The 134,715-nt window shown below is 46.9% G+C and overlaps 2 protein-coding genes across 6 annotated transcripts; both read left to right on the forward strand.

The window, feature by feature from the left end:
• The first annotated feature begins 15,044 nt into the window (after window positions 1-15,044).
• Window positions 15,045-91,878, forward strand: Arid1a (AT-rich interaction domain 1A). Of its 2 annotated transcripts, none has more exons than XM_029476864.2 (20): window positions 15,045-16,248; window positions 48,046-48,258; window positions 50,179-50,631; window positions 51,524-51,640; window positions 74,957-75,197; window positions 75,467-75,556; window positions 76,238-76,405; window positions 76,998-77,310; window positions 77,921-78,066; window positions 78,163-78,272; window positions 79,791-80,000; window positions 81,938-82,145; window positions 83,517-83,649; window positions 83,810-83,985; window positions 84,392-84,542; window positions 84,627-84,779; window positions 84,858-84,954; window positions 85,421-86,312; window positions 86,620-86,750; window positions 89,737-91,878. In XM_029476864.2, the coding sequence occupies exons 1-20, from the start codon at window positions 15,109-15,111 to the stop codon at window positions 91,462-91,464; spliced, it is 6,870 nt and encodes a 2,289-aa protein (XP_029332724.1). In that variant the 5' UTR covers window positions 15,045-15,108; the 3' UTR covers window positions 91,465-91,878. The 2 variants fall into 2 exon arrangements, with proteins under 2 accessions (XP_029332724.1, XP_021014885.1); XM_021159226.3 differs by having other exon boundaries at window positions 83,813-83,985.
• A 6,952-nt stretch (window positions 91,879-98,830) lies between these two features.
• On the forward strand, window positions 98,831-110,451 carry Pigv (phosphatidylinositol glycan anchor biosynthesis class V). Of its 4 annotated transcripts, none has more exons than XM_021161514.2 (4): window positions 98,831-99,647; window positions 102,286-102,405; window positions 106,222-107,343; window positions 109,195-110,451. In XM_021161514.2, the coding sequence occupies exons 2-4, from the start codon at window positions 102,328-102,330 to the stop codon at window positions 109,474-109,476; spliced, it is 1,482 nt and encodes a 493-aa protein (XP_021017173.1). In that variant the 5' UTR covers window positions 98,831-99,647; window positions 102,286-102,327; the 3' UTR covers window positions 109,477-110,451. The 4 variants fall into 4 exon arrangements, with proteins under 4 accessions (XP_021017173.1, XP_021017175.1, XP_021017174.1 ...); XM_021161515.3 differs by having other exon boundaries at window positions 99,328-99,368; XM_021161516.3 differs by lacking the exon at window positions 106,222-107,343.
• Window positions 110,452-134,715: the final 24,264 nt, after the last annotated feature.

Below are 134,715 nucleotides of genomic sequence, written 5' to 3' on the forward strand. Positions count from 1 at the left end.
GCAAGCCTCGGGTGTCCACATTCTGGGACCCTGAACTCAGGTTCTGACCGCTGCATGGCAGGTGTTTTGCCCAACCCCAAAATTTCCCTAGTCCTTCCTGGTTTTGCTTTGTTTTGTTTGAAACACTGTCTTACATTGTAGCTAAGGATAACTTGAAAAACTTACTTTGTAGCCCAGGCTGTTGTCAAACTTCTGGCATTGCTCCTGACAGAACCTGGTGAGTTCTGACAGAAAGTTGGGTTTGAGGCAGGGTCTTTTTTTTGTTTTGTTTTGATTTTTGTTTTTTGTTTTTCAAGACAGGGTTTCTCTGTCTAGCTCTGGCTGGCCTCGAACTCAGAAATCTGCCTGCCTCTGCCTCCTGAGTGCTGGGATTGAAGGCGTGCACCACCACGCCTGGCAGGCAGGGTCTTTTTATACAGCCCTGCCTGCCTTTTCCTCTGCTTTCCAGCAGGTGCTAAAATTGTAGCAGTGTGCCACCAGGGCCTGCCTAAGTCCTGTGTGTCTTTGAACACTCACTATGTAGATCAGGCTGACCTTGAACTCATGAATGCTGGGATAAAATGATTCTTACATTTGTCGATATCTTTTCATCTCGTTTTAGAGTCTTTTCCCTTTACTTTTCCTTTAATGATAAGTAGTGGGAAACCTCGAGAGGAAGAGTTTGGAAAACCCAGCTTTAGCATGAGGCCCTGGCTGGCCTCCTGGGTAGAAGAGGCAGTACTGACACATAGAAGGATGTCACAAGTGTCACAAGCACAGGTGACATCACAAGACACTGCTGCTTCCAACCATGGCACAGAGAGGCACATGTAGACATGCAGGGCGTCTTGTCCTCTCTTCCCTACCCTGCCCAGTCTTCTCTGTGACAGAGACAGAAAAGCCTGCCCAACTTGTTTGTTCTCTTCTCTTCTTTTTTCTATTTTTTCCCCCCAATTTTGTTGCTCGTCTAGTCTCTGGAAGGAAATGCCTGCCACAGATCCTCATTGTCACCAGCAAGATCTGTTGTGTCATGTCAGTAGAGGCAGTTTGTTAGGTTTCAATGTAAACAGACAAGCAACACAGCTGCTTTTGAAAATGTATCCTTTTCTCAAGTACATGTGTGCGCATTATGCGTGCGTGCATGTGTGTGTGTGTGTGTTGTGGGTAGGTACCTGTGCAGGCCAAGGTCAAGGGTCAGATTGTCACCCTCTGCTCTCTACCTTGGTTTACCCACATTTCTGTGTGGGAACCACATGCCTTGGAGGTCAAAAGAGGAAGTCGGAACCCTAGAATTTGATCTATATATATACACGAGGTTCTGAGCAACCATGTGGGTGCTGGGAACCGAACCTGGGTCCTCTGAAAGAGCAGCCAGTGCTCTGAATCACTCAGCGATGGCTTTAGCATCATCCTGCTTTCTGAGACAAGGTCTCTGACTAAACCTAGACTGTGATTCAGCTAGACTGGCTGGGCAGCGAGTTCCAGGAGTCCATGTCTCCACCTCCCTGGCTGGATTATAGGAACCCAGCATTTTATGTGGAGGCTGGAACCTGAACTCAGGTATTCATGATTGCATAGCACACACTTTACCTACTATTTTTCTGGCCATTGCTTCATTTTCTGTTTTGTTTTTTGAGACAGGGTTTAGAGAAACCCTGGTAGTCCTGGAACTCACTTTGTAGACCAGGCTGGCCTCGAACTCAGAAATCTGCCTGCCTCTGCCTCCGAAGTGCTAGGATTAAAGGCATGTGTCACCACTGCCGGGCCATTGCTTCATTTTGTTTCAAGACCTTGAATGTAGCTATGTAGCCCCAGATGGTCTGAAATTTATTCCAGAGACCAGGCTGCCATTTTGTCCTAATGACACCGTCCTTTGACTTACACAAGCTTTTCAGTTTCATGAGGTCCCATTTATCAATTGTTAAGCTTAGAGCCTGAGCCGTTGGTGTCCTGTTCAGGAACTTGACTCCTGTCCCAATGAGTTCAAGGTTATCCCCCACTTACTGTTCTGTGAAATTTAGTGTCTGGTTTTATGTTGAGATCTTTTGGTCCACTTGGACTTGAGTTTTGTGCAGGGTGATAGATATGTATCCATTTCCATTCTCCCCCCCCCCCCCCTTTGGTTTTTTCGAGACAGGATTTCTCTGTATAGCCTTGGCTGTCCTGGAACTCACTCTGTAGACCAGGCTGGCCTCGAACTCCGAAATCTGCCTGCCTCTGCCTCCCAAGTGCTAGGATTAAAGGTGAGCACCACCACGCCTGGCCCATTTCCATTCTTCTTAAATCATAGATGAGCATAACTCAACCAACTGGCAAACGCTTGACATTTAGGTAAACGCCATTCCAATCTGTATAAATACTGTAATGAATAACTGGCTTTCCTGACTGTGTTTTTAAGGAAAAAAAAATTAGGAGAGACTTCTGTTAAATATGTATTTGCAAATTGAAGAAGACAACAAAGGATTTTTTTACATCTGTCTCTTTATTATCTATTTATCAGAGCCTTAAATAGGATTTTTTTTAATTAACTGTTTGGCTTTGTGTAGATGTTAGGGGAGGTGGCCAAAAAAGGCTGCAAACTCTGACTCTAGGAGCCAGCAGCAAGGGGGGGGGCAGCCATGCAGTCAGGGTGGGGAGGAGCTAGCTGTTGATCTGGGACTTCCCAGGTCACTCATTTTGCAACAGTCCCCTAAATTCTGATCTTTCTTTTTCTCTCTCTTTCTCTCTCTCTTTCTTTCTTTCTTTCTTTCTTTCTTTCTTTCTTTCTTTCTTTCTTTCTTTCCTTCCTTCCTTCCTTCCTTCCTTCCTTCCTTCCTTCTTCCTTCCTTCCTTCCTTCCTTCCTTCCTTCCTTCCTTCCTTCCTTTCTTTCTTGTTTATTTTTTTGTTTTTTCTAGGCAGTTTCTCTGTGTGGCCCTGGCTGTCCTGGAACTCACTCTGTAGACCAGGCTGGCCTCGAACTCAAAAACCCGCCTGCCTCTGCCTCCCAAGTGCTGGGATTAAAGGCGTGCGCCACCACACCAGGCAATGCTGATTTTTCAGGACAGGCTTGAACGGTTGGAAGACTTTCTTCTGTTTCTCCATCAAACACCAGGCTCATTCTCCAGCAGTCAAATGAACTCCACGGCAGCTGCCTGTTGATCCTGGCTCATCTGTCCAATTAAGGCCATTATTTCATTTGGTGCATCTTTGCCATCCATTTTCTGTTTCTATTGTTTGTTACAAAGACCAAAGCCTTGGCCAGGCCTGGTGATACACTCCTTTAATCCCATCATGGGAGAGGCAGAAGCAGGTGGATCTCTGCAGGTACAAGGCCAGCCTGGTCTATAAAACCAGTCCAGGACAGCCAGGGCTTGTTGCATGGGTAAACCTGCCTTCAGAACCTATTACTAACAACAACAAGAACAACCAGACCAAAAGACCAGAGACCATTCTAAACTCAGTTGTTCAGTAAAATAGAACAAACATCTCCTACTTCCACATAGCTGCTGGAGGAATCTGAGGGTTTAAATTAAGCAGGAATTCTTAGCATGGTCCCTAGTGTGGTAGGGCGCTGCTCTGTGCAGAAGTGGACCTTTAGGAACCGACCCTCAGGAGTGGGACCATCAGGGCTGGACCCTGTGACATGAACAGTACATGGGGAACTTTTTTTTTTGTTGTTGTTTTTTTTCGAGACAGGGTTTCTCTGTATAGCCCTGGCTGTCCTGGAACTCACTTTGTAGACCAGGCTGGCCTCGAACTCAGAAACCCACCTGCCTCTGCCTCCCAAGTGCTGGGATTAAGGGCTTACGCCACCATGCCTGGCTTTTTTTTTTTTTACTTTTTTAAAGACTCATTTATTATTGTATCTAATATCTAAGTACACTATAGCTGTCTTTAGACACACCAGAAGAGGACATCAGATCTCATTAAGGATGGTTATAAGCCACCATGTGGTTGCTCAGATTTGAACTCAGGACCTTCAGAAGAGCAGTCGGTGCTCTTAACCACTGAGCCATCTCTCCAGCCCATGGGGAACATTTTTGTGCCACTATGTCCAAGAATACCTCACCCCAAAGCATGAGAGACCCTGAGATGAAACAAGAAAAAAATAACAAGAAAAATGGCTTTTGAGAGCAGGGGTGCTGAGGACTGGGAGGAGCCCCCTTAATTATCCTCTCCTTCCTGGGGAAGTAAAGACTAAACTATAAACTGGGGTGATAAAGGCAACAATAATAACAATAACACCTTTGCTAATTACACCGGTGATCTGGAAGTCCCGCTCTGTTCACCGCATCCTCTTAGAGGCTTCACAGCATCGCGGTAGCTTTAATGGCCCCTGCCTCTCTTTGTTCATCTGTTTTTTTAGAAAATAAGACATCTTGGTCAGAAAGCCGGGAACTTATAAATAACTCAGTTTTGTTTGTTTTGGTTTGTTTTTTGAGAGAGACAGGGTCTCACATCCCTCATATTATGTAGTTGAGGATAATTTTGAACTTATGACTCTCCTACCTCCACCTCCCATGTGACCATACAGTAGCATGCCTGTTTCATAGGGTGCTGAGGATTGAATGTAGAATTCAGGCTTTTGTGCATGGTGGGATGCATTGTGCCAACTGAGCTACATACCCAAGTCCTAAATTTCTCTCTCTCTCTCTCTCTCTCTCTCTCTCTCTCTCTCTCTCTCTCTCCCCACTTCCATCCATACTGGGGATTGAACTCAGGACCTTGAGCATACTCAGTGCTCTCCCGCTGATCTCTACCACCAATCTATAAATATATTTTGAATGCAAAAAGCCTATTCTAATTTGGAGGTATTTTTTTTTCCTTTTCAATAAAATTCATTTTATGGCGGACGCCTTTAATCCCAGCACTCGGGAGGCAGAGGCAGGCAGATTTCTGAGTTCGAGGCCAGCCTGGTCTACAAAGTGAGCTCCAGGACAGCCAGAGCTATAAAGAGAAATCCTGTCTCGAAAAACCAAATAAATAAATAAATAAATAAATAAAATTCATTTTATAGTGAATTGAATGAGAGGATTGATATCCTACATCAAAAAGAAGAAAAATCCCTGACTAGTTTCGATGAAGAAAAAGTCATTCAGCCAGCAATGGTGGCATATGCCTGTATTCCCAGCACTTGGAAGGTAGAGGCAGGAAGATCAGGTGTTCAAAGCCTTCGTTGGCTGCTTACCAAGTTCATGGGCAGACTGAATTACATGAGCTTTGGACCTCAGAAAGAAGAGATGAGAGAGGTGTCTCAGTGGTTAGGAGAACTTGCTGCTTTCGGGGACCAGTCTTTGTTCCCAGCTCTTGAGTCAGGGGGCTCACAACTGCCTCTAATTCTAGCTCCAGGGGATTGATACCCTCTGCTCTTGCCTTTGAGCACACTTAGACACACACACTCACACACATACTCATACTCACTCACATAGAGTCACACACGCACAAGTCAAAAATAAAACAATAAACTGTCCTTTCTCTCTTCCCTCCCCTCCCCTCCCCTCCCCTCCCCTCCTCTCCTCTCCTCTCCTCTCCTCTCCCTTCTCTCTCTTTCTTTCTTTCTTTCTTTCTTTCTTTCTTTCTTTCTTTCTTTCTTTCTTTCTTTCTTTCTTTCTTTCTTTCTTTCTTCCTTCCTTCCTTCCTTCCTTCCTTCCTTCCTTCCTTCCTTCCTTCCTTTCTTTCTTTTTTTTTTTTTTTTTTTGAGACAGGGTTTCTCTGTGTAGCCCTGGCTGTCCTGGAACTCACTCTGTAGACCAGGCTGGCCTCGAACTCAGAAATCCGCCTGCCTCTGCCTCCCGAGTGCTGGGATTAAAGGCGTGCGCCACCACGCCCGGCTACTCTTTCTTTCTTTCTTTCTTTCTTTCTTTCTTTCTTTCTTTCTTTCTTTCCTTCTGTATCTGTTTGAAACCTTGGACTCTGTAAGTTATAAATTGGCATAACCATTTGGAAACCTTCGAATGGAAGACTGGGGGCTGAATTCTTGCCTAGGACCTGGGTTTAGTTCCCAGCACTACATGGAAATTCACAACTGTCCAGAGTTCCAGGGGACCCAGTATCCTTTGGCCTCTGAGGTTAACAGGCATGCAGGTACAAATGTGCAAGTAAAATATTCCTACACATAAAATAAATATCCTCCCTCCCCTCGAACCCCAGAGTTCAGGCTGTCTGATGTCTCAATAGGTAAAGAGCTTGCTCTGTGAGCAAGAAGGCATGTGTATGGATCACCAATATGCATGTCCAAAGTCAGAACAGAGTAACCTTTCTCCTGTTGTTACATGTTTGCCTTTTGCCATCAAGCATCAACATACCACATCAGCAGTTTGTATTTGTGCACCTGGGTATGGTAGAGGTGATGGACAGGGAGGCTCTCTCAGAGAGCCTACTGACAGCAATGGTAAAGACATCCCTAAATTATTCGCTCTTCATTTAGCAGACCCTTGAGATCAGAACTGCTTATAGGTGGTCAGGCGGGTCATCCTTGAACCCTGTGGCTCTGCTCCACGTCTGCTGCTGCCTTTGATCCTCCACTGTTGTACTACAGGTTTCTCCAGGGCAGTTCTTTCTTTCCTTTCCAAAGGTTTATTTTTATCATTTTTATTTGTGTGTCTATGTCTGTGTGTATGTGCCAGAAGGAGGAGCTATTGGAGCTGGGGTCACAGGTGGTTTTGAGTCATTCCCTGCCCCTTCCCCCACAACGTGATCTGAGCTCAGTTCTGTTCTTAACTGCTGACTCTTCTCTCAAGCCCCTCTCTGGTCATTTTCACTGTAGAATTTTGGAAATTTCCACAACTAAGGAGTAGCAATAAATGCAATTCTTTTAGCATTTATGTGTAGTCTAGGAGGTCGTTAAAGCCAAGCCAAGAACAGGGCACTTAGTGTAGTTTCCAGGTATAGCCTTGGGATGATCTTTTTTTTTTTTTTTTGGTTTTTCGAGACAGGGTTTCTCTTTATAGCTCTGGCTGTCCTGGAGCTCACTTTGTAGACCAGGCTGGCCTCGAACTCAGAAATCCGCCTGCCTCTGCCTCCCGAGTGCTGGGATTAAAGGCGTGCGCCACCATGCTCGGCGGATGATCTTACCATCAACAAGTACAGTACTTATATTCTTTTGTTTTGTTTTGTTTTTGTTTTTGTTTTTCGAGACAGGGTTTCTCTGTGTAGCCCTGGCTCTTCTGAAACTCACTCTGTAGACCAGGCTGGCTTCAGTATTCACATTCATATCTCTTTGAAATAATACCACCGGAATTCTGATCTCAGTGAAAGTCAGTGAAAGCCTGAGGGTAGGAACAGTACTTGTGGCTTGAGAGCTGGGGGTGACCAGGTGCCTGGGCTAAAGCTGCCTCCTGTGGATGAGCATCTTCAGGGTGGAGACTGCATGCCATGGTCTGCAGCAGTACTGCAGTATTACAGTATTACTCCACGAGTGACCAAAGCACTTGCTGCTGCTGCATCTAACAGCCTGAGTTCAGTCCCTGCAACCCAGCTATACAGTAAATGGACCCCACACTCACCTCACACATACTCTCTCTCTCTCCCTTTTTCTCTCTCTTTAAACACATACACACACACACACACACACACACACACACACACACACACACTAGTACAACTCCACAGCATTGTCTCTAACCTCCACACATGTCCCTTCCACATAGCACACACTACTACCACCACCAGCACCAATCAAGAAGATTATTATTATTATTATTATTATTATTATTATTATTTTTGTGGTTTTTCGAGACAGGGTTTCTCTGTGTAGCTCTGGCTGTCCTGGAACTCACTTTGTAGACCAGGCTGGCCTCGAACTCAGAAATCCGCCTGCCTCTGCCTCCTGAGTGCTGGGATTAAAGGCGTGCGCCACCACGCCCGGCTAAGAAGATTATTATTATTATTATTTTTGTTTTTTTGAGACAGGATTTCTCTGTAGCCCTGGCTGTCCTGGAACTCACTTTGTAGACCAGGCTGGTCTAGAACTCAGAAATCTGCCTGCCTCTGCCTCCCAAGCGCCACCACGCCTGGCTTGTTTTGTTTTTTGAAACAGTGTCTCACTTTGTAGCTCAGCCTATCTGTCCTGGAACTCACGGTGTAGACCAAACTAGCCTTGAGCTAACAGAAATCAACTTGCTTCTGCCTCCCGAGTGCTGGCCTTAAAGGTGAGTTCAGGAATAAGATTACTTTAAAGAAATAAAAAAGTGTGTGTGTTATTTTGGGCTGAGGCTACAGCACAGCTCCTAAGTTGACTAGTATGCTGGGTTCTATATTTTAAAGGTGGAATAATATATTTTAACATATATTTGACAATTGTAAAAAGTGTAATACTACTGCAGGTCAGCGGTAGAGAGCTTGCCTCCTATGTTGCTAAACCATTGGTTCACTCTCCAGTCCATTATGTGTACTCTAGATCTCTATTTGTTTGGGACACACAGTGTCTAATGTTAGCATTGTTTTTTTTTTTTTTTTTGGTTTTTCGAGGCAGGGTTTCTCTGTGTAGCCTTGGCTGTCCTGGAACTCACTCTGTAGACCAGGCTGGTCTCGAACACAGAAATCCGTCTGCCTCTGCCTCCCGAGTGCTGGGATTAAAGGCGTTCGCCACCACTGCCCAGCTAATGTTAGCATTGTGTATTCTTGTTGCAGATGGGCTCTAGTCATGAACATACAATGTGCTGGTGTGTGGGTGTCTGAGTGCGCGAGTGTAAATGTGTATTAGTGTCTGTAACAGTGTCTGTGTTTGAGTGTGTGTGTGAGTGTGTATAAGTATCTCTATAGATGAGTGTGTACATGTATGAATGTCACTACGTACGAGTGTGTTATGGGCCCGAGCATCTGTGTGCTTGAGTTGAGTGTGTATGAGAGTGTGTGTGTGTGTGTATGAATGTCACTGTGTATGAGTGTGAGTTTGTGTGCATGCGCACACATGGTTCCTGAAGGATCTACTGCACAGGGCAACTGAAAATCTTCACCTGCTTCCCTCCTCTAGCAGGGTGGCAAGTGTCACAGCACACTTCTTCACAGGTGGTAAGGCGGTGACAGAGTAGCTGCTTTCATACCTCAACCCCTCTGCTGGCTTCTGGAAATTTTAGGGAGACAAGGGATAACGTGGGGAGGTGCCAACGCCTGAAGCTATATCTTGACAGGGTTCTGTGGTGTCCCTGTTGAGTTCCTCATTCCCTGGAGCGGGGTGCCACTCCCATCGCAGCCACCACAGAGGTCAGACTCGTGATATCTTTGTGGCTGGGTCCACTCCATCTTTCAATTTTTTTTTTTTTTAGTAGCTATAGATGGGTTCAAACCCAGTCCAAGTTAGTCAGAATGCTTGCCCCCCAGGGCCATTCACTTCCTGTCTTATGCTTAATAGGTCCCTTTAGATTGTCTTTGATTGAGCATCATGTGGGGGAATCTCTGAAGTGGTTGTGTTGTGGAGAACAAGGGAAGCATCTGTGTATCCAGCCGCCCCTCCTGGGTCAGAGTACGAGCCCTCTTCCCTCCATTTTGTCTACAACCCTTCTGTGGTTTTGCTTCTAAGTATTTACTACAGAATGTATGGTGGGACGGAAGACTCCTTCTAGCCCCATTCCAGAATTGTTGTGAGGAACTGCCCCACTCTGTCCCACCTCAGTAAGATGGCCATGTGAGGAAGCTCTGCAAATAAGGGGCTGAGAGAAGACCCCCTGGGATGCTTGAGTTTCCCCCCCTCTATTCTGATTTCCTTCTCCTTCAGCGTTAATGTTTTCTCTCCTCCAATTACACTATATGCAGTGAAGTTTTTCCTAACTAGGCTTTATTGCACAAAAGAAAATCAGTTTACATTGGTTTAATATGGGACAAGTGTGTTATGGGCATGAGCCCATTTTGAGACAGGGCCTCTCTGGTTAGCACTGGCTGTTTTGGAACTCACTCTGTAGACCAGGCTGGCCTCCAGCTTATAGATCAACCTGGGACTAAAGGATTATGCTACCACACTGGGCTCCAGTCCTATTTCAAACAAACAAAAGAAACCATATATATGGTAGTTTTATTATCTTATCAAAAAATAAAATAAAATAAAATGAAGTCATTCAGCAGTGGGATGAGCCGATGAGCCAGAAGGGTTAGCTGTAGTATTATGAGCCTGGGTTGGGGATTTAGCTCAGAGGTAGAGGTCCTCAGCTCTGGGAAAAAAAAAGACAAAAAAATTTCTACTGGTCGTGGTGGTGCAGGCCTTTAATCCCGGCATTTGGGAGGCAGAGGCAGGCAGATTGGATTTCTGAGTTTGAGGCCAGCCTGGTCTATAGAGTGAGTTCCAGGACAGCCAGAGCTATACATAGAAACCCTGTCTTGAAAACCAAAACCAAAACCAAACAAACAAAAAACAGTGTGAAAGATGGAGTTGCTTTGTTTCTTTAGGTTGACATTGGGAGTTATGTTTTATTTGAAATATTCCATAGACCAGAATCAGCATGTACCTGTATTTTTTGTTATCTTATGATTATATTTGTAGCATTGCTAGGAATCAAACCCTAGAGTCTTATCCATGAGGGTCTTACCACAGAACTGCATTTATTTTATTTTTATTTCACTTTGGTAGGGAGCTGATGGTGAGGGTAATTCTTTTTTTTTTTCTCGAGACAGGGTTTCTCTGTGTAGCCCTGACTGTCCTGGAACTCACTCTGTAGACCAGGCTGGCCTAGAACCAGAAATCCGCCTGCCTCTGCCTCCCAAGTGCTGGGATTAAAGGCGTGTGCCACCACTGCTCAGCAGGTAATTCTTATGTCAGCACAAACAGCGGATAGAATTATGCCCAAGGCTATTTTGTCTTAGCTCAGAAAAAAAAGTCTCATTGAGAAATGAACATTTCTTTAAATGGGTCTTTTATTTTTTGTAAAATTAGAATCTCCCAAATTGTTTTAAGACTTTGAGGTGAGTGGAAAAGTAAACCAGAAAAGCAGTGTGCGATGCGAACTCTTGAAGCTGGAAGCCACCCGGTTCGGTTCGCTCTTGGGGCTTCCTGGGCACGATTTTTACCGCGAAGTGCTGTGGAACATCGGACTCCGTTCCATGTTCCCCCGCGACAATCCAGTTCGTGTCTTAGCGCTCCTGCCTGCGAGCCGGGAGCATAATGAATTGCCTTGACTCTAGCTTCAATCCACTTTCCTCGCTTAATATGCAGCCCAAAGTTTTGCAGCTCACTGTCAGATGGTTGTGCTAGACTTTCACACTGATCCCAAAGCCTCCGCTGGGGCTGTTTCTTCACACGGAGTTACAAACTTTAAGAAACACAGCTCCAGACGGAAATCCACGCCAGGCTTTGAACTCTGCTTCTGGCTTCCGTCAACTGACACAGTTGCCCTTTTGCTCAAACTCGCAGCTCCAGCTTGCACTTGAGAGCGCTCGGCTGGGTGTCTGCTGTGGCGCCGCGGCGGGAATGTGCGGGGGCCACGGCCCGGCTCCGCACGCCTCAGCCCGGAGCAGGCAGAACCCTCCCTCTGCCCCTGCTAGCAAGCGTCCTGCCCCGAGTCCAGTATGGGAGAGAGGTCTGCGGGGCAGGCGAGGCCGACCTTTTGTTTGTTTGAGGAGTTTCGTGTTTCAGACATTTAGAGTGAGCAAACTGCGAGGGAGGAAGAAGGGCTTGTCCTCCCTGCAAGCGTTTCTTTCTCCTAGCAAAGCCTCCAGGCCCAGCTTCCACATTTTGCAGTTGACTGTGTGGGATCTTCATAGGTTCATCCCTCATTCTCGGGCCCAATCCATGCACGCTGTGCAGCCAGAGAGAATGAGAGCACATCCTCTGCCATTTTCAGCCGGTTGCTGCCGGCAGCCCAGCCCCCTTTCCTTGGCTGTGGCTGTCGCCGGAGTTCCGGCGCCCAGAAGCGGCCCCCGGTCCGCCCGGCCTCGGATCCAGTCCACTTTTGCCGACTGCCGTCCTGCCCGGCTTGGTGATAAGAACTCTCCTGTGAGAGCGAGCGAACGAGACTTTAGTCCGGTTTCCATGTCAACGATTCAGTCCATATTTGCCATCAGGCTGCCGGTGGCAGAGGCGCTTTCGAGAGGAGAGCGCTGTCCTAGCCCTATAATCTGCACCGGGATTCCTGAGCTGCCTGGGTGTGGGGTGAAAAGGCAGGGGCTGTGGGGGAAAAATACCCACCGAGGGGAGGACCCACGGCCCCGAGTCGGGGTCTTGCTGCTCGGGCCAGCCACGTGCCCGCTCCTCCCCTCCCCCTTCTCCTTCCCAGTGCCCCTGGGGAAAGCGGATGGACCAGTTTCTAAGAAAGTTCCTCAGCCCAGCAGTCTTAGGTTAATGTTGTAGATCTTAGAGAGGAAGGGACTCTAAGGATTTGAGATCTTTAAAAAAGAAAGAAAGAAAGAAAAGTAGAGAAGAAAAACACTACCTCTCCTGACCCAGGTGGATATATTTTTATGCACTTTGCCTCATTGCTAGATTAAAATGGTGACTGTTTTCAAAACAGCGTGACCACGTGTAGGGAAAGGGATTTTGGCGCTTTCCATATGCACGGCCATGGAAGAAGGCCATGTGGACTTTCCTTGAAGACAAATCCATTCTCGCTTCCAGATTTTCACTGGGCTCCAGGTTTCCCATTACACCCCAGTTCCGAGGAAAATGGCAGGGTAATTGCATGTAAAAAATTCCTCATTTGTGTGCGGGACTCAGGACTGTTTGGCAGCTCCGAGGCAGTTGATTAAATAGCAAAGCTCCATTTATGAGGCAGCCTATAATTTGGTTTCTAGGACCTAATGCACCACTAGAGTTGTGCTTCTGAGGGCCGTGAATGAAAACTGGTCTATACCAGCCAGTTCCATCGCCTTGGCAGGTTGGTTTGGTTCTTGGTTGGGGGATGGGAGAGCAGAGGGGCTCTGGCCATGGCTCCATTTTCAGTTTACTAAGGAAGGTTTGTAGTATGGGGTGTTCTTGATTTTTCTTGGGGGTAGTAGAAATGACTTAGCCTTTCAGAATTATTTCTGTTGACCCATGACATGGTGAGAACTCCAGGGGCCTGCAGAGCCCACAAGTTCTAAAATAATGGTCTGTGGTCCAAAGTCTCCATTTATAAAATCTGGGAGGAAAAGAGGCCTTTGTCATTGATGCTTTCCCAAGGCAGTCTTGGTCCTGGAGAGACGCTGGAATTCCCTCTGGTTTCTCCTGGCTTGCCCTGTCAGAGCATTCCAGGCCTGCCTGAAAAGAAAAGGCTGCTGTGGAACTGGTGAGGCCTGTAGGTCTGGACAACTCTGAGCTTTTCCGCGAATGCCTTGATCTTCACAGATAAACCTGGCCTTAGGGTCTCTGGTAAACTTCAAGGAGTCTTACACCTTAGGATAGACAGCAGATCTGAGGGGCATCCGTTTTCTGTGTGACCTGTTAGGCTCTGCTTTTTCTCTCTTTAAAGAGAAAATGGTTTCCATTTTCTGCATCCCTCTTCTGCAGTGGTTTTTGAACAGAGGTTCTTTCAGTCCCTGGAGTCTCTTCTGTGGGCTGTTTACAGTCTTCCAAGGTACTTGCCTTTGGAGATTGGGCTACTGGCCATTGTGAGCTAGGTTCCCTTAGGAAGTGCTAATGGAGCTTGGTTTGCCTGGAGGACTGTCTTAAGCCCCCAACGCATCAGTAGCCACCATTTTAAGAGAACTGGTGGGATGACCACGTTTGATTTTCCAACCTCCTGACACTGATCTGATCCGGTGGTTGGATTTGTTCACAATGTAAGTGCCTTTCTTTTCTCTTTTCCTCCTTTTTTTTCTGGCTAAGTAGACAAGATGCGGCTTCAGCGACTCACTCCACTTTTTATAGCCACACACTTCTGCCCTCTGACTTTAAGTGACCTGGGCAGTCCCCTCCCTTCAGTCTGTTGGTGAAATGGGGGATAATCCAGACCTCATGCCCCCAGGGCCTTGTCAGGGAGGGCTAATGAGGGCAGGGCACGGGAGAACCGATAGTTTGAACAATGGTCAGTCTTGCTTTGGGGCTAGCCAAAGGGGGGAAAAAAGCAGGGCTCGCTCAGCTGGGTCTCTAGAGCAGGTCTGCAAAAGGCTTTGAAGAAGAAAAGTGCTGCGGAGGTGCTAAGTCGCAGCCAAGAGCCCAGGCCCGGTGCCAGGGGGTCAGTCCCAGCCGCGGCGGCCGCGGTTTCGGGCTCAGGCCAATTTTGCAGGCGCGGGTAAAGTTCACGCGGCCCGCTCCCTCTGGAGCGGCCGGGAGGGGACAGGCCAGGCTGGGAACGCGGCGAGCGAGGCGGCGCAGGCTCCGGAGGCGCAGGCTCCGGGCCGGGTTTTCCCCGAAGCCTTCGGCGGCGGCGCTGCCGAGCGAAAGAGGCTGAGGGCTTGCCGCCGCCGCGGCTCCTTCTCTCCCCTCCTCCTTTGTGAGGGGAAGGGAGCGAGTCCATTCCACGGCCTGCTCCCGCTCCGCGCTCCAGTCCGGGTTTTTCAGGCGGCCGCGACGGCGCTGGGTAAAATGGCAGTGCTGAGCCTCGTGTCGGAGTGAGGGGGACTCGGAGGAGAGTGGGGCGCTCTAGCTGCTCAGTCCCGCCGCCCGCCCGCTCGCTCGCTCGCTCGCTCGCCCGCCCGCCCGCCACCGCGCAGCAGCCTTGGCCCGAGCCGCGGCCGGGGAGGCGAGGCAGGGCGCCCGCCGGAGCAGCGCTCCTACTCTGCCTCCCGGCGCCCCGTCTGCCGCCGCGCGCCCTCCAGCCCGCCCGCTCGCTCGCCCGCCCGTCCCGGGTCCCCCCTCCCCCCCGCTCCCTCCCTCCTTTCCCGCCCCCTCCCCCTCGCCTCCCTCCCTCCCTCCCTCCTCCTTTCTCCGGCAGCAGAAAGCGGAGAGTCACAGCGGGGCCAGGCCCTGGGGAGCGGAGCCTCCACCGCCCCCCTCATTCCCAGGCAAGGGCTTGGGGGGAATGAGCCGGGAGAGCCGGGTCCCGAGCCGCCAGAGCCCGGAGCAGCTGAGCCGCCGGCGCCTCGGCTGCCGCCGCCGCCTCCTCCTCCTCCTCCGCCGCCAGCCCGGAGCCTGAGCCGGCGGGGCGGGGGGGAGAGGAGCGAGCGCAGCGCAGCAGCGGAGCCCCGCGAGGCCCGCCCGGGCGGGTGGGGAGGGCAGCCCGGGGGACTCGGCCCCGGGGCGGGGTGGGAGGGGGGAGAAGACGAAGACAGGGCCGGGTCTCTCCGCGGACGAGACAGCGGGGATCATGGCCGCGCAGGTCGCCCCCGCCGCCGCCAGCAGCCTGGGCAACCCGCCGCCGCCGCCCTCGGAGCTGAAGAAAGCCGAGCAGCAACAGCGGGAGGAGGCGGGGGGCGAGGCGGCGGCGGCAGCGGCAGCGGCCGAGCGCGGGGAAATGAAGGCAGCCGCCGGGCAGGAGAGCGAGGGCCCCGCCGTGGGGCCGCCGCAGCCGCTGGGAAAGGAGCTGCAGGACGGGGCCGAGAGCAATGGGGGTGGCGGCGGCGGCGGAGCCGGCAGCGGCGGCGGGCCCGGCGCGGAGCCGGACCTGAAGAACTCGAACGGGAACGCGGGCCCTAGGCCCGCCCTGAACAATAACCTCCCGGAGCCGCCGGGCGGCGGCGGCGGCGGCAGCAGCGACGGGGTGGGGGCGCCTCCTCACTCGGCCGCGGCCGCCCTGCCGCCCCCAGCCTACGGCTTCGGGCAAGCCTACGGCCGGAGCCCGTCTGCCGTCGCCGCCGCGGCGGCCGCCGTCTTCCACCAACAACATGGCGGACAACAAAGCCCTGGCCTGGCAGCGCTGCAGAGCGGCGGCGGCGGGGGCCTGGAGCCCTACGCCGGGCCCCAGCAGAACTCGCACGACCACGGCTTCCCCAACCACCAGTACAACTCCTACTACCCCAACCGCAGCGCCTACCCCCCGCCTCCCCAGGCCTACGCGCTGAGCTCCCCGAGAGGTGGCACTCCGGGCTCCGGCGCGGCGGCGGCCGCCGGCTCCAAGCCGCCTCCCTCCTCCAGCGCCTCTGCCTCCTCGTCGTCTTCGTCCTTCGCTCAGCAGCGCTTCGGGGCCATGGGGGGAGGCGGCCCCTCAGCGGCCGGCGGGGGAACTCCCCAGCCCACCGCCACCCCCACCCTCAACCAACTGCTCACGTCGCCCAGCTCGGCCCGTGGCTACCAGGGCTACCCCGGGGGCGACTACGGCGGCGGGCCCCAGGACGGGGGCGCGGGCAAAGGCCCGGCGGACATGGCCTCGCAGTGCTGGGGGGCTGCGGCGGCGGCGGCGGCGGCGGCAGCGGCCGTCTCGGGAGGGGCCCAACAAAGGAGCCACCACGCGCCCATGAGCCCCGGGAGCAGCGGCGGCGGGGGGCAGCCGCTCGCCCGGACCCCTCAGGTACACAGCCGAGCGGGGAGGGGGCTGGGGCCAGCGGGACCGGGGGGTGGGCTGGGTGGCGGCTGCGGGGAAGCAGGCCCCGGCCGTGGGCTCCCCTCGGGCTTGGGCCCCCACTGCCGGGGAGCTGCCATTGTCTGGCTCTTCTCTCTTAAAATGGCTGCCTGTCTGCCTTCCTCTCCTTCCCTCGATCAGCCTTTGTGTGGGGCTTTTCCAGGGGTGTCTGTCCGGTTTCTCCTCCTCCGCTGGTCCTTTCGAACTCTGGGGGTCTCCAGGGGGGTGCAGAGCAAAGTGTGCCTGGAAGGGACAGGCCTGGTCAAGGGGGGGGTGCTGGGGGTTCAGGTTAGGGGTGTAGGCAGTGTCATGAACCCGGGAGAAAGAAGCAACGTTTTCTTGCTCACCTGCCGCTCCTCTGTCCCCCCTTGCCTTCCTCTAGGCCGTTCCCCAATATACGCTTTTAAAGAGTGGCCCCTAGGGTTCGGGGGACCTCGGGGGAGAGCTGGGGCCTGCTTGGGGGCAGCTCGAGGCCGACTGTGGTTCGCTCTGGGCCGCCCTGGCCACCTCTTGTCTCAGTCTCCGGCGGCCCAGTGGCCTGGGCTTCTCTCTGAAGTGCTGGTAAACACAGAGTGATTGGAGTAGTAAGTGCAGATTGCTTTGGTTTGGGATTTGAATTATGGAGGTAAAATCCTTCTGTCAAAGCCAGGAGACAGTTGGTCTTAGGTTGACATCCTATCTGTGATCTGATTGGCTCCCCATCTTCTGCTCTTGGCCATTTATAATTGCCTCTGATGTAATGGTACAACAATCCTGATGAGCTCATAAACTTTTACACTCTGCTTTTCTGCCAGTGATAACCCAAACCTTCGCTGCCACTATCCGCCTTTTATTCCAGAGCTGAAATTGGCTGTGACCTTGAGGAGGGAGGTTTAAGCAGCAATACTGTATCAGCAGGAGCAGAGTCCCAGACAGGCTGCCCTTGTTACATTGTGCCTGAAACAAAAGAGGAGGCGATGGCATTTTGCTTGCACCTTGGATTTATTTTGCTTGTTATGTTTTATGCAGTCTGAAATAGATTCTGTGTTGTTGGAACAGTAGCTGAGTTTTTCTCTACAATGGGTTTGCTGTTTGTTTTCGTTTTTGTTACTTTCCTGATGGTATAAATGAGTTCTTTGATGGCGCTGAAGATACATTTGTCTCGAGTAGTTTTTGACACTGTTCACTTATACTGTTCAGTTACAGAACTGAAATTATTTTACTGGCTATTTTTTTTTTTTATGAAACGCAAATGTAGGATCTGTAGGGGAAGATGATAGAAGATGATTTTTGTTAATATTCTGCTGAGAGCTGGGAGCGGTCTGATAATTTGATATTAGGTTCAAGACTTCTGCAAGGCTTGTCTCTTTGTTTACACGTTGAATCTTTTAACACTTCCTTTTGTTAATTGAACTTTGGGGGGATCAGCTCAATTGAAGGAGGGGATGCAGATGGCCTTCTTGGTCCAGGGAGAGAGTTTTTTCTCCTGAAGGCTTGGTTTAGGATTTTTCTGAATTGTTTCTGGAATATCTCTGTTTTGTCATCAGTTACTTGAGAGCTTTAAAATAGAGACTTGCCACTATTTTTCTTTGTATCTTAAGTTGTGTGACTCTCCCCCTTCTGTGTTGTAAAGATGATCAACAGTGGCACTCAGGGCTGCGACTTTGCCACCTTCCCATGCCTTTTTGTACATTTTGTCTGCTTTTCCTTTGCTTGCTTTCCTCAGGGTTATCAGGTCCCCTATGGAGTCATCTTTTCAAAGAGGGCAGCAGCCCCCCCCCCCAGGTTCCCATTCCTAGCAGTTGTGCTGTTGCTGGATCTTGTTCATGTGGAACCGTGGTTCCTTGTGTCCCCTCCCTGTACTCCACGACTTTTGTACTCTTGTGTTGAGCTGGGAACTTTGAGAATAGTCCTGTGAAGCAGCTCTGCTGTGATGCTCTAATCTTCCCTCATGTTCTTCATCTGGGTGAGAATGGGCAGGCAGTCAGTTTCCCCCGCTCTCTGGGGGATAAGTTCTGACTTAAAGACTGCACACATGCCCAGTCATCTTGTTATGCGTACTTTTGTTTTGACTAAGAAATTTACATCTCTTGAGAACTATTTATTAGAGGAAGTAATCGGGAGTGTGTGTGTTCCTTTTGAGTCAGGGTCTCATGTACCCGAGGATATTCTGGGACTCAACAATGTGTCCATAGCCATCTCTGCCTCCTATATGCTAGGATTACAGGCAGGAGCCATGTTTTGTTTATTTTTTAATCAACTTTGTGGTACAATAATTTCTAGGTTTGGTCATTAAATAGTTGCGCATTCCATATGTGTCTAGGAACTGCACGTATGTTTTGTCCAGGGGACACAAGAATGGGTGAAGTGCTTGTTTAGAAGCCTCAGTGTGCTGGTTGCTGTTGGAATACTTGGGCAGGGGCGGGGTGTCTATTGTCACCAGCCTCCAACACTGACCAAATTTCTATCCAATTTCATTTCAGTTCTGAGATGCAAGGAATGAGCTGGAGAGCAGTAAATTGTGGAAGAGATAGTACAACTTTAGTTTTGTAAGCTTCAGGTGTGTATAGCAGCCTAGGCGTCTTAAGAGAGTAGTAGTCTCTAGAGATATAGGGAATTAGGCTTTGCTCTTCGATTCTTTTGCTACTTAAGGATACACCTGTCATGCCTTTTGAAGTTTGAGGCTGGTTTTGAACTCAAGGATAACTTTGAACTCTTGTTCCTCCTACCTCTACCCCTGAAATTCTGGAATCTATGTGTGCATGCATTACCAGGCCTGTTTGTTTTGGTTTTGTAGATTTTTAAAATTTATGTGAATGTGTTTGTGCACCTACATGAGTTTATGAGTTTACTAGATGTGTCCAGGGGACAGAAGTGGCCAGAAGGTGTCTGATTTCCTGAAACAGTTACAGACTGTTGTGAGCTGCCTACTGTGGGTGCTGGGAACCAACTGTACTCAGCTGTCCCTCTGTACAGCCCTAGGCCAGGGGCTTTCTGTAGTGCTGGGAGTTGAACCTGACATTTCTCAGATGCTAGCTAGCTAGGTAAGCACTCTGCCAACGAGGCTCTATTCCTAATCACTAGGTATTAAGGAAGGTTACCCCTCTCCTCAATCAACCCAGGCATAGATGGAAGAGGTTTTCTCTGTGTGTGTGTGTGTGTTTAATGGCTGGTGTGGTAACTCTTGGGAGGCAGAGGCAGGTGGATCTCTGGAGTTCTAGGCCAGCATGATCTACAGAGTGAGTTCTAGGCCAGCCAGAGCTGCATAATGAGACCCAGTCTCGAAACAAAACAAAGGTATTTTTCATCTAATGGATGATTAGGTAAGATGATGCTGATATTTGACTTTGTTTTTATGAAATAAAGATGAGTGTGTGTTTTTCATAGGAATTGGTACAATCACAGTGAAAGTTTTCCTTCATCCCTTTAATCACCAGTAGCATGTTTCAAGGGCTTGGGTGGTACGATGACACAGTTTTAGGACACCTGTATGCACGGTTTATGTAAAGCTTTTCCCGTGGGTCACTTTTAACAGGAACACCTTGAGAGTAATACTAATTTATCATAGTGAAAATGCAAAATACAGCCTGGTGAGGTCATGTGTATGTGTGTGTGGGGTGGAGAGAGAAGGGGCAGAAGTTTGAGGCCAGCCTTTATAAAACAAAGCAGAACTGTAGTGAGTAGTTCTGGATTTGGCTGCAGATGCATGGCTGTTCTGTTTCTACTGTGCACTATTAGCTGAGATTCCAGACCTCTGGGAAACAGATGCAGGACTCCTGACTTATTGTCAGGATGCCTGCCTACTGGCAGATACTCTGGTCTGGCTGGACTACAGAACAATTGGAGTTCTCTCCACTTAGGAGGGGGAGGAACACTGACAGTACAGCTGTGGATGCTTGATCTTAACCTGTCTACTGTCCATGGTGGTGTGTGATGAGATTGGGTCCTGAGTCGAGAAAAGAGGGAATAGGAAGTTCTTCAGGATTGAGCTCTAAAAGGACTTTTTTTATGGTTGCAGCACCCACTCTCCATGTTATAATATCTGATGAGCAGAACCTACTATAACCTTCCTTTGTTGGATCAATTTGTATAGGTGTGTGTTAGCTACAATAGGTGTTTCACATAGCAGTTGGTGAGCTTTTTTAAATGTGGGAGTAGGCTAACGAAGTAATGAACTGGGTCCTTTCCTGTTCTCACCTCCTGAACACTGTATTGATTTGCTTAAAATCTTTTAAGCTTTAGAAGCAATGGCAGCATGAAGATGTTTACAGTATGGTATTTAAGAGCCAGCAATGAGGATTGACACCTGGATTCCTATATTCACAAGGAAGACCATACATTTAAGGCTAACCTAGGTTACATAGCGAATCTCAGGCTAGCCTGGACTACCTAGAGAAACCCAGTATCCAGGAGGGAAAGAGATGGTGGCACATACTTGTAATCCCAGTTCGGGAGGCGAAAGAAGCACGAAGATGTCCTGTCTTTTGAGGTAGCCAGAGCTAAGTGTAGCAAGACCCTGAATCAAACCAAATCAGTAAAGTATACAGAATACATTGATAAGTGAATGGAATTCTTCCAATGAACTGTGTTTCTTTGGGCTTTGAAAAAGATCCTTAACCCCCCCCTTATTTATTTATATATTTTTTATTTTATTTTATTCGACACAGGGTTTCTCCGTGTAGCCCTGGCTGTCCTGGAACTCACTCTGTACACCAGGTTGGCTTTGAACTCAGAAATTTGCCTGCCTCTGCCTCCCAAGTGCTGTGATTAAAGGCGTGTGCCACCGCTGCCCATCTATTTTTTTATTTTTGATTGGTCCTCAATTGCACACTGAGTTTTGTGTTGCCTAGTGGTGATGGCCCAGAGCTTCTACCTCGGCGAGGGAGGCTTGGATTACATATAAAACTGACCCAGGGCAATCAACTGCATTTTTGGTTAAATGAAGGGAATGGACCAATAATTTTTATTCTTTTTTTTTTGTTTTGTTTTGTTTTTTCGAGACAGGGTTTCTCTGTGTACCTTGGCTGTCCTGGAACTCACTCTGTAGACCAGGCGGGCCTCGAACTCAGAAATCCACCTGCCTCTGCCTCCCGAGTGCTGGGATTAAAGGCGTGCGCCACCACGCCCGGCTTCAATAATCTTTATTCTTAAGTAGCCCCCTACCCACCCACCTGCCTGCCCGGGTGTGTGTGTGTGTGTTTGAGATAGGGTCCTGATGTGTGTAGCTCAGGTTGGCTTTTCAGCTCTTAGTCTTCCTGGGTGTGGGCAGGAATTTCAGTGGTGGTGTGGAGCTCCCTTTCTTCCCCTAAGCTTAAGGAACTCAAAGTTGTTCCCTGGCATTTGCAGGGACAAGCTTGGAGAAGTTGAATGTTACAGAGAAAACTGTCTCTAAAAACTGTTAATCTGTTCATTAGTTACTTCACCTGGTTGGAGGTTTCAAAACAGTGAAGGCATTGAAATACTTAAGACAGACTTGAAAATAGTTGTTTTAGCATCCCCAGGAGGCTTGCCACTGGGCTGGGCTAGGAAGGAGGTATTGATACAATTTAACATGCGTGTACTGCTGTGAGGTCGGGCAGGTGGTTAGGGAGTGGGGAGAGGTAGCATTTAGCTCTCAAGACTCTGTGTTTGGGCAGGTCTGGGTCTGGTTTGGGCGGTTGGTTGTAATCTGAATGCCTGGACTTGCCCGGTAAATTTTGCTGAGAGAAACAAAAGTTCTGAGCCTGGAACAGGAAAAACCAAATGTTAGATGGGAAATTCTTTAGGTTGCCTTCCTCCTACCCTGGTTTAAAGAACTACAGGGTATAGCTTGCTGTAGTCCTGGAAGTGGGTGTCCCCCCCCCCCCAGCACACCTGAATTTCTCATTTTTTCTTTTAGTAGTTTAAGAGTGTAAGTTCTGCGTATTGGAGCTGTGCTGGAGGGAAGCTTGCCTCTGTAGAGGAGGAACACGGGGAAGGAACAGTGTTTGATAGTTCTCTGCTTGACACAGCAGCTTCTTCCTCTGAAGGAACTGAGTGTCTGAGAGCTTTGTGTAAATACTTGCTGAGTTGTCAATATGTACCCAGGAGGTTTCTGTTCTAAGATGTAAACGGCTCTATAGAGTGTTTGACAGGCAAATTAATACACATTTTTCAAGCAAAGATAATGCTAGGCACCTCACAAGGTAGAGGAAGGGATAGAGAAGAAGGTAGCATGTAGCATATGTGCAGGGTGTGCAGGACCGAGAGGTTAGCAGAGGATCTGAAAGAACTTCAAGGCAAGCCCTGATGAGTTGAAGACAGGAAACTTTGTTAAAAGTCAGTTGAGAAGCCTAGAGAAGTTTGGGAGGGCTGAAGCTTCAGCAGTGAAGTAAGCTAAGTGTGTTCAGAAGCTTGGCTTGGAATACTTTGAGTTAAAGCCTTGTTCTTTGGAGAAGGATTTGTAGTTTGGCATGAGTCTTGGATTGGATTTGCATTTCTGGAATACCAGAAAGATACTGAAGGTTCACTGTTAGCGTTCCTCTCCTGTTCAGCTGTGTATTATAAACCTCCTTCCTCGCTCAAAGGCCAGGCAAGTTTATACAGGTTTTTTTTTTTTTTTTTTCGGTTTTTTGAGACAGGGTTTCTCTGTGTAGCCCTGGCTGTCCTGGAACTCACTTTGCTGGCTTTGAACTCAGAAATCTGCCTGCTTCTGCCTCCTGAGTGCTGGGATTAAAGGCGTGCACTACCACGCTGGGCTGTTTATACAGTTTTTACAGCGCTGCTCTGTAATACACATGCTAAAGGTCATCTCCTCAGTTCTGGGTTTGTTGTCTGACTAGATCCTATTTCAAGGTTACCTGGGTAAAGTTTAGAAATTTCCATTTTATATTAATATTTCTCGATTTGATCCTTCAGTGATAACTTTTTTTTTCTTTCTTTTAAAGATCTAGTACACTGTGGCTGTCTTCAGACGCCACTAGCAGAGGGCGTCAGATCTCATTATGGGTGGTTGTGAGCCACCATGTGGTTGCTGGGATTTGAACTCAGGACCTTCGGAAGAGCAGTCAGTGCTCTTACTTGCTGAGCTATCTCACCAGCCGGATAACTTCCTTTTTATGGAGAAGGAAGAACCTGATTTGGTAGCCTTGTGAAATGACCAGAGTAATCTTGTCACAGGGAGCTGGGTGTGGTGTCCCACACCTTTAATTCCAGATTTGAAAGGCAGAGGCAGGTGGATCTCTGCCTGTAAGGCCAGCCAGGGCTACACAGTGAGGCCCTGTTTTACTACTACCCCTCACACCCCTGCCCCCCAAAATAAGGAACTAAATCCACTGACTGTCAGATACAACACAAAAAGGTGTTTCTGTTGGTTTTTAGTTTAGTTTTGTTTTAAAGGCAGTGTTCTGTGAGAGACTATTGATTTAGTTTATATAATGGCAGGGACTATGAATGTAATTATGTCCATGACAGTCATTTTTAGGTTCAGCTCTGTTAAAGAGGCTATCAGCTTTTAAAGCAAAAGTAAGAAGAGACTTGGGATGCCATTGACTTTGATTGCCCAGGATTGTTTAGGTCTTTCCCATTACAAAGGGTAAAGTTATTAGAACGTCAGTCATGTTGCTGTGAGCATCATTTCCAGATTAGAAGATCTAGAGATGCCAGTGGGGATGAGGAGTGGGCCCAGATATTTAATACTAAGTACTAGAAAAGGATTTAGATTTAAAAGGTAGTATACAAGCTGGGTGGTGGTGGTGGTGGCACACGCCTTTAATCCCAGCACCTGGGAGGCAGAGGCAGGTGGATTTCTGAGTTCAAGGCCAGCCTGGTCTACAGAGTGGGTTCCAGGACAGCCAGGGCTACACAAAGAAACCCTGTCTCGAAAAACCAAAAAGGGGAAAAAAAAAAAGGTAGAAGACAGAGCCAAGTGTGAAGGTAAGGTATATATCCTGTAATCTCAGAGGTTGGGGGCTGGGATTTGGGAGGCTTGAGACAAGAGAACCACTGCAAGTTCAAGCCAGCCTGCTGCGGCTCATAGAAATCTGTCTCAACCCCACTCACTCCCTAGAGAAAGGATGGAGCTGTAAAGGGATTGAGTTCTCTTAAACTGTGCGCACAGATCCAGAAAACTTGGCAACGTGGTTTGCTGTGGATGTATACCCAGGTCAGGACTGTAGGTTAGAGCCAGGAGGTGTGGCACACAGCTAGCACTTGGAAGGCAGAGGCAGGTGGATCTGTGTGCCTTCAAGAGACCAGTTTGGTTTACAGAGCTAGTTCTAGGACGGCCAAGGCTGCTAGAAACTTTTTCTTGAGAAAAAAAGTATCCAGGCTGAAGGGTATGGAGTTGAGGGGTAGTCAGAACTGAGCAGGCTTAGAGAGGGAGTGCAGTTTAGATGGGTAGCATTTGTCAAGCTAAATAATTTAAAAGAAGTTAAAATATTAACTTGCCCTTTATCCATAATGATTGCTAATTTCATGCCTTTGTTGAATCCAAGCTGTATAGTTCTTTTGTACGTCTCGTCTACTTTAGTATACTAACCATAAAACTCCTGAAAAGGGGTGGCTGCATGGGCTTGGTGGGTTTTCTGGCTGTGTTGGAATCTGCTAAGTTCTAGACCAGTTTGTGGATAATAGTAATTTCTGCATTTGGAAGGTCTTGTCACCTTTAGAGTTTGTATAATCTGGATAGCCCTGGTAGTTCAGTCTGGACAATGTTCTTAGAGTTAGCTGAGTTTTCTTTGCAAATTATTAGGGTGAGTGACTGTCACCTGTGTTCAGGTGCCAGAGAGGAAGTATGATTCCTTGGAGTTAGAGTTAGGTGCTTGTAAGCCAGCAAGTGTGTGTGCTGGGAACTGAACTCAGAACAGGAAGCCTTCTAAAGCCCTGAGCCGGTTCTGTAATACTGGTCCACTGACAGTAGTGCTAGGACACAGTGCTTGCTTGCACCGTTCTTCTCTGTTTCTGAAGGGCTGCAGCTGTGCTCAGCTGAGTTGCTGTAGATGCTCCTTGGGGTGGATAAGACTGCATATGTGCAGTTTGCAGGAGTTCCTTTAGAGAAATGGCTTTAATACTGTTTATTAGAGCTACAAACACACTTACTCCTTATGGAGCCTCTGAAATGCAATGGTTGTGATTTTTCTCACCTACTGGTCTTTGTGTTTGAGCCTGGCACTTGTGAAGGACCATCAATACCCAAGTGTGAATTGTGTGGCCAATGTCAAGCCACTTACAACAGAAAAATGCTTCTTCCTGGAAGTGGATAGGTTATACCTCCAATATGGAAGTGTGGATTCTCCTTTCAATCGTGTAATTGCCATGAAGTGTAGAGATGAGAGGACAGCATACCTGGTGGAGTTGACCCACTTCTTTGCACCTACCTTCTTAGAGAGAGTGCATGCAGGGTTAGGAGGTGTTGAATGCAGGTCAGGCTTGTTATTAACAAAGTTTTACCCACTAAGCCATCTTGTCAGCCTTGCCAGTATGGAACCTTGATACAGATTCTAATTTAGAAATCTCTTTCTTGGAGCAGTGGTGGAGCATGCTTTTGATCCTAGTACTTGGGAGGCAGGGGGAGGTGAATTCCTGAGTTTGAGGTCAGCCTGGTTTTCAGACTTCCAGGACATCCAGGGCACACAGAGAAACCCTGTCTCCAAAACCAACTAACCAAAGAAATCTTCCAGCTCCTATCTCTTTAAACTTTCTTTTTGGTTTTTGAGACAGGGTTTCTCTGTAGCCCTGGCTGTCCTGTCACTTTGTAGACCAGGCCACTTTGTAGACCAGGCTGGCCTTGAACTCAGAGATCCACCTGCCTCTGCCTCCTGAGTGCTGGGATCAAAGGCATGCGCCACTACGCCCAGCCTCTTTAAACTTTCTTGCCTTGGGGGTTTTGCATTTTGGGAAAGTGAACTTATCATAGTGCATTTGGCCTGGGTAGTACGTGTGCAGGACCTGAAGATGAACTCCGTAATCCCACATCATATCTGATCTTTAGATCTTTATGTATCTGAGTGTGCGCACGTGCATCATATGCATGTATGAGCCCACTGAGTTCAGAGGAGGGCTTTGGATCTCCTGGTATTGCAGTTCTGGGCAGTTGTGAGCTGCTATGTAGGTTTTGGGAACTCAACTCAGCCTTCTTGCGTTCATCACTGAGCCCTAGTCCCACATTTTAGAGGAATCAAGTTAGAGTAAACGTTAACTTAATAACTTCATTCCGTGAATTTGTCCATCACCCACTGAAACTGAGGAAAGGGTGCTTTGTTTTTATATGGCATGTGGAGAAGGAGGGGTCTGAGGGAGGTTTTGTAGGATGCTCGTGCCTAGCAGAAGAGTGTCTTTGGGGCAGGTCGAGTGTTTCCCAGTGGCTTCTGCATGTTGTAAGAATGGACTGGAGGGGGAAGAAGCCTGGTGCCAAGAATGCACTCCAGCCAGCTGCAGAGGGAATTCCATCCCCAAACGTTGACTTGAGTGTTGGTTATGGTGCGTAGTAGAGATCACCCAGTAATCCAGGACAGAGTTTTGTCATCCTCCGGGAAGTTATGTTGATACTGAATACTAAGGGCTTTGGGTTCTGGACTTGTATGTACTCTGCAGAGAGCATTGCATCTCCCTCATGAAGAGGAGATGGGCCATGTGCTGCCCCCACTGCCTTCATGCATTTGGGTGGCCTTATGGCTTTGTTGCTTCTGTATTCTCAAGTCTGCAGTGTTAGATATTAGTTTTCTTTTTCCCTTGGCATTGGCCGATTCATGATTTTCTGTGGCTCATCACCAGCAGCCAAGATTTTTAAATGCTTTTCACTCGTAAACTTGTTAGCTTTCACCTTGCTTGTTTAATCTCTGTTGGAAGGACCCCCTTGCCCACCCCAAGATACATCACCAGTATGATGGCCGGATGGGTGGGAGTGTGAGGGGTTGGTGTGATGGCGGGATGGGTGGGAGTGTGAGGGGTTGGTGTGATAGTCAGTTAAATGGTCATTTAAAAAACCATTTGCTGGGTGCTTTGTTTTGTTTTGCCTCCTGTTTTTCTTTCCTTGCTTACAGCCTGCTTACTGAGCCTTCCCAGTAAAGATGCATTTGAGCCTGCCTGTTAACTTTCAACTGACTCAAGAGTGGTGTACTTTGACTTTAAAAACAGTATGAATTTGGCTATGTGGTAGAGGACTAGTGACTGTGTTGTTTGGGGTACATCATTTTAAAGGTTCTACCAAGTGATTTCCCTGGAAATGGAGGGGACACCACAGCTTTCCTCTGTCCTTAGCAGACAGGTTACCTGGGCAGAAATTCTGTGGTTCCTTGCCATGTTTATTGTCATGTCTTTCTGACAAACACAGATGGCTTTATCTTCACCCTTTGGACAGCGTTCTGCTCTGATCCTGTGGTTGTGGAGTTCACAGGCTGGTCCCACTTTAGTCCAGAGCCTTGAAACTCTTTTAACATCCAGTTCAGATAACTTGTGTTTTTGGTGTCCAAGTTCAACCTGTTTAGGAATCTAGGCTGTCAACACCCCCCCCCCCAAAATCCAGAACAAACAAACCTATTTCATAATGGACTTAGGGAACAATTTCTCAAACATTTACTCAGGGACAGGCATCTTTACTGAGATCTTGACCTTGAAGTAGCATCCTAGTGAAGGTGTATATTTGTGACAGCTCCCTACCTGCACTGTGGCCTGGTTTGTGCCAAGCAAGCATTATGTTTGAATCTTGTATAATTTCCTCATTTACTCTTCAAAATATGGAGAGAGGAGGATTCTGTTCTTCCTCTTGGTTTCCAGTCATGAATGTAGAATTATAAAACATCCTTTAGGGTAGCTGTTAGCTTAAGGTCAAGTTGGGAGTGAATGAAGGTTTGTCAGAGCTATAGGTATTTTATTCATTTAAGGTATAAGGAATTAAATATAGGCTTTCTTGATGCCAGGCAAGAACTCTTTTTTTGTTTTTGTTTTTTTCGAGACAGGGTTTCTCTGTGTAGCCCTGGCTGTCCTGGAACTCACTTTGTAGACCAGGCTGGCCTCGAACTCAGAAATCCACCTGCCTCTGCCTCCCAAGGGCTGAGATCAAAGGCGTGCGCCACCACGCCCGGCCAGGCAACAACTCTTATCACTGAGCCATTCCTTGCTAAAATACTGATCTCCAAAATAGATCACTTAAGAACCAGGATGACTAGCCGGGCAGTGGTGGCACACGCCTTTAGTCCCAGCACTCGGGAGGCAGAGGCAGGCAGATTTCTGAGTTCGAGGCCAGCCTGGTCTACAGAGTGAGTTCCAGGACAGCCAGGGCTGCACAGAGAAACCCTGTCTCGGAAAGCAAAGAACCAGGATGACTTAGTGCATTATTCTTGTAATTGCTTAGAACTTTAAAAACAAGATGTTATTTTTTACTTACATGTATATGTTTGTGTTGAGGGTCTGCCACATGTATGGGTGCCTGTAGAGACCAAAAGAGGGTTTGGGATTCCTTGGAGCTGAAGTTACAGGCATTTGTGAGCTGCCTGATGTGGGTCTTGGGAACCAAACATCAGGGAATGCTCTACACTGCTGAGCAGTGTCTCTCCAGCCCTGCTGTGAACTCTTAGGTGAAAAGGGCTGGGTAGCTCTTGGTTACTGTGACACCCATGCCTAGAGGGTGGCCCTGTATTTTTCTTCCATTTAAGGTTTTATTATTCTGAGTTTCTCATAAACAGTGATATTTGGTTCATTGCTCTCTTGTAATTCCTGAGAAGAGACCTGGCTGAATCTGGTCCTTTGAGCCCCGTTAACCAGGAGAGACCTTTGAGACCTAGGGATGGGGTCCAGGCTCTCACTAAGACAGGATTACTCTTGTCTGAGTGACTTGGCATTATGAGAGTATTTACAGAATAATTACTTTTCAGAAACTCTGCATCCAATTGGAGAGCAAGGCGTTACTGTATTAATTTGCTGCCTGGGTAAAGTGAGCATAGAAGGTTAAGTGTCAGAGAGAGTTTCACAGGAGAGAGAGTCAGATCTAAAATAGCTTTACATTTCCTTTAGGCCATGTGACCTAAGATCAACTCTTTCTCTTATCCTGTATTCTAAACTACATGATGAAAAAAAAAAAACTGTTTTGAAGGTTGTTGTCTTAGTCAGGGTTTCTATTCCTGCACAAACATCATGACCAAGAAGCAAGTTGGGGAGGAAAGGGTTTATTCGGCTTACACTTCCATGCTGCTGTTCATCACCAAAGGAAGTCAGGACTGGAACTCAAACAGGTCAGGGAGCAGGAGCTGATGCAGAGGCCATGGAGGGATGTTCTTTACTGGCTTGCCTCCCCTGGCTTGCTCAGCCTACTCTCTTATAGAACCCAAGACTACCAGCCCAGGGATGGTCCCACCCACAAGGGGCCTTTCCCCCTTGATCACTAATTGAGAAAATGCCTTACAGTTGGATCTCATGGAGGCATTTCCTCAACTGAAGCTCCTTTCTCTGTGATAACTCCAGCTGTGTCAAGTTGACACACAAAACCAGCCAGTACAATTGACCCCTTGTCAACTTGACACACAAACACATCACTAGTAAGCCTCAACCCTTACATTCTTATTCATCCCCAAGATTTAAATAACTTTAAAAGTCCCACAGTCTTTACATATTCTTAAAATTTCAATCTCTTTAAAATATAAATCTCTTTTAAAATCCAAAGTCTTTTTACAATTACAAGTCTCTTAACTGTGGGCTCCACTAAAACAGTTTCTTCCTTCAAGAGGGAAAATATCAGGGCACAGTCACAATCAAAGCAAAAATCAATCTCCAACAGTCCAACGTCTGGGATCCAACTCACGATCTTCTGGGCTCCTCCAAGGGCTTGGGTCACTTCTCCAGCCATGCCCTTTGTAGCACACACGTCGTCCTCTGGGCTCCAGATGCCTGTACTCCACTGCTGCTGCTGCTCTTGGTGGTCATCTCGTGGTACTGGCATCTCCAAAACACTGCGTGACCCCTTCAGTCCTGGGCCTTCAATTACAACTGGGGCTGCACCTTCACCAATGGCCTTCCATGGCCTCTCACAGTGCCGAGCCTGAGCTGCTGTGTGACCCCTTCATGCCTTCAAAACCAGTACCACCTGGGTGACCCTTACACATTACCAAGTCCCACTGCAGAAGGAGTACAACCTTGCCTATCTCTGGAACACAGCCTCTTTGTGCTTTCAGAAAACACTTCCCAGAAGATGTCACCTCAACGATGCTGGTCTCTTCTTAATCACCGCTAATTTCTTAGCTCCAGCTAACCAGCATCAATAGTCCCAGTAATGCAAAGTTTTTGCTTTAGTAGTTCTGGTATCTTGTTAATCACAGCTGATTCTTCAGCCCCAGCTAACCAGAACTACAAAATCTTCACAATAAAAACAGCAATGGCCCTGAAAAGAGTCTTTAATTTTCCCTCTGAAATTTCACAAACCAGACCTCCATCTTCTGCACTGTTCTCAACATTATCTTCCAAGCTCCTACACAACATCTGACAGAGCTCTTAACAACGAATGGATCTTCAAGCCCAAAGTTCCAAAGTCCTTCCACAGTCCTCCCCAAAACATGGTCAGGTTGTCACAGGAATACCCCACTCTGCTGGTACCAATTTGTCTTAGTCAGGGTTTCTATTCCTGCACAAACATCATGACCAAGAAGCAAGTTGGGGAGGAAAGGGTTTATTCGGCTTACACTTCCATGCTGCTGTTCATCACCAAAGGAAGTCAGGACTGGAACTCAAACAGGTCAGGGAGCAGGAGCTGATGCAGAGGCCATGGAGGGATGTTCTTTACTGGCTTGCCTCCCCTGGCTTGCTCAGCCTACTCTCTTATAGAACCCAAGACTACCAGCCCAGGGATGGTCCCACCCACAAGGGGCCTTTCCCCCTTGATCACTAATTGAGAAAATGCCTTACAGTTGGATCTCATGGAGGCATTTCCTCAACTGAAGCTCCTTTCTCTGTGATAACTCCAGCTGTGTCAAGTTGACACACAAAACCAGCCAGTACAGTTGTAATACATACTAAAGATAAATGAAAATACCAATAGGTTATGGACATTCTTTTTAAAAAGTTGTCTTTTTATTTGTTTGTTTTGGTTTTTTTGTTTTTCGAGACAGGGTTTCTCTATATAGCCCTGGCTGTCCTGGAGCTCACTTTGTAGACCAGGCTGGCCTCGAACTCAGAAATCCACCTGCCTCTGCCTCCCGAGTGCTGGGATTAAAGGCGTGCGCCACCACGCCCGGCCAAGTTGTCTTTTTATTATGTGTGTGTGAGTGTGGAAGTGTGATGTTGCACACGGAGGTCAGAGATCAGCCTTGTCCTGTTTCTCCTTTTTACCTGGTCTTGAGGGATCAAACTTGTCAGGCCTGCATGGCCAACACTTCCCTCACTGAACCTCTCGCTGGCTGCCCTTGAATTTTCAGTGGCCCAGAGTCAGCTTCTTGAGGGCCACGTCAACAAGTCTGCCTGAAAAACTCAAATTTTGGCCTAGTTTGAGAGACTACCTGGGTGGCCTTGTTTAGAACTTGGTGGTCTTCTGTATTTCAGACTGTCCTGAGGGACACTCAGATTTGAGAAATACTGACCTGTACATTACACTCAACTGGGCTGCAGGGCATATCTAAATTGCCTGAGGTGCTTCTAATTCTACTGTAGTGGATGTCTCAGCTTCATCTGTCTTGTGTGATGAAAGAGGAAAGTTGTGTTAGTTTCTAGGTGACGTCCGTTGCTTCTGGTCTTAGCATCTTCTCACTAGGGCCTTACATGCCATTAAAGAGTGCTAATCCTAGTATGGGGGCCTACTGTTGTTATCCAGTCTAAACCCAATGCTGCCTAGGACCCCACTTCCTAAAACCATTCCCTTAGGGGCTAGGCCTTCAGCGTGGGCACTTTAGGGATTTCCAAACATATTTCACGTATGTGCACAACAGATGGGTTGTCGACTGTGCGGTGAGGACATGCTCTCAGGAGCATGCGCTGTGCAGTGCGGGCAGGTTCCTGTGGGGTCTCCTACACTCTGTTATTTAAGAGTGGCCTCTTGGTGTTTTTCCTTCTCCTAGGTATGCAGTGAGGTGACACAATAGTGGTCTGTATCTGTGGTCCTGGGAGTTGGAGGGAGGTAAAAAAGACTTTCTGGCTATGTCTGACAGTCTCCAAATATGATCAGTATACACCTCATCCTAGTACTTGGGAGATGGAGGCACTAGGATTACGAGTTCAAATTCAGCCTCAGCTGAATCAGACTGTCTCAGAAAAAGATACCAGTATTGTCACGCTAAATGCCATGTTTCTTCTGCTTGTAACCTGATCTCAGATTCTGCCACCTGATCTGAGAAACAGGAATGTGCTCATCTCTCAACCTCTCCCTCTTTATACCCAAACTCTTCAGTGACCAGCCTAAGATTTTTCCCTGTGTTCCTTTTGAAGTTACAACAAAGTAGACCCTGGCGTGTTGTCCCCTCACGGAAGTCCTGGGTCCTGGCTGCAGAATATGTGCTTGAGGCAAGACCTGTGTCCATTGTGAGTGCTTGGCAGTGTAATGAGAGTTGCAGAGATGGTCAGGTCACCCTGTGGGGAACAGTGCGCTTTCTGTGCTTTCTGTCTTTTCCAATCAGACCCCCATTTTCTGCTGCCTGAGAAATGGATCATTAAAACCCAACTGGGGCAGGTCAGTGGTTTCCAGGAGGCCGACAGGTTGACCTGCAATGGCCGTTTCGGGATATCTAAGAGGGAGTTCTGGTTTTACCTATATGTTTCAAACTCATTTTGTCATCCTCCTGCTTTTGGCTTTATTTCTTTACCCCCCCCTTCATTCCTTCATTCTTATTAGAATATAAAATACATGGGTACCCCAGTCACTTTACCATACTGGAGTCAGTGCAAGGCTCGATGATGTTGCACTTCCAGTACAACATTCAGCAAAGACTTGTAGTATTTTACCTGGTGTCTTAACTCGGTTGTAACGGCCTGGCTAGTAAGGCAGGAGGTACTCTTCTCTTAACTAATAAACACACGTTCCTAAATGGTCTGGCTCACGTGAGTACCACCTTAGCCTTCATCCCTCTTGGGGGTTCAGTTGGCACAGGACAGTTCTGTGACACTCCTGTTTTTCTTTCCACTTTGTGATTCCAGTCCAGCTTGGAACTGACTTAACTTCTCAAAACTCCGTTCAGAAAGCCTCAGGTAACCGATGGTGGTTTCATGATGGCATTTAAAATAAAAGTTGATTGAAGTAGTTGGCCTCATCTCCCAGATACAAACACTAAAGGGACATTTTTTTGTGCCTTGAAATAAGATAATCTCTGAAGAGTGTGTGAGCCAAGGCTCACAAGGCAAGGCAGAGGAGAAATGGAAGAGGGTTAGATACTGTCTTGATTTTCATGGTTGTTTAGTATGCCAAGTATCCATTTCAGCATGGTCAACTGGCCAGAGAGCTAAGGAGAAGAAGACAGGCAGTGCGCCTCTAAAACAACAGCTGGGAACTTTAGTCTCTCTAGTGTCTTTCTGGTGGAAATCCTCTCCTCCTCCCCTCCCCTCCCCTCCCCTCCCCTCCCCTCCCCTCCCCTCCCCTCCCCTCCCCTCCCCTCCCCTCCCCTCCCCTCATTTCTCTTTTCTCCTTCTCCTCCTTTTCCTTCTCTTTCTTTCTTTGACATAGTGTTTTTCTGTGTGGCCCTGGCTGTCCTGGAACTTGCTTTATAGACTAGGCTGGCCTCAAATTCAAAGATCTGCCTGCCTCTGCCTCTTAAGAGTTGGGATTAAATTGAAAATCTTGAAGCAGAGCCCTATGAACATGTTGCTTTGGACAGTGCCTAAAGGAGTTTTTTGTTTTTGTTTTTACAAAATACAGCTTTGAAAAGAGGTAAGGAAATTGCTAGACTATATGATATACCAATCTGCAAATTGCTGACCATAGATCCTAGGATTTGGACACATCTGGAATAAGGCTGACTTACAAAGGTTGAGCTATTCTTTTTTTTTGGGGGGGGGGGTTGCGACAGGGTTTCTCTGTATAGCCCTGGCTGTCCTGGAACTCACTTTGTAGACCAGGCTCGCCTCGAACTCAGAAATCCTCCTGCCTCTGCCTCCTGAGTGCTGGGAGTGTGTGTGCGCCACCATGCCTGGCTGATTGAGCTTTTTTTTTTTTTTTTTAAAGATTTATTTATTTATTTTATGTATATGAGTATACTGTAGCTGTACAGATGGTTGTGAGCCTTCATCTGGTTGTTGAGAATTGAATTTTAGGACCTCTGCTAGCTCCCTTCAGATGTATCAGAAAAGGGTGTCAGATCTCATTACGGGTGGTTGTGAGCCACCGTGTGGTTGCTGGGATTTGAACTCAGGACCTTTGAAAGAGCAGTCAGTGCTCTTACCGGCTGAGCCACCTTGCCAGCCCTGATTGAGCTATTCTTTAACCAAACTCTAATTGTGCATTATGTATTGTCAGTAGATGTGGGTGAGTCCTTTGAAGAATTGGTATTTTAGGGTAGCAAGCCAAGGTACTTTTAGGAATTAGTGAGGTCAGCACAGAGTGGCGTTGCTGCTACTCTGCTTTCAGAGTATGGTGCACTTGATGTATTTATGAGTCTGTATATGAATTAAGTTCCTCTCTGGGAGATGCTGCAGATAAGATACCCTTTTATCACAGGAGGAAAGCTTTGACAAGAGAGAAAACTGTACACTTAGATTTGGTATTTTTAATTTTGTTACATTTATTTATTTACTAGGTTGTATGTATATGCCTTCCATGCCTCTTTCTTTAAAAGAGAAAGGGGTAGGGTTTTTGTTTTTGTTTTTGTTGCCTTTACTTGTTTAGCTTGTTTTGAATGATATGTACAAACCAGATACTGAAACTGAAGGAACATTTTAAATCTCATCTGAGTAACTGGATAACGTTTTGTGCTCTCCCAGGTGAACCTGTATGCAGGTTCCATGACCTTCCTCTGTTCCTTTTGTGCCATATCACACAATGAGAAACAGGATGCATAAGAACAGAACCTACAAAGCTTGCAGGTTCGTCTTTTCCCCGGGCACCCGAGAATGGCTGCAGGGGGAGTTCCTTTCCTCTGATGCCACGCCCTCTCACCTGTGCAAGTGCCTTGTTTGGTACTGAGTCATGTCACTTTTTAGGAGTAACAAAGGCTTTACTTTAAGCGTATGTAATTGGGGTTTTGCCAGCATAACAACTCACAGAATCTCCATGTGCCAGTTTGCTTTCATCAGTCAGCAGGTACTTAGCTGTGGACACAGCAAACATATTCTCTGCCTCTGTGGATACTTTGTAGTGAGGAAGACATTGCAGAGTGAAGAATAACAGGCAATAGTATGACTGCACTCACTGCGCATGCACATGAGGTCAAAGTAATTTTTGGTAGATTATCTTCCAACAGTGTGTGTGTGTGTGTGTGTGTGTGTGTGTGTGTGTGTGTGTGTGATTGGATCTTACACTATAAACCAGGATAACCTGGAACTCAGTAAGTAGTCTAGTAGTCATCCCGCCTTACCCGTGAGTCACCAGGCAGGCCTGATACTTAAAGTAAAATGCTGTGTTCTCCCTAGCTAGCAGGTGTCTCTGTGCTGTTTTAACTCTTTGAGTGAGTTAGTGAGTGAGTTAGTTAGTTAGTGAGTTAGTTAGTGAATGAGTTAGTTAGGGTCCGTTCTGACTTCCTTCTCTTAGTTGCTCCAAGGACTGAGTTCTGGTAAGTTAGATAGAGCTGTGCTTACTCAGCTGTGCTGGGTGAGGACCAACTCTCTCTGTAGAGCTGCACTGTAGGGTGTTTGGCACTTTGCTCCCTAGGCAACAGATGTCAGTGGTTAAAGATTCTGTGACCAAAAAAAAAAAAAAAAAAAGCTTTTCATACATTTAATTGCAGATACTTGGAGTGGGTCGCATGACCCATGTTGAAGCTATTGGCTGTGTTGTCAGAATCCTTCCTTGGAAGGAGCTATTGAGCAAATTCCTCGGGGAAAACAGACTGAAAATAGGTGCTTTGGACTCAGCATCTGTTTTGTGTGTTGGTGTTTTTAAAGTTATTTCAAAGCTGTATTTTGCCTTCTTGCTTTTGAGGGTCAGAGGTTGTGGCTACTGTACATATGGCACTCTTAAGGATTATTTCATCTTGTGTACTTAACATTTGAGCTGCCAGATATCTTTGTTAAACATGAAAATTTAACATTTTTACTTATTTGTGGGGGATGGAGTGTATGGCATGCGTGGAGATCAGAGGACAACAGAAATTGGTTCCTTCCCATCATTTGGCTCCTGAGTGTGGAACTCATGTCACCAGTCACCAGGTTTGGTGTCGAGTATCTTACTTATCCTATAGCCAATAGTGTCTGTCCAAAGTTTGTTTGAGGTAGTGTCAGGCTGTGTTGTTGCCCAGGCTAGCCTTGACTTTCCAGTCTCCTGCCTCAGACTTCTGAGTAGCTAGAATCACAAGGGTTGGACTATCCACATAGCTAAACAAAAGGTTTAATCCTTGTAGGAATGGAAGCTCTGCTAGCACTTGTCGAAGTGCTACACCCTATCCTTTTGTTTTTGTTTTCTTAATTACAACCTTAATTTGATCACTAGTTAGCCTCTTGTTGATCATGTGAAACTTCTGTTCTTTGGGGTAAATGTTAATTGCTCTGGTTTTTAATGCTTTGTTTGCTGCTGGAAATTTGGGACTCAAACAGGAAGATGGCTAAGGATGCTAGATGATGTACTAGCCCAGCATTAAATCACACAACCCATAGCTTCCTCCTGGACTTAACTGTGCAGGCTGTAGAGGCGTGCGTTAAGCACGTGTAAGCATCTACTGCTTTGTGTGATAACGGTATGATGGAACTAAAAAATGAAGAGACTGTTTGTACAAAGGTTCAGGGTCTGTGTTTAAATGGTTCACAGAAAAGGCCACACTGAAGCTTGTCTGCTCAGGAGCTGCATTTGTTTGTGCATGTTGAGATGGGGTCTTGTGTGCGCCACTCTGGCCTCAGCTCTGTTGCTGAGGATGACTGGAACTTCAGAGCCTCTCCCTGTTTTCACCTGAGTCGTGGGATTTCAGGCATGGTCACCTGTCTCCCATCTGTTCCTCCGTTTCCCGGTCACTTTATACCTTCTTAGAAAGTGAACCAACCCAGTGTTTTTGTTTAGCCTTGGAGAGTTAACATAAAAGGTCCCTGTCTAGGAGAAATGAGTGTTCCAGGATCAAGGAATAGTCTTCAAGACTGGAGCATGTCTAGTTGGGTTGAGGCCCACTTTTCACTGGTTCTCTTGCTCCGACCCCTGGGATGCTACTGCAGCGCTGTGGTAGTCTTCCTTCTTATCTATAGTTCTGCTTTCTGAGGTTTTAGGTACCAACACTCTACTCCTATCTGAAAAGTCTATGGAAAACTCCATGTCTTTGGGAGACACAGGAGCTGGGGGTCTGAACTTAGGCTTTCTGCTTGTGCACTTACAATTTGTTATTGCAAATGATTTATTACTGCTAACCTCTTGGTACATGTAATGTATAAATTAAATTTCTTCAGCCATGTATGTATTGAAAAGTGTGTGTGAGAGTGAGTGAGTGAACATGTATATTATATGCAGTTTCAGATAGGGAGGGACTGTTATATGATTATTTTATTCTCTATCTCAGTTATTTCAGGTTGGCTCATATAGCCAAGAAATACATGAGGTTTTTGCTTTGTTTTGTTTTTGTTTGTTTCTTGCTTGTTTTCCCAGTACTGGGAATCAAGTCCAGGTCTTCATACTAGACAAACACTGAGAGCTATGAGTATGTGTGCATGTGTGCATTCCTGCTCCCCGTCCTAGGTTTTGAGATAGTATTCTTCCCTGAACCTAGAGCTTGCTATTTCTGCTTCCCAATAGCTACATCAGTTCTGTGCTTGGCATCTACACAGGAGCTGGGGGTCTGAACTTAGTCTTTCTGCTTGTGCGCAAGTATTCTACCCACTGGGCAAGCTCTTTAATCCTGTCTGTGTAGTCTGTCTGTCTTGTCTGTCTATGTATCTTCCTTCCATTCTTTTTAGATAGTTTCTCAAAGCTGTCATCAAACTGCAATTCTCTTTTGGTCTTTTTTTTTTTTTTTTTTTGGTTTTTCGAGACAGGGTTTCTCTGTGTAGCCCGGGCTGTCCTGGAACTCACTTTGTAGACCAGGCTGTCCTCGAACTCAGAAATCCGCCTGCCTCTGCCTCCCGAGTGCTGGGATTAAAGGCGTGCGCCACCACGCCCGGCTCCTTTGGTCTTTTGAGCAGTGCAATGATTCTTGTGAATGAACTACAACATACCTGGCTATTCTTTCTCTCCCCCTTCCCCCGTGTGGATGTGTGTTTTGAGATAGACTTTCACTATGTAGACCTGGCTGGCCTCTGATTCAGTGAAAATCTCCAATTGATCTGCCTGTTTCTCCCTCTGTGCTCAGTTACCTTTCTATTTTGATGAAGAAACTGAGGGCCAGAAAGTTAGAAATACCATGGGCAAAGCTCTCAGTCCGTTTGCTCAGCAAGGCCGTACATGTCTTCTGGTTCTTTGTAACAGAACCCTGGCTGTCCTCAGACTCACCAAGATCATCCGCCTTTGCCTCCCAAGGGCTGGGATTAAAGGTGTGCCCCACCTTCACTGGCCTCTGGGGCCTTTAGTCTCTCAGTCCAGTATTTTGCGATCTGAAGACCTTCTCCTTAAAGTAGGAAACCTTGCATACAATTCTAGCTTCCTAGAGTTTATGCAAGTTAAGGGTGCACACAGTAAGTAAGTAGAAACCTGACCCTGCCTCCTCACCACCGACTCAGACCCTGGATGGTAGGATTGGGACCCATAACCCGAGTGAGTTAAAGTTGATTCACTTTTTTTCCCCTTTGTAATTTTTTTATTAGATATTTTCTTCATTTACATTTCAAATGCTATCCCCCAAATCCCCTATACCCTCCCCCTGATTCACTCTTCTGTCTGTGCTTCCCATGGAGCTGCTGTAAGAAACTGGGATTGCAGCTTCTGCCTCAGTGTGCTCTCCCCAGGAACTGCTGTGGCTGTCTTATCCTAGAGAATTGTAAACCAGATCTATCAGATAGATAACCTTTCAGTTTTTACTTGTTCTCTTGGGGCCTTACCCTGTTTTTATGGCCCTGTGTTCCTTTTTTAGATCTCTGGGCAGTTGTTGCTGTTGTTGTTGTTGCTGCTGCTGTTGTTGTTGAGATAGGTTTTCTCTATTATGTAGCTCTGGCTGTCCTAGAATTTACTTTGTAGATCAGACTGGCCTTGCCTTGAACTATGAAAGATCAGCCTGCCTCTGCTAGGGTTAAATACATTGACTACAGCACACAGCAAGAGGAATATTTTTATGAAAAAGTTGCTTGTTTGCCTTAGAGACTATAGTTGGAAGTAGGGAAACTGGAAAGTCTGTCACAAGGCAGTCTTCCTTGTAGGATGAGCCTTCCTTTGTAAAGGGTGGCTGCTGAAAGTGCCCTGGACAGAGAGTTTTCTCATTTGTTGGGAAATATATTAGTTTTCCTAGCTGCTTTATATGAAGCACTCTTTCTGGTGCCAGCGAAGAAGTGAAGAAATAACAGGCGCCTGGTTGTGGCTTTTCTGGCATGATTGTTTTGGGTGGGCAGCCGTGAGTGGTTATTAAAATTGGCTCTCATCTGTAAGTTTCATTAGCTGGCTTAGTGAGTTTTTCTTTATTCTTCTTTTCTCAACACTAATAAGCTTTCTGTGGTCCTTTGGTCTGGATAGAGATCCATAGTTAACTCTTTGTTATTTTGAGTTAGAATCAAGCTCCGGGAGGGTGTCTGGGTGTCTAATCCAGGCCATCCTTTGAATTTTCTGTGTCCTGAGTACTGGGACTATAGCTATGCATGGGGCATGCCCAGCTTGTTCAGTATCATTATGAGGTAGTGTGGATTTGGAAGGACGGGAAGGACCTCAGGTCTGGTGGCTGCCTTTATCTGATACATTGGAAGTGTGCTCTTATTCTCCTTTTAAACATAGGGAAGTTTGAAAGAATTTAATACAACAAAACAGACTTCTGGTGATGGTGGTGGCCAATTAGCAGCCACACAGGCAGATGACCAGAATTTGAATGAAGTGTTTTTATCTTCTGTAAAGAAGTAAATTGGCACGCGGTCTCCATATCATATATAATACGGCTCCCAGGATATGTGGGTTTGACTTTCGATAAAATGTTCGTGTATTTCCATTTCTCCATGGATGAGATGGCTTTGATAAGGCTCAATAGGAGGGTAGGGTAGGGGGTAGGTTATTGTCCTGGCATGTAGTCATGTTTCCCCTGTTTAAAAGTACAACACATGGCTGGTATGGTATAACTGCCTGTAGTCTCAGCACTACTGATGATCATTTGAGCCAAAGAGAAACCAGCCTGGACAAGATAGCAAAAACACTATCAAATGAACAAAAAACACTATCAAATGAACAAAACAACACCCCATCCCATAGTCCCTTATGCAGGGTCTCAGGACAGAACTGAATCCAGCTGAGTTCATAGTACTTCCTCTTGGATTGGTTCAGATCATACAAGTCCTCAGCGCCATGGTGTATGGGAGGAAGTGTAGGTAGGCAGAGATAGCCTGTAGCTATAGAGAAAAGGGACAATGGAATGATTTATGCTGCTCAATTTATGTACCAGGGAGCAAGGCTGTTCTTGCAGAAGTCCCTTTAGTCCTAAGATCTAAGTGATTTCTGTGGAGCTGGCAGGGAAAGTAAAAAGCCTGTTGGTTGGGAGAGGCCTTAACTTTTGTACTTATCTCTGCCTGGAGTGCCCTTAACAGAGGAGGGTCCCCTCCGGGAACTGATCAACAGCTGCTGCCAGTCCCTAGAATCACAGGAAGTGGAGGCCTGGTGCCTTTGTATAGAAGCTCTGCAGCCAGACAATAGTTTGTGCTGGCGGGGCCATGTGGCGAGTCACGTGACCCGAGGCTGTATTCTGCTGGGGTCCTTACCCATCTGTTCTCTCCGCTCTTTCTGGGTTATCAGGCGCCAGTCCAAGTCTTCCCAGGCAGCCAGCTTCATGGCCAGAGATTACGAGCACTAACCTTCCTGGCAGGGGCGGTGTGGCTTCGAGTTTATGCAGATTAGCCATGTGTTTCTCACTTCAAGGCGGTCCACAGGAAAAGCCTTTTCCTGTGTTTGGCTCTCAGTGGGCGGTTCCCAGCTTACTGTACTGGGACTCAAGCTGCAGGCACGCACGAGAGGGATCACAGTACACTGCCCCCCCTCCACCTCCAATGCTACGTCACCACAACACAACCACTCACGCTCTCATACTGTTGGTGTCATTCATTCCGTGCCAAGATTGCTTTAAAAAATTCCCTTGGCCCCAGTTCAAACAGGAGTACAGCTGGGATGTGTTAGATTTTAGGCAGTCTGCCCTCAATTTGAGATGAGTTATAAATAGCAGTGCCGACTTCCTTAACTACCGCTCTCTGAGGTAAAATGCAGGTTAATTACTGTGGGAATCAATTAGGGGCTTCTTTCGGTTAAAGAGCCAGGGATGCATTTTTATTGTTATTATTAAAACTCATAAACAAATCTGGCCAGGAATAAATTGAAAGCACAAGAAGTACAAAATAATATTTGGAGGCCCAAAATCCAAGGGTATGGCTCTAGGTTTATCCTGGCACCGACTAGTTGGCATCTAGAGCGGAAAACACAAGTGTGTGCTGGTCAGGACTTCTCCTTTCCAAAGATGGAGGCTCTTGGCAGTCCCTGGCCCAACCTTTCGTTTTATTCTTTCGAGTCTTTGGCACTGCTAGGCATAAAAGTTGGCCCTTACCTCCGCTTCTGGTCACCTCTTCTCTGTATCTTTGGCTTCTAACTGTCCATTCTCTCGCAGGCTTATTTCAGGATCAGAGTTTGTTTTTCCTGGTGCCACTGCCACATGGTGTGGGGAGTAATGTCTCTTGGTGCTCAGAAGTGTTAGTGCCTGCCTGGTTTTTTGTCTCCTCTTTCAGTGGCTTATGGTCAGATAGAGAATTTGCAACTATGTTTAATATTTCGAGTGTCCGGAACCAGTTACTCTTGATGATCTGACACCTAGCCTTGATGAACCTTAAAACTCAGCTTGTTACAGTCAGCAGTTCACAGGGCCACTGTGGCCTTTTCTGTACACTACGAACTTGTGAGTGATTCCAGAGCCAGGTGGTTCAGAGGTGCCATTTTCTGGAAGCAAGTTGCTAGTGTGCAAGCTGTTTGCACTGAATATACTCGGAAGGATAGGCCTGCTAAGCACCCGTACCTTTTGATGCCCCAAACCGCATTCATTTCATTTGTCAGGCACTTTATAGCTTGGCCAGTGATCTGCAAGGAGCTAAGTGGTGGACTACCCCCCCACCCTTATTTTTATTTTTTTATGAATGCAGGAGAGTATATAGCAGGGGGCCTGACTTCCCTGATCAAGGGCCAGCATTTTCTTCTCAATTATGTGTCTCTGAGGCAGAGCCTTTGCTTTTGAAGCGTAATCACAGTAATCTACTCCTGTGGTTTCCTGTTGAAAGGATTTCCTCTCTATCTTTCCCAGAGTGGAATCTCTGGCTCTTTTGCAGCTACGATTTGGTGTTTCTCCTCCTTTGTGGCTGCTGACTACTGATGCTGGCCTTTTCTATTTTACATGAGGTAGAAATTTTTCTGTTTCAATTTTTTTTTAAGAGATTGGGAGTGGTGCCCCCCCCCAACTGCAAACCATATATCTTTCCCAATATTTTTAAATCTCATAAGTAAGTTAGATTCTCTTTTGATATGATATGCCTTTGACATGAGACCAGAGTGGTCTGAACATATTTTTGTTTGGTGAATAGACTGCAATGGTCCATTGATCGTGATAAACCTTTCGTGAGGGGAATGAGTTTGATGACCAAAAAAATGTCAGTTTCATTTTGAGAAGCTATTGTTTGACTGTCCTTTAAAGGCTCCTACTGTGAGGCCAGAGTAGTCTAAGACTCCAGGTGCAGGGGAGGTTTGTATTATCCTGCTTGCCTCGGTAAGCGGTGGAGTTTTGGCCATGTGTTTGGGTTTGGGGCTGGGTGTGCATTATTATAACCCTTGCTGATACAGGTTGGGTTATCTCGATGCCATTGTTCTTCAGGACGGTTTTAGCTTCCCCTCTTCTAATTCAGTCGTCCTACTCAATACTGGGGTTGAGGCTGTCTGCTGCCTTATTTACCCGTTTCTTCTGTCAGTAGGAACTGTTGTAGTTGAACAGTTGTCCAGCCTTGAGGACTTTGAAAATAAAAAGCCTGAACTCTTATGTCCCGGAACGCAGCCAGTAACTCCACCTATTCTGGAGTGTTTGGATCAGGAATTTAAGCTCAATTTGGGCAACATAGTGAGATTCCATGCCATTTCAAAACAAAGTAAAACTACCTTGGACAGCAGAAACAGGAAGCTGTATACATAGCTTGGAATATATAGTATTGGAAAGACATTTAAATACAAGCATCGGGGGAAGTCTATTTTTTTTTTTTTTTTTTGTCTCATTCTGTAGCCCAGGCTGACAGAGATTTTTGTAATCTTGGTTTGTGTGGAACTCATGGTGATCCTCCTGCTTCAGCTTCCCATGTGCTGAGAGTATAGGAATGAGTCACAACACCTGCCTATGGGAAGCTGTGCGTTATGTACATTTTGATGATGAATTAAAGTGTTCCAGGCCAGGCAGTGAGTTAGGATTTAAATTCCAAGTCTATCAAATCACTATACTCTTTATTCTTTATGTTAGTATTGTGTAGAATTTAATAGGTTTGGAGCCATATGTAGCAGGAAGTGATAAATCATTTGGAAATATTGCTCTCAAATTACATTGTAGCATGATAGACACCAGCCATATGTGATTATGCGGATTTAAATTAATTAAAAGTGGACTAGGAATACAGACTAGTTGGTAGAGTACTTGTCTTAACATACATTTTGCCCTGGATTTGATCCCACCCACCACAGAACCTAGATCAGGTGGCATGTACCTTATTCCCAGCACCTGGGTGGCTGGATGGAGGCAGGAACATCCAGTTCAAAAGGATTTTGTTGTGTAGCTTGTTTGAAGCCATCCTAGGCTTCTTGAGACCCTGACTTAAAGTAAATAGTCAATAAATAATAAATTAACTAATGTAAGTAAAATACCGAGCTTAGTAGCATAGGCCTGTAATTTTACTAATTCCAAAGCTTAGGCAGGAACATCAGCATTTTATGTCTAGAGGCTGAAGAGATGTCTCAGCTATTAAAGAACACTTGTATTTACAGAGTACTGGAGTTTGATTCCTAGCACCCACACAGAGTGGCTCACAACTGTCCATAGCTCCAGTTCAAGGGGATCCAGCGACTTTTCCTGAGTTCTTTGGGTATCAGGCATGCACATTGTACACAGGTAAAATGCTCAGACACATAAAAGTATACACATCTTTAATCCCAACACTTTGGAAGTTAAAGCAGGGAGATTGTCAAATTGATGTTAGCCTGGTCTACATGGGGAAAATCTAAGGGGAAAGAGCAAATCATTCGGTTTCTTCCTTACATTTTTGCATAGTTTAAACATGTAATAGCAACACATTACAGTCACCGCCTTTTTTTTTTTTTTTTTTAAATAATTTGAGAAGGGTTCCTCTGTGTAGCCCTGTCTGTCCTGGAACTCACTCTGTAGACCAGGCTGGCCTCAAACTCAGAAATCCGCCTGCCTCTGCCTCCCGAGTCTGGGATTAAAGGCGTGCGCCACCGCCCTGTTGAGTAATCCCTCTCCTGGATCACACTGGTTGCCAGCTAATCATACACATCAGAGTCAGTCATAGAGCTAGAAGTGGGAGGGGCTCAGGTCCTTCCACACCAACAAAGTTGGAACCCGGAGGCCTGGGCATTTGTAGAGCTTCATGGAAATCCCCGGTGTGCAGTCCTTGCTAAAACAGCCACTGCTATAGAAGTTCCATAGTGACACCATCACCATGGTAATGACTAAAACTGGGTAGACCTAGATCAGACTGACAGATAGCCTGAGCATGCTGATCTCTGTTCAGAAGATGCTGTTGTCTTTACTTGAGGGCCTCAAACAACCCCAGTAGCCTGGGTGAAGCCAGCTGTGATGTGTGGGATCCAGAGACACCCTCACACTTCCCCTGGGCGTAGTTCCATTGCCAGCAGTATTGTATCCATAGTCTGAGAGAACTCGGTTTCTGCTTCATTTTGTTTCTCTCAGGGTAAACAAGGAAAGTCTACATAGTTATGGCTGTTCCAAGACTTGCTAATGTAGATGGAGTTGACCCATCCTCTTAAGTAGCTGGGGTTACAGGTGTGCACCACCACCCTCTGTCCACTGCCTGGCTTGTCCTTTGTAGTGAAGATTCCTTTACAGTAAGTAGCTTTACTTATTACTCCCGTGTAATAACATGCTCATGACTGGGCAGGAGACCTGTCTTGGAGCAGGTCTCCAAACACCCACATCATTTAGCTTTCTGTCCCTCCAAAGAGTGTGACCTGAACTTCGGATCTCTTATTTGCTAGGGTAGGTAAATGTTCTACCACTGGGCTATGTTCCTCAGACCTGCAGTGGTTTTTTGGTTTCTCTGTGTAATAGCCATGGCTGTCCTGAAACTCTGTATAGACAAGGCTGGCCTTGAACTCACAGTGGTTCTTAAAGTGTGGACTCTGGACCTTTTATGTAGTCATCAGCAGGAAACTTTATTACAAATATGCCTGGCCTGGGTCCTGCTTAGAACTTACTGAACCACAGGTGGGTGCCAGTGGGGTGGGGTTTGACAAACTCTTGAGGAGATTGTGATGTGTGCTACTGATTACTGAACTCCGTCATTTGACAGTTAATGCTATTTATACCTTTAATACCTATTCTCTATTGCCTACTCCAAATTCAAGATCCTGCTTAAAGTTTTAGACTTTGTGCCTATCCTACCTCCATGTAGTTCAGAGCTATCTAGATTCTCACTGTGTACAGATAAGTGTCTCTGGCAGAGGAAGGCATGCTGGGACTATCCTGTAGCTCCATCAGGTTGGACCTATGTCAGAAAGTGCATGAGCTGATTGAATCTGTCATATCACAAAGGACTGGAAAGTCACATGGATTTTAAGCATTTCTTTGGAGTCAGGCCTGAAACTCCTTACAGAGCTGATATCACCTCAAGTGCACAGCAGCCCTCGGTCTTCTGATTCTAAGATTGTGTGTATGGCCACCACACCCAGGTAGAAAGCTGTGTTGTAGGCTGATGCCTGTGCTGTGCACTCCTGAGCTTATGCTGTTGGTTTTGTACTTGGTGCTTTTTGGCTTTTTGAGCCAGGGTCCCACTTAACCCAGACTGGTCTCAAACTCATTTTATAGTTTAAAATAACCTTGATCCTTTGTGCTATGATTACAACTTGGATGCGCCCACCACCCCCTCCCCAGCCTTCATCTTGTTTGTTTATTTAAAGATTTCTTTTTATTTGTGTTTCTTTTTGTTTTTTTTTTTTTCGTTTTGGTTTTTTTTTTTTTTTTTTTTTTTTTTTTTGGTTTTTCGAGACAGGGTTTTTCTGTATAGCCCTGGCTGTCCTGAAACTCACTTTGTAGACCAGGCTGGCCTCGAACTCAGAAATCCGCCTGCCTCTGCCTCTCAAGTGCTGGGATTAAAGGCATGCACCACCACGCCCGGCTTTTTGTTTGTGTTTCTTTGTGTGTGTGTGTGTGTGTGTGTGTGTGCGCGCGCGCGCGCGCGCGCGCACGGGCACACCTGGGTTTGCTCATGTTCGTGCCTGCTGAGACCAGAAGAGGTCATTGGGTCCTTGGAGCTAGAGTTGCAGGTAGTTGTGACCAGTCCAATGTTGGGAACCAGACTCCTGCGGAGTAGGGAATGTCTTTACCTGCTGGGCAGTTCTCCAGCTCTGTATCTTGTTCTTTGAAGAGACAAAGTTCTGTCCTTTTATTTTCAAATTCACGTTTGTTTGTTTGTTTGTTTGTGAGCAGGGCTTCTCTGGATAGCCTGGCAGACCTTAATACGCTCATCTGCTCGCTTGTGCCTCCTGAGTGCTGGGATTAAAGGCATGTGCCACCACCACCTGGCTAAAGTCTCAATTTTAAATGAAATGGATTTATTTATTTATTTTATTTTATTTTATTTTTTTTTTTTTGAGACAGGGTTCCTCTTCCTGGCTGTCCTAGAAATCACTCTGTAGACCAGGCTGGCCTCGAACTTAGAAATCTACCTTCCTCTGCCTCCCAAGTACTGGGATTAAAGATGTGCACCACCACTGCCCCGCTAAATGAAATGGATTTTTCACTTGAAATATACAAGGCTCCAAATTCACTACTATTCTTTCAGCAACTATTTATTACATAGCCTGTTGCTCATTTGAAGAAAGTATAACTCCAACTACTTTGTGCTAAGACACTACGGACATGTAAAGAAAAAGTTTCCATTAGTGGGCTGTGGAAGCAGCCCCCCCCCTTTAGTTTTCAAGGGTGCCTGTGTACCTCAGTTTTTGATGCATTGAAATAATCAGTTTTGATGTTGATCAAGGTTATAGCAATGTATGGTAGGTAACCCTGTCCTGTCCCACTAAAGAAAAGGCTCTTTGTTCTGATTCCTCTGCTCGCCATGCATATGTTAATTGTTTTATACCTGGCCTTTCCCTTGAATAATCTCTAGTAGTACCTTCTTTAGAAAGTAATGTTTAGCTTCCAAATGCTTTCATATGTCACTATCATTTTATTTATGAAACTCTTACTGTAGGGCTATGGGATCTGTCCCATTACTTTTTTTAATAACAACTGGTCTCTTTGGTGGCATGTGGACTGAAATGATGTCTGTATGTTTGTGTTGGCGAGAGACCATTGAAGCCTGAGGTTAATGAAGATGTTCTTTATTTTATAGTCATCCAGTCCAATGGATCAGATGGGAAAGATGAGACCTCAGCCGTACGGTGGGACTAACCCATACTCGCAACAACAGGGACCTCCTTCAGGACCGCAACAAGGACATGGGTACCCAGGGCAGCCATATGGGTCCCAGACTCCACAGCGGTACCCCATGACCATGCAGGGCCGGGCTCAGAGTGCCATGGGCAGCCTCTCTTATGCACAGCAGGTATGTGATGGATTACCTTGAGCTTTTTTGCTATCCACAATTGGTGTTTGAGGTATAAGGTCAGAATGGCTTCTTGATGCCCATGGACTCACTGGCTTAACTGCGTCCTCACCATTGTATGTATGTTCCATGTCTGTCTCAACATATCTTGGGGTTTAACCCAATCTACCTCAGCCCCTGTCTTCCCTTGATCTTGCTGGTCTGCCCTTGGGAGATGAAGTGGTACGAAGGCCATAGCTGAGCTCCTGTTTATTGCTACTGTAGTAGAAACATTCTGTGCTGCCTGCCTTGTGGTGAGGCTGCTCTTCTTTCTCACAGACTTTTAAGATAAGCTGCCTGGGTCAAAGAGAATGTTTAAGGACTTGGAGAGAAAGAGGACAGGCCAGTGTGAGCAGTGCAGTGAAGCCTCAGAGGGGGGCCTCCTCCAGCACAGCCATCTGACCAGCCATCCTGGGCTTTTTTAAAAATTTGGCTTGTTTTTCAGTGCAGAGAATCAAACCCAAGGCTTCAAGCATACTAGATAGGACTCTGCTTCTAAGCTCCATCCACATCCCTGCATAGTCACCTTTTAAAAAATTACAGTATTATTTACTTGGAGGTGAAGGCAGAATGCCAGGTCTCATAGCAAAGGACATTGTTGTTTTTGTGTTGACAGATTTTCTGCCATTTATGTCTGGTAACACCAGAAAAGTAAAGGACAGTATAGCGAGTCTGAGATGATTTCTAAAGACAAACTGTAGAGCAAAGGACATTGTTACACACACCTACTAGATGAAACCCACCTACTCTATCTTCCTTCCCTCCCTCCCTCCTCTCTTTTTCTTTTTCTTTTTCTTTTTCTTTTTTCTTTTCCTTCCTTCCTTCCTTCCTTCCTTCCTTCCTTCCTTCCTTCCTTCCTTCCTTCCTTCCTTCCTTCCTTCCTTCCTTCCTTCCTTCCGCAAGGTTTCTTTGTATAGCCTGGCTGTCCTGGGACTCATTGTATAGATCAGGCTCACCTCAAACTCAGAGATCTGCCTGCCTCTGCCTCCTGAGTGCCACCACCACTCAGTTATCTTCCTTCTATGAGAGAACTGAGAGGTAACGTGGGGTTCTTTTCTTGGTTTGCTTGTTTGTTTTTTGTTTTTTTGTATTTATTTATTGGTTTATTGAGGAAGAATCTTACATTCCAGGGTGGTGCCTCACTCTAATATATCCCAGAAGGACCAGGAACTTGCTGATCTTCTTGTGTCTAGGCTACCAGGAGTAGAATAGAATTAGAGGCACACTTCATCCTGCCGTGTGGGTGTGGTTTTGAGGACTTTATGAATGCTAGGCAAATACACTGTGAGCTATATAGCCCCTAAATAATTTTTAAAAAGAATTATTTATTTAATGTATATGAATATGCTGTAGCTGTCTTCAAACACACCAGAAGAGGGCTTTGGATCCCATTACAGATGGCTGTGATCCTCCATGTGGTTGTTGGGAATTGAACTCAGGACCTCTGAAGAGCAGTCAGTGCTCTTAACTGCTGAGCCATCTCTCTAGCCCACCCCTGAATAATTTTAAAATAAAAATTAAATGAAAAAGTACCAGGGTAGCTTAGTGATTTTATATACTATCCACACTACTAAACACTGAGTTTTCAGTTGTTTGAACCAAGCTCCTAGTGCCTCTTTATGGTGATTAGGAAAAAATTCCTAACATAAAACCAATTTAGGTCATGATGAAAAGAATAGGTTCACTAGGGGAAAATAACTGTTCTTGAGCTCATATGAGTTGTGTAAATGTTAAGTAGCATCAGTTTTCAGTGAGTGGATTCAGTCTTCAATAGTTTGACCATTCTTATGGCTTAGTCTCTAGATGAGTGGTAGAAGGAAAGCCCCTGAGCCTAACTTCATGGAAGTGAGTCACTCTAAAATGATGTTTTCTTTCTTACAGATTCCACCTTATGGCCAGCAAGGCCCCAGTGCATATGGCCAGCAGGGCCAGACTCCATACTATAACCAGCAAAGTCCTCATCCCCAGCAGCAGCAGCCACCTTACTCCCAGCAACCACCATCCCAGACCCCTCATGCCCAGCCTTCGTATCAGCAGCAGCCGCAGACTCAGCAACCACAGCTTCAGTCCTCTCAGCCTCCATATTCCCAGCAGCCATCCCAGCCTCCACATCAGCAGTCCCCAACTCCATATCCCTCCCAGCAGTCCACCACACAACAGCATCCCCAGAGCCAGCCCCCCTACTCACAACCACAGGCACAGTCTCCCTACCAGCAGCAGCAACCTCAGCAGCCAGCATCCTCGACGCTCTCCCAGCAGGCTGCATATCCTCAGCCCCAGCCTCAGCAGTCCCAGCAAACTGCCTATTCCCAGCAGCGCTTCCCTCCACCACAGGTAAGACGACGGATGGTCTGCCTCTTGCCCTCCATGTACTCCACCAGAGGCAGCTTACAGCTTGGTGTTTTGAGAGCTTTGCCATATAAAAAAAGAAACTGCATAAATGTGCTATCAGGTTTTAGTTGTTTTTAAAATTAATTGGGTCCATTTATTGATAAGGTACTAAATTTTGGTTAGATTTCAGCCTTTAACCCCAAGAAATAGCTCCTCTGGGGTCACCATAAATAAAAAACAATTCTATCAAATTCCACTGTTGACATGAATTTGTTTGGAAGGTTTTGTTTGTTTGTTTGTGGGCTTTTTGTTTTGAGATAATGTCTCAACATGTAGCCCACACTGGCCTTGAATTTGCTATCTTCCTGTTGGAGCTTGCCTAGTGCTAGGATCACGGTCGATCACTGCCATGTCAGACTCACTCTTAACATTCTGAAGAGCCATTGCTTAAGGTGTTGTCTTTTCAAATGATAGATGCAGTTGTGCTTCTCACATGTGCTGCCCTATGTGAGGAACATTACGGCTCTTTCACCCTCTGGGTTCTTTGTATTTTGTACTTTTTTGCCTTGTACTTTGTGTGTACTCGATGCACACAGAGGGCAGGAAATGATGTTAGAGCCTCTAGAACACAAGTTAAAGTTGGTTGTGAGTTCTAAGCCTTTGTGTGGATGCTGGCTCTACAAGAAAAACAGGCTTATTTATCTCTCCAGTTGCAGCCTGGTTAGTTGGTTGGTCTTTTTTTTTTTTTTCTTGTTTTGAGGCAGGGTTTCTGTGTAACTTTGGCTCCTGTGGAATTCAGAGACCAACTTGCCTCTGCCTGCCAGGTGCTAAATGTAAAGGTGTGCAGGGCCATTGGAGCAGCCCGCCCTCACAGCTTTGTTGTGTTTCCCTGCAGGAGCTTTCTCAAGATTCATTTGGGTCTCAGGCATCCTCAGCCCCCTCAATGACCTCCAGTAAGGGAGGGCAAGAAGATATGAACCTGAGTCTTCAGTCAAGGCCCTCCAGCTTGCCTGTGAGTGTCTCTAATCCCTGTACAGGCTGATCTAATACAAAGCCACCAATTTAAAACCAGGTGTCTTGGTGGCATTGATAGAGTTGTTCAAAATTCTGAATGGGAATTCATAGACTTAATTTAGTAGAATATTTGTTTTGTCTATTTGTTTGTCAGGGATAGGTTTGTGCTCTGTGTGTAGGGTTGTCTGTTTTCCAGGCACTCTACAGTTTCCCAGGTTAGTCTGTACTCTCTGGGTGCCTCAAGTTGCCCTCAATTCCTGACGCTTTGCTCCTGGCAGAGCACTTAGGCCCATGTGTGCACTGCCAAACCCAGTGCTTACTCTGCTGGTTTGCTTGCCAGGGCCCCTCTGCGTGACCCTGCCTGGCCTCAGACTCCCCTTCCTCTGCTTTCACTCAACAGCACTTATTTCATTTTCTAATAATTTTGGGCCTCTTACTCGTGATGTGATTATAATGTATATAAGGGACAGAGAAAATGGAGATGTTCGGAGGCTGTTTTTTTTTTTTTTTTTTTTTTAATATTTTTTATTACATCTTTTCCTCAATTACATTTCCAATGCTATCCCAAAAGTCCCCCATACCCTCCCCCCCCCCACTTCCCTTCCAATTTCTTTATAAAGCCACTTCGTGCTATGAATTTTCCTCTTAAAACTGCTTTCACTGCGCACCATAAGTTTGGGTATTGCCACAGTCTCCGACCCACAGAGACAAGAATGACACGGACACCAAGTCGGGTTCATGCAGCAGCTTCTTCTTTTACTTGGTGCAAGGGCTATTCTCCTATAGTAGCAGCAGCTGACCTCCGCTGTGAAAAAAAAAGTTTTGTGTTCTTTGTCACTTTTAAATGTAAAAAATCACCTTATTTTCAATTTTACTTTTAAGGGTGTTTAGGATAAATACATTCCTGTGTACCACATGCATGCTTGGTGCTCTCGGGGGCCAGAATTGGGTGTTAGATCCTTCGGACTAGAGTTTTCAGATGTTTGTTAGCCACTGTGGGTGGTGCTGGCAATCAAGCCCAGGTCTTCTGCAGGAGCATTCAGAGCTCTTGACTACTGAACTAGCTCTCTAGTCTCTGTTTAACGTTACTTTTGAGGGCTTAGTTTTCAAATTTCGGCCTAGCATTAGTTGAAGATGGGTGTATTCAAGCTTACATTGTTACACTGACTGTGAGTTGAGTAGAAGTGTCTTTTGTGGTGACATTTTTGTTTGAATGTGTGCTTTTATCTACTAGAGTGTTTGATACCTAAGTACTTGCTTAGGGACCCAGAGGCTGAGAAAAGCATTGTTTGTATCTAGAGCTTGGGCTGTAGGTGGCCTGTCAAGATGGTTCACTTACTACTGAGCATGAAGAACTCATTTCCTCTAACCTTACATGTGTGCTGTGGCATACCCATATAACAAACACTCAATAAATAATGCATGTATGAAAAAGATGTGTTTGAGCTCTGGAGCCAGAATTCCTAGCTCTGCATCCTGATTCTGCTACCTTTCTGTGTCCTGTAGCTAAGTCACATCACTTCCCTTGCTGTCATTCTCATATCTATGAGGTGGCCCTACGCTGCTTTAATGGTGGTGATTAATATTGCTGGCTAATGGCGAGCACTTGGTGCATGGTGGCACAGTATCTGACATTGATGTCATCTTGAGTATAGGACGGCTTGATAGCTGTTGTGGGAATGTTTGCTCACACTTACGCAGTCTAAGCCTCTGAACATGAATTTCATGGACAGAAATAAATACGTTTCTTTCAAATCTCATAAGTTGGTGGGTAGCAAGTCTGCCATTATAAATTCTGTTTCTGTTAGGATTTGGGAGTTAACCAAATCTGCCTAGGTAAGTCTTTAAAGTCCTGAGGAATTTTATGGTGGCTTCTATAAGCCTGTTACTGGGGAGCTTAGGCAAGAGATTCATTGAGTTCAAGGCCAGCCTTGGCTATACTGAGACAATGTCTCAAACTATTGAGTTTACTTGGATTTTTGCACTCTCCGGTTATTCAGGCTTTGTGGGAAATGGCATCTGGATCTTTTTGTTGTTGTTGTTGTTGTTGTTGTTGTTGTTGTTGTTGTCAGTTATTGTTTTAAGCAGAGTGTCAGTGTGGCTGTCTTTCTCCTGCCTCTCAGGGGCTGAGATTTTAGCCATAAGTTAGCATCCACAGCTGCCATCAGAGCTTTAAGGAACACTTAGAAAGCAATAACTAACTCTTCCTGATTCACGAAGCCTTTTGTGCTTGCCTGCCCTCAGAGCCACTGCTGCACAGCTGTAGTGAGGAAGGGCTGTAGACTTAGTCCAGGCTTTGGAAGCCAAGAGGAGCTGTTATCAGGATGAGATTTCTGGTGTTGACTTTTTCAACTGAGGAATTAAGGAAAGAAGTGTCTGCCTAAAGCTGTCACCCTTTCTCATGTGACAAGTAATTACTTTTAACCCTTCTCCTTAGTGTCTATGAATCCTTTTCCAATCCTAGTTGAATTTCATTGACTTTTAAGTTTCTTCTTTAAATTTCAATTTATTAATGTGTGTACATATGAGTAGGGCAGAGGAGAACTGCCTGTGGGATTGATTTTTCTCCTTCTACCTTACGAGGGTTCATGGGATCACATTCAGGTGACCAGGCACCAAAGCTTTCTGCTCACTGAGCCACCTCACTCCCCTGACTGTGGACATTCCCTCTCTGGTGGGTGCTGTTGATCTGAGTGTTGCTGTAGTGTCGGGAGCTCAGCTTGATGGGTTGCTGACCTTCGTAGGGTTTCTTGATTCTGGTGACTCTTTAGTTACGGGGTTTGGTTTCTCTTTGTTGTTCAGATTAGCCTTACTCTGATGACTTTTTCATTGAAAAATATTTGATATTTCTCTGAAAAGGGTCATAGGCAGACATGCTAATCTGTTTTATACAGACTAAGAATCTAAAACCTTCTGTTTCAGTTACTGATTGAAAGTTAACCTTCCAGGAATTAGGGGGAAAATTTGTGTTTCTGGGAATCCAAAGAATGAGTACTGCTGGATGATGGTGGCACATGCCTTTAATCCCAGCACTTGGGAGGCAGAGGCAGGTGGATTTCTGAGTTCAAGGCCAGCTTGGTCTATAGAGCGAGTTCCAGGACAGCCAGGACTACACAGAGAAACCCTGTCTTGAACCCCCCACCCCCACTCCCACTCCCACACACACACAAAGAAAAAGAATGGGTACTGTTCCCAAGTTTGGGTTTCTGTTCTGGAACCTGGCAGAACAGCTGCGTAGCTCTATCGTAGAAGCTCCGTATAGATGAGCTGGTCAGAAACTTGTTTTGTTCGCCTTTTTTTTTTTTTTTTTTTTGAAAGCAGGTGCTGGTGTAGGCCTCAGGTGGTTCTGAGATGACAATATTATTCTTGGGCATTTTTTTAGTTTGGGGAAAGATTTACCTAGTGAGGATAGGGAACAGTCATATCTGAAGTCACACTCCTTCCTTAGGCACTTGTGAAAGGATGTGTAAATCTGCTAGTTGTCTTAGTTCAGTCTCTGTGTCTGTGGTAAACACCACAACCAGAAGGAGAGGAAAGGGTTCATTTCAGATCAGTTTATAGCCCATCCTGAAGAGCAGGGAAGGAGCTCAGGACAGGAGCCTGGAAGCAGGATCCGAGGCAGAGGGCCTAGGGCGCCACATCCTCACATGTCCACTGTGAGCCCAGACTTGCCTGCAGCTCTTTGAGAGAGATATTTTCTCAACTGAGGTGCCTCTTTTCAGAGGACTGTTTGTGTCAAGTTGATGAAACACTAGCCTGGACACTGTTGCATCCCTTCAGTAAACAAGAGTGTATGGAGAGTCCCTGAGTTTGGCACCAGAGCTGGGCTGGCTGATTGAACAGTCCCTCTAGGTTTTCAATCTTTGTTTATTCTTTTGAGGAATTTTTTTCTCAGATAATGTCAAATCATCTAGAAGCAATTACCCAGCATTTAATGAGTTAATTTTTCTTTTACTCTTTTATATTTTACACATATGGGTGTTTTGCCTGCATGTATGTCTTCACCATGTGTACACAGTGCCTGTGGACTTCATAAACGGTTATTAGGTCCCCTAGCACTGAAGTTACAAGTGGTTGAGGGCCTTCATGAATGTACTGGGAAGTGACACTAGCACCTCTGGAAGAGCAGCCAGTGTTCTTAGCTAGCTGCTGAGCCATCTTTGTAGCTCAGGAGTTACTTTTCATTAAAAATCTAAAACCTAGTATACCATACCCAGGCAACAGAAGGATTGGTTGCTGGTCCCCTCAACAACACACTTTTCTAACTGGAGGTCTAAAGCGAGGCATGTTTATCAAGTACCTTGTGTGACTCAGCTCTGTAGACAGTGGACAGCACTTGGACCCTTGCACACACGTATGCCCGTTTCTCATGCCACTTCTCCAGCTCCCGTTCTCCTCTGGTCCATGTCTTTAAAAAGGTCATTTCCTCAGAACTACTTCCCGTCACGTGACAAGATAACTTAGGTAACTGCTGTGATGACTTTAGTAAGTGCAGTTTTTAATTGACCAGAGAAAACCCCTGTAACACTTAGATGTAAATAAGCATAAAGAATAATTCAGTGTCTGGACAGATACCTATCCTTAGAAACTGAAGGTGCAAAGTCATATGTAGCTTTCTGGGATCACTTTTCCATCCTAAACCTAGAGAAGTTATTTCTTTGCTCCATGCTGACAGAGTTTTTGTTTTTTTTTTTTTTTTTCCCCGAGACAGGGTTTCTCTATATAGCTCTGGCTGTCCTGGAACTCACTTTGTAGACCAGGCTGGCCTCAAACTCAGAAATCCGCCTGCCTCTGCCTCCCGAGTGCTGGGATTAAAGGCGTGCGCCACCACGCCCGGCTGAGCATTTTTGTATAATGAATCCATTTATTTAAACAGCAGGCTCCTGGGAAATAGGCAACGTGTTACTGGCTCCGTTTTTATTTCATGTATGTTGGTGTTTTTCCTGTATTGTATGTGTTAATGTGTTATTGTATGTGTCACATCCCTGGAGCAGGAGTAACAGACAGTTGTAAACTGCCATGTGGGTACAGAGAATTGAACCTGCGTCCTCTAGAAGAACAGCCAATGCTTAGAACCCCTGGACAGGATTTCTCACTACAGTCCTGGCTGTCCTGGAACTTGCTCTGTTTACCAGGATGGCCTCAAACACAGAAATCCACCTGGTTCTGCTTCTTAAGTGCTGAGATTAAAGGGATAGGACACCATTGCCTGGCCCAAGGCTATTTTTATACTTTTCTTTGTATTTAGACAGTTCTCTGTAGCCTAGACCAGCCTGGAACTCACTGTGTAGCCCAAGGTCCCAAATGATGATGAGCCGTCATGCCTGGCTTAAGTTAATTATTTAACACATGCTTGCTTTAGGCTGACTTGACGAGTCTTGCTTATTACCATCATGGTACCTGGCGTGTGATATTGAACCTGAAAACTGTCAATAGTAAATAATTTATGAAAAAAGAGGCCATGAAATTGAAGCAGAGTGTATGTGTGTTGGGGTGGGGGGGTGGGGTGCTGGCTTCAGGGAGGAAAAAAGGAAGGAGAAATTTTGTGATTAAATTATAGCTCCCGGCTGGGCAGTGGTGGCGCACACCTTTAATCCCAGCAGTCGGGAGGCAGAGGCAGGTGGATTTCTGAGTTCGAGGCCAGCCTGGTCTACAGAGTGAGTTCCAGGACAGCCAGGTCTACACAGAGAAACCCTGTCTTGAAGGCCCCCCCCCCAGTATAGTTCCCTAAAATAAACAAATATCCATAGTGATGCTGTGTATACTATATGGGTAAGGCTTGGCCATATTACTAGATTGTTGTTTTTAATGCTAGGTCAAGGTAGACAGGACAGGTCTATACTCCTGATTTTTAGGGTATTTGTCTTTACTGAACAGGGCCTAGGGGAGTGAGGCCAGGGCATGTTATCCATCCTGTGAATTAACCGCCAGTTTCTGTCAAGATTGCTGGTAAGGGGCAAGTGGGGCTTTTAATTTCCTTCCTCTGGGGGCAGAATCTTAAGAGATGAGCCTGGAAACTGAAGTCTGGCTTGTGATTGAGTTGGAGCTGTGCTGCTGCTGTTGGATTTTGGAGGACGAGGATGGGTGCTTAGATGGGATCTCACTATGTAGTCTTGGACGGCTTGGAACTAATAGAGATTCATCTGCCTCTGCCTTGCATGTGCTGGAATTAAGTCATGTGACACTACTCCTGGGTGGAGTTGTAAAAGATTCTATCTGGGCGAGCCTGAATCCATATTGAACACTCACAAACTGCCTGTGCCTGCAGCTCCGGGGAGTCCTGTCCTTTCTTCTGACCTCCCTGCACATACGCGTTCATGATGCGTGCGTGCATGTTTCTGTCTCTTTAGCTAACATGATACTCAGCTCTGGGATGTTTGAGTAGGACCATGCATGGCGGCTATCTAGAGAGGCCTTAACTTTTGACTGTGTGGGTATTTGGTTGTTTGCTTTAAGTGCTATTTAACAAGTGTTGCGCTTTCCCAGAATAGTGTACACTTTTTATGAACTTGTGTTTAGACTTGGAAATGTGCTTTTGTGATAGGACATGGAAGATTGCACAGGAACGAAAGCCCCATTGAGGGAGGGTAGATAGAGCAAACGTTGACTTTATTAGCATGCATTAAAAATTATCTGCCAGTTAACGAAAATAAATATTACTAAGCCCTACTTGAAAGATTGATTCATTCGGTATGGAGTAGCACCCCAAAGTTTGTGTTTTTTTCAGTTGGTATGGACAATTCCAGTTTACATGCCACAGTTGGAACAGACTGATCTTTAAAACAAAGAAAAAAAATGCACTAGTCTAGGTGGCCACCTTAGCAGCTTTGAGAGAGGTGGAACTTACACTGCTGATTGTCCTGGGATTTGGAGGGCAGGTGATCAGCAGCTGGGCAGTTGTGGTGCACACCTTCAATCCCAGCGCTCAGAAGGCAGAGGCAGGAGGATTTCTGAGTTCAAGGCCAATCTGGTCTACAGAGTGATTTCCAGTAAAGCCAAGGCTAAACAGAGAAACCCTCCTGCCTCAAATAGCCAAAAAAGTGAAAGAGAGAGGTTAAGGGAAAAGGTAGGAAGAAGAAAAGAGAAAGGACTTGGGTGGAGAGTCTCAGCTAATACAAACTCTGCTCACCTTACAAGCCGAGGACCCAGGGCTGACCTCTGATAGTCATATGATAAAAGGGGCAGACAACTAATGCTGGAGGGCGCAGCCCAAGGATCCTGCCCTCCTGATCCGGAAGTTGTAGCCAGGAGAGACCCTGTCTCTCATAACAAGGTGAATGGCACTCCTGAAGTACAGCAACCCAGGCTGTTGTCTTCCCCTTCCTGACCCCACGCCACCCCAACTTGGAAGAGATAGACTGCCCTGAAGCTGTGGCCTTAGCAGCTTAGTCCTCACTTAGGGTGGCCCCACACCTGCTGCATAGCCACCCAGGAGCTCTTCAGCCATGGCTCTCTTTCTTCTGTTACCTTTTCCTTAGTAGGGCCATGCTGAATGGGTCGCTAAATTGTAATTTGCCTAAGAAAAAGATTTTGAGAGGCTGAGAGGTGGCTCAGCAGATTATTGCAAAGCCATGACCTGAACTCAGTCCCCAGAAATTGAGTAAAGTACAGGGAGAGTTATTAGAGAATTGTTCTCTGGTCTTCACACCATGAACTCCCCCCTCAAAACACACACACACACACACAACTTGTTTTTTTCATCCTTTCCCTTCCAAGTTTATCGTTAGTAGTTTACCAGAGGGTTGGGGAGAGAGACCTGGTTATGTTGCTGCCTACTTCTTTAAATTGTTTTGACTACCTATTGTGTATAGGTTTAATGTTCTGAAGGGTAAGTCTGGACATGTGTATATATCTAGTGTGTTAGAGACAAAGTTTCACTCCGTAGTGCAGGTTGGCCTTGAGCTCCTGGTCTCATCAGCCTCTCCCAGGCTGTGGGTCTGCATGTCTATATGTGCTGTGTGTCCCATGGAGTTAATGGGTGGTTGTGAAGTGCCATGTGGGTACTGGCAAGTGAGTCAGATCTTGAGCTTCCTCTGTGCCAGTTCTCTTGCCCTCTATTTTTATGTATTTTTCGTAGGTAAGTTTCCTGTTTTTGGAGTAAAACCTGGCACACATTTTACTAGAGCTACGATCTAAAACAAACAGATTGGATCTGGGTGACTTCTTCTAGAATCTTTGGCCCATGAGTTTGATCTGGTTCTCTTCAAGAAAACTTTGTGTTTTATTACAACAGAAGAACAGGAGCCTGGACGACATGATAAGCGCTATTACTGTTTGCTGAAATCAGTGATTGGTTTATGTCTGCATAGATGAGCCTGGGCGGCATGGGCTTATGTAATCTCAACTATTTGGAAGGCTGAGGCAGGGGATTCCAAGCTAAGAAGGGCCCAAATAACTCAGTGAGACTCTTTTTTTTTTTTTGGTTTTTCGAGACAGGGTTTCTCTGTATAGCCCTGGCTGTCCTGAACTCACTCTGTAGACCAGGCTGGCCTCGAACTCAGAAATCCGCCTGCCTCTGCCTCTCGAGTGCTGGGATTAAAGGCGTGCGCCACCACGCCCGGCTCAGTGAGATTCTTATCTCAAAAAAGCCAGCTGGGAGGCAGAGGCAGGCAGATCTCTGAGTTGAAGGCCATTCTGGTCTACATAGTAAGTTTCTGAACAGCCAGGGCTACACGGAGAAACCCTGTCTCCAAAAAAGAAAGAAAAAAGAAATGATTGGGGGTGCGGGGGAGATAGAGATTATGAATGACTGAGAGAGAGAATAATCCCAGCCCGGAGGAGGAGGAGGAGGATCTCTGCAGTGAGTCCTGGAAGCTGTGTTCACACTGGAAGTGGATGCTTTTGAGAGGTTGGGAAGGAAAAGTCTAACAGGACCAGAGGTCACTAAGGATGTGAGCAGAGTGCACTGAGAGATGCGCATCCTAGAGTGAGGCGCACTGCAGAGCATGACCATTAGACCTCAGGCTTTGGGCTTTGGGCTTGTGTTAAATTGTTGCTATTGTTGTCTGCTTGCTTTTTAAAAAGATCACCGTTGGTGTGGATTATGACTTGAAAATGTTCAGGTCTGAGAACAAGGGAGTAAAAGTTAAACTGAGAAATTTAATTCTGATGAGAAGTATAAGGGTCTGCCTCCTCTAGTCAGTTGCATAGTCTTTTGCAGGAAAGAATTCATAAATTTGAAAATAATGTACCGTACTTGGTGTAAAATTTAAAGGCAATGATTGTCTGATAAGATCTTTTTAAGAGAGAAGAGTAGGACATGATCTCATCACCAGAGTCTGACAGGGGAACTCACTCTTCAGTCCAAGTTAAATGTCATTTTTATGTTGTAGAATAATTAGCTTTAGTAAGGTATTCAGAGACGGGCCTAATTACTAGTCAAAGATGAAAGCCTAAAGCTCAGACAAGAGTTAACTCTGGGTTGTGCTGGAGCGGTGTCTTGCATGATAGTTAATAGTTAAACCCTGAAATGGAGTAGACCTTAGAGGCTATGATTAGAGTATAGAGAACAGAGCCAGATGGAGCCCTGCACAGTGCCTGTAGACACAGGTGGAGGCAGCCATCAGAGATGGAGCGATCTGCATAGGACCAGGATTGGCTATTTCTGGAGCCAAAGGAGAAGAGAAAATAGTCTGTATCAAGCTTATAGCATGGAAAACAGACAGGTGGGTTGTCATGAAGCATTTGTATTGAGATCCCTTATACATAGGCAATAGAAATGAACAAAGGAATGAATGGTGAAGAACAGGCTTGTCTCTCCCTCTTTCTCCATCTCATACAGACCTGGCTGGCTTGAAACCCACTGACCATGCTGCTCTGTCTCCTGGGTACTGCACTACAGTGCACACTACACATGCACTGAAGAGAACTATTAATAGGCACTGAGCAGGAGAGGTGGCTGGGGCAGCCCAAATCCCCTGCCTCACACATGTAAGGCAGAAGAGGAAAGGGTAATGATGCTGGAGTTGGAGAGAAAAAGAAAGCTGGTGCCTCCTGGCTTTTATTTCTGGAGGTCATTCTCTGTCTGAGTCTTGTTCCGAATGCCAGCCAGGGTGGGGTGGGCAGGAATTGGAGTTTCAGTATTTATTAAATTAACCATAGGTATTTTCTTTTCATTCCTATTTTGTTTTGTTTTGTTGAGATGGGTTTTTTTCTCTGGCTGTCCTGGACTTGCTTTGTAGACCGGGTGGCCTGAAACTTGTAGATCAGCTTACCTCTACCTCCAAAGGGCTGGAATTGAAGGCGGCGTGCACCACCACACCTGGTTCTTTTTTTCTCTTGGATTTTTAACTATCTTTAGATATCATTTAGTGGGTCTGGGAAGGTGACTCTAGCCACTTGCAAACAGCTACAGTGCACTGAAATGTGCCCATTCCTGTGTCATATGTGAAAAATAAAAAGTTCAGAGTCAAAATTTGAATCTAGCTCTCATATTTCAAATGAAACATTTCCTTTATCACACCATATAATAACGACATAGACGATCTAGTCATTTGCTTTGTCAGGAAGAGACCCCTCTATGTTTTAGTGTTTTTGAAATTTAGTCTATATGTATTTGTGTTTGCATTAATTTCTGTGTAGTAAGTATGTTGGATCCCCTGGAACTGGAGTTAAAGATACATGTGGGTTCTGGGAATTGAACCCCAGTCCTCTGGAAGAATAGCCAGTACTCATAAGTACTGAACTGTCTCTCAAGCCCACTTTTGAATGTTTATCTACTCTTATTTGTATGGGTATTTTTTTCATGTATATCTGTACACCACATTGGTGCTGTGCATGTCAGCTACCTGCAGAAGCCAGTCGAGTGTTCATAGGTTCTCTTTGGACTGGAGTTACAGGTGGTTGTGACGTATCATGTAGGGGCTGGAAGTTGAACCCATGTCCTCCAAAAAGAACAGCCAATGTTCTTAATTTTTGATCCCCTCCTAGTCTTTTCTCAAATTTCAGATCTTCCTTCCTCTATCTCAGTGTTGGTATTACAGGGATAAGCCACCACACCATACCTTGTCATGCTTTGCTATAAATTTCAGTAGGCTTGTCCTCTGGGAAGGATAATCAATGGACGCCCATTTCACTTTTTAGAAAATTACATTTATTTATTAAATTGTTGTTTATTATGTAGATGTCTGTGCATTTTCAAATAACGCTTTGCTTTTTCGAGGTCAGAACAATTTTTGGGGTTCCCACTCAGTGAACCCTAGGAATCTAATTTAGACCCCTCGGGCTGAGCCATCTCTCTGGCCTCCCTGTCACTTTCCTCAGATCTTGTAAGTCACAGCTGAGTAGATATGAAAGAGCAACTGGAGGGAGCTGTACCCCAGGGTAAGCTGGAGGAATTGCTTGGGGGGGAGGAGCCATCTAAAGAGCTGCAAAGAACAGGCCAGGGCTAGTTAGTGTTTGGGTTCTTAGCTTTTGGGTATTGGATAGGAGCAAGCCTTCCCTTCCTGTCTTACACAACTTTTGGTCTGGATCTTTTGCATCCTGGTTAATGCTAAATTAAATCGGATCTCTAGTGCTCAAAGTTTCGTCCTGTGGTGTGGAAACTGCCTGAGGATGCAGGCAGTTTCTCCTGCCCCATCCCTCATCTATTGGTCTGTCTTCCTTTCCTTTCCTTTCCTTTCCTTTCCTTTCCTTTCCTTTCCTTTCCTTTCCTTTCCTTTCCTTTCCTTTCCTTTCCTTTCCCCTCTCTCCCCCTCTCCCCCTCTCCCCCTTCCCCCCTTTCCCTTCCCTTCCCTTTGAAATGATAATATAATTACATAATTTCCCCTTCTTCCCTCCAAACCTTCCAATGTATAACCCTCCTATGATCTATTTCAGAAGCAAGTCTTCTTTTTCTTTAATTGTTGTTACATGTGTAACTGTATCTGAATTGAATACAGAGAAAAAGGAACATGCCTGGTCCTAGTGTGGTGGAGGAGAGAGTTCATTATAGATATGTAGGAGAGCACAGCCAGAGGCAGGGACCTGTGAAAAGAATCCAGGGTGGACATGACCATATGAGCTGGGAAATGGGAAGACCAGGGAACTAGATGCAGCACGCAGGAGGCCCAAAGTTAACAAAGAGCTGGCAACCAAAATCATTGTATTATACAGTGACGAGCAGACCAGACCCTTGGGCTGGAGAATTCAGGATAGGGGACTGGGTATGCCAGCCAGGGGGGCCTTGTAACTGGTAGGGAGAACCTGGCTGCCAGATCCACTTTGATATGTTAAGTAGTAGGTACCTCATCCAGTTGACCCAAGGTTTGAAACCTTGGATGGATGATAGATAGATGGATAGATGGGTGGATTGATTTCTAAATCAATTCAACCTACTCAGTTTGTGTAATGCTTGTATGGTTTTGTTTTATTATAGACAGTTTTTCTGTGTAGACCTGGAACTCAATCTGTATATCTGGGAGGCAGAGAACTCACAGAGATTTTCTGCCTCTGCTTCCCAGAGTGCTGGGATTAAAGGTGTGTGCCTGTGTTTGTTTTCTAGACATTTTTAAAATTTGCATTTTTGTGTATTTTATGTATGAGTACTCTGTTTACATGTATGCCTGCATGCCAAAACAGGCCATCGGATTCCATTATAGATGGTGGTGGACTGCCGTGTGGTTGCTGAGAATTGGAAGAGCAGTCAGTGTGCTTAACCACTAAGCCATCTCTCCAGCCCCAGAAGTATGTTTTCAGAAGTGAAATTGGGCATTGGATCACCGGATTGCTGTGTTCTTTAATGAAGAAGACTATTTTTCCTCCTGTTCCTCAGTTGCCAGTAGTTCTTTGTCTTGGGTTTACCCTTCCATGCCTATTGGTGTTATCCTTGTCTGGTCTTATTTAGGCAGCCATGTCTAATAAGTTAGAAGCCCTGAATAGAAATACCAAGCTGGGAGCTTTAGAGCGAGATACCAATAGTCTCTGTTTGTGAGATTACATCACTTGTTTTATGGATGCTTTTGAGACCCTGGCTCCTCAGGCTACAGCTCCTAGCATTCCTCTGCTGTCTTAAACTCCCTCATAATTCCTAGGTCGGTCTCCCCAACTCCACACGTTATATTTCTTTTGCTTGAGACACATTCATTTCTCTGTCTTATGTCTGTTGCTTTGTTATATAACTGACTGTGGTCTGGAACTCTGTGACCCAGGCTATCCTGGACACCCACCTGCCTGCTCAGTTTATAGGAATGTGGCTATGTGGTTAGCTTTGTTTTTAATGACCAAGCAGGTTTCTGTTGTGGCTTCAAACCTAAGCTGAAAGGTCTTCGTAGGGACTTCATTCTCTCTCACTTTTGGTGTTGGCATAGCCCCATGCTTGGTCTACCCGCTTGAGCCCCTCACATTCTCTGACGTTTACCCGTGTATCCACTAAAAGCACGAAATGACTCCTGCATTGACCTCAGCCAACTTTTGTGCTCTTTTTGGAGGAGGAACACATGGTGGGAATGCTTGGGACTGGGGCGACTTGAGGGGTTTGAACGATGCTGATTTCATTTCCTTTTGTTCTTTTCACAGTAAAGGAGCCATCAGTCCTTGTCTAGGATTTGCTGGTTTATTTTCTAAGGGTGACAAATACTGGTAGCATTTTGGTAAACAAAGGGGTTTAAAAAAATCTGGCCACACTTAGAATTGAACCAGAGTGTTCTCTGTGTCCTTTAAAGGGAATCCCCTGGCCCCCCATCATTCTGCCGTGTCTGTGAGGCTGCTCCGAGCAGAGTATACCATGTGCACGTAGCATCGTTTCCAGAACACTTGCTCTCTGGCAGAGCCGGCGGCTGGTCCACTTCTCCCTTGCAGTCACACTGCTCTAGCTCCGACACTGCTGGTGCCTTCCGGAGCCTCTGCTGCACATAGCTGCATGCTTGTCCCTGGGCCCATTTCCTGTTTCTATTCTAGTCTCTGGTGGCTCAGCTACACTTCCTGCCTGTGTGTCTCACACAGATTCTTCTTTCTGGACCCTCATGTTTTCTTTAGAATAACCTCAGCCTGAGAAACAGCTGAACTTTAATATGACGGCTCCTGAGTTGGTCATACCTAAGAGGACTGATGAGAAGTGACCCCTTTCCCCAGTGAAGCTCACCACATGACTGTGACTTGTTTTTCAGTTTGTCCCCAGCCTGCTAGAGGAAACTATAGACCAGAAACTTGGAAGGGAATAAATGGAGCCCTCTTCCCCTCACCGTTAGGCATGCTGAGCTGTTAGGACCGCTGTTGCTTGTTCTTCTGCAGCCGGTGCTTACACACAAGTTTCCTGCCTTGGAGGAAGACAAGTAGTGCACGCCTAGTGCAAACCTCCCTAAAGTACAGAGTTAAAATGAAGGTTAGGCAGGTAGAGCGTGCTGTCTTCTGAACAGCCTGTAGAGCACACAGGGATGGAAGGCCTCCTGCCTACGTGAGCAGTTCAAGTCTTTTTGTTTGTGGTTTTGGTTTCTGAGACATTATCTCTCTATGTAGCCACGACTGACCGGGAACTCCTTATGTAGAAAGGTTGGCCTGAAATTCAAATAGATCCATCTAGCTGCCTTGGCCTGGTACTGCTAATATTGTGGGGACTAAAGGCCTGTACCACCACACTTGTACAGGGAGGTGGTAAAAAGGGAAGAAATGAAGGAGGCCATCTAGACAGACATATTTAAAGGGCTCCCTCCTCGTCCCAAGTAAAACATTTGTTTAGGAGTATATGCTTTGTGATTTAGTCTGTATTTCCTACATAGCTGCTCTGCTGGGTCACCTTATGATACTGCAGCAGATTGTTTAGGGAGGAACCCTGTGCCTGGGTGTGGCTGTAGAGAGAAATTCAGTAATGATGACTTTGAGTTCCTTAGGGAAGATTGAAGGATGAGATCCATTTGTATACAGAAACAGTCAGTTTGACCCAGAAGTACTATCAGACTGGCCCTGGGGTCCTGTCTCCCTCCAGATCTATGACCCAAGAATCATTTAGGTAGAATCAAAAAGCAGCAGTGGCAGCCAGGCGTGGTGACACACACCTTCAATACCAGGGTTTGGGAGGCAGGCAGAGGTGGGCAGGTCTCGGATTTGGGATTAGCCTGTTCCTCAGAGTGAGTTCCAGGACAGCCAGGGCTATTCAGAGAAAGCCTGTCTCAGAAACAACAGAACAATAACAACATAAAGCAGCAGTTGCTACCACCAGAACTGGTTAAGTAGAGCTTGGAACCAAAATGCTCCTGCAGAAACAAGCAGAGGAAACAGAAATATGAGCTAGGAACCTGAACTCTGTGTGGAGCTTATCTGCAGTGATTTTTTTTGAAGATGTAGTTTTAGCTTTTTAACATAAACAGTTGTGGGGCATCTTCCCTCCCCTCCCATTTCCCACCCCTACCCCACACACAAAAGGGGGCGTTGGGGAGAAAGAGAAAATCCAGGAAGAAATGGAGGACAAGAGGATGAGGGCCATGGCATTTGCTCTGGAAGGAGCAAATCCTTCCAGCCAAGAGGCTCAGCAAATCCCTGAGTCGGCGTGTGACTGATTCTGTGGCCTTGTGTTGACTTACATTCACTCATGTCTTCCTTTTATAATGCTCGGTAGAAAATGCCAGCCTAAAGCCGGGCATGGTGGCGCACGCCTTTAATCCCAGCACTCGGGAGGCAGAGGCAGGCGGATTTCTGAGTTCGAGGCCAGCCTGGTCTACAAAGTGAGTTCCAGGACAGCCAGGGCTACACAGAGAAACCCTGTCTCGAAAAACCACCAAAAAAAAAAAAAAAAAAATGCCAGCCTAACCCAGAACTCCAACCCCAAAATACGTAATCACCAAGTTATCTTTGTTTGTTAGGGGTGGGGTGGGGTGGTTGGACCTTTGGAAAGAAGCCAAGTCTACCTAGAAATATTATCTTTGTAGAGAAACCACTAGGACACCCATTAGTTAAGTTGGAAATCTCTCAAACTTAGTCCACAGGGAAAGCCTGACCCCTTGTGTGGAGTTGTCTTCCCATATCTAGTAAAACACTTGGTGTTCTGCCTGGAAGCTGTGTTGAGCCCAAACATATTCTGGTGCCATTTGAAGGGAGCCAGTACTTGATCCATCGACTCCTGTGTCCTAAACCCGTTCCCTCTTCCCCCATGCACCAGCATAGAACTGACAAGTATTGTGACATAATCTTTGATTACCATGATCACCCTCCAAGCTGGGAGCCTCCTTCCCGGTTTAACACTTCCCAAAGGAGGATATGAAGCCAAGCCTCCACGGGTGGAACCTAGAGATTGAGAATCCACAGTTTTCACTTGAGGCCAGCCGTGATGTAGACGTTGTCTGCTGAGATGAGTTAAGGTAATTTGCCAACCTTTTGGGAACAGGCGAGAAGCCAGGTTTCAGATGAAAGGAAGCATGTTGACAGGACATAATAAGAATGTTTGGATTTGCCCTCATCGTCTTCTAGAACAGAGGCTTCCCTGCATTGTTGTCCTGGTTTAAAGATACTGAGGTTGGTGGCTGTCTTTACTTCCTTCAGAACTTTGTTCCCCATTACCAGGTCTACTTGTGCTGCATAAGTATTTATTTAAACTTTTATCTATACTGTGGTTGTGAAGATCTCTGGCTAATGTAAATGTAGAACTTTACAAAACTGGGGTCGAGACCGTCAGTCCCCTAATTACTATCGTGTTTGCACGTGGCCAGCTTTGCCTTCCCCAGCTGACCTTATGTGCTTTCTGGTTGCTGTGGGTCTGAGGGAAGAGTCAATGATATGGAAGTTTAAGTCAATATCCTCTTCCCTGTTAATTCCTCATACCCTCCTTGCTTCTCTCCTTTTTCTTTAAGCAGAGGGGGCTGCAAGCACATACTGCTGCATCTAGCTTTGATGTTCCCAAGGCAAAAACAATTTTAAACTAGAAGTGTTACCTGTAACAAATGGAGTCGGTCTCCATCCTTGTTCTAGTGTCTGTTTAAGGAGCCTGTTGTCCTGCTGTTGGAACACCTCTGTGGCCTGGCTTGGGGATGCGGATGTGAAGGTCACTTGGTGGCTGTCCTTCATTCAGTAAGGAACCTTCCCATCTTTTAGCCTGGGGAATGAAGCCCCATGTTTCCTGTAGTTTAAAAGGGTCTCTGCAGAGCTGGGCAAAGAGAACGTGTGAAGAACTACAGCCACCTGAGATGGGGCTTGTCCTAGATGATGAGAATATCTTGATTTCTCCATCCTTTTGATTGAAAATGGGATTAGAACAAAGTTAATGTGAATCCCCAGTAAATTCTAGACTAAGATTTCGGAGATTTAGCTCTGACTCGTTCCTAGTATCCTAGTATTGTATATAGTTCCAGCTAACCTGTTTCTCTAGAAGTGTTTGCTAGTAGTGCGCTCTGCTACCCTTGATAAGTATGTGCTTAAGAACATTTTTGTTGTTGCTTTTTTTTTTTTTTATTGTGGAGCCAAGAAAACAAAACTTTTTTGAGACAGGTTATCACTTTATAGCTTAGATTGGCTTTGAACTCCCAATCCTCCTTCCTCTGCCTCAAGTGGTAGAATTATACACAGAGTATCACCATACCTAAACCTCCCAGATTTGTTTTAAGTGGTTCATTTCCCTGAGTCTGTTGAATCTGTTGCCCCAAGCTTCCTTCTGCAAAGTCAGGGTTTCTACATCTCTCTGGTGTCTGAGAATTGTGCTCACCTCCAAGCACATGCCAGTGAGCTTGCTCTACTGATGCGTGTTTTACCTACCAGTGACAATGCAAAGCCAGGCAAAAACTCTTCACTGCTGAGTAGCTGCAAAAATGCGATAAATATTGCTCGCTGTGGTCTCCTTCTTGCATAGTTTTGTGGGCAGGCCATTTCTCTTGCTACTCTTTAATTCTGAACTGGTATCTAACGGCTTCCCCGGGCAGCTGGCTCATGGTGCATCTTGTGAACTTTTCTTTTCTTGGAGAGCACAGCCCCCAACCTCCACCACGAGGTACGGACTGTGATTTCAGGCACAGTTTTGTTGTGGTGTGAAGAGAAGGTGTCAGCTGCTGAATTCTGTTTGTCAGCAGAGCCTGACAAACCCATGCTGGCACACTCTAGGGCTGGGCAACCAATCACAGCTGGAACAGTTATCGTCATGGAGTCCCTGTGGGCTTCCTCTATCAGGTCACATCCCAAAATAACACTGGGCAGTATTTCAAATGAAGAAATGAAGGCTTTCGGAGCTGTAGCCAGCCTGGAGTGTGAGATTCTGTGTGAAATAGTTGGACCTGCTCCAGCGCGTTTGATCTGCATGGTGGATGAGCAGTAAAATTCATGAAACACGTTGGAAACACGTGAGGAAATTCTTCTGGCCCCGCTGCTTCCTTGGAACTGGCAAGGGCACTGAGTGGGCTGATCCTCGCCTAGTGTCTCCCCGCAGGATTGTACTTGGAGAAGAGCAAACCCAGGGAAAAAGCTGTCCAACTGGAGAGACGTTGCTGCGCGTCTAAGCCACCCTCCTCCCCCAAGAGATACTTACTAGATGGGTCCTTTGGGAGAGTTTTGAGAACATGGGTCTCTAAAATGCTAAAGGCACCTGGGGCTTAGGTTGATGAAACTCTTGTCTTTGTAAAAGTGCTCTAGAAAACAGGCTTGTTAGGCACACAGAATGTCTGACTCAACAACCACATACCAGGTCTGTATGAAACAGGAGACCTGAAAAACTGGATTATTGTAGAGTTAGAAAGCCAAGGTCCCACGCAATAGAAGGTCATGAAGTTTGGGGTCTGTCCCCTACAAGAGGAGTTGTTTGGGTGGCAGCTTTTGGACACTTAAACCCTTATATCCAATAAAAACATTTACCATGTGATTAGCCCTTGGGACTAATATCTATCATTTCCTGCTGCGTGGATATTGTATGTTCTCATTCTTTCTGTTTCTCTCAAGTTGTAATGTGTGTATGTGGTAGATGCATGTGATTGAGGTTGTGGCTCTGGAATGCAGGTATGGAGACCAGAGGAGACATTTGAGTGTCCTGCTCTGTCACTCTCTGCACGTGCTATTGGGAGTATTTCATTACACCTGCAGCCTGATGTTTCCAGCTAGGCCAGCTGGCCAGCAAGCCCCTGCAGTCTTGTCTTTGTTCCCCAGCACAGGGCCTACTGGTACTAGGGATCCAAACTCAAGTCCTTCTCTTACCCATTGAATCGTCTCCCAGCTGATACCTTGTGTGTGCTTGCACACTCCCTTTTTCTTCTTGAGACAGGGTTTGTGTAGCCCTGGCTGTCCTGGAACTAACTCACTCTGTAGACCAGGCTGGCCTCAAACTCAGAAATCTACCTGCCTCTGCTGCCCAAGTGCTGGGATTAAAGGTGTGCCCTACCACTATCCAGCACATACTTCTTTTTTTTTTTTTTTTTTTTTTTTTTTTTGGTTTTTCGAGACAGGGTTTCTCTGTGTAGCCCTGGCTGTCCTGGAACTCACTTTGTAGACCAGGCTGGCCTCGAACTCAGAAATCCGCCTGCCTCTGCCTCCCAAGTGCTGGGATTAAAGGCGTGCGCCACCACCGCCCGGCTCAGCACATACTTCTTATTCTAGAATATCTTCACTGATCTTGCCCCAATTGTAATGTATTGTGCTAGTGGGGTTTGTGATCATGCTCCACACAGTGTCACAAACTCATTTGTTCCTTTCATTAAAAACCTAAGCAAGGGGCTGGAGAGATGGTTCCGTTCTTCTGGAGGTCCTGAGTTCAAATCCCAGCAACCACATGGTGGCTCACAGCCGTCTGTAATGGGACCTGACGCCCACAGCTATGGTGTACTCATACATAAAATAAATAAATAAATAAATCTTTTAACAAACAAACAAAACCTAAGCCAGGCCTGTTTACCAGGTTGCTCAAAATCACAATGATTGCCTAAAGCTCAACTTTTATTTACTTAACTCATTGTATAGCATGTTTCTTTCCTCAGTTCATACTGTTTTATAAAATAATGGAGAAAATGAATAAAAAAGATTGGACTTGAGCTCTTGCCTGGGGTTCAATCAAGCTACCTAGTCACCAGGTGACTTGGGCAGATAATTCAAGCTCTCTCAAGCCATCGATTTCCCTTGTCTTCAAAATTTGGTGGTAGTAATGTATACAGCCAAGAGTTGTAAAAGATTAAAATATAGGCGATCCCAGCCTGGTTTACAGGGTGAGTTCCAGGGCAGCCAAGGCTAGACAAAGAAACCCTGTCATTTTAAAAAAAAAAAAAAAGGAAGAAAAGAAAATCCACAGACTAGCCAGGTGTGGTGGTGGGCGCTTGTCTACTGTTCTTAGGAGGGTCAGAAGTAATCAGTTTGAGTCCAACCTGAACTGCATGAAATCATGGATGGATGCATGCATATAGATTGAGCCTTAGGTGGTAAGCCTTCGTATACTGGCAGGAGGAAGATCAGCCTTCACTATATAAAGAATGTGAGGCTGGTGGGGGTGGGGGATGGAGAGTGACAGAATGAAACACAAAGTACCTGCACATAACCCATGCTCAACAGTAGCTCTGCTAATGTTGAATCTTTTGCCCTTTGCCATTCTTAAATGGTCTGCTTCTTAAAACCATTTCAGATCAATGTTCCCGTGCGGACCAGTTACCACCTGACAAAGATATGACAGCTTGTTAAGTTGGTTTCAAACCAGTCAAGAGAAAGATGAAATGAATGGTGCCCTCTTTGCTTGGCACAGTCTATGCCCAGGCATCCTAACTGGCATGGGGCTCTTAACAGTAGCTTATTTAGCACTTTTTCTTCAAGGAACTTAAGACCGGTTTTTTGTTTTGTTTTGTTTTGTTTTTCAAAACTGAACAACTCTCTTCAAAGTGCCTGTATGAAGAAAGTCCCTCTTTGCCATCCATAGATCCTGAGACTTCAGCCTAAGGGCTGCTTCTGGGATTCCCTCAGCCAAGACTGAGCAGTTACCTCAGATCTGTGGTGAGCTCTGCTCATTTAACTCAAGAACAGCTGGATCCATTTCCTCATTATTTAGTGGTGGGTGTCCTGGGTGCATGGACCAAGTGGGAGGCAGCAAAACAATAGTCAAGAGGATCTCATGCATTGTCTCAAACGTGGTTCCGAAGACACTGGATTTTACCTGTGTAAATATAAACTGTCTAAAAAGACACTTCATTTTTATTTTTCCCCTTAAAAGATTTATTTATTGAGTACACTGTAGCTGTCTTCAGACACACCAGAAGAGGGCATCAAATTCCATGACAGATGGTTGTGAGCCACCTTGTGGTTGCTGGGAATTGAACCCAGGACCTCTAGAAGAGCAGTCAGTGCTCTTAACCACTGAGCCATCATCTCTCTAGCTCAAGAACACTTAGTTTTTCAAAGCAATTTAGGGCTTTGGGGGCTGGAGCAAGATTACTCAGTTGGAAAAGTACATACATAAGCTTGATCCCTAGAACCCATGTCAAAAAGGGAGATGTGAGCCAGGCGTGGTGGCGCACGCCTTTAATCCCAGCACTCCGGAGGCAGAGGCAGGTGGATTTCTGAGTTCCAGGCCAAGCAAGTTGGGGAGGAAAGGGTTTATTCGGCTTACACTTCCATGCTGCTGTTCATCACCAAAGCAAGTCAGGACTGGAACTCAAACAGGTCAGGGAGCAGGAGCTGATGCAGAGGCCATGGAGAGATGTTCTTTACTGGTTTTGCCTGAGTTCCAGGCCAGCCTGGTCTACAAAGTGAGTTCCAGGACAGCCAGAGCTATACAGAGAAACCCAGTCTCGAAAAAAAAAAACAAAACAAAAAACGGCAAGATGTGGTGATGGCACACACTTCTGTAACACTAGTGCCAGGAAGGCAGAGGCGAACAGATTCCTGAGGCGTGCTGGCTAGCCTTCTTAGCCAGTTCTACTTCCATTTGAAGATTTGTCTTCACAAAAACCTCAAGGTATATGACACCCAAGAAACAGTGTCTGTGATTGACCACGAGTTCCACATATTCAGTTGTATACCCCATCTCAAACACAAGCGCAAGAGGACAGGGACAGGGATAAGTCTCAAAGGCTGACTGTGGCCGTGCAAGTTGGGAGGTGAAATTGTCTATATAGTAAGTTCAAGGTCAACCTGAGCTACATGAGACCCAGATCAATCAATCAATAAACGTGTGTGTGTGTGTGTGAGAGAGAGAGAGAGAAGGCAAAAAAATGGACATTTGATTCTTAATATCTTGTAAAATAAACTAATTTCTTCTTCCAGTAAGCAATTAGATCATCTCAGAAGCTGGCAGCAGCGTTCAGAGGAGCAAGAACTGTTGTATAAGGGGCCGACTGGTAGTTGAACAGGACATTGAGTTTGCTGAACTTCTGTCCGTCCCTCTTACAGATCAGGAGGTAGAAATGTAATGCCAGACCTTCTTAGGTTAGCATTGAAGAGATTTTCTTTCCCATGTTTCATATTCCTTTCTTACCTCCTTGCCCATATAATACAAAGGTTTGGGTTGAAAAAGTCTGTAGTAAACAACGATGTGAGGGACAGGCTGGAGAGATCTCTCAGATTAAAAGCAGTAGCTGCTCTTCCAGAGGTCCGTAGTTCAATTCCCAGGATGCACATGTCAGCTCACACCTGTCTGTAACTCCTGTTCTGGGGATTTGACAGACATACATGGCCGAGAAAACACCAATTCAAAATTTATAAAAAAAAAAATCAACCCCCGCCCCCCAGCCCCACACACTAGAGTGAGAGATGTGAGGAAGAGGGGTTCCTAGCAGCACTTCATTTAAGTATCACTGGAGTAGGCACTTCTGCTTGTTCTAAGAGAGAAAAGGTAAAATACCAGCTCTTATAAGATCTTCTGACCACCCAGCTACCCCTTTGTGTGTCTGAAGCTTTATCGATACATGTACATTTTTAAGGTTTGTAACTATTTTTGCTAAAATAGCAGAATTGAAATAGGTTTCAACTTGTTTGTTTGCCTAGGTGGAAGGTAGCTGACTAACTGGTTTATGGGTGTTTTGTTTTTGAGATAGGGTCTTGGAAATCACCTACATAGACCAGACTAGCCCTCCGGTCTCATAAGTAATATACTTGAATTGATTATAAAGAATAAACTTGACTTTGTTCTGTCTCTCAAATATTTGGGTGCCAGCTCAGCCTGACTCCATGTATGTTTGGGTGTTTGTTTTGTCTTGTGACACATTCTTATTGTGTGGTCCAGTTTGGCCTTAAACTCAATCTCACTGCTCTGCCTCTTAAGTGCTAGTTTGCAAATGTGTGCCACCTTGCTCAGCAGTATTGGTAAAGTCCAGAAGGCCCATGAATTGAACTCACAAGTGTATTCAGTGTTTCAGTGTGGTCCTTCATGACGTTTGCTGTGTGGAAGCTGGTGTTGTGACCAATTGTAAATACGCTTATTTTGCTTCCTTTCACTAATATCCTTGCGTGTGTGTTTCAGGATCTGTCTGGTTCAATCGATGATCTCCCCATGGGGACAGAAGGAGCTCTGAGTCCTGGCGTGAGCACATCAGGGATTTCCAGCAGCCAAGGAGAGCAGAGCAATCCAGCTCAGTCTCCTTTTTCTCCTCACACCTCCCCTCACCTGCCTGGCATCCGAGGCCCGTCCCCGTCCCCTGTTGGCTCTCCTGCCAGTGTCGCGCAGTCTCGCTCAGGACCACTCTCGCCTGCTGCAGTGCCAGGTACCCGCAGTACTGGTTTTTGGGAAGAGGAAAAGCTGGTTGGTCTTGTGGTGATAAAAGGGAGCTTTGACTCGTGCCTGCATGGTTTTCCCCTTAGCATTTGAAGAAGGGAGGTGGGAAGCCCTTGGATGAACACTGGTGTAGATATAGCATAAGAAGTGTTGAGCCATTTCCAGATCCAAATTCACTCCTTAGTTAGAATTCTCAGGCTGAGCCATGGTTTTTTTTGTTTTGTTTTGTTTTTTGTTTTTTTCTTTTGTCTTGAGCAGGCAACCAGATGCCACCTCGGCCACCCAGTGGCCAATCAGACAGCATCATGCACCCTTCCATGAACCAATCAAGCATTGCCCAAGATCGAGGTGAGAGCTTGGGTTTCAACAGAGGACTAGCAGGAGCACCCACCCCAATCTACCACTGTTGTGACATGTTGTTGTCAACTGCAAACATGCTGGGCCAAAGTCATAGCTGTCCCATGGGCTGGAAACTCAGGAATGTGGTACTAAAGCATCTATGTTAGTGCCCTGTTCAATAGCTCTTGAAGAACTGTATGGCAGAAAGCTTACAATAATGCCAGCAGCAGACTGTTAGGTTCAGTGAGCTTGTCCTTGTGTCCATCCTCCAGCAGTTATTAGTTATGCTACATAGCTCAGTGCTGACCAGCATTTGATGGCTTGCACCTTTCATTGTGCCTAATTCATTTAGTACGCATTTTCTGAAGACTCCACATTTTGGTTTTCGAGGGTGGGGCTGATTTTGGTGTTTTGTTTTGTTTTTTTGTCAGTGCTTTTTATCAATTTTCTATTTAGTATGAAAGTTGGTTCAGGCAGTAGTGGCACGTGCCTTTAATCCCCGCACTGGGGAAGGCAGATGCAGGTAGGTCTCTTAGGTTTGAGACCAGCCTGGTGTACTGAGTAAGTTCCAAGATAAGCAGAACCATTGTCTTAAAAACAAAACAACAAAAAAGTTAATATATACCCCATGTAAATGTCTTGTCACTTTCAAGACATCTGAATAGGCAATCTGATACATTCCACAAATAGGTTATATGCAGAGGAACCCCCAGATGCCCCAGTACACTTCCCCTCAGCCTGGCTCGGCCTTATCTCCACGTCAGCCTTCTGGAGGACAGATGCACTCGGGCATGGGCTCCTACCAGCAGAACTCCATGGGGAGCTATGGTCCCCAGGGCAGTCAGTATGGCCCACAAGGTAAGTGTGCTACCCCTTTAGAAGGAAAGAGAAGGACTGTGTTAACAGCTGGGTTAAAAGTGTAGGGCATCCTTCCTTACATTTCCCCAGCCGAGGCCCTAGCGAGGAGTGGGGCAACAGTTCATCCTGTCTTCACTCCATTCTGTCATCTTGTATGGGCCTTTGATGGGCCAGCACAGACGCTTATTAGATAAAGTCGCTGTGCCATGACTGGATGTGCATTGATTATGCATGCACGCACATAACACACAAATTAAAAAAATGTTTGGGTGGGAGGCAGGGAAAATATGTAGAAAGGAAAGAATTCTATTGAATGCAGAAAGGCCTGGATAGTAACTCGGCCATCATTCTCTGTGCTGGGCAGTCAGGGAGTGTGGCTCAGTAATGAACAAACCCTGGGATTCAGTCCTCAGCAAACCCCACCCCAAATTGGGGGTGGGGCTAGAGATGTTTTCCTCCCTTCATGATGGATTTGTTTATTTTCCTGACCCAGATATTGATGGATTCTAGTTGTTTGGAGTTTTAAGAGTTGTAGTTCTGGGATTCGCTAACCACGGCTTGTGTTGTTTCCTCCCCCCCCCCCCCCCCCCAGGAGGCTATCCTAGGCAGCCTAACTATAATGCCTTGCCCAACGCCAACTACCCCAATGCAGGCATGGCTGGAAGTATGAACCCTATGGGTGCTGGAGGTCAGATGCATGGGCAGCCTGGAATCCCACCTTACGGCACACTCCCTCCAGGGAGAATGGCTCATGCGTCTATGGGCAACAGGCCCTATGGCCCTAATATGGCCAATATGCCACCTCAGGTTGGGTCAGGGATGTGTCCTCCGCCAGGGGGAATGAACAGGAAAACTCAAGAGTCTGCTGTTGCCATGCATGTTGCTGCCAACTCTATCCAAAACAGGTAAGGCCTGGGAGTGAAGACAGGGTTCTGGTTCTGGTGTACAAGCGCATGCATGCACAGAACATGTATGTTATTGAAAGTTTTTCTAAGCACTGTGTTTTCTTTTTAACACACAGTTTAAACTCATGCGCAAATTGCTGGTTCTTCAGGATGTTAATAAAAATTGATAAGACAAAGTATCCTGTGTACAGAATTTAGGCTAGGTGTGGTACTTTGTGCCTGTAGGCTACTTGGGAGTCTGGGCAGGGAAGAGTAATGGGAGAGCGACTACTGGAGGCTTATAGGCTCTGCCATAAAGCCATCCTTTAAGTAGAGACATAGCAACTTTAGGTGTTGCCTGTGGGAAAGTGGTGTTTATAAAACATCGTAAGACCTTATTCTTCAAGGGTTATTCCCCATCAAACTAAGCTAGTGCTTGCTTTAGAGTTCAGACCTTCCTTGAACCTTAGTGGCAAATAGATGTGTGGCCTATGTTAGATTTGTGAGACTTAAAACTTTTTCTATTCTCATTAGACAATTAATTAATTCTATTTTTTTTTCCTCCTCATTCCCAAATGTAGAGGTTCCGTGTGTCTCTAACCTTCTCTTTAATGTTCATCTTCTTCCTTAGACCACCAGGCTACCCAAATATGAATCAAGGGGGCATGATGGGAACTGGACCTCCCTATGGACAGGGGATCAATAGTATGGCTGGCATGATCAACCCTCAGGGACCCCCATATCCTATGGGTGGAACCATGGCCAACAATTCAGCAGGTCAGTGTACTTGAGTGCTCATCACAGGAGTTTCTTCAAGAAAGATCTTGAAGCTATAGTAAAATCTACTCGACCTGAACTGGTTTCTTTTTACAGGGATGGCAGCCAGCCCAGAGATGATGGGCCTCGGAGATGTTAAGTTAACTCCCGCCACAAAAATGAACAACAAGGCAGACGGAACACCCAAGACAGAATCCAAATCTAAGGTTTTTATCTTTTGCCCTTTCAATTTTGTATCTTATCCCTTTTGATGAATGATAGGAAGGAAAATTGAGAGCCAGGCAGTGGTGGCATGTCCCTTTGGTTCAGTACTCAGGAGGCAGAGGCAGGTGGATCTCTTGAGTTCAAAGCCAGCCTAGCCTGGTCTATAGAGCAGGTTCAGGAACAGCCAGAACGGCACAGAGAAATCCTGTCGGGAAACACAGGGTGCTAGAAGAATAAATGAAAGAGAATGATAAGGTTTTAGCATGTTATGATGCTGGTACCCACAAAGGCTTCCATTGCCTCAGTTTGTCACTCCCATTGGGCTCTGCAGTATACACTCCTCTGAGACTTGGCCTCTTACGTGTATACACTGATGATGAATACTGTAGGCAGCTAGCTGCCTCTCTCTTCCTAGACTTTACTCAGAGCATCAGGAATGTTTGGTACTACAATTCTACAAGCAGAATAGTGATTCAGGTGGGGGTTGGGGTCTTAACCTCCCTGTAGGTTGGATCTAGATGTGTTGGAGTTACAGGGATTTATGAAGCCACCTGATTGGAAGCCAGCCACCTAAAAACAGCTATCATGTTTACCTGATGATCCCCTGGCTTGATTGGTTTGGTTTGGTTTGGTTTGGTTTGGTTTGGTTTGGTGTGTTGGGGAGTCAGTGGGTTGAGACAGGGTCTCACTAGGTAGCTCTGAATGACCTAGAACTCACTAAATAGACCTGGTTGGCCTTAAACTCACAGAGATCTAGCTGCCTCTCTGCCCCCTTCATTTGCGGGGATTAAAGATGTGTGCTGCCACACCCAGTCCACATCTACATTTTTAAAATGCAGAGCTGCAGGGAACACGGAGGGGGTAGCACACTCCCATAGTCCACTCCTCCAGAGCCAGGGGCGGACAGGGCTCTTTGGAGACTAGCCTAGAGTGAGTTCTAGGACAGCCAGGGAAACAAACCCTGGCTCAAACAACAAAACAAAGTTAGGCTCTATTGAGATGGCTCCGTAGTTAGGAACACTGGCTGCTCATCCAGAGGATCTGAGTCCACTTGCCAGGCCTACATGGCAGCTCACACTGTTTGTAACTCCAGCTCTAGGGGGCTCCATTGATCACGTGCTCTCTTCTGCTCACGCAAGCACCAGACACATGTGTACTTAAGCTCAAAACAGTCCTTTGCATGAAGTAATTTTTAAATTTTAACATTAAAAGGACAACTGTGAAAAATTAATCAACGCTAAAGTCGGCGTATCTCATGAACTTCTGTACAGTTGGACCCACCATATACCGAAACTGCAGCTTGGCAGTGGATTTTCAGCCTTTGCTATCACACGCATTTTCTCTTAAAGCTTCTAAGATACATTCCCAGCACCTGGGAGACCAAAGCAGGCAATTTTCACAACTAGCTCATGCTCTAGAAGACTTGCTCTCTCACAGAGGGACGGACAGAGAAGAGATTTCCGGCCCCTGTGTGCATAGGCTTTGACTTTGAGTTTCTCTGGTTTCAACCCACCCTCCAGAAATCCAGTTCTTCTACAACCACCAATGAGAAGATCACCAAATTGTATGAGTTGGGTGGTGAGCCCGAGAGGAAGATGTGGGTGGACCGGTACCTGGCCTTCACAGAGGAGAAGGCCATGGGCATGACAAATCTGCCTGCTGTGGGGAGGAAGCCTCTGGACCTCTATCGCCTCTATGTGTCTGTGAAGGAGATTGGTGGGTTGACTCAGGTAAGCACCGGACAGTTTGCTTCTGAGAGTGCCATTCATCCCATGGGGTCAAGCTCTGAGACACTTAAAACCAGGTGTGTAAACCACATGAGCTTTGAGTCTTCTTAATGGTAAAACAGGGACCATATGTTAGCGTTTGTCCTGTCAGAATTAGAAATGATCTCTGTAAACCTTCAGCAAGAGGCCTCGTGAATCACTTGGTCTCTGATGGTATGGGAGCCAGGTTCATTGATCCTTTGAATTTAAGAAACTTTCCAGGGAAGATAGAATTTCAGAAATTGCTTATAGAGTGGTTACAGAGGGAGAAGTAGAATGAATACTTTGACTTCAGAGAATGGGTCAATCCTTACTGGAAATGCCTTTGCTGTATGTATACTTTACAGTTATGTTTGGACTCAGCCAGAAAGGCTAGCTAGTGATAGCTCACTTTGGCTTGTGGGCTTTCTCTGTTATACAGACCAGGACCTTGGGAGTGGGGTTGGGAGAGCCTGACAGGGAGAGACTTACTCCAACCCTTCTAAATCAGAAAAGGAAATCAGCTGTCACCAGCAGAAAAGAAAGTGACTGGAAAGAAGCCAACTACCAGTCATTTATGAGTCCCTCCCCTCCCCCACAGAGGGAAACAAAACAGAAGAGGGCACGTGCAGGCTGCCATGTCAGTGGCGTGGGAAGCAAAGCCACGTAGGGCTTGTGAGGTGACCTGCGTCCATTCCTGCTTTCCACTGTCATTTGTCCTCGCTCCCTGCTTGTGGGGAAGGACGATTGACTGCTTAGAGCTTTGCCTTCTTCTGATTGTTGGGCTCTGAACTCACTGCCCATTAGAACAAAGCTTGTCTTCCAGTTGGAAAAGAAATCTAAGTTGCCATTAAGTAGTTGTATTCTAAAGACAATAAGAATTCAGCTGGGCGTGGTGGTGCACGCCTTTAATCCCAGCACTCGGGAGGCAGAGGCAGGCGGATTTGTGAGTTCCAGGACAGCCAGGGCTACACAGAGAAACCCTGCCTCGGAAAAAAAAAAAATCATTTCTGAGTCAAGGCCCTGAGAAAGGCAAGCATGAGTCCTGAGCCTGAAAGGTTAGTGAGAAGGCCATCCCAGTAGCCTGTACCAGGTATTGCGGAGTGGAAGGGAGTGTGCAGAGATATCCACGACTGTTGCTAAGTGTGAAAACAGCCAAAGTGTACTCTCACCAGGGCCACCTTACAAAGTGTTTCTGGTCACCTCACTTCTATCTATAGAAGTTATCTCTGCTTCCTTGAACTCTGTGGATCAAAGGTATCATATCCCAAAATCTTTCCTTGTGGATCAGGACTGCAAAGCCCATGTTCTCAGCACTAGAGGGATAAGCCTGCCATTGTGCTTAAGAATACACCATGGATCCAGACCTGTCTGTCACACTGCTGTTTAGAAGGAACCTTTAGGAAATGGTCTTGATCACTGTGCCCTGAGACTGAAGAAAGGCAGAACTGTGGGCTGGCTGTTGACAGCCTCATACTGATGGTGAAGAGTCATGTAAAAATCATTAGCTTAAAGAGTCTGGTGGAGAGATGGCTCAGCAGTTAAGAGCACTGATTTTTATCCCGAAGGTTCTGAGTTCAAATCTCAGCAACCACATGGTGGCTCACAACCATCAGTAATGAGATCTGACACCCTCTTCTAGGATGTCTGAAGACAGCTACAGTATATTTACATATAATAAAGAAATCTTTTTAAAAAAAATAAAAATTGAAAAAAAGTAAGCGAGAGGGTGAGGGTTGGAGCTCTGCCCAGACACTGAGTTCTGTCCAGTCTCGGTGTGCCATTTGAATTTGTCCTGTTTGAATTAAGCTGCTGCTTGTAGTTATTTCAAACTGTAAGCTTGCAACAACCTTTTTGGGTTCAGCACCTGTGATCTGGAAGGCTGGGTTCTCTATACTTGGACTCTTCTGGTGGTCTTTCAGGTCAACAAGAACAAAAAATGGCGGGAACTTGCAACCAACCTCAATGTGGGTACATCAAGCAGTGCTGCCAGCTCACTGAAAAAGCAGTATATCCAGTGTCTTTATGCCTTTGAGTGCAAGATCGAGCGTGGAGAAGACCCTCCCCCCGATATCTTCGCAGCTGCTGACTCCAAGAAGTCCCAACCGAAGATCCAGCCCCCTTCTCCTGGTAAGAATGGCTGAGTACCCTACCCCACCCCATCCCCTCACCCCAAAGCTAAGAGCACACTTCCTTAGGTACTGGTGTCTCCGTCACTCCAGGGAGCAGAGCAGATGCCAGGGATGTGTGTTTTTAGCCATCCACGTGGCTTGGCAGGTTGGCAGACTAAAGAGCGGTAGTGGCGACTCCCTTGGGAGGTGCTGTGCGGCAGCCTTAAGTTTTAACTTTCTAATTCTCCTGTTGTACACCTGGCATCTTGCCAAATGTTTGTAAACTGGTGAGTGGGAGGGACACCAGAGGAGTGAGGGAAAACTGACAAATAGCAGCGTGGTTGGGCCATCTGGGAGCTTTGGCCTGCTGATGTCAGCGCCTTAGAATGCAGTGCAGACTAGAGCCTGAAATTCCCCCAGAGAGCTAAGATGGTAATGAATGGTTAGAGGGGGTAGGGAGAGAATATGAATGGAACTTTGTGATGACAGGAGTTCTGCTTTACCCTCCGTTCTCAGAAGAGGCTGGGCCTAGGCTAGCATGTGAAAGAGGCCAGGGTAGAAGGTAGGTGTCAACATACGTGCCCTGTCTTTGACCTCTGAGGGTGTACTTGGTGCCTGAGATGACTCATCAGCTTGGGAAGGCCTCAGTACTGTGCTGTCTAATGCTACGAAACGGTACCTGCTTGGAAACATTCATTACTGGGTGGTCTGTGCTCTTTAGAGGAATATTAGAATCTAAGGGTGACATTTTGCTGTGTGCCTAATAAAAACATCTAGGCACTGGCCATGTGACTCCTTTCTACACCCCATGTTTCAGGAGCTCTGATTGGGCATTTTTTGCTCCATCATCATTATGATGTTAGACAAGTTCTTTGGACAAAGGTGATGAGCAAGCTGCCCATGACTTAAATGATCTGGTGGGAAGCAAATGTCCACTTGAGTTCTCAAGCCACCAATGCAGCCAGACATCACAGTGGGGGGGGGGGCATTTATTCATTGTAACTCAATTGTGCAGCTTTTTTGTGTGAACTTTGACATGCCATTTTTATATCAGGACATGCCTGCTTAAGTGACAAAATTCCGTCTCTATGACTTGCCTTTTACATCACCGACTGTAAGAAGTCGTCTTGAATCTGTTCAGTGTTCGTAGGAACATCTCTTAGAGAGGGATCCTGGGAAGGCAGTGTCATTCCCAGCTCTCCAGAGGCTGAGAGAAAGGATTACCAGTTCTAACCAGCCTGGGCTAGACAGTATGAAACCCTGTCTAAAAAGAAACAGACTCATACACATGAGCATGCACACACACACAAATTCTACAGCGTTCGTAATATTGTAAGAGTTAAATACTTTTCTTACAAGTCAGCAGCTCACTCTGCATCTCTGTCCACAGCGGGATCAGGGTCTATGCAGGGGCCACAAACTCCTCAGTCAACCAGCAGTTCTATGGCAGAAGGAGGAGACCTGAAGCCACCAACTCCAGCATCCACACCACATAGTCAAATTCCCCCCTTACCAGGCATGAGGTAAGGAATGATCAGGAACGCTGAGTGTGTCTCTGCGGGTAAAACTTGGGTAACCCAAGGGCAGTTTGTCCCTCTGCTCATTCACCCCACCTGTGGCTCTCGTGGTTCTTGGCTTAGCTGAGGTCTATGGGAGGCTTCATTAGTTTTCCTCACTCTGGAGCAGGAGCAACTCAGTCGGAATCCAGGATGCCTTTCCTGATGGAAGTGACCCCACATTCCAGAAGCGGAATTCCATGACTCCAAACCCTGGGTACCAGCCCAGTATGAATACCTCTGACATGATGGGGCGCATGTCCTATGAGCCAAATAAGGATCCTTATGGCAGCATGAGGAAAGGTACGACTGCTGGGTGTCGTTGGCTTATGCTTGTGGAGTTTGAGTGGCTTGGTGGTGTTGCTGAGGTAGCCTCTGAAATCACCCCTCACCATACCCTTCCCTTCTCCCTGCCTGCCTTCCCCTTTCCTTACTGGTGCAATGCTAGAGGTTAAAGCTAGGGTATCACGCTAGGCAAATATCATCCCACTGAGCCACCAACCACTTCACCCCCAACCCCCCACCCTTCTTCTTTTCTCTTTCAACCTTGTTTTACTTAGCCACTCATTCTCTACTTAGCCTGTCATTAAAGAAACAGGAAGAAACTGTGCTCTGTAGAGAACATGGAACCATGGGGTAGGGATGTGTAGACTGCAAAGCCTGCCAACCTGCTTGTTTTCTCACTTATTGCCTTCTTTTCTGCCCTCAGCGCCAGGAAGTGATCCCTTCATGTCCTCAGGGCAGGGCCCCAACAGCGGGATGGGTGATCCCTATAGCCGTGCTGCTGGCCCTGGGCTGGGAAATGTGGCGATGGGACCACGGCAGCACTATCCCTATGGAGGTCCTTACGACAGAGTGAGGTGAGCCCTGGCCCTGGCCCTGCCCAACTCTTGCTACCCTGAAGCTATATACCATGCTCAATTCCCTTCTCTAATTTTGTTTAGGACGGAGCCTGGAATCGGGCCTGAAGGAAATATGGGCACTGGAGCCCCTCAGCCAAATCTCATGCCTTCCACCCCAGATTCGGGGATGTATTCTCCTAGCCGCTACCCCCCGCAGCAGCAGCAGCAACAGCAGCAACAGCAGCAGCAGCAACGGTGAGTAGATCCTGGTTCCTCTGTCTGTGTTTCTCAGGTTTTGTGATTCTCCACCTTGACGCTCTTTGTTTCCTGCAGACATGATTCCTATGGCAATCAATTCTCCACCCAAGGCACCCCTTCCAGCAGCCCCTTCCCCGGCCAGCAGACCACACTGTATCAGCAGCAGCAGCAGGTAAGAAAGGCAGTTGGGGGTCTGCTGGCACACCCTAGAAAGCAGGAAGCAACCAAAAGTAATGGGTAGCAGGCTGCAGCTCACTTTGGCCACTCGGTGGGTATTCCTCCACCCAGCCAGGCAGTTCTACATAGACAGTCACATGCCTTCCTTGTTTATCAAGTCTCTCTTCTAAAAGGGCTAGAAACAGAGTCTGTTTTGATTTTTGATGATTTATATATTTTTCTATTTGAAAGGAGAGCTTTAGAAGAGAAAATGGTCCTGTAGCGATAGTTTCTGTTGCACTCAGAAACAGCTTCAGAAGATAATTTACAAAAGGGTTTGCTTTCTCGGCATCTGTCCTGTGTCTCAGAGGGGCGAAGGGAAAATGAATTACTATCTAATGAGTGGAAGCCATCCGTGGTTCTTGTGAGTTTTGTGTGACTTGGTACACAGTATTAATCCCCCTTTGCGTTCTCTGTTTTAGAATTATAAGAGGCCAATGGATGGCACATACGGCCCTCCTGCCAAGCGGCATGAAGGGGAGATGTACAGTGTGCCGTACAGCGCTGGGCAAGGCCAACCTCAACAGCAGCAGTTGCCTGCAGCTCAGTCCCAGCCTGCCAGCCAGCCACAAGCTGCCCAGCCTTCCCCTCAGCAGGACGTGTACAACCAGTACAGCAATGCCTACCCTGCCTCCGCCACCGCTGCTACTGATCGCCGACCAGCAGGCGGCCCCCAGAACCAATTTCCATTCCAGTTTGGCCGAGACCGAGTCTCTGCACCTCCTGGTTCCAGTGCCCAGCAGAACATGCCCCCACAAATGATGGGTGGTCCCATACAGGCATCAGCTGAGGTTGCTCAGCAAGGCACCATGTGGCAGGGGCGAAATGACATGACCTACAATTATGCCAACAGGCAGAACACAGGCTCTGCCACCCAGGGCCCTGCGTATCATGGTGTGAACCGAACAGATGAAATGCTCCACACAGATCAGAGGGCCAACCATGAAGGCCCATGGCCTTCCCATGGCACACGCCAGCCTCCGTATGGTCCTTCAGCCCCTGTTCCCCCCATGACAAGACCCCCTCCATCTAACTACCAGCCCCCACCAAGCATGCCGAATCACATTCCTCAGGTATCCAGCCCCGCTCCCCTACCCCGGCCCATGGAGAACCGTACTTCTCCTAGCAAGTCTCCATTCCTGCACTCGGGGATGAAAATGCAAAAGGCGGGCCCACCAGTGCCTGCGTCGCACATAGCGCCTACTCCTGTGCAGCCGCCTATGATTCGGCGGGATATCACCTTCCCACCTGGCTCTGTAGAGGCCACCCAGCCTGTGTTGAAGCAGAGAAGGCGGCTCACAATGAAAGACATTGGTAAGGATACCTCCCTGATTGGGTGGCTCAATCTACCCCTTCCCATCTTTCACATGGTTCCCTCCATCCAATATTCTGGATGTGGTTAAATCTGGCACATTATTTACTAAAAGAAAGCCAAAGAATTTGAAGGATGGAAGAAATAAGCTGATTTCAGGTTTTTCTTCAAGGCTCTGTCTGCCATATGCTGGTGTCCTAGACAGCTTAGAAGCAATGAAGTCAGACTAGCCTGACTAATGGACCAGCCTTGGGGGTGCCTCTAGCCAGCAGGGGCTTGGTGGATGGACAACACAGAGGTTTATTTCAGGAACCCCGGAGGCATGGCGGGTAATGATGTCCCTCAAGTCCGGGCTCCTGGCAGAGAGCACGTGGGCGTTAGACACCATTAACATCCTACTGTATGATGACAACAGCATTATGACCTTCAACCTCAGCCAGGTGAGTACAGGTGTTTGGACAAGGTGAGGGGGTACTGTTGATGTAGATAACACTATGGCACAGCAGGAACAAAGCCATCCTTGACCCTTGTCACTGTGCTGGAGACCGTCTGTGCTTGCAGCGTGCAGGCCTTGACCCCTTGCGTGGGGGTGGCATTGGAAGCAGTGCTGGCAACTCAGTTGTTGCTGCTTTCAAGACAGGGTTTCTCTTTTAGAGCGCTGGTTGTCCTGTCAGGAGTTTTATTTGGGAGAAAGGGTTCCGGTGTTCTTTAGGGTCTGTTGTTTTGAGACAGGGTTACAGCGTTACCTGTATGGAGGCAGCCACAGAGTGTGCAGTGCTGCTTCTGCCCCCCTCTCTAAAGTGCCTTGTTCAGAGGGGGCTTTGCTTTCCTTTTATGAGAGAGGGTTCCCCCCTCCCCCCCCCACCCCTCGGTGCTGGGATTAAAGGCACTGTGCACAGCTGGGGAAACTTTGTTACTGGTAAGGATTCGGCAAGATGGCTCAGTGTACAAAGGCACTTGCCACCGGAGCCTGTGTTCAGTTCCATACATCGAAAGATAGAAGCATGACTTCAAAAATCATCTCCCTCCTCCCATAATGCGTCCTCTCATGCATTGATTAATTTTTTTTCAAGGCAGCATTTCTGTGTTTAGCCCTGGCTATCCTGGAAGTCCTGTGGAGCAGGCTGGCCTCAAACTTGAGATCTCCCTGCCTCCTAAGTGCTGAGACTAAAGGCATGTGCCTCCTAAGTGCTGAGACTAAAGGCATGTGCCTCCTAAGTGCTGAGACTAAAGGCATGTGCCCAGGCCAATGTGCTGCTTTCATTTCTTTTTTCTTTTTCTTATTTTCTTGAATTAAAAAGAACTTCAAGCCGGGCGTGGTGGCGCACACCTTTAATCCCAGCACTCGGGAGGCAGAGGCAGGCGGATTTCTGAGTTCGAGGCCAGCCTGGTCTACAAAGTGAGTTCCAGGACAGCCAGGGCTACACAGAGAAACCCTGTCTCGAAAAACCAAAAAAAAAAAAAAAAAAAAAAAAACTTCAAGACTGAAGCCTGGGGTTGTCATTTAGATGGTAAAGTGCTTCCCTAACATGGTCATGGCCCAGAGATGGGCTTATAGGACCATGTAAATGAGGTGTGGTGGTGCACACATAATCCCAGCACTTGAGAGGTGTAGGTAGGAGATGAGAAGTTCAAAGTCATCTTTGGTTGTATAGATAGTTTGGGACCAACGTGGGACACATGAGATCTTGTATGTTAAAAGAAATATATATTACTATTATTATGGTGATGGCAGACTTACAGAAGATAGACCCTTGGGGACATATTTCCACTGCCTATGTCACTATATATTTGAATCTTTGACTGTGCCGATTTGTTGATGGAGGGGCCGACTAAAGGATGCTTCATTGGGTTACTGTGCTCTTGCTTAATTACGGTTTTGTTTCACATCATTTTTATAGTAGAGTTGAGTAAATGGGCTCAGAGTCATCTTGGTTTTCTGAAACACTTTCACTGTATCCCTGACTGGCTTAGAACGTACTTTGTGTGGGTCCTAAACACAGAAATCCACCTGCCTCTACCTCCCAAGTGCTGGGTCAAGTGCATATACTAGCACGTCCAGGTCGTAGTCTTTTTCTTTTCTTTTTTCTTTTTTTTTTTTGGTTTTTGGTTTTTCTAGACAGGGTTTCTCTGTATATCCCTGGCTGTCCTGGAACTCACTTTGTACACCAGGCTGGCCTTGAACTCAGAAATCTGCCTGCCTCTGCCTCCCAAGTATTGGGATTAAAGGCGTGTGCCACCACCGCCCAGCGCAGGTCATAAGTCTTATATTTGCTCAGGTTCATATAACTTTCAGCATCTTTCTGATTATAAAGCCTGCCTTTATTTAGGTTGTGTCTTTGATAAAGGATATCACATTGTAGCTCAGGCTGGTCTGGAACTCACTATATATCCTGGGCTGGCCTTGAACTCAAAGCAGACAGACCTCTCTGGTCTCCCAAAACCTCTGATTCCGTTTTTTGATCCACCATAGCTGGTCAGAACATGACTATTTCCATTCTATGGTTCTTGTCCACCAGAAAGTAAGGGGTAGATCTTGCTCGCTTCCTGTATACCAGAACCAACTTTATAATGCTCAGGGATTTATCACCATTTCATACACCTAATTTCTGGGAAAAGCAATATTCAAACCAAGATCTTTACAACTCTAATAATGAGGTGGATGGATGGATTTCGGGCAAGTGTTAGTGTGACTAGAAACTAGTGGGGAGGGGGCTGGTTTGATGGCTCAGTGGGTAAGAGCACCCGACTGCTCTTCTGAAGGTCCAGAGTTCAAATCCCAGCAACCACATGGTGGCTCACAACCATCCGTAACGAGATCTGACTCCCTCTTCTGGAGTGTCTGAAGACAGCTACAGTGTACTTACATATAATAAATAAATAAATCTTAAAAAAAAAAAAAAAAGAAAAAGAAACTAGTGGGAAATAGATGAGCATCTGCTGACAGTGCAGTCCTTCTCTAGCTCGTGTTGGAAAGGGGTCATCCCAGCCTGCTTAAGAATTGGCCTCCATGTGGCCATGAGATAACAGAGGCCACTTTAGGTGAACACTGGCAGTGACCAGATGCCTAGTGAAAAACACAACACACATTCAGAAAGAAGTGTTCAAAGGGGTTGGGTGTAACTGACAGGGGAGGTATAGATTGTAGCTCACATTTCTGTCTTTCTGGAAGCAGGCTTATGTGACCATTGTTTGGGTCAAAGAAAACTTCTTGCCTTTTCTTTACGAAGGAAATGGTTAGAGAACAGTAAAGAGCGGTGTGCTGGGAAAGCCTTTAGCATGGGACAGCTCTGCCTCCTACGTGAAGGGAAGAAAGAACGGGGGAGGGAGGGAGACAGAGACAGAGAATATGAATTGGATAAGATCTTGGGAACTCCTATCAAGAATTCTTCCCTTCCTTTATTTCCTTTTTTTTCTCTCTTTCAGCTCCCAGGCTTGCTAGAGCTCCTTGTGGAATATTTCCGTAGATGCCTAATTGAAATCTTTGGCATTTTAAAGGAGTATGAGGTAGGGGACCCAGGACAGAGAACATTACTAGACCCTGGGAGATTCACCAAGGTGTCTAGTCCAGCCCACACTGAGGAAGAAGAGGAAGAAGAACACCTTGATCCTAAACTGGAGGAGGAAGAGGAAGAAGGGGTTGGAAATGATGAGGAGATGGCCTTTTTGGGCAAGGACAAGCCATCTTCAGAGAATAGTGAGGAGAAGTTAGTCAGTAAGTTTGACAAGCTTCCCGTAAAGATCGTTCAGAAGAATGACCCGTTTGTGGTGGACTGCTCTGATAAGCTTGGGCGCGTGCAGGAGTTTGACAGTGGCCTGCTACACTGGCGGATTGGTGGTGGGGATACCACTGAGCATATCCAGACCCACTTTGAGAGCAAGATAGAGCTGCTGCCTTCCCGGCCTTATGTGCCCTGCCCAACACCCCCTCGGAAGCACCTCACAATGGTAGAGGGCACACCAGGGACAACGGAGCAGGAGGGCCCCCCGCCCGATGGCCTTCCAGAAAAAAGGATCACAGCCACCATGGATGACATGTTGTCCACCCGGTCTAGCACATTGACTGATGAGGGGACAAAGAGTGCAGAGGCCACAAAGGAAAGCAGCAAGTTTCCATTTGGCATTAGCCCAGCACAGAGCCACCGGAACATCAAAATTTTAGAGGATGAACCCCATAGTAAGGATGAGACCCCACTGTGTACCCTTCTGGACTGGCAGGATTCCCTTGCTAAGCGCTGTGTCTGTGTCTCCAATACCATCCGGAGCCTGTCGTTTGTGCCAGGCAACGACTTTGAGATGTCCAAACACCCAGGGCTGCTGCTTATCCTGGGCAAGCTGATCCTGCTGCACCACAAGCACCCAGAGCGGAAGCAGGCACCACTGACTTATGAGAAGGAGGAGGAACAGGACCAAGGGGTGAGCTGTGACAAAGTGGAGTGGTGGTGGGACTGCTTGGAGATGCTCCGGGAAAACACGCTGGTCACCCTCGCCAACATCTCGGGGCAGTTGGACCTATCCCCGTATCCTGAGAGCATCTGCCTGCCTGTCCTGGATGGACTCCTACACTGGGCAGTTTGCCCTTCAGCTGAAGCCCAGGACCCCTTCTCAACCCTAGGCCCCAATGCCGTCCTCTCTCCCCAGAGATTGGTCTTGGAAACCCTCAGCAAACTCAGCATCCAGGACAACAATGTGGACCTGATCCTGGCCACTCCCCCTTTTAGCCGCCTGGAGAAGTTGTATAGTACCATGGTGCGCTTCCTCAGTGACCGAAAGAACCCAGTGTGCCGGGAGATGGCCGTGGTACTGCTGGCAAATCTGGCCCAGGGGGACAGCCTGGCAGCCCGGGCCATTGCAGTGCAGAAGGGCAGCATCGGCAACCTCCTGGGTTTCCTGGAGGACAGCCTTGCTGCCACACAGTTCCAGCAGAGCCAGGCAAGCCTCCTGCATATGCAGAATCCACCCTTTGAACCAACTAGTGTGGACATGATGCGGCGGGCTGCCCGAGCGCTGCTTGCCCTGGCCAAGGTGGATGAGAACCACTCAGAGTTCACTCTGTATGAGTCACGGCTGTTGGACATCTCCGTGTCACCACTGATGAACTCATTGGTTTCACAAGTCATTTGTGATGTACTGTTTTTGATTGGCCAGTCATGACAGCCGTGGGACACCTCCCCTCCCCGTGTGTGTGTGAGTGTGTGGAGAACTTAGAAACTGACTGTTGCCCTTTATTTATGCAAAACCACCTCAGAATCCAGTTTACCCTGTGCTGTCCAGCTTCTCCCTTGGGAAAGCCTCTCCTGTTCTCTTTCCTCCCCACCCTCACTCCCTCACACCTTTCTGTTCCCCATCCTCACCTGCTTCCCTCAGGACCCCACCCTATTTGAAAAGACAAAGCTCTGCCTACATAGAAGACTTTTTTATTTTAACCAAAGTTACTGTTGTTTACAGTGAGTTTGGGGAAAAAAAATGGCTTTCCCAGTCCTTGCATCAACGGGATGCCACATTTCATAACTGTTTTTAATGGTTAAAAAAAAAAAAAAAGGAAAAAAAATACAAAAACCCCTGAAGGACAAAGGTGACTGCTGAGCTGTGTGGTTTGTCGCTGTCCATTCACAATCTCGCAGGAGCCGAGAAGTTGGCAGTTGTGAGCAGACCCTGTTCACTGGAGAGGCCTGTGCAGTAGAGTGTAGATCCTTTCATGTACTGTACTGTACACCTGATACTGTAAACATACTGTAATAATAATGTCTCACATGGAAACGAGAGAAGACGCTGGGTCAGCAGCAAGCTGTAGTTTTTAAAAATGTTTTTAGTTAAATGTTGAGGAGAAAAAAAAATGGCTTTTCCCCCAAAGTATCCTGTGTGAACCTACAACGCCCTGACCTCTTTCTCTCCTCCTTGATTGTATGAATAGCCCTGAGATCACCTCTTAGACCTGGTTTTAACCTTTAGCTGCAGCGGCTGCGCTGCCACGTGTGTATATATATGATGTTGTACATTGCACATACCCTTGAATCCCCACAGTTTGGTCCCCTTCCCAGCTACCCCTTTATAGTATGGCGAGTTAACAAGTTGGTGACCTGCACAAAGCGAGACACAGCTATTTAATCTCTTGCCCGACATTGCCCCTCTTGGTGCGATGCTCTACAGGTCTCTGTAAAAAGCCCTTGCTGTCTCAGCAGCCAATCAACTTACAGTTTATTTTTTTCTGGGTTTTTGTTTTGTTTTGTTTCGTTTCTAATCGAGGTGTGAAAAAGTTCTAGGTTCAGTTGAAGTTCCTGATGAAGAAACACAATTGAGATTTTTTTCAGTGATAAAATCTGCATATTTGTATTTCAACAATGTAGCTAAAAACTTGATGTAAATTCCTCCTTTTTTTCCTTTTTTGGCTTAATGAATATCATTTATTCAGTATGAAATCTTTATACTATATGTTCCACGTGTTAAGAATAAATGTACATTAAATCTTGGTAAGACTTTGTGAAGCTTTTTTTATTTTCAAATCATTTAAAAGCTTTGCCTGTGGCTAGAAAGCTAGCTAGCTCTTCAGTTTTAGGAAGACTCATTTTTGGACCTGACCCCTCTGACAAGGGCACCTATGCTTGCATCCACATGGACGGGGGATACAGCAGAACACTCACACGCAAACAGTTCAAACTACATCTTCAACCAAGGCTGGAGAAATAGCTCACTGATGAACAGCTTTTCATAGGTCGCAGGCTTAGCTAGCCCTCACTCTGTGGCTTATAGCCATCTTGTCTTAACTCCAGCTCCAGGGATGATCCAGCACCCCCAGATGGAGCATGATCTGACTTCGGTGGCTCCATGTACACAAGACAGTGCACAAACATAAAACTAAACAAAATCTTTAGCCAGGCTAGTACTTAGATCCTGCCTCAATAAAATAATCTTTTAAAAGGAATAGAAGCTGGGCATTAGCAGCACACTCCTTTAATCCCAGCACTTAAGAAGCAGAGAGAGTTTGAGGCTAGCCTGGTCTACTTAGTTCCAGGACAGCTATATAGTGAGTCTCTCTGTCTCAGAAGTAATGAAAACTTGACCTTCTGTAGGGGATGAAGAATCCTGTTCTCTTGAACACCCCTAATGTGCTCTCCTGAGTAGTGGTTGACAAAGAGGAATAGCCTTTAACTAGAATCAGTTTCTGTCTATTGGATCTGCAATCTGGCATTCTCTTGACACCAGATCAGCATCACTGCTAGAAGCTTGAAAATTACAGCCGGGCGTGGTGGTGCACGCCTTTAATCCCAGCACTCGGGAGGCAGAGGCAGGCGGATTTCTGAGTTCGAGGCCAGCCTAGTCTACAAAGTGAGTTCCAGGACAGCCAGGGCTATACAGAGAAACCCTGTCTCGAAAAACCAAAAAAAAAAAAAAAAAAAAAGAAAAAAAAAAAGAAAATTATATATTATATATATATATATATATAATTTTTTTCTTATATATACATTTTTTCCTTATATATGAAACTGGTCTGGAAGCCTATTTTTCTCAGTAAATGGCAAGTCCAACCTTTGGCCAGAAAAATTCCTTAACTCATTTGATAGTTGGTTTTGTGATTTTTGAGACAAGGTCTCACTGTAGTTCAGTTTGTTATAGAACTCACTTTTAAGAAACAGGCAGGCCTGAACCTCACAAGAGGTTAGTGAGATCTGCCTGCTTCTGCCTCCTGAGATTAAATGCATGCAGTTTCACACCAGACCCTTGACTCCTACATCCAGTTGTCACTCTTGAGGGAATCCTACTCAGAACAACCACTGCCACCAGAAGTTCATCACTGTCACATCTTTCTCAATTTCTTAAAATCGCCCTCCCATCCTGTGCTTTGCATGGGTACAAGCGTATACAACCACAGCAAGCCATTAAAAGTCAGAGCAAACTCCTACAATGCTTGGTGTGAATAATCTGACCTCCTGGGTATATTGACATACACCTTGAGTCACAGAACTCAGGCAGAGGCCAGCCTGTCTAGACTTACAGGTCAACTTTGTCTATATAGTCTCTTTAAAAAAAAGGGAGGGGGGGGGGATAAAATCCAAAGCCCTTATGTTGTCATGAGACTTCTTTGTCTTGTCATTGGTCTGGCTGGCTCCCACCCTCTTGCACTCTACTGTTTAAGGAGTTTCCACTTTGGGGTTGTTCTGTATATTCCCCTACCACAGCAGAATGCTCTCATCAGATAACTGCACACATAGCTTGCATTTTCATCTCACCTTTGTTTACATGTCAGCTCTGGTGGTGCTCAGCAGTAGAGCATGGTGCCTAACACGCCCAAGACGCCCAAGAGTTAGGGTTCTAAAAACAGGGAGCTAGCAAGATGGCTCAGCTTCTAAAAGTACTTCCTGCCCAACCTAATGACTTGAGTTCACACCCCAGTTCACCAAGACCCTTATGCTAGGAGAGAACCCTCTTCTACTTCGGAATGTTTCCCTCTGACCTCCACTTGTGCATGAATACACCCTGGGATACATGGTCGTATATTCCCAATCACATTTATTTTGAGACAAGGGCTCGTGGAGCTCAGGCCTCAAACTTGCTATGTAGCCTGGTATTCGCCACTCTATTTTAAATTGCAGTCTGAGGTGGTTTAAGGGTTAAGAATCCAAAAGGGAATATTGGATTTCCTCAAGTTACAGGCAGTTGTGAGCTGTCCAGCATAGATACTGAGAGCCAGTAAAGACCAGGTTCAGTTCCCAGTACCTCCATGGCTGCTTACTAATATTTCTAACTGCAGTCCCAGGGGGTCTTACGCTCTTCTCTGGCCTCCATGGGCACTAAACACAAATGCAGGCAAAAACATACACATTTTTTTTAACTCCCTTCTCTCCCTCCCATCTCGCTTTCCTTTCTATCCAGTTTCATACTTCCCTGCCATCTTCCACTGAAATATAAACAGAGCTTGTGAGGCTCGCTGTTCTATCCCTTTCTGACATACATCCTACCATACTGCATCTACTTAGTAATAACTAGCTGAGTGGCGTCATAGCAAAGAAGCAGTTGCTTTTTAGGTCAGTCTTGTAATATCCCTTTCTGTGCATCCCTCTCTATCATTCCTTCCTTTAGGAAAGTGGAGAAATTTAAAGTTCAGAATTTTTTTTTTTCGGGAATAATCAGAGATACTAACAAAAGGTGAGTGTAGATACCAAGTGAGACCAAAGACCGTTTTTTTTTGTTTGTTTGTTTGTTTGTTTGTCTATTTGTTTTGTTTTGTTTTTTATGTTACACACCTGTCAGCTGGACAAAATAGATGGCAAATAGTCCTACCACACCCTCTTGTCTCTGAGGTAAGTTGAAGGGCTCCCTTTCGTATGCAAAACAAGGCCCTCTGACCGAGGTCCAGGTTTTTCCCAGCAAGTGGCACACCACACTTACTCCATCCACAGATTGCCACTGGGAGGTTGGTTTCTATTGTCCTTGGCATGAGACAAAAGTGTCTCAAGAATTTTAGTCAAGTGCTCATCAGACTTGATGTAGCTGTTAACGGAGTCAGGGACGAGCATGGGGAATGAGTACTTACTGAACAAGAAATCTCTGACAACCAAGATGCTTTCTCATTTTAAAGGGGGTGAGGAAGGGGCTTTTCATAGCTTACTTAATAATTGCAGTAGCTTATTTTTGTTATGGAACTCTTAAGCTCCCGCTTCCCCAGTCTAGAAAGTGCATTTCTGGGCTGTGTGTGGAGCATTACCTAGGAGTTCTGTTTCCTGGGCTCCTTTCATCTGCTCTCTGGCAATTCTGGGGGCCGCCTAGCCCAGTCTCCAGTTTCTGACTGGAGCCACTGGCAGAGAGGACTGCTGACCAGCGAGCTGTGAGTAATTGGCTTTTGAGAAGTAAATAGAACCTGGCCAGTAGAGAACCCGGGGTGTGGCTAGTAGTTCTTTTTCCCAGGCTCCTCCCTACCCCCCCACCCCCACCCCCAAATGACCTTAACCTTCTTTTGGAGCTGGACAGCAGCCAAGTCCTGCCTAAACAATACTCTGAAGCTCATTGGCTCCTTTGCTTGGCAGCCGCTGCCACCCCCAAGGGGCTAAGGCCTTCCCACCATGTCTCCTAACTGTTCAAAGGCCAACGCTAAAGGGAGGGTTTTAGTAACAGGATCACAGATTTTGAAGCATCCACGTCTGGTACCTGCACCTGGAGACAGGCAAGATTCTCAGTACTCTGCAGAGGGTGAACATCTTCCAGTTACACGGCAGAGGTCACACATGGATCCTTTTGGTCAATGTCTGAGACCCGAATTGGTGTCATCCCTGATGTCAGAATGCCTACATATAAACAACACCCTTGGAAACTATCAGTAGATGATTTTTTTTTATGATGAGTAAAAAGAAGTGTCAAGTTCTGGAAAGGCATAGCTTCTGTTCATCACGAGCCTTTGCTGACTGTAGATGCTAAGGAACCCGACGGTGGCCAGGCAGTGGTGGCACACGTCTTCAATCCCAGCACCCAGGAAGCAGAGGCAGGCAGATCTCTGTGAGTTCCAGGCCAGCTTAAAGTACACACTACAACTCTTCTTTTTTTGTTGTTTTGGTTTTTTGGTTTTTCGAGACAGGGTTTCTCTGTGTAGCCCTGGCTGTCCTGGAACTCACTTTGTAGACCAGGCTGGCCTCGAACTCAGAAATCTGCCTGCCTCTGCCTCCCGAGTGCTGGGATTAAAGGCATGCGCCACCAAGCCCGGCAAGGCACTTCTCTTTAGCGAGCCTTAATTTCCTTGTCTGTAAAATATGGCATCAAGTTAAAAATCAAGTGAAACTGATTTATACAGCAGTCTAGGACAAATGGTCTGTCCCATACTCCCTATCCAGACTGGCAAGTGCTCTAACACTTAGGTGAAACATTGCCCTGGTCTTCCATTATACACAGGAGCTAATTTTCCAAGAGAGGAAAACAAGCACCCAAATGTCACGGGCAGGCAGGATGAAGCAGATAGTGACAACAGGCAAGGCACAGACAGACCAGGGTGGTGGACGCCGGTGGGTGGATAGAGTTTGTCCCTGAAGCCAAAGGGTAGCCTGCTGTGATAATGTTTCAGGCAAGAAGATCAGCAAATGCAGAGGCAGACAAATTTCAAGGACAAAAATGGTGTCATCGTCTTGAATGTTAGGTTTCTAGAACGCGCATTGCTTGCACAAATCAGCTTAGGGTTCTGTTGGTGAACCTTGCCTGATGGTGTAGGGTATTTCCTTCCTAATGCCAGGTGGAAGATGTACTCTTTCAGGAGCCCGGGGACATGGCTGGCTGGCTTCCTTGCCTTGCTGGTGGCTCAGCAGGCTCCATTTTTTAACCGTAGATTGAAGGCAAACTGCTTAGCACTGTCTCTCTCACCTCTCACAGCCTTGGAGCCCTACACACCCCTCCCATCCCATCCTGCCACCTTCCAGTCCAAAAAGCCAGAGTGTCAGGGCTTGAAGAGCACAAGATTCAGCTTCCTTGGCTTTTTTTTTTTTTTTTTCTGTAGAAGAAGCCAGAAAATGAAACGGGAAACAGCAGAAGAGAAGGGGGTTGGGTGGCTGGGAAGGGAGGGAAGGAAGGAGAGATTGCAGCCAAGTGCGACTGAAGATCTAGTCAAAGTTCTACCTCCTAAGGAAGGGTGTTTCAGCAAACACTCTCACTTCTCACAAAAGGACCCCTGCCTTTTTTTTACAAGCAGATTCTGCAGGGATTCAATATTGGACAGACAGAACCTCGGGCTTGCATGCCATTTTCCTCTGTGAATTCACAAAGCAAGGATGGTTTCTTTAAGGTCAGAGTGCTGCGAAGACTATAAGAAAGTCAAGTCACAACCTCGGGCCCTAGTCACAAGTGTGCCTAGAGAGGCACTGACATTTCACTCACAGGACTGGCAACAAATGCTTTCCGTGCCAAAAAACAAAACAAAACAAAAAAACCTGGAAAAATGACTTTGTAAACTCCTGTTTTCTCTTTACCAGTCATTAAAATGTGCCTTATACATTATCCACCTTACACGCAAACATCCAAGGGGCAGTTGACATCCCAGGGCCTGAGCCGATAGGCAGACACAGCTTCTGGCCCCCGCCGAACTGGAACTGATGTAGGCTAGTTTTCTTTGCTGGGAGAGATAGAGACCCATCCCTTTGTTCCCACCCACATTTGTGGCTGTTGCAGAAGATAAACCCCTCCCTCAGCCAGGGCTGTGGCCAGAGGTTAACCTAGACCCAAGCTACGTTGAGAGGACAGATAACTGAAACCACACAAGGCTTTGGAATCCTGAGAAACGAGAAATCCACCAACGGAGAAGGATTTATTATCTGTTTCCTCTAAGGAGGGTGCAAAGTTGTTCTAACAGTTTCCGTTAGTTACAGGGGTACCAACTGGCCGCTCCTCCCCAACAGGCGGTTTTGTTGAATTCGCTTCCTTTTTTTTTTTTTTTTTTTTTTCTTTTTTTGGCGCCAGTTCCTGCGACAGAAACTGCTTGAGGGAGGAGTCCTCGGGGGTGTGTGTTCTCTGAGGTTTCCTTCCTCGTCCCATACAGAGGTGGGACTGAGGACTGACGCAGGGCAGAGGTCCTTCATTGCCAGGAGGGGAAAGGCAGGGGGATTCCCCTACTTTCTTCTCACCCAGGCGCAGGGTACCGCTGCTTGCCACAGAAACCCCAAGAAGGCTTTCTTTTGCCAATTCATATTATCTATCGTGTGCCAGGTCCTGTGCTGAGCTGGGGTGGCGGGACACGAGAGAACGCGTGGCTCTGGGGCAGCGCCCGGGTCCAGCCTCGGCTCACATCGGGAAGTCAGAGGCTGCTCACGGCAGGGGACTGGGGCGAGAGCCCCGACCCGGAGCGCAGCGCCGGCGCACAAACTGCTGGCGAGCCAAGAGCCAAGAGGCCTACTCCTCAGGTGTCACCACGCACCACGGGAAGGTGCGACGCACCACCGCCGCCTCGGCCCCCGCCCTAGCCGGGGTCAACATGGCCGCCGAGGAGGGGGGCGGGGCGCTCCGAGTCCGGGCAGGAGCGGGGCGGGGCCGCCGTCGGCCGAGCCGGCGCGCAGGCGCGGCACGGACGGTACCCGGATGGAGGCGCTGAGGTTGGAGCTCCGCGGGGGTGGTCTGGATGCGCGGGCGCGGAGGATCCGGCGCCAGCTCTGTAACTCTGGAGTCCTCCGGGGAGGGAAGCTGTCAAACGCAGGCCGAGAGAAATTAGACGGAGGCTTTAGAGAAGCGAGGAGCCCCGCCCCTCCGCCATAGCGGCCTCCGGCGCCGCCTCTTCCTTTGCAGCCTCCGGCCCTCGTCTGCTTCCGGCCCCGTTGCCTGGCCCGGCCCCGCGGTTCCCCCGGGACGAAGCCCTGGGCCGTGGCTCCCTTGGGGTGAGGGTCACTGTCCCGTCCTGGGTAGGAACTGTGTCCGAAAAGAGCAGGCTGGAACGGGCTCCCAGTACGGCAGGGCTTAGCAGAAGGAGGCGGCTCGCTCCACGTTGCCTCTGGGTCAGAACGCAGCACCCATGTGAGGGTGTTAACCTTACGCAGAAAATCCAGGACTCCAGTTCAACAGATCTTTCCCAGTTAGGGCCCATCACCATAAGCTTCCAGCAACAACATGTGCTACAGTTGGAGAAAGTTCTGGGCTAAGCCCTGGATGTCCTGGCTGGACAAGGAATGCATACCCTTTGTTTATGGCAAAAAGCTCTCCTGACTGTGGACATAGGTTTTAGAAAGCAGTGTGTGAGGAGCTTTAAGTGGTGGGCGTGTCACTTGGCTCCAGTGAGCCTCAGTTTTCACATCCATAAAATGGCGATGGTAATTACATAGTCTTACTGGTGTCTAATGAGATCTCTGGAGCCTATCTCACGGGTAAATTAAAGAAAAATGAAACTGGTTGGTCCTAAGCATCCGGCCAGTTAAGAGTCTGATTTGGCAAGGGGCTTCTTTCAAAGGGGTGTTGGCAAAATAGCTAGAGAGATAATTGACTGTCTTGATTTTTACTTTGTTTAACTTGAGTGTGGGTTGCATCTCCTGTGGCCACTGAAGCCAGAGTTTGAAAGAGGGAAGGACTAAGAATCAAGATGCAGAGGTGGATTCAGTACTTTTCCTCTCTCTGCCTCCTTTGTGCATGCGGATTGGAGGCCAGGGAAAAGAGAGGGAGGGAGAGAGAGAGAGAGAGAGATTGATTGAGTTAGAGTTGGGTGTGCATGTTCCTGTGATTTATTTGGGTTTAGTGAATCCAGTATTGGAGATATCGTGGGTAGTCAGAAAATGCTGTTTCCTGCGGCTTAACTTTAAACTGAATTGTCCTAAGTAAACCGACATGGAGTTGGGAGGTGAGGGGGCCTCCTTTTCTCCCGGGCTCCTGGTGATGAAGTAAGCAGCAGGTGCCCCCTCGTGCCCAGGATGGGGTACTGCCGCTGTTACCCTATCTTGTTCCCTTGGCGGAGAATTTTTTATTTTCTCCCATGCTTTCTGTGACTTTGTCATTTGCTTTTTTTTTTTAATTCTATTTTGTGTGCATATGTTTATGTATATATGTGTGGGGCTACAGGTGCGCCTTGGCACACCTAAGTGAGGACAGAGAACAACTTTGTGGGAGTGTCTTCTCATCTTCAGCCTGTGGGTCACTGTTGTGGCAAGTGCCTTTGCTGGCTGGGCCATCTTGCTTTTTAACCTGAAACATGATGGGAAAAATGCTTGGACCAGTGATCTTAGTTCTAGCGTCAGAAAACTGACGATTCTTTATCCTGTCCTTGCTACTTTGTGCACTTGGAGAACAGATGTCTGTTTACATGCTGGGTCCTGGGATATAATAGAGTTAGGAGACAAAACCCCTGTCCTCATAAGGAACAGATAGGAAGATAAAGATGGCAGGGCATGAGGCAGTGAGAATATAGGGCTGTCTGGTGGGATCAGAAAATTCCAGAAAACAAGTGAAGCCTAAAAGTTTAGAGGGTGTTAGCCACGTGAGAGAAGAAAGAAGGGGCTCTGGCTCTCCTTGCTTACACAGTAAGAGCCTTGACTGCTATTAAATTGTGTTTTTAAAGAAATGCCTTCGTGTGCATTCTGTGCTTCAGAATGGCACTGGGTTTTTTGTATGAGTTTGCCGCCACTCCCGCAGAGATGGGAAATGGCTGTTTACCCCTTCCCCAGTAGTAGACTCTGTCTTACCCGAGTTTGTTTTAGCAGTGGGAGCTGGCCGGAGTCCTGCTGAGCAGTGGTTTTTCTTTTCCTTCTCCACTTAATTTAACAGACCAGCTGAACACACATCAGAGAGTGAAGCTGGCATGTGTAGTAATTACGGGCTTCTAGGATGGTTCTGTGCCCCACTTTGGGGACTCTGGTTTGGGAATTCGCTTATTATTCTGGGCAAAAGGGAAAAGGGCACAGCCAAATAATAGCAGCCACAGCATTGACTTGTGGGGTACCTTTTAGTTCAGTCCATTTTACCATGATGACGAGTTGGTGAGATCGGAGGGCAAGAGAATAGTGTCCTGGTTTACACACACACAGGACTGAGTCTCAGAGGGACTAAGGGAGAACTTGCAAGTGACAAAATTGGGCCTTGAACCCGGGTCTTTGAGTCCTACATAAAAACATTTCAATGGGCTTTTAAAAGTTCTGTGAGCGCCGGGCGTGGTGGCGCACCCCTTTAATCCCAGCACTCAGGAGGCAGAGGCAGGCGGATTTCTGAGTTCGAGGCCAGCCTGGTCTACAAAGTGAGTTCCAGGACAGCCAGGACTACACAGAGAAACCCTGTCTCGAAAAACCAAAAAAAAAAAAAAAAAGTTCTGTGAGCTTAGCTTTCCAGCTTTGTGCTTATCTGTGTGTTACTTACTGACTGGCCCACAGTGCTTCAAGAGTGACACCCAGTGGTCCAGCTGCCTTCAGCATAGTCTTCCCACCGGGAAGCCAGGTGGCTCTGTTTGCCATGGCCATGTTGAAGTGGGTGGCTCCCCTGGAGAAAATGTTATTGATTTGCTTTTGGCCTGTGTGTGACCTTTTCTCCCTTGGGTGTTAGAATTTAGAAGCCCGAAGAAGCTCAGTCCTGGTGAGAGAGAGGATGGGACTCCTGGACCCATCCCAGAAAGAGGTGCTGAGATTCGCAGTAAACTGCCGCATCCTGACTCTAGTGCTACAGGTCAGTCTCTGATCCTTTCCCCTGAGCATGCTCTTGCCATGTGACTGAGCTAGCAATGGAGAGTAAGTGGTCCTCATCTCCCTACCTCCTGGTGTGCTTCAGCATGTGGGTGATCACAAACAGGCTGAGGCCTGGAACCTGAGAAGTGGGCAAGAGCCTTAAACCGTGTATCGATCATGTGTCTTACGTGAAGCAGCAGAGGCTCAGGCAGGTTAAATGATTTGTCCAAAGCTAAGGACCCCACACTCCCTAGCTCCCTGCCCAAAGTAGAGGTTTTCCCAACAGCCTTAGCTATCTGATGGTCTTGCCAACAGAGATACTTTTAAGGTGGGTGTGACCGTCCACAGTGTCGCACAGAGCTCTTTTTTCTTGGAGTTCAAGTTCTGTGCTACTTGAGTGGGAGAGAGGAGCCGCTTTCAAGTTCTGAGACCATCTATGAATACCCACAGTCCTGAGCCCCTCTCCTTGCTGTCTCCAGCACTCAGTTCTCAGTCTTTTTGCCCTTTTACCAACCCCTCCCCCAGGCTGCCGTGACACATACTTTAATGAAAGTTGCACATATATGAATTATTTGGTGCCTAGTGTACTGCTCTGTACTTGAGGACCCAAGGATAGGATTGTGAACAGAGGTCAGCACCCTAGAGTTTCCTGCTCTGAGCTTCTAGCTCTGAGTCTTTCCTCCCCTGTTCTATGAAGCACTTCAGGTTCTGCGGACTTTGGGCATTAAAGAGTCTTCAACTTGGTGGCCTGTAGTGTTACCTGTGATTGTCACCCCATCCCATTTCTTTTCACTGGAGTGGCCTGATGAAGAAACTGACAAAAAGAGAAAGAACCTAAGTGAGCTGTGCTCTTGTTGCTAGGCTGGGGAGCCTGACTCAGTGATGGCTCAGAACCAGCATCAGCTGAGCTCCTGGCAGAAGCAAAGGAGCAGCAGAGCAAGTCAGCATCTGGGAAGGGGAGCCAGGGCCCTGTGAGCGTGGAAACACTATATTTCCTCAAACCCCTGAAGTTCAGCCACCAAAATTATAGTAAGTACTTATTCCCAAAACTGTGCTAAATTGTGAACGAAAGGTCATGTTTTCCCTCAAGTAGCTGACAACCTAATGAGGCAGAAAGACATATAACAATAAATTGATTTCATTCTCTCTATCCTTACCCTTCCAGCTGTAATGCTAGTGCTATCAGATTATAGCCCTAGCTCCCCTCCATTGTTGCTGGCATCTCTATCAGTGACAGTTACTCTCTGAAGGTTTTAACTCCCTGTTCACGGGCACCCTTTCTGGCACTGCTTCTGTTGATGTCTGCAGTTTCAATAGTAAGAAGATGATATGTTCCGTGTCTGATCCCTCACATCATCGTCTTGCCTCCTTTCAAGGCAGGCAGTGTCTTCACTGCTCCCAAAGCGCAGCTCTGTAGCCAGCTCCTGCCAGAGACTCTGTTTCCTGCACCTGTTTCTCTGACCACTCTCATGTCTCTGAAACTCACTCCCATCCCCGCAGATGGGATTTTTTCACTCAGTCTGGCAGTAATCTGTAGAACCTACCATGTTTCTTTGGCCTTCAGCTTTCTCCATTACAGAGCCGAGTGTGCTCCCGTGCATATGCACAGCTCTCGTGCCCTGCTACCCCTGGCTTACTCACGAGACAAAAGTCTAGTCTTGGTAAATACAGTGACCTGCCTCCTCCATGCCTACAGCTCCCATTTAAAAATGCAAGTATATTAACTAGCCTCTTGTAGAGGAAATACACAAGGTCAAGCGAGTCCTCAGCAGCACCCAGAAGTCTTCATGAGTTCCCGTAGCGCACTCCCCTCCTGTCCTCTCAGAGGTTTTTGCACATCAGTTACCTGGGGGACTTTTTACAGACTGCAGTGCTGGATGGAGATGTAGCTTAAGGTACGAGGCTCTGGATTTTATTTTCTAGCACAAAAAAACAAATATATAAAAATGTATTATCCATTTAAAATTCTAAAATGCAATACTGGGAAGATGGCTCAGTAGATAGATAGCCACATGAGTTGGGTCTCTGTGGTCTGTAGTAGAGGGAGAAAACCCACTCCACAGGCTGTCCTGCTGTGTGACATGCATGGCACACGCCCATACACAAAGTGAATAAAAGTTTAGCTCTTTTTAAAATCAAATGCCCAGGCTCTGTCCAACCTGATTTTAAATAACTAAGAGAAATAAAGACCTGGGGGCTGTCAGTGTTGTGTAAACTCCCGGGTAGGTTTTTTTTTTGTTTGTTTTTGTTTTTCAAGACAGGGTTTCTCCGTATAGCTTTGGCTGTCCTGGAACTCACTCTGTAGACCAGGCTGGCCTCGAACTCAGAAATCCGCCTGCCTCTGCCTCCCGAGTGCTGGGATTAAAGGCGTGCGCCCCCACGCCCGGCTCTCCTGGGTAGTTCTAGTCTACAGCCCGACTTTAAGCCAGCACTTAGTTCTCTGGTTTCCGCTTTCCGTGATTTCTTAAAAAGAGTTATTATATGTATGAGTAATTTTGCTTGTGTGCATGTTGCATACCACATGCATACAGTGCCAAAGGAGGGCAGCAAATTCTTTGGAACTAGAGTTCCAGACAGTTGTGAGCTGCCCTGTAGGTGCTAGGAACCAAACCCAGGTCCTCTGTAAGAGCAGCAGGGCAAGGCCTCTTACCTGCCAGGCTCTCTCCAGGCTTGGTGAGCTGCTTCCGATCCATAACCACCTGCCCAGTACTCTGCAGTAGTGATTCACATTCCTAGTTAAAATCTCAGGAAAATCAAATTGCTATGTCCTTCCTCCTACCTCCATGTCCCCGTGGATTACTACTGAAAAGGGATGCGCCCTCTCTCGGCTTCCCTGCCCAGTGTTCTTCCCTGCCTTCTCCTTGCTCAGTGGTTTCTTTTCCCTGGTGTATTCCAGTGATGTGCAAAAATTTATCTCAAACAACCTCCCACTCCAACCAGGCTTGGTGACACACACCCATAGCCAGCACTGGGCATGCAGGGGTCACTCCCAGCTCTCTGGCAAGTTGAGCCCTGTCCCCCATACATGAGACTGTCCTTTTTACTATATCAGTGGACCTACTACCACATTTCTCCCTTCGTCCTCACAGCAAAACTCAAAATCATCACATGCACGGTCTCCCCTTTTCTGTTAGCTAGGCGGCTTCACTTACCCTCGTTCTGCTGAAATCACTCTTAGTCGCCAGTTACCTTTAAAGATGTGGTTGAAGCCTGTGGTCAGCCTCACTTCCTCTTACTGGGCCTGTCAGCAGCGCTCAACAGTTGTTCTAGCATGGCTTTCACTTGGTTCTAAGACACTGGTTTCCTCTGGGCTTCCACCCCCCACTCCTCACTCCCTCTTCCTGCTTGAGTGCCTGGAACTCACAGATAGATACTTGCCTGCCTCTGGCTCCTGAGTTCAGAGAGTCAGGCTTATGCCAGCATGCCTGGCTTCCTGCTTTCTCTCCACGCTGGGTCCTTACTTCCTTTCCAGGAGAACTCCATCCTCATCCGTGATGGGCTCCGTCCTCAGAGCTCTTCTCTGCCTTTTCTTCCTCCCCAGGCAGGCTCCGTCAGGCTCACTCCTGAGAGTACTGGTCTTGCTTCCATAGCCAATTGGTATGAATCCTAATCTGGCTTCTAATGTAGACTCAGGCATCTCCTGGTTGACTTCTGCACTGGTGTCAAACTGAGAGTTAATTAGTTAGCATTGGCACTCCTTCCTACACACACACACACACACACACAGGCCAACAAGTCTGTTCTTCCTTCGTATTTTATTAAGTAGCAATTCTTTTCTTGCAGTCACTTACCACCATCCTGGTTCTTCACCCCACAGGCACTCTTCAACCTCATCATCCCAGATCACCACGCGGACGCCTTTTCCCCTCCCCGCCTCGCCCCCTCGGGCTCCGTGGATCAGCTTGTGGAAGGTCTTCTGGGTGGTCTGTCTCGCTGGGATGCCGAGCACTTCCTGTTTATCGCTGAGCACGGCTACCTTTATGAGCACAACTTTGCCTTCTTCCCTGGCTTTCCCTTGGCCCTGCGGATGGGGACTGAGCTGCTGAGACCCTTGCAGGGCCTCTTGAGCCAGCGCAGTTGCCTGCTGGTCTCAGTAGCACTTCTCAACTTGCTGTTCTCCGTGCTGGCTGCAGTGGCACTCCATGACTTGGGTTGTCTGGTTCTGCACTGTCCTCGGCAGGCCTTGTGTGCAGCGCTGCTCTTCTGCCTCAGCCCTGCCAACGTTTTCCTGGCAGCCGGCTACTCAGAGGCCTTGTTTGCCTTCCTGACGTTCAGCGCCATGGGGCAGCTGGAGAGGGGCCGCTGCTGGGCTAGTGGGCTGCTCTTTGCTCTTGCTGCTGGGGTGCGCTCCAATGGGCTGGTGAGCCTTGGCTTCCTCCTGCATTCCCAGTGCAGAGGCTTTTGTTCCTCTCTGGCGGTGCTGAGCCCCTGGAAGCAGCTCTTGAAGCTGATGGCCTCTGCGTGCTTGTCGGTGCTCATAGTCAGCCTTCCCTTCGCCCTCTTTCAGTATGGTGCCTACATCCAATTCTGCTCACCAGGCTCAGCCCCCTCCATCCCTGAGCCCTTGCTGCAGCTAGCTGCCGACAAAGGCTACCGGCTTGCAGGAGAAAATGCGCCCCCATGGTGCTCCTGGGACCTTCCTCTAATATACAACTATATTCAGGATGTCTACTGGAATGTTGGTCTTCTGCGATACTATGAGCTCAGACAGGTGCCCAATTTCCTACTAGCTACACCAGTGACTGTACTGGTTGTGTGGGCAACCTGGACATATGTGACCACCCACCCTTGGCTCTGCCTTACACTTGGGCTGCAAAGAACCAAGGACAGGGAGAACCTGGAGAAGCCCCACCGTGGCTTCCTCAGTCGGAAGGTGTTTGTGTACCTGGTCCACGCTGCAGCACTGCTGGTCTTTGGAGGTCTGTGCATGCATGTTCAGGTGAGGTGGGCTTCTGCCTGGGGTGGCTGTGTGGGTACAGGAGAACCTGAAGGTCAGGGAGGACAGGTAACGTTCCCACTCAATGACCCAGGCTTCATTTAGTCAACAGCTGTTAGAGCAGACAGATGTGATCAGATACAGCTGTAATCCCTTGCTGGGCACACAGTGGTGGTGCACATAGTGAAACCATCTCACCGCCCGGCTTAAAATGGGTTTTAGAGAGTGAAAAACAAATCAACTTCCCATATAGGACATGTGCAGGAGTGGAGAGATGGCTAAATTAATGAAGTGCTTATAGCACACAGACTTTGCATCCTCAACTTAGCACCCACATACAAAGCCAAGTATGGTAGAAGACCAGTGATGTGCTGGGCAGCCAATTTAGCAATATGTCCAGGTTCAGTGAAAAACTGCCTCAAAAGATGGGTTCAGCCGGGCGTGGTGGTGCATGCCTTTAATCCCAGCACTCGGGAGGCAGAGGCAGGCGGATTTCCGAGTTTGAGGCCAGCCTGGTCTACAAAGTCAGTTCCAGGACAGCCAGTGCTACACAGAGAAACCCTGTTTCGAAAAACAAAACAAACAAACAAACAAAAAAGATGGGTTCAATACCATCCTCGTACACATAGTTTGAGGTCAGCCTACACTACATAAAATTCTGTCTCCAAAACAAAAACTGGGGAAGGAGTGAGCATGACAAAGGCAAAGGTCTGAAGGCTACCAGAGAGAGGCCTTAGTTCTGGGGGAATGGAGGGATGAAAGCAGCTCTTGTTTGCTTTCCACCAGGGACAAGGGACTGAGATGCAAATTTACATACCAAAGCAGACCAGGCTTCCTGGTTCTCCCAGCTTCCCTCAGTCCTTTCCTGGCATACCCTGCCTTCCCCAGAGGCTCCTCCCTATATAATCCAGATCTTATGGTGTGTCTGTCTGCCTGTCCTCTCTTCCTCCCCATTTCTCTGCCCACACTCATCCTTTTCTCTCTTCCTCACTCCCTCCTCAGCCCCTCTTTTCCCATGGCAGCTTCCCTGGCCTTGGTCCTTGGGGCCAGTGAACTCACCTGAGTGCAGCTGCCCAATAAACCTGCCTTTAGTATAATCTGAGCTGGCTTAAATTGGCTCATTTCACCTTTGGTGGAGAAATAAACTCTCAGTTCTCTTGGGGAGCTCTCCCTGGTACACTGACTGCCCATATTGGCCTTTTATGGTGTCTTGAGCACAGGCAGTAGACATCTTGTCCAGGGTTTGGGGGTGGTGGTGACAGTACAGGATCAGAGGTTTGACTTTATGTCCGGTTTTGAAGTTCTTGGCTGTCTCCAAGGAAGTCTTGTTCTTACACTGACCGGTTCTGTCTATTTGTGCTGTTCTTTGAGCCATGTAGTTAGGGAGATAAAAGAATCGTAATCTGTATCTGCGACCGACGGGATCAGCTTTGAAGTGAGTGCCAGGCAGGCTCAGACTGTGCAAGCAGGTGAGAGAGAATGCTTGGAGACTTGGCTCCAAACTCTTGTGAGATGGGAAAGGTTGAACTAAGAGGAACAGAGACCTGCTGCTTCTCCCTGCTCTCAGCCCTTGTGATAAGGAGCCTCCAGGTTCCTACTTCCAAGGCAGACCAAAATGTAGAGACTGTGGGTAAAATTAGACCACAGAGAGACCTTTTAGCATTGGTTGGCCGTTAGTGTGGTAATTCCACGGAGACCGGTTGTTGGGAACACGAGGTTTGCCTGGCATCAGCAGATTAACAACAGTGCTCATCATTAGCAGGTCTGCGGCTTTGCCAGTGGGATGTTTTTAGTTCTCAGGCCACGATTGGCCCAGCCACATCACTGATGCTCCAACCAACATGGCTTTTCTAGGTTCTCACGCGTTTTTTGGGCTCTTCCACTCCTGTCATGTACTGGTTTCCAGCTCACCTGCTTCAGGAGCAAGAACCGCTGCTGAGGTGTGTGGACGCAGGGCCTCGGAAGGCTCCTGAGCAGAAGTCCCCACCAGGACAGAAGGCCCCCAGAAACTGTCTCATGAAACTCTTGTACAATTGGAAGAGCTGCTCTCCAGTCACAAGATGCATTCTGGTCTACTTCCTGACCTACTGGCTTCTGGGACTAATTCTCCATTGCAACTTCCTGCCTTGGACTTGACCTGGAGTGTCAGGGTTGAAAGCTCTAAGAGGACACACTGACTGGGACAGCCTGCATGCTCCGGAGAGCACTGTGCAGTAGGATCTCCGGGTCTCTCTGGAGGCCAGCTAAGGGAAAATGGGAGTCTCAGATCTCCCGAGTCCACAAGTAGCAGGCAATCTTAAACCTAAACTGATCCACGTGTAAGTCTTTGTCTTCTTGGTTTGTGAGAGAAGGTTGGTTTCTCTACATTGCCTCGGCTGTCCTGGAACTCACTCTGTAGACCAAGTTTATGTAGACCAGGCTGGCCTTGAACTCAGAGATTCATCTGCCTCTGCCTCCTGAGTACTAGGCCCACCACTGAGTGTGAGCCACCCCTGCCTGGCCCAGTGGATAAATTTAAATGTTTGATCAAAGCACAGGCCAACAGCCTACCCCATTCAGGATGGTGGAGTCAGTGCAGAAGGAAGAGGGGGCAGACAGCCTGCTCTAAGTGAGAGGTTTCTGAAGGTTGGTTTTTTTTTTTCTTGAAGATTTATTATATTCATATGAGTACACTAGCTGTTTTTAGACACACTAGAAGAGGGCATCATGTCCTATTACAGATGGTTGTGAGCCACCATGTGGCTGCTGGGAATTGAACTCAGAACCTCTGGAAGAGCAGCCAGTGCTCTTAACCACTGAGCCATCTATGATACTGGTGTGTGTGTGTGTGTGTGTGTGTGTCTATCCTACAGACTGTGAAAATCTAAATACTCCTTTTGTAATGATTTACCTTTTTCTGGAGGAGGGGTAGTCAGGAGAGCTAAGACAGGGTCCCTCTGTGTAACTCCGACTGTCCTAGAACTTGCTTGCTATGTAGATCTGGCTGGTTTTGAACTCAGAGATCCTCCTACCTCTGCCGAACTAGTTTCTATAAATTATAGACTGTTGAGGCTAGAACTCCATAGTAAAGCACGCGAGACCCTAATTTCAGCAATAAACACTTGGATCAGAGCACAGGGTCTGAGTCCTGGCTCCCATTCCTCGCTTTCCAGCTGTATGATCTAAAGCCACCTTCAGAGCTTTTGCCTTCTCTGAAATTAAGGAGGAGACTTCTTCCCTGGGGTGTGATTTAGGCCTTAAATCTTGAGGCTACCTTAAACAAAAGATCACATAAATACCTGGAGGCTCCCAGTGATCTAATGGGAAAGTCCTCCTTTGATCAATTGGAAACAGCCTCCCCACCACCTCTGGGAACAACTCCAAATAGAAGCTGTCATGGAGAGTAATGACACCTGGTGGGAAAGGGTAACCCAGGGTGACTGGTTTTCCATTCTCAAAGATCACACTTGATCGCTATGCATGAGTCAGAGGCACCTAGCCCACAGCCTTGATGGGGGACCATTGTAGCTAAGTCAGCCCAAGGTTGTCTACAGTAGCATCTGCCCTGCTTCCTGGCTCCCTTTGGTTACTAATAGTAGTATCCCTGACCCTGAGGATGCTGACGCCTGAGGTGAGCTTGAGGGCAGCTACAGAATAAGACCCTGTATAAATGAAAGACAGTGTCCCTGCTGCGCAGCATTTGTGCATTCTTGAGCCAGGTAACTTTGGCTCGGTGTCACCATCCTTACTCCCCATTGGGCCAAAAATTCCAATAAGCAGCATTCTTCAAAACAGATGGCAGTCAGCAGTGGCTTCTGGAAAGCTCGGAGTTGGAATTTGGACACACTCCCTCCAACCGTGACAGAAAGCTCAACTTGCCAGCTGAAGGGAAGCTCCTGGCCCAGGCCCAGCACCCTCTGTGGGAGCCTCCAGCCAGCCTGGCCAACGAGCGTTCCCACCCAGCACCACAGCACTAGCACAGCCAAGCATTTGGTCCAGAGTCAAATGCTACTGAAAATGTACACACAGATTGGGGCAGCCCTCTGCCTTCTGCCAAGACACCAAGTGCCCTTCTTGGCAAAAGACAACACCTCTCCCCTAGTGTCCCTCCAGCTGGCAGACTGCAGCCTCTTCCCCAGCAGCTGCAAATCCTAGGACTCCCCTTCCCCCTCCAAGAAAAAGTGCTTGGGAGGAGCCGGGATCCTTTGGTCTCCCTCTCTACTCCTCTTTGCCTCTGTTTGGAGGGTAACCAGAAGTGATCGTTCCTCTCCTGAGAGGGGTGACTCACCCCCTACAGAGCTGCTTCCGTCTCCCTTGTTTTGTCCCTAGAGCCATCGCTGAAGAAACCCTACACCTGGGCACCCCTGCTAGGTAAGCACACCTGGAGAAGGCCGGGCCTCTGGCCTGGGAGGTTCACGGCTCAGCTTCTAAGGAGCGGGCTGACTTTATGACCAGCAGCTGTCCCTTTACCGGCCTATTAACAGTCTTTAATAGTCTGAAGGAGGACCGTGAAGGGCCCAAGGCCGGAAGCGTCCTGTTTCCCCGAGGTCTAAGAATGCCACAGCTGGGTTGGGCGGCCACGGTTTCAGAGAAAAGTCATTTCCTTCCAAGACCCTGCTAAAATACAAACCAGACACGCTGAGGACCCAGAAGTGGACGTCTTTTTGTTCTTTAATGGAGGTGGGAAAAGAGGAAGCTTTGGCGGGTCTCTAGAAGTCCCGCTGGGGTGGGGTAGCGGAAGTCTGGGTCTAAAAATGTAAAGTGTGGAGGCTTAAGTTTTTAAATGGATTCTTTTCACCAGTTGTTTATTAATGCCTGTTTTGGACTGAGGCAGGCCTAGCCACGCCTCCTGTCCTCAAGTGTCTTTATCGAGTTGCTGGCCAGTGCACCGGAGCATTCATCAGGGAAGTGGTAAATTCTTTAAAAAGCAACATTGTGTGTGTGTGTGTGAACATGAACATCCTATAGCCCATGTGGAAGTCAGCATTGCCCTCTAGTTGAGTCTTAGTTCTTTTATTATGCACGTCCTGGAGATAAAACTGGGCATGTCAGGCCTGAGGACAAGTCCCTTCCCCCACTGAGCCCTCTGAGTGCTGGCCCAGAAGTAGGAAATTCTGAGGCATAAAGGACATGTTTTGCTATCTTTCTCCTTCATTTTTTTTTTATAACGAGGATGAATTAAAGTTTTAATTGGAAGATGGTGTGGTGCACACGTGCAGTCCCTGCCCTTGTGAGATGGAGCAGGAAGATTGTGAAATCTAGACCAGCCTACTGTGGTGCACACCTTCAATCCTAGGACTCGGGAGGCAGAGGTAGGGGGAATCTCTGATTTCCAGGACATCCAAGGCCATGTCTCAAAACAAAAACAAACAAACAAAAAGGAAGGACTGGAAAGATGTCTCAGTGGTTAAGAGCCCCAAGTCCTGTTTTTGTAGGGGACCCAAGTACAACACCCTATCACTGTAGCTCCAGCAGAGCCAACACCAGGAAACCTTGGCAACCTGCACTCCTGAGCACCATGTAGGAACACACATAAACACGTCTTAAAATCGTAGGTATAGAGAAATAGCTCAGTGGTTAAAAGTGTTAGCATTCTGTCTAGGCTCCACCACACAGTTACCTGGCAACAGCCAGGTGTGTCTGACTCACTATAAATGGGGCTGCTCGACCCCCCCCCCCAGCACACACACACACACACACACACACACTCTCTTGCTCCTGCCTTCTTGCTCCCTCTGTTCTCTAGCCCCTCCCCCACACCCCTCCCCCTCGCTCCCTGCCTTTATCTACCCTACCCTCTTTTTTTTCTTTTTCCTCAAAGATCTTATTTTATGTTTGTGAGTACACTGTCGCTCTCTTCAGACACACCAGAAGAGGGTATTAGGTCTTATTACAGATGGTTGTGCCGGGCGTGGTGGCGCACGCCTTTAATCCCAGCACTCGGGAGGCAGAGGCAGGCGGATTTCTGAGTTCGAGGCCAGCCTGGTCTACAAAGTGAGTGCCAGGACAGCCAGGGCTACACAGAGAAACCCTGTCTCGAAAAACCAAAAAAAAAAAAAAAAAAAAAAAAACAGATGGTTGTGAGCCACCATGTGGCTGCTGGGAATTGAACTCAGGACCTCTGGAAGAGCAGTCAGTGCTCTTAACCACTGAGCCATCTCTCCAGCCCCCTCTACTACCCCCTTAACTCCCCTCCCCAGGCTCTGAATAAACTCTATTCTATACTATACTGTGTGGCTGGTCCCTCAGGGGGAAGGGATGCCTCAGCATGGGCCAGCCGAGGCACCCCCTTCCCCATACCTTTTTTTTTTTTTTGGTTTTTCGAGACAGGGTTTTCTTTTTTTTTTTTTTTTAGATTTATTTATTTATTATATGTAAGACACTGTAGCTGTCTTCAGACACTCCAGAAGAGGGCGCCAGATCTCGTTACGGATGGTTGCGAGCCACCATGTGGTTGCTGGGATTTGAACTCTGGACCTTTGGAAGAGCAGTCGGGTGCTCTTACCCACTGAGCCATCTCACCAGCCCGAGACAGGGTTTTCTTTGTGTAGTTGTGGCTGTCCTGGAACTCACTCTGTAGCCCAGGCTGGCCTCGAACTCAGAAATCAGCCTGCCTCTGCCTCCCAAGTGCTGGGATTAAAGGCGTGCGCCACCACGCCCGGCCCACCCCTTCCCCATACCTTAACCACACTTCCACCAAAACATGTTCCCTCTTTATCTTTTTATAAACAACAAAAGGTGATTGCTGCTCTTCCAGAGGTCTAGGTGGTTCCAAGCACCCTTGTTGGGCAGCTTAAGACCTCTGGTAACTCTAACCCCAGGGACTCGGACATTCTTTTTAGCTTCCATGGGCTCCTGAACACACATGGCATATACTCACACAGATACATATATATATAAGAATAAACACAGCTTCAAAGAGTTGAAAGCAGTGAGTGAGTATATTATCTCCCCCATGCCCTCGTTAGCATTGGCAGCACTGGGGGCCAACCTGCCAGGCCAGCTGTGTAAGCACTGTACTGATGAGCTACACCCCCAGCCAGAGAGTGACTACAGCAGACGGGAAGGGAGTCAGGGAAGAGCGCTCAGCTTGAAGGGAGCCAAGGAATTACTCTAAGACCTGGCTCCAGAGCCAACCCACTGTATACTAAAGCTGTGTGATCTCGAGGAGGCTCACTGAACTCAGCCTGACTTCTCTCATCTGTCCCCGTGTCTACGGAGTTCTTATCCATAAACTCAGCCATCCCTTATGGGAAGGCAAAGGCTACTTCTGGATATTTTGAGACATCTCATAATAGTTCTTTTTTTTTTTTTTTTAAGATTTATTTATTTATTATATGTAAGTACACTGTAGCTGTCTTCAGACACTCCAGAAGAGGGCGCCAGATCTCGTTGCGGATGGTTGTGAGCCACCATGTGGTTGCTGGGATTTGAACTCTGGACCTTCGGAAGAGCAGTCGGGTGCTCTTACCCACTGAGCCATCTCACCAGCCCTCATAATAGTTCTTATTGACCTTAAACTCTGTGTCCCCCAGACTGGCCCAGAACTGTCCATCCTCCAGGTTGAGATTATACAGGCATGTACACTACCATACACATCAGAGATCGTTGAATGGGGCAGGTTTTTAGTCTCTGAACTTGGAAGATAGAGGCAGGCATATTTCTGTTAAGTCTATGCCAGCCCGGTCTACCTAGCAAGTACCTGGATAGCCAGGCTTTCATAGTGAGACTGTCTCAAAAAAAAAAAAAGAAAGAAAGAAAAGAAACACTTGAAAAAAAAGAAATTGATCAGTACTGAGTGTTGTGTTTTATAAAAAAGAGCTGGGCGTGGTGGCGCACGCCTTTAATCCCAGCACTTAGGCAGGCAGATTTCTGAGTTCGAGGCCAGCCTGGTCTACAAAGTGAGTTTCAGGACAGCCAGGGCTATACAGAGAAACCCTGTCTCGAAAAACCAAAAAAAAATAAGGAAATAAAAAGAAAGAAAGGAGGAATATGTTTTACAGAGGTGTAGTCAGGTATGGGGGAAGGGGGTTCCTCGGCTGGCCCATGCTGAGTCATCCCTGCCCCCTGAGGGACCAGCCACACATAGTATAGAATAGAGATTATTCAGATCATGGCAAGGGGAGTTGAGAGGGTGGTAGAGACAGAGAGAGAGAGAGAGAGAGAGAAATGGGGGGGAGGGAGAGGAGAGGAGAGAAGAGAAGTAGAGGCCAGCCCCATGAGCATGAGGAGGAAGGGGAGGAGAGAAGGGGGCGAGCCAACAGAGTAGGAGCAAGAAGGCAAGAGCTAGAGAGAGCAGAGCAGGCAAGCAGCCCCTGTTACAGTGAGTCAGGCACCTGCTGTTGCCAGGTAACTGTGGGGCGGAGCTTAGACAGAATGAGTATATTAGACCTTTTCCATTACTTCCTAAATAACACAGTACAACTGTTTATATACCATTTACACATTATGGATTATAGACGTATTTGAAAGGTGCAAGAGGGTTTCTTACATAGGTTATTTACAAAACCTATGTCATTTGTATTTTTGTACCTGGGGTTCCCATCCTAGACCCTGGGGACAGTTCTCTGGGTTACTGAGGAATGAATGACCGCACTGAACATAGATAACAATAACATAGTTTTACAGAATAATTATAAAAATTAAATTTTGACACATGACAAATTTAGGAAAACGCTAACAAAAGAACAGCTGGGTTTTGGAGTGTATTGTGGCGTCGGCACTTCACGTGCTGGGACAGTGGACTCTCAGAGGCTAGGATGGGTGGAGAGGCATCCGCACAGTGATTACTGCAGTGGCGTTGGGGTGGGAGAGACGAGAAAGAAGGCACTGTGGGGCTTTGGGCAAATGGCTGGACCTCTCTAGACCTGCCTTCTCATCTGCATGTGGAGCTCTATCACTCAGACATAGCTGTCACAGTCCCTCAGGAATGGGAGGAGCACTCACAAGCCTTCTTGGGAGGAGCAGTGCAAGGTCCTTTCCTCCCTGGGGATATATAAGCCATTAATGCTTACTGGAGGCAGAGGGGACCTGCCCACACTCCTGTTGGCTGACCTAATTAAACTGATTGGTTCACCAAGCTCAGGTCTTTGGTTTGCTGCTGGTGCTGTCTTACCTAGGTAGGCAGACCTGTGTGCTCATACCTCCCCAGGGAAAGCTAACGTAACAGGCTGTAAGGACGTGGCAGCTTGGGCCCCACAGAGTCATCATGAGAGCAAAAGAGTGCAGTGGAGAGCACACAGTGACAACATCATTGCCATTAAATGACAAGGAGACACAAATAACATTCCTGGGAGGGAGAGAAGAAAGGAAGAAGAGCTGCAGAGATAACTCATTCTATAAAAATGCTTGCCACAGGGCTGGAGAGATGGCTCTGCTGTTAAGAGCACTGACTGCTCTTTTAGAGGTCCTGAGTTCAATTCTCAGCAACCACATGGTGGCTCACAACCATCTGTAATGGGATCTGATGCCCTCTTCTGGTGTGTCTGAAGGCAGCTACAGTGTACTCATGTACATAAAATAAATATTCTTTTAAAATGCTTGCTAATAAGTATATGAGTACTCAAGTTTGATGACCAGAACCTTTATATAAAAGGTTGGGCTTAGTGATGGTTTGTGCTTGCAACTACAGTACACACAAGCAGGAACATGGAGATCCTGCAGAGGGGCTCCCTGGCCAGATGACCTGGCTGTGAGGGTTTGAATGAGAATGGCTCCCTTAGGCTCATGTGTTGGGATTCGTGGTTTTCAGTTGGTAAAACTATTTGGGAAGAATCAGGAGGTATGGTCAGGCGTTGGGGCTTCCAAAGACTATTACATCCCTGCTGCAGGCTCCTCCTTCCCCACTTTTAGATCAAGTGTATGAGCTCTCAGGAGGTCTGTCTTTGCTCCACCATCATGAACTCTTTTTTTTTTTTTTTTTTTTGAGACAGGATTTCTCTGTATAGCCCTGGCTGTCCTGGAACTCACTTTTTAGACCAGGCTGGCCTCGAACTCAGAAATCCACCTGCCTCTGCCTTGTGAGTGCTGGGATTAAAGGCATGCGCCACCACGCCCAGCTCATCATGGACTCTTAACTCCTCGAAACCTCAAGTCCAGTTAAACACGTTAGTTTATAAATTGCCTTAGTCATAGTATTTTGTCAAAGCAAGAGAAAAAAATAAGACACACAGTTGAATGCACAAGCCTCATTTCCTCATGGGAAACCTTGTTTCAAAAAGTAGATATCAGGCTGGAGAGATGGCCCAGCGGGTAAGAGCACTGACTGCTCTTCCAGAGGTCCTGAGTTCAATTCCCAGTAACCACATGGTGGCTCACAACCATCTATAATGGGATCTGATGCCCTCTTCTGTTATGTCTTAAGACAGCTACAGTGTACTCATATAAATAAGTAAATCTTAGAAAGAAAGAAAGAGAGAGAGAGAGAGAGAGAGAGAGAGAAAGAAAGAAAGAAAGAAAAAGAAAGAAGAGAAAGAAAGGTCAACCAGAAGAAAGAAAGGTCAACCAGGCAGTGGTGGCGCATACCTTTAGTCTCAGCACTTGGGAGGCAGAGAGGCAGGGCTAGGCAGAGAAACCCTGTCTCGAAAAACCAAAAAAAAAAAAAAAAAAAAAAAAGAAAGAAAAGAAAAACAAGGCTTTCTATGTAGCCAGGGATGACCTTGAATTCGTGAATTCCCTGCTTCCAGCTTCCGAGTATCGGGACATGTGTGTCTTCTTGGAGGTGGCTCATTCCTTCTTATTCTTGTTTTAAAACCTTTATTAATTATTTTATGCATATGGGGTCTTGCCTGATAAAAGTCTGTGTACCTTGTGTGTGCAGAGGAGACCAGAGGTGGGTGTGATCCTAGCAGGGAGGCAGAAGCAAGCAGATCTCTGTGAGTTCAGGGCCAGCCTGGTCTACATACTGAGTTCTAGGCCAGACAAGGCTACAAAGTATGATCCTGCCTTAAAAAAGGACTTTATGGGGTGGGGGAACGGGTGGGGAGGGTGTGGGGGACTTTTGGGATAGCATTGGAAATGTAAATGAAATAAATACCTAATAAAAAAATTTAAAAAAAAAGGACTTTATAAATGAACCACTGAATTTTTGTAAAGTGTTTTGAGGCATCAAGCTTACCCGCACCTTCATTCCTTTATTTTTTTTTTCCTTAAAGATTTATTTATTTTATGTATGTGAGTACACTGTACACCAGGAGATGGTTTTGAGCCACCATGTGGTTGCTGGGAATTGAACTCTGGACTTCAGAAAGAGCAGTCAGTACCCTTAACCACCGACCCATCTCTCTCCAGCCCTTCACCTTCATTCCTTTTTTTTTTTTTTTTTTTTTTTTTTTTTGGTTTTTCGAGACAGGGTTTCTCTGTGTAGCCCTGGCTGTCCTGGAACTCACTTTGTAGACCAGGCTGGCCTCAAACTCAGAAATCCACCTGCCTCTGCCTCGTGAGTGCTGGGATTAAAGGCATGCACCACCACCGCCCGGCTCACCTTCATTCCTAATACCTGAATTCAGTATCCTTTCCTTTCTTTTCTTTCCCTCTTCCTCCTCCTCCTCTTCCCCTTTTTCTTTCTTCTTGGGGATTGAACCTAAAACCTTTTGTAAGAAAAAAAATTATTGGGGGTGGGTGGGGTGGCTTCGTGAGTGAAGGCACTTGCTACCTGACCAGAAGACCTGAGTTCAACCCCTGGTGATACCCTCAGAAGGGACAACTGACCTCCACACATGTGCCATGGCACCCCCCCTCCAAGATGAAATAAAAGGTCTTGAGGTGCCGGGCGTGGTGGCACACGCCTTTAATCCCAGCACTCGGGAGGCAGAGGCAGGCCGATTTCTGAGTTCGAGGCCAGCCTGGTCTACAAAGTGAGTGCCAGGACAGCCAGGGCTACACAGAGAAACCCTGTCTCGAAAAACCAAAAAAAAAAAAAAAAAAAAAAAAAAGGTCTTGAGGCTTTTTGGTTTTGTCTTGAAGTGGTCACTGTGGCCTAGCACCTAGCATGGGAGCACATACTTTAATCCCAGCACTTGGGAGACAGAGGCAGTTTGAGGACAGTCTGATCTACAGAGTGAGAATTCGAGGAGAGCCAAAGCTACTCAGAAAAACTGTCACAAAACCCTGGGATGTGGGGAGTCCTCATTGTGGAGCCCAGGCTAGCCTGGCACTTGTCATTCGATTTTAGCCTCCTGAGCGCTAGGATTAGAGGGTGCCAGCCTTGCCTCATGCATGCTCACTAAACATACTTTCCTGCTCCACCCCTGCCAGCTTCTCCACAGCTTTTCTTTCCCTTTGTAGCACTTGAACCATTTGATTTCTTGTATTTGTGTGCACATGCACTGCACACCTTCATGTGGAGGTCATTGGGGCCAACCCTTTTTTATTTCAGGTGGGAGTCATGAGGCCTGTGAGTCTCTCTCTCTCTCTCTCTCTCTCTCTCTCTCTCTCCAACCCCCCTTGACTCTTGTATGCTTGCACATGTACACACACACACACATACAGAGAGAGAGAGAGAGAGAGAGAGAGAGAGTCTCTAGGAATTGGCTCTCTCCTAATACCAGTAGATCCCAGAGATCAAAAGCAGGTCATGAGGTTAGTGGCAAAAAGCATCTTTCACCCCACTGAGCCATCTCACTGACCCAGAAGTTTCTGTCTCGCTTACATTGTAGTCTAGTGCAGGTTTGAGAGCAGGGGCCTGTCCTTGTCAGGACCTAGGGAGGCCATTCCTTGTTTTTTTTTTTTTTTGGTTTTTCGAGACAGGGTTTCTCTGTATAGCCCTGGCTGTCCTGGAACTCCCTCTGTAGACCAGGCTGGCCTCGAACTCAGAAATCCGCCTGCCTCTGCCTCCCGAGTGCTGGGATTAAAGGCATGCGCCACCACGCCCGGCTCATTCCTTGTTTTGTGACTGACTTAGCCCTGCCCTGGCTTCCCAGGCTCCTTGCTTGCTGAGCATTGAAAGGTCAGCCCAGCCCAGAGGACGTCCCACTGAGCAGGATTGTCAGGAGGCCACCCTTACAGCAAGAGAGGAAAAGGGGATGATCATAAATAATGTCTTCGTTTAACCCTGTTCCAAATATTGCACAGGACATGACTTATGCTGAGAAATTCTGGGTTGTTTATCTGAAATTCAAATCCTGCACTTTTCCTAGCTAAACCTGGCAGTCCCTACGAGGAAGGGAAGCTTGGCCCAGCGCTCAGGAAGATGGAGTCTCGGATCTTTGTATGTCAGTGTCTCTCTGAGCCAAATACCTGTTTTTCCTTACAGAATACATTTACCCCAAGTCCCGTGTAGACATGGTACTAAGCACACAGTCCCGCAATCAGCTTCAGGGGCAGTTACTGCTGGCATTGACGCATTAAACAAATCATCTCCTCTCCACCAACGTACACAGTGTCCATGGTGGGGAGGAAGAAAGGGTAAAGTGAGGTCAGACTGCCAATCAGAAAAGGGAAGCAGGGAAGGGTGGGGCTTCTGGTCAAAAGCTTCTTAATCCTCACTGCTCGGGCAAAGCAAGACTGCCCCGGGAAGTCCTGATTGGACCCTGATTTCCCTATTGGAAGGAGTCCTTGGCCCGTTGTCTGTTTTGGCTCCCCCCGCCCCCTTCCTGAACACGGACTTCTGTAAGTTGTGCCTTGACGACTCTCCTCATGAGCACATCACAGAAGGGACTTAGGAGTTTGGACTCCTTGGGAAATGTCCAGTTTTCACCAATAGCTTCCTATATGAGGGTCTACTGTTAATTTTAAGGCTCAGCCAGCTGGAGGCTGTGTGGGGTTGGGGGCTAAAATTTGCTTTTGAGGACTGACAAGATGGTTCAGTGGCCACCTGCAGTCAAGCCTAAGGACTTGAGTTCAGTCCCAGGAATCCATGGGGTGGAAGAAGAAAACCAAGCCCTGAGCAAGATGGCTCAGCAGGTAAGGGCACCAACTGCTTTTCCGAAGGTCCTGAGTTCAAATCCCAGCAACCATATGGTGGCTCACAACCATCCGTGAGGAGATCTGACTCCCTCTTCTGGAGTGTCTGCAGACAGCTACAGTGTACTTACATATAATAAATAAAAAACAAGAACAAAAAAACAATAAAACAAAAAACAAGCCCTGTAAATTGTCCTTCAGCTGCCACATGGGCACAGATGGGAAGGGACACATATGGAGACACACAATAAATAATTAAATGTAATTTTCTTTTTTCTTTTTTTTTTGTTTTGTTTTGTTTTTGGTTTTCGAGACAGGGTTTCTCTGTGTAGCTCTGGCTGTCCTGGAACTCACTCTGTAGACCAGGCTGGCCTCGAACTCAGAAATCCACCTGCCTCTGCCTCCCAAGTGCTGGGATTAAAGGCATGCGCCACCACGCCCGGCTTTTATTTTTTCTTTCTTTATTTTTTTTATTTTTTTATTTTTTGGTTTTTCTGAGACAGGGTTTCTCTGTGTAGCCCTGGCTGTCCTAGAACTCACTTTGTAGACCAGGCTGGCCTCAAACTCAGAAATCCACCTGCCTCTGCCTCCTGAGTGCTGGGATTAAAGACGTGTGCCACCACGCCCGGCTCCTAAATGTAATTTTAAAACAGGATTTATGTATTTATTTTATGTATGTGAGTACACATCAGAAGAGGACATCAGATCCCATTACAGAGGGTTGTGAGCCACCATGTGGTTGCTGGGAATTGAACTCAGGACCTCTGGAAGAGCAGTCGGTACTCTTAACTGCTGAGCCATCTCTCTACCCCATTAAATGTAATTTTGAATTGCAAATATAATCTTTTACATTTTAATTATATGAGAATTTTGCCTGCATGTGCACCCTATGCATGCAAGTGCCCAGAATGGCCAGAAGAGGGCGTCAATCCCCTGGAACTGGAGTTATAGACAGCTGTAGTAAGCCACCTTGTAGGTGTTAGGAATTAAACCTCTGCCCTCTGGGGGGAAAAAAAACAACTGTCCAGCACCATATACATATTATAAATACTTCTCTTCCGCTAATTACTATGTTTTTGTTTGTTTGTTCGTTTGTTTGTTTAGCTCTGTGCTCCAAAATCTTTTTGGAGATAGATACTGGAGCGCCGCACAGAAAAATCCTGTAACTGGCCGGGCGTGGTGGCGCACGCCTTTAATCCCAGCACTCGGGAGGCAGAGGCAGGCGGATTTCTGAGTTCGAGGCCAGCCTGGTCTACAAAGTGAGTTCCAGGACAGCCAAGGCTATACAGAGAAACCCTGTCTTGAAAAACCAAAAACAAAACAAAACAAAAAAAATCCTGTAACTGGTGCCAGCAGCCTCTGTGTTAGGCTGTGCCAGTAAAGGCCACGAGAGGGCAATAGTGAGAGCAGAGGAAGAAGGGAGGTGTTGGCTCCTTCAACTGGCTTCCTGTTCCTGTGAGGGTCCTAATACTCCTCTCCTGTAGCAGCAGGTCCTTCCTGCACTTGCTGTGGGATGAACTTTGGACATGTGTTTCCCCAGCAACAGTCGCTGAAACAGTTCCATAGCATCCCAAACGTAGACAGCAGCACCCAGCTAGTCTGCGTCGTCTCTGTCCCCGGCAAGTGCAGAGACAGCCGACAAGAACACTAGATGTTTCCAATGTCAGAAGGGCTCTGTCCAGCCCCTCCAGATGTCCCAGGTTCAGTAACTCCAAACTCTTGGGTTTACTCTATGATCTAGACAGTATAGATGTGTCTTGCTTGCTCATGTCTTTTTAATTGGGGGGGTATTCATTTTATTTTATCTACATATGAATGTTTTGCCTGCATATAAACCATGCTAGCCTCAAACTCGGAGATCCACCTTATTTATGACTCCCGAGTGCTGGGATTAAAAGTGTGGGTCAGCCGGGCAGTGGTGGCACACGCCTTTCATCCCAGTGCTTGGGGGGCAAAGGCAGGTGGATTTCTGAGTTCTCTCTCCTGGAGAGATGGCTCAGTGGTTAAGAGCACTGACTGCTCTTCCAGAGGTCCTGAGTTCAATTCCTAGCAACCACATGGTGGCTCACAACCATCTGTAATGGGATCTAATACCCTCTTCTGGTGTATCTGAGGACAGCTACAGTGTACATAGAATAAATATATAATTCTTTTAAAAAAAAAACCCTGGGCTGGTGAGATGGCTCAGCGGGTAAGAGCACCGACTGCTCTTCCGAAGGTCCAGAGTTCAAATCCCAGCAACCACATGGTGGCTCACAACCATCCGTAACGAGATCTGGCGCCCTCTTCTGGAGTGTCTGAAGACAGCTACAGTGTACTTACATATAATAAATAAATAAATCTTAAAAAAAAATTTAAAAAAAAAATAAAAAAATAAAAAAAAAACCTGTTTACACAAGCAGGAAAGAAATTGTAATTTATTTATTTGTGTGTGTGTGTGTGCCACTGAAGGGCACATGGTGGGTGACTTGGGTCTGTCCTGCTATCATATCGGCCTTGGGCATCAATTTGGGGCTCAAGTGCTTTCATGTGCTAAGCTATCTCACTGGCCCTGATGAAAACATTTTTTAATAAGCTCATAGCCTAAGTATAGAGCATCAGTTCTCAACCTATGATCGGGTCATGACCTTTTGGAGGTCAAATGACCCTTTTACAAGGGTCACATATCAGATATCCAGCATGTCAGATATTTACATTATGATTCATAACAGTAGCAAAATTATAGTTGTGAAGTAGCAGAAAATAATGTAACGGTTGGGGTCACCACAGCATGAGGAACTGTATTAAAATCATTAGGAAGGTTGAGAACCACTCATCTAGAATGTTCATAAAACCTCTAGGGCTGGGGCTGGTGAGATGGCTCAGTGGGTAAGAGCACCGACTGCTCTTCCGAAGGTCCAGAGTTCAAATCCCAGCAACCACATGGTGGCTCACAACCATCCGCAAGGAGATCTGGCGCCCTCTTCTGGAGAGTCTGAAGACAGCTACAGTGTACTTCACATATAATAAATAAATAAATCTTTAAAAAAAAACAAAAAAAAAAAACCCTCTAGGGCTATCTAGAAGGGTCCTGGCCCTTGACACCTCTCAAGGTTCATTCTCTAATTCACCTAGAGTGACTCTTGGTCCTCGTGGCTCGTGGTAATTGGATAGATAGAGCCCCATAGACTCACGGGTTTGAATGCTTGGCCCATAGGGAGTGGCACTATTAGGAGGTGTGGCCTTGTTGGGGCTGTGGGGGCTTCCTCTGAGATCTCCTATGCTCAAGGTATGCCAGTGTGAGACACAGTGTCCCGCTGCTGCCTGCTGACCAAGATGGAGAAGTCTCAGCTACTTCTACAGCATCATGTCTGCCTGGATGCTGCCATGCTTCCCACCATGATGATAATGGACTAAACCTCTGAGATTGTAAGCTACCCCCGTTAAATGTTGTCCTTTATAAGTGTTGCCTTGGCCATGGTGTCTCTTCATAGCAATAAGACCCTAACTAAGACAACCCTATAGGCTGTCATGCATGCACTATTCATGGTAGGCACCAGCAGTCCATCTGGCCTCGAGCACTTAGCCTAAGTCCTGGGGATATAGGCACACAATATTATGTCTAGCTTGCTCTTGCCCCCCCCCCAAGATATAGTCTCTGTGGGTGGTGGCACAAGCCTTTGATCCCAGCACACTAGAGGTAGAGACAAGTGGATCTCTGTGAGTTTGAATGAGCCTGGTCTACAGAGTGAGTTCCAGCATGACCAAAGCTATTGAGAGAAACTCTGTCTCAAAACAACCAACCAGGGCTGGAGACATGACTCAGTGGTTAAGAGCACTGTCTGCTCTTCCAAAGGTCCTGAGTTCAAATCCCAACAACCACATGGTGGCTCACAACCATTCATAATGAGATCTGACTCCCTCTTCTGGTGTGTCTGAAGACAGCTACAGTGTACTTTATACTAATAAATCTTTAAGCCGGAGCGAGCAGAGGTCCTGAATTCAAATTCCTGGCAAACACATGAAGGCTCACAACCATCAGTAGAGCTACAGTGTACTCATATACATAAAACAAACAAACAAACAAACAAACAAATAAATCTTAAAAAAAAAAAAGCTGGGGGCGGTGGTGGTACACGCCTTTACTCCCCACACTTGGGAGGCAGAGGCAGGTAGATTTCTAGGTTCAAGGCCAGCCTGGTCTACAGAGTGAGTTCCAGGACAGCCAGGGCTCTACAAAGAAACCCTGTCTTAAAAAATCAAAACCAGGGGGCTGGTGAGATGGCTCAGTGGGTAAGAGCACCCGACTGCTCTTCCGAAGGTCCAGAGTTCAAATCCCAGCAACCACATGGTGGCTCACAACCATCCGTAACGAGATCTGGCGCCCTCTTCTGGAGTGTCTGAAGATAGCTACAGTGAACTTACATATAATAAATAAATAAATCTTAAAAAAAAAAAAATCAAAACCAAACCAAACCAAAATAATGACCAAACAAAAGGCTATGGGCCCATGTTAACTCAGGCTGACCCCAAACTTGCTCTGTAGCTAAAGCCTCTCCTGCGATCCTGTTCCTCTGGAGGAGCCTTTATGCCTTCACTGCATGTTTTCTCTGTCTAATTATGCTAAATACACAAATAGCATCATGTGATGTTTGCCTGTAGCATTCAGTACAGTACCAAGCTATAGAGGTCTGGGGGCCTAGGAGCATGACACTATGCAGTATAGCTTAGGCATGTGTCTTGGGGTTTTACTGCTGTGAACAGACACCAGTGCCAAGGTAACTCTTATAAGGACAACATTTAATTAGGGCTGGCTTACAGGTTCAGAGGTTCAGTCCATTATCATGGAGGCAGGGAGCATGGCAGCATTCAGGCAGGCATGGTGCAGGAGGAGTTGAGGGTTCCATCGCTTTTTCTGAAGTCAAACAGAAGACTGGCTTCCAGGCAGCTAGGAAAAGGGTCTTAAAGCCTGCACCCACCGTGGCACACCTACTCCAAGGCTACACCCTCAAATAGTGCCACTTCCTGGGCCAAATATATTCAAATTGCCACAGCACATATTTAGTTGTCTCACTTAAGGTTTTAAACTTATTTTTATTTTGTGCACATGAGTATTTTGTCTGCACGAATGTCTGCAGTCCCTGCTGTGAGACACTGTGTGGGTATTGGAAAAATGATTCTGGGTCCTCTGGAAGAGCAGCCAGTGTCCTCAAACTCTTTTTTTTTAAGGTTTATTTATTCTATACGAGCACACTGTAGCTGACTTCAGACACACCAGAAGAGGGCATCAGATCTCATTATGGATGGTTGTGAGCCACCATGTGGTTGCTGGGATTTGAACTCAGGACCTCTGGAAGAACAGTCAGTGCTCTTAACCTCTGAGCCATCTCTCCAGCCCCTCTAATTACTTTTGTCAGTGTACTAGATGCTTACTAATTTCTAAGAACGAGTTCCCATAGTTACGTAATCAATGACTACATTTAACAGCTAGTCTAGAGCTAGAGAGCTGGCCCTGAGCTTAAGAGAGAACACTGGCTACTTTTATGGAGAACCAAAGATTGACCCCAGCATCCACATGATAGCTCATAGCCATCTGTAATTCCAGTCTCAGGGCCTCTGACTCTCTGTTGTGGCCTCTTCACAGGTGGTGCACAGACACGCATGCAGACAAAGGACGTGTACATATCACCCCCCACAGACATGAATGCAGGCAAAATGCACATACACTTCACCCACACACAAAATCCTGATCTGGGCCATTTGACTCTGACCCGTAGAGAAAGGTCTGTATGTTAGAATAAACCAAGAGGGTTTCCCCCATAACACCACGATGAAAATAGCAAGCCAGAAGTACACTACATTCCAGATGTTACAGACTGAATTGTGTCTCCCACTAATCCATATATTAAATCCAAACCCTTCCATGTGTGTCTGGAGATAGGACCTTGAAGGAGGTAATTATTGTTAAATTAGGTTATAAGGCGGGCACTTAATACAATGGTTCTGAGATCCTCATGGGAGAGAGTGGGAGAGGCGGAGGCAGCTGGCAGGTGTGTATGTGTGTACAGGTCTTGTGGAGACACAGCCAGAGAGACCCGCACCAGAAAGCAGCTGTGTGGCACCTGTCTTCGAAGTCCCGACCCTGAGAACTAAGGGAGGATCAGTTTTTTTGTTTTTTGTTTTTTTGTTTTTCGAGCCAGGGTTTCTCTGTGTAGCCCTGGCTGTCCGTATGTGTTCAAGCCACACACAACCCCCCACCCCCACCCCCAGGACTCCCGCCCTCTGTGGCGCTATAGTTCACGAGCTCCGGTCTAGGTGAGCTGCAGAGTTGAGACTTGAGAGGTGATGGCGCCCAATGCATCTGTATTTAACCCACATGTTTGGTCTGAGGATGAGGCGGCAGCTGGATCGCGGAGATGACTGTGAACTGCCGTGAATTTAACGAAGCAGTGACTCCGGTTACAGCTGCTGTTCGTTCTGGGTGCTGGAACACCCTTGCTGTCTGATAGCCAGCTACTGACTGACAAAGGATTATTTTCCTCTATCAATTATAAGCAATGCCAGGTGCGCTTTGCTTTTTACCATGAAGACCATGACCAGGGCCCAAAGCTCACCTCAGTACTCAGAGCCCCATCAAGTCCTCGGGTTTCTGTCTTGCCATAAGGCTGGACAGATGACTCAGCAGTTCAGAGTACTTGCTGTTCTTGGAGAGAACCCAGGTTTGATGTCCAGCACCCACATTGTGACTGTTTGTGATTCCAATTCAATGGACTCTGGTGCCCTCTTCTGGCCCCCCTAGGTATCAGACACACACACATGGCATATAGACATACATGTGGGCAAAACACTCATACAACACATACAATTAAAATATATGTCTGAGCCAGGTGTGGTGGCGCACACCTTTAGTTCCAGCATTTGGGAGGTAGAGGCGGGTTGATTTCTACGATTTTGAGGCCAGCTTCAAACTGCAAAGCAAGTTCTGGGACAGCCAGGGCTACAAAGAGAAACCCTGTCTCAACAAACAAACAAACAAACAAACAAACAAACAGTAAAATGCTATAGAAATCCCCCCCTTTTTTTTACAGCTCTGGCTGTCCTGGAACTAGCTCTCTATAGACCAGGCTAGCCCTGAACTCACAGAAATCTGCCTACCTCTGCCTCCCCAAGTGCTGGGATTAAAGGCTTGGGCACCACTAGCCAGTAACCTTTCTTTTTTTAATGTGCCAAATTCTCACATAGACCAGGCTAGCCTCAAAATAGAGGCCCCTGCCTCAGCCTCCCAAGCAGCACTGTGATTGTAGGGCTGGGCAGCTACATCTGCCCCTTCTCTTTCCTTCTGTCTTCCTCCTCCGTGTTGAGGATTGCTTAGCATGCACTCTACCTCTGAGCTATACCCCTGCCCCCTAACCCTCAGGACTCTGGACCTAGATCTCACACATATCACTATGCAGGTGACATTTTGCTGAGTCTGACAAAATGGAAAATGTGGGTATTTCAGATGCAAAATAAAAGAGTTAGAAATAGCCAGGCGTGCACACCTTTTATCCCAGCACTTGGGAGGCAGAGGCAGGTGAATTTCTGAGTTCGAGGCCAGCCTGGTCTACAGAGTGAGTTCCAGGACAACCAGGGCTATACAATGTAGCCATTGAAAGCCGAAGCAGACTATTAAGTAGCCATGTGGCCTGGCCCGAGCTCCGTGACATAGCTCAGTGGGTAAAGGTGCTTGCCACCACGACTGATGATCTGAGCTCCACCCATGGGACTCATCCGTGGGACTCATCCGTGGGACTCATCCGTGGGACTCATCCATGGGACTCATCCGTGGGAAGGGAGAGACCTGAATCCCACGAGTTGTCCTCTGACCTCCACACGTGTGTGCGGCAGCATGTGTACACACAAAATAACTACATGCTAAGGGATAAAATGGAAAGGAACAAGATGAATTGTGTGGAAGGTGGGGGTTTGAGTAAACCGATGGACAGGTGATCTTCAGTTCCCTCTGCACTGCCTCCGCCTGAGGCACTCCTTGGGTCTACAGCCCAGTTACAGATGGCTCTGCACTTCAGGCTGCCACCACATGAGAGGGGTTGGCTGTCACATGTCAGCTCCTTTCAGAGGTCCTACTGAGGGACAGAGGTGGACTCCCCTTGAAGATTCAAAGCCCTCAGAAAAGAGATTTGGATTCCCCCATCAGGGAGAGGATTCTACAGCTGAGACTCCAAGAGAGAGCAAAGAGAATGCGAAATGAATAGCAGGGGAAAAGCTATAAATATCAACTGTCTCAGAGAGGAGCACTGTGACAGCAATTGGTATTTCCTTCATTTGTTATTGTGTGTGTAATTATAATTTATAAATATTAGGCTAACCATGAATGAATTGTAATTATAATTGAGAACACATAAACAAAGCATATCATTTTCTCTTCATATCACGCTAGTTTTTTTTTTGCAAATTTTTGTTGAAAATTAACTTTTGAGTTTTTTTTGTTTGTTTGTTTGGTTTGTTGGGTTTTTTGTTTGTTTGTTTGTTTATTTGTTTGAGACAGGATCTCATTGTGTAGCCCAGGCTGGCCTTCAATTCACAGAGATCCTTCTGCCTCTGTCTCCCAAGTGCTGGGATTAAAGGCTTGTGGAGGCCAAAAGAAGGCATCGATCTGATCCCCTGGTCCTGGAGTTCCAGATAGTTATGAGCCACTACATATATGGATGCTGGGTATTGAACATGGGTCCTTGGAAGAACAGCCAGGCTGGTCTTGAACTCACAAAGATCCTCCTGCCTCTGCCTCCCTATTGCTGGGATTAAAGGTGTGTACTACGCCACCCCCAACCCCCAGCTAACCATTTTTTTTTTTTTTTTTTTTTTTTTTTTTTTTTTTGGTTTTTACGAGACAGGGTTTCTCTGTGTAGCCCTGGCTGTCCTGGAGCTCACTTTGTAGACCAGGCTGGCCTCGAACTCAGAAATCCGCCTGCCTCTGCCTCCCGAGTGCTGGGATTAAAGGCGTGCGCCACCACGCCCGGCCCATTTTTTTTTAATTGACTGAAACTTGAGCAAGTAATTGCAACCTCAATGGAAAGAAATTCAGATAAATGGACATGAACAGGAGACTCACTCTCCCTCCCTTTTCCTTCTTTCTTTCTCTCCTTCCTTCTTTCGTGTATGTGTGTGTGTGTGTGTGTGTGTGTGTGTGTGTGTGTGTGTGTATATGTGTGTGTGTTGGAGGAGGAACCCAGGGTCTCATGAATGCTAGGTCCTACCACTGAACTACATCCCCAGCCACACCACATCTTTTCAGGTGAACAGAACAGTGAGATGGTTCCGTTAAAAGTAACTTTTCTGTGCCTAACATAATTGTCTCTGAGGCTTACTGCCTATATCTGCTAACCTAGGCCTAGTCCTGGGAACTTCTAGCCAGGTACAATCCAATCCAGGCCTAGAATGTTTTCAGCCTCGAAGACTTACTGCTGAATAAACTCACCCTCTCCAGTTCTTTTTTCTCTTTGGTTGGATGATCAACTCAGCTGTTCTGGCTCAAACTCCCTCCAAGATGGCTGATTCAATCTGGTGTCTCTGGGCTTCTCCTGAATTGCTCTGCTCGGCCTCTTTTTTTTTTTTTTTTTTTTTTAAAGATTTATTTATTTATTTATTATATGTAAGTACACTGTAGCTGTCTTCAGACACTCCAGAAGAGGGCGCCAGATCTCGTTACGGATGGTTGTGAGCCACCATGTGGTTTCTGGGATTTGAACTCTGGACCTTCGGAAGAGCAGTCGGGTGCTCTTACCCACTGAGCCATCTCACCAGCCCTCTGCTCGGCCTCTTAACTCTAGCAATCTGTTATTTGTTTTCTGAGACAGGGTTTCTCTGTGTAGCCCTGGATGTCCCGGAACTCATCCTGTAGACCAGGCTGGCCCCAGACTGAAAGATCCTGCCTCTGCCTCCCTAGTGCTGGGAGCAAAGGTGTGTGCAACCATCACCTTGCCTAAGTTCAATTTTAAAAAAGATAACCAGAAAGTCTGCCTGCAAATAAACATGATATAGACAGGAGATAGCTGAGTGCCAAGTAGGACAGTCCAGGCTTCTATAAAGTGACAAGGTTCAAGAAGATCCAATTAGGGCTGGAGAGATGGCTTGGCGGGTAAGAGCACTGACTGCTCTTCTGAAGGTCCTGAGTTCAAATCCCAGCAACCACATGGTGGCTCACAATCATCTGTATGAGATCTGATGCCCTCTTCTGGTGTGTCTGAAGACAGCTACAGTGTACTAACATATAATAAATAAGTAAATCTTAAAAAAAAAAAGAGAGAGAGAGAGAGACCCATTTAACAGGGCCAGCATGTTTGGTTTGGCGACTGTCACATCTGGGTTGAGACCATAGTGTGGTTCATCCTAAGGTGAAGGTCTTAGACCCAGGGCTTCTAGCACCAAGAGCACAGCCTTTGGTACATGGGCCTCTTGTTGATTCTGTTTGGGGTTTCTTTTCTTTTCTTTTTTTTTTTTCTTCTTCTTCTACGTCTTCTCCTTCCTCTTCCTCTTCTCCTTCCTCTTCTTCTTCCTGTTCCCCTTCCCCTCCCTTCTCCTTCCCCTTCCTCCTCCTCCTCCTCCTTCTCTTCTTCTTCTTCTTCTTCTTCTTCTTCTTCTTCTTCTTCTTCTTCTTCTTCTTCTTCTTCTTCTTCTTCTTCTCCTTCTTCTTCTTCAATTTTTTTGTATTGAAACTGAGGCTGTTGTGCCAGAGACATGTTGGTGATCTCTCAAAACACACACAAGAGCCAATCTGATGCAACTGATAGCAGGGTCTTTATTCTATTCGAGCTTGCACACACACCCCCAATGTGCCACTGTCACACAGGATAGTTTTGGTGGTGGAGGAGCCCCATATGTCTATCAGGGCAAGGTTTTATAGTCATCAGCAAGCAGGGAATACGTGTGCAAGCATCTAATTGGAAATCTACTGTGGCCTTTACCATCATTGGCTGGTGCTGGGAGTCATATCATAAACTTAACTTCTGTTCCCCTCTGCATTGGTGGTCGATAGGCAAGGGGTGGGCTTCCAACCTGGGGTACAGGTTTGTTGGGGGAATAACCAGGAGACACTGGTCTTGTGTAACCTGGAAACTTTGCTCTTGTTGGGGCTTAGCCTAAAGACTGGAGCTATGCTCAGGCTCTGTTGGGGGGCAACTTGGAAACTAATGCTCGATACCAGCCTGTTAGTCTACCTGAGTTTAAACTTAGGTCAGGTTCTCTAAAATGGAGTCTACATTTAAAAGCTTTGGCATCTCAAGGCTGGCCTCAAATGCGATATGTAGCCAAGGATGGCCTTAACCCCTGATCATCCTGTCCTGTTTCAGCTTCTAAAGCAACAAGGTGGCACATGTGTGCCGCCATATTTTTTGGTGGTATTGGTGTTGGGGTAAGATTGAGTCTCATTATCTTGCCCTGTTGGCCTTGACCTAGGACTTGCTCTGTAGACCAGGCTGGCCTAAAACTCACAGAGATCCCCCTGCCTCTGCCTCCTGGTGTTGGGATGATCACATGATCTCCATGTCTGGCTCTGATTAACAATTCTGTTTGTTTGCAGACAAAATTTCATGCAGGCTGGGCTACCATCAAACTTGTGTGTAGCTTGAACTCCCAACCATCCTACCTCTACAGTTCAAGTGCCAGATTGCAAAAATGTAGCATCAAACTTGGCCAGTTCTCCATTCTCCAGGCCACTGTTGGCTTCCTACCCTTTTCCACTGTATCCTTTTCTTTGTTTGTGGACAGGGTCTTTCTTGCTCTGCAGTCTAGTCTGGCCTCAAACTTGGCAATCCTCCTCCCTCAGCTTCCCACAGGAAGAGACGCTAGGCATGATCCACTAGGATCCACTCTGTTGTATATTTTGGCTCCCTTTCTTCATCTCTCCAGTTTTAGTCCCCCTTTCTTCAGGGTTTTCAGTAACTTTAGCTCGATGGATGGACAGACCCTGTGGTGACCACCAGTGATCCTGCCTTTCTGATATTCACACCTTCGTAGGATTCCCTCCTCTTGATTGCAGGTAGCACCTGTGGCGTGCATCCCATCGTAGGATAGAGCAAAAGTGATAACATGTTATTTCTGTTACACATATAAGAAATTATATAAGCTCCGTCTTGAGCCTTGGAGAGATGGCTCAGGGGTTGTTTTAGTTGACTTGAGTTCTATTGCTGTGAAGAGACACCATGACCAAGGCAACTCTTTTTTTTTTTTTTTTTTCGAGACAGGGTTTCTCTGTGTAGCCCTGGCTGTCCTGGAACTCACTTTGTAGACCAGGCTGGCCTCGAACTCAGAAATCCGCCTGGACCAAGGCAACTCTTATAAAGGAAAACATTTAATGGAGGCTGGCTTACAGTGTCAGAGGTTCAGGCCATTATCATCATGACAGGGAGCATGGCAGCATGCTGAAGAAGTTGAGAGTTCTACATCTTAATCCAAAGGCAGCCAGTAGAAGACTCTTCTAGGGCTGGTGAGATGGCTCAGTGGGTAAGAGCACCCGACTGCTCTTCCAAAGGTCCAGAGTTCAAATCCCAGCAACCACATGGTGGCTCACAACCATCCGTAACGAGATCTGGCGCCCTCTTCTGGAGTGTCTGAAGACAGCTACAGTGTACTTACATATAATAAATAAATAAATCTTTAAAAAAAAAAAAAAAAAGACTCTTCTAAGCAGCTAAGAGGGGGGGTCTCAAAGCCTGCCCCCCCCCAGTGACACACTTCCTCCAATGAGGCCATACCCACTCCAACAAGACCAAACCTCCTAATGGTGTCATTCATTCCCTGGGCCAAGCATATTCAAACCACCACATTCCAATCACCACATTCAAACACTTGGGTCTATGGGGGCCATACCTAGCCATAGCATAATGCAAAATACATTTAGTCCAATTTCAAAAGTTCCCAGAGTCTATAGCAGGCTCAACAATATTAAAAGTCCAAAGTTCAAAGTCTCTTCTGAGATTCATCAAATCATGTAACTGTAATACCCTATAAAATCAAAATAAAAAAGTTGATCACGCTGGGCGTGGTGGCGCTCGCCTTTACTCCCAGCACTCGGGAGGCAGAGGCAGGCGGATTTCTGAGTTCAAGGCCAGCCTGGTCTACAGAGTGAGTTCCAGGACAGCCAGGGCTACACAGAGAAACCCTGTCTTGAAAAACAAAAAAACAAAAAAAAAAGTCTTTTTTTTTTTTTCACATACCTCCAACGTCACAAGATATATATCATCATTCCAAAACATCATAGTGAGGAAATACTGGACCAAAGCAAGACCATAAACCGGTTGGGCTAGCTTTAAACCCTGCATCTCCATGTCTGATGTCCAACTCCTTTCAGCTTTGATGACTCTAACACACTTCTTTCTCTTGGGCTGGTACCACTCCCTGTTAGCAGCATTCCTCTGCAGGTATCCCACGGCTCTGACATCTCAGAAATCTTAGGTTATCCAAGGCAACCTCAACTTTATAGCTTCTTGTTCCAATGTCTGGGATCCACACATGACC

Source organism: Mus caroli, unplaced genomic scaffold (genome assembly GCF_978045245.1).
Source record: "Mus caroli unplaced genomic scaffold, Mus_caroli_1 scaffold_6, whole genome shotgun sequence".
NCBI classification, from domain to species: domain Eukaryota; kingdom Metazoa; phylum Chordata; class Mammalia; order Rodentia; family Muridae; genus Mus; species Mus caroli.

What these genes read in the sequence shown, in the direction of transcription:
- Arid1a (XM_029476864.2), top strand. Translation starts at nt 15,109, where the DNA reads ATGGCCGCGCAGGTCGCCCCCGCCGCCGCCAGCAGCCTGGGCAACCCG. An exon ending in GCCTCTCTTATGCACAGCAG is followed by an intron (nt 48,259 to 50,178) that starts GTATGTGATGGA and finishes TCTTTCTTACAG; the next exon opens with ATTCCACCTTATGGCCAGCA. An exon ending in GATCCAGCCCCCTTCTCCTG is followed by an intron (nt 82,146 to 83,516) that starts GTAAGAATGGCT and finishes CTCTGTCCACAG; the next exon opens with CGGGATCAGGGTCTATGCAG.
- Pigv (XM_021161514.2), top strand. Translation starts at nt 102,328, where the DNA reads ATGGGACTCCTGGACCCATCCCAGAAAGAGGTGCTGAGATTCGCAGTA. An exon ending in TCCTGACTCTAGTGCTACAG is followed by an intron (nt 102,406 to 106,221) that starts GTCAGTCTCTGA and finishes TTCACCCCACAG; the next exon opens with GCACTCTTCAACCTCATCAT. An exon ending in GTCTGTGCATGCATGTTCAG is followed by an intron (nt 107,344 to 109,194) that starts GTGAGGTGGGCT and finishes TGGCTTTTCTAG; the next exon opens with GTTCTCACGCGTTTTTTGGG.